The sequence below is a fragment of the Rutidosis leptorrhynchoides genome, chromosome 4 (genome assembly GCF_046630445.1).
Source record: "Rutidosis leptorrhynchoides isolate AG116_Rl617_1_P2 chromosome 4, CSIRO_AGI_Rlap_v1, whole genome shotgun sequence".
Classification (NCBI taxonomy): Eukaryota; Viridiplantae; Streptophyta; class Magnoliopsida; order Asterales; family Asteraceae; genus Rutidosis; species Rutidosis leptorrhynchoides.
The window spans coordinates 485,714,769-485,858,947 of NC_092336.1; the positions used below are offsets into that span (position 1 = coordinate 485,714,769).

Genomic DNA, 144,179 nt, shown 5'->3' on the forward strand with positions numbered 1-144,179 from the left:
TACATTTCTTTGGGTTTTGCATTTGATACTTCTGGTACCTTAAATCCTTCAGGTATCTTCATATATATATCACTATCAAGTGATCCATATAGGTAAGCAGTCACAACATCCATGAGATGCATTTCTAAATTTTTAGAAACTGCCAGGCTGATTAAGTACCTAAAAGTAATTGCATCCATAACAGGGGAATAAGTTTCTTCATAATCAATTCCCGGTCTTTGAGAAAAACCTTGAGCTACAAGTCTAGCTTTATACCTTGTAACTTCATTTTTCTCATTTCTTTTTCGGACAAAAATCCATCTGTATCCTACAGGTTTCACATCTTTAGGAGTGAGAATGATGGATCCGAAAACTTTTCTTTTATTGAGTGATTCTAATTCAGCTCGTATTGCTTCTTTCCATTGAGCCTAATCATGTCTATTTTGACATTCAACCATAGATGTTGGTTCTGGATCATGATCATTATTCATGATGTCATATGCAACATTAAATGAAAATTTCTCATCAAGATTTTTCATTTCATTTCGGTTCCATAATATTTTTGAATATGCATAATTGATTGCAATTTCTGTATTGACATCATCAATCTCCTCTGCAGTAGGAGTACTGATTTGTGGTTCTTCTTGAACACTTTCTTTTACTTCATTATCAGCTGATTTTCTTTTTCGAGGATTTTTATCCTTTGAACCAATTGGTCTTCCACGTTTCTGACGTGGCAAAGATTCATGAGTGACGTTATTGCCAGCTTTTGGAATTTCAATTCGAGCTGGAGTATTTACTGCTGGTATATATGATTTTGTCACCGTTTTTGTATCTGTAAATGCATCAGGCAATTGATTTGCAAGTTCTTGTATATGCATTATCTTTTGAACTTCTGTCTCGCATTCTTTTGTGCGAGGATCAAGATACTTTAATTGAGGTTCACACCATGAAACATCATTTTCTTTATTTTTCATTTCTCCCCCTAATCTAGGGAACAATGTTTCATTAAAATGACAATCAGCAAAACGTGCTGTAAAAACGTCACCTGTCATAGGTTCAATATTCCTTAATATTGAAGATGTTTCATATCCAACATATATTCCCAACCTCCTTTGAGGACCCATTTTTGTACGTTGTGGTGTCGCAATTGGAACATACACTGCACAACTAAATGTTCTAAGATGGGAAATATTTGGCTCTTGACCAAAAGCAAGTTGTAGGGGGGAATATTTATGACTTGCACTTGGTCTGATGCGAATCAATGCAGCAGCATGTAAAATTGCATGACCCCATATAGATACAGGGAGTTTTGTTCTCATTATCAATGGTCTAGCAATTAACTGTAAACGTTTAATCAATGACTCGGCTAAACCATTTTGTGTATGCACATGAGCAACAGAATGTTCAACAACAATTCCTATAGACATGCAATAGTCATTAAATGCTTGAGATGTAAATTCACCAGCATTATCAAGTCTCACCCTTTTAATGGTGTAATCAGGAAAATGAGCTCTCAATTTAATAATTTGGGCAAGAAATTTTGCAAATGCCACATTACGGCTTGATAACAGACAAACATGAGACCATCTGCTAGATGCGTCTATTAGAACCATGAAATATCTAAATGGTCCACATGGTGGATGAATTGGTCCACATATATCACCTTGAATTCTTTCAAGAAACATTGGTGATTCTTTCTCAACCTTAAGTGGTGAGGGTCTAGTTATCAATTTTCCAAGAGAGCAAGATGTACATGGAACCATTGTATCATGATGGATTTTTCTATCCTTTAGTGGATGTCCATGAGTACATTCAATAATCCTTTTCATCATTGTTGATCCTGGATGGCCTAATCTGTTATGCCATAAACTGAATACACCAGGATCAATATATTTTTCGTTAACTACCATATGTATTTCTGGTACATTTATATGTGTATAATGTAATCCAGAACTAAGTCTTGGCAGTTTTTCAACCACATGACTCTTGTCAGTGATACTTAAATATTTCTCATTTTTTGTTGTCACTGACTGATAATCATACCCGTTAAGGTATATGTCGGAGAAACTCAATAAATTTCTGCTTGACTTGGGAGAAAATAAGGCATCATTTATTAAAAATTTTGTACCATTTGGTAGTATGAAATTTGCCTTTCCTATCCCTTTTATCAAGTTAGCAGGTCCTGATATTGTATGTATAGTTCCTTCCGTTGGTTTTAGATCAATAAAATATTTCTCGGATTTAAGTATAGTATGTGTAGTTCCACTGTCTGCTATACAGAGATCTCCACCACTTGATTGATGTTGTATTCCAGCAAAATTCATATTGAACTTCATATATAAGAAATAAATAGTGAGTACATTAATATTACACAATATTTTACATGCAAATAGATAGTACTGAAACATTTAGCAAACATAATGACAAAGACAGACGATATTAAATCGTTTATTTTTCGAAAGACACACAACTTAAACATTCAAGAAATCTTCATATAAATCAGATGGTTTCTCAGTGACTGTTGGATCGACATTATCCACAAAGTTTACTTCCTTTTCTTTATCTTTCAGCGAATCCTGATACATCTTAACAAGATGTTTAGATGTTCGGCAAGTATTAGCCCAGTGGCCCATTCTACCACATCTGTAGCAAGATTCTTCAGAAGTTTTAGAAGAATTTTCTTCAACATCTTGTTTAGTGGGCTTGTTTTGTGGTTGATATTTATATTTTCGTGGATTATTATTTCTTTGACCACCACGGCCACGACCACGACCACGTCCTCGCCCATTACCATTACCATAAGGATGGTTTCTACCATAGTTATGGCTTTTAGCATGATGATGGTGATGGTTATTATAACCACGACCTTGCCCGCGTCCTTGTCCCTGTTTATAATTATTTGCAGTATTTGCTTCAGGGATTGCAAGTGTACCAGTAGGACGGGATTGCTGATTTTTCATTAATAGCTCATCATTTTGCTCTGCAACTAAGAGATATGAATTAAGTTCAGGATATGTTTTGAACTTTAGCATTCTCAAATTTCTTTGCACTGTGATGTTTGCAGCATTCATTGTGGAGAAAGTTTTCTCCATCATGTCCGCATCACTTATTTCATGTCCACAGAATTTAAGTTGTGAACATGTATTATACAGAGCTGAGCTATATTCATTTACTTTCTTAATGTCTTGGAACCTTAATGTTCTCCATTGTTCCATAGCAGCTGGAAGTAAAATTTCTCTTTGATTATTGAATCTGCTTTTGAGACCTTCCCATAAAACATGGGGATCTTCTACAGTCACATAATTATTTTGTAAGCATTCATCAATATGTTGATGAATAAAGCAACATGCCGTTGCTTGTTCTTTTTCAGAACAATTGTTGTTTTCATTTATGGCTTCAAGAATGCCCATTGATTTAAGATGCATTTTTACTTTTATAACCCATGGCATGTAGTTGTTTCCAGTTGATTCTAAAGGAGTAAATTTAAGCTTTTCCAGATTCGACATTTTCTATTAAAACAAACAACATGATAAATTATAGTCACTTTATATTCATAAGTATATAAACATTAAACATAAATTTAATATAACATTAATGATAAGTAGGTGACAGTGTCGACCATATGTAAGTAATCATTAATAAATGTTATATAACATAAATATAAATATTAGTAAACATAAATGATAATTAGGCGACAGTGTCGGCCATATAAATGTTAGATAATAGAAATATAAATGTTAGTAACATAAATGATAATTAGGCGACAGTGTCGGCCATATAAATGTTAGATAATTGAAATATAAATGTTAGTAACATAAATGATAATTAGACGACAGTGTCGATCATATATTATTCAGGTGGTATAACCGACCATATATCATTTAGGTGGCAGAGCCAACCATAATTAGTATTAAGATTATCGTGCTGATAACGTGTTATAATTCAGTAGGCTTATAACTACCTTTAGTGGTTTGATTCTTGATGTTATAATTCAGTAGGCTTATAACTACTTTTAGTGATTTGATTCTTGATTAAGAATACTAATAATGAAGTGTAAGAATAAAGATGATAATGGAGAGAAAGAAAGAAACACTTTGTAAGTGTGAGAAAATGGTGCAAGTTTAATGCTTGCATTCATGGCTATTTATAGCAAAAATATCACAAGTTTAGGTAATACAATAATATTACTTTTGTGTATCAATAATTGACTATCCATTTATATATATATATTTACATATTATAACACCTACGTTAGTATTGATTCCAAGATTTTTTGTGATGGAGAAAGGATTGTGATTGAAAAGACAAATTTACCCTTATGTTTCTTTTGCTTACGAGAGTGCTTTGATATGATTGCTTTTATAAACACGTCACTAAGTATACATTAGAGAAGAATGGGCCAATAGCATAGTGGCGAATGACTCACTCTCCCTTACGGGAGGTGAGGGTTCGATTCCCATTAGGCGAGGATTTTCCAAATAATTGGATCAAAAACCATTCTTACCGGGCCCTATCGGGCCTGACATGCTGTGGGGAAATGGTTGATGGTGTTTCGTCATGCTCCAGTGGGCTACCGGGGACCGCTGAATGGATTGACAAAGTCAACACAAGGCTAACATGTCTCTGCTGATACACATGTTTTGAAACAAAAGTATACATTAGAGAAGCGTTAAGTAATTGTTTAAATAGGAATATGGCATTTTTTGTTTTATTTTTTTGGCAAAAAACAGGAGTTAAGATAAATAATTAAATAATACATTTAAAAATAAAAGTTAAGGCTACCAAATAGTTTTATATTTTTATTTTGTTTCAATGTAGGCTATTTTTTTTTTAACGGCGATTTTTTGGCATCAGTAGATCATTTATTTCAACGACCCTCATCATTTGTACTTATCACACACGTTCCGATCGACGGTACCCGGGAACACATCCATTCGGGCAGTGTTCTTGGGTAGAGGTCCGTGAACGAATCCGGTAAAATCTTCCTATAGTGTCAATATATACCACCATTATTGGTGTTCAATTATTTTAAAGAAAATCATGTCATCCCTAAGGATCGAACCCATGACCTCTCCCTATCCCATGACAAAAAGTACATGGGAAAAACCGTTGGACTATGCCCACAAGTTCTTCAATGTAGGCTATATATTCAGATAAATACCAGTGTATGTCACATTTTTAAAAAGTGTTCTAATCTAGGCTATTGGTGACCGGTTACCTGCGTGTGTAGTCCCTAGGGCTAACGGACGTTAACAAGAAGCATTAATAGATCGAACTGATTAGAGTTTCAGGTTCTTGATCACTCCTTCGAGCTTCATGTTGCATTAGATCGTGTTAAAATTCATCTATGAACAACATATCGAAAAGTCAAAGTTTAGAGATTTTGGTCAACTATTCAACTGGATCGTTTCTCGAATTTTCAGGTCTTGATTTTAGTTCACGGGTGTTAGGATGGAAGTAGAACAATTTTCATGAAGAAATCGTATCTTAAAAATGCCTAAATTTTAACGTCCGTTAGCTTCAGGGACTGTACACGCGGGTAACCGGACACCAATAGCCTACATTAGAATACTTTTTGAAAATATGTGACATACACTGATATTTTCTGGATATATAACTTACATTAGAACAAAATATAAATGTATAAAGCTATTTGGTTGCCTTAACCCTAAAAATAAATGTATGGTGGAAAACAAGTCACATGTCATTCGAAGGAAGAAAGACGAGATGGATGAATGAATGAGAGAATTTCTTTTTTATGAAAATTAAAGTAATATAAGATAATTTACATGTATTTTTGAGTCGAAAGAAAGGTAAAATAAATGAAAAGAAATAGGTAATATTGTGAAGATGATTACTAAGCCTTTGTTAAGGGCAGTGGAGTATGTTAAAAACAAATCGGTCGGCTTTAAATATCGTTTTTAACCAATGTTATCTTGGCGTGAGGACAATTCAATTTATCTCTTGCGTGTTGGGTACGATACTCTCTAACATGAATTGGCTAAGGTTTTCGAGGAAAAAAATCTTATTGCACAAAATTATGTGAAACTATGTTAGGATTATGTGCGACTTGAAAGACGAAAATACCCTCACATAATGGCACATGACTATATTTGACGGACATTTTTAAACGGACGTTACGCTTAATGACTAACAGCGTAACTTTTGCAAAATAGAGTGATTAACAATGTCAAACAAAAAAAAAAAGTTGAGAGGTATCCACCCAATTTGAAGCAAATCATAGGAACCACTGGGGCGGAAATATGTGGGGCAGGTGGGTCGTCCGCCCCCAGTGAATTTGTAATTTTTAGTGCAAAATTTTTAAAGTTTTTGATTTTGCTCGGTAGATTTTTTTCTCAAAAGGCTCCATATTTTTTCTCAAAGCCTCCATTTTTTTCCCAAAAATTTTCGTATTTTGCTCAAAAACTTCTGTATTTTGCGATCATAAATAAATGTCTTTTTATTTGTTATGGTTTTCCTATCAGCTTGATGTAACCGACTTTCCCACTCATATACCGTCTTCTCTGCTTAACCCTTCTCCAACTCTGACAGCGCCGGCATCACCGTTTTCCACCGTTCCACCCCCATTTCCATAAACAAACTATACGCAAGATCATTTTATGTTTCAAGTAATAATTTTGAAATGTTTACATTGAGAACCGTAATTAATTTCTTACAACTGTTCGTTAATTACTTCGTTTTAGGTTTTGAAAATAGGGTTTCAGTATTTGTTAGTTAACTTTCTTTTATTTCAATTTTATAAAGTTTATGTTGTAGTTGTATTTATAATGCCAAGTGTATACATAACATATAAGACCAAATAATTGTATGTTTTGTATAGAATATTTGATTGTTTCTCCCGGGCTTTATTTGTGCAAGTATTTTGGGTATAATTGTTACTGTTATCTTAAATTTTAAAATATATGATACATACTTTATGTTTATTATAAACCATACATTTTCTTTAAACAGGTGAATATTTGAAGCAAGTACAAAAATGCAGAATGATGAAGTTATATGGCAATGTCTCAGGCATAACCACTGCAGTTACATGTCCAAGTATGTCCCGATCTGTTTGTTTTCTCATTTTAGTGTTCTTTTTATGTATTAACCTTAAGTGAGAATCTATCTATAATATGCATTGAACTTTAAAACTGCTATTACATGAATCAATCTTTCAGCTAGTGATGTTGTACCAATCTAACCTATTATGATTAGTAAACAGTGGCGGATCTAGGATTGTTGGTCACTGGTGTAACATCCCGTTTTCTCGGATATGACTTAAGGTGCGTAATTAACCTCGTGTACGTTTATTATTGCATCTATGATCGTTTATTTTAGTTTAATGTGTGAAAATATTGGAAAATGGTTTGATCAGGCCTTCTGTCGCGTCTGAGTGAGTTTCATCGCGTCCTGGTGCGTCGCGATACGCGACAAAGTGGGCTAGAACACAACAGCTCCAGAACCCCCAGTTCTGTCGAGGTTATCGCGTTCTGTTGTGGTTTGTGTTTGGGCGTCGCGTTACGCGACAGGTTGTCGCGAAAAGCGACAGATGTCGCTGTTTGACAAATTTGACCCAATTTAAATGGCATCTTTGAGGGTGTTTAAGTCTTTTCACTTGTGGACGGTTTTAGATCTAGAAAACTGATAAATGAGTTATCCTAACTCATTTAACACATCTTCACCTACACCACATTCAATTTTAGAGAGAGAGAGTTAGGGTTTAGTGAGAGAAAGCTCACTTGGAAAAGAAGGAGACCAAATCTCACCCGAATCCAAGTTTTAAAGTTGTTCCCTACGTCTCTAGCTACGTTGTGATTGTATTGGTAAGTCTTAACTCTATGTTTTGAGTTTTAATTTGTTTAAGCTAGGGTTTGGTTCATGTGGGGTATGTATGACCCATTTGAGGGTAAAATGGGTGAATTTGGGTTATGTTATTGTTATGAAACTCTAATGGCCACAATCTAGGGTTTTGGCCTTATGATTTGAGGTTGTAAGTGTCAATTGGTGTTGTTAGTCACTAATGCACTTTAAGATTTATGAAAGAAGTGTTAATGGGTAAGTTTGACTTGATTGTGAGTCTAAGTAATATAAAATGGGTCAAAATGTACTAGTTGACCTAATTAGATAAAATGGGTATGGATTACCCTAAGTTTTATGCTAATTGAAGTTAATAGACTTTAATTCACTAGTCTTAGTGATTAAAGTCGAGTCTTGGCCATTTATGGGCGGTTGTGTGTAGTTGAGTCATTTAATGCAAATTGGGTCATTAAATGCTCAAGTGAGAGTATTGTGGTTAATCCCACTAGTTGTGAAATTGAATGTGCACTTAATGATTTAGGTACATTGCGTTGAAGCTCGAAAGTGCTAAATCATCATCCTTGTGACAATGTGAGTGGAATAATTATATATGCATGTATATGATTTATTTGCTTGTGGGGTATGGGTTAAAGTTCGATGTTGACGATACCATACCCTAGAGTATATTGTGATGTTGATGAGGGTTTAAAGTTCGTTGTTGACGATACCTCATACGTATGGAATTAAAGTTCGATGTTGACGATGCCATACGATTATTGTAGTGACGTTGATGAGGGTTTAAAGTTCGTTGTTGACGATACCTCATATGTGGGTTTAAAGTTCGGTGTTGACGATACCACATTAATGTAGGCGAATGGGATTTAAGTTCGATGTTGACGATACCATTCGTTGGGCTAGCCTTGGGATCTTGAGTACTATGGATGTTGTGAACATCATCGTTATATTTGTGTTTTAGCATAATGTATTGTTGTGTTATATGATATTGTTATACTAGCCTTGTTATCGTGGTGCTTAGCGTTATACATGTGAAAGGTATGCTAATTATGTAACTAGTATGTATGCGGATTTGGTAAGTGTTTGCAAGTAAGCAGGTTATATATATGTATGTATAATTGTTGCACTCACTAAGCCTTGCTTACCCTCTCGTTGTTTACCATTTTATAGGTTCCGGCTTGGACAAGGGTAAGGGCATACGTTTGGACTAGTGGTCTCCCGCTTATGTTGTCGGGGGGTGCTTGTGGTGTTAGCTTTTGAAGATTGGCCTAACGTTTTGGGTAGTTTAGCCCCACATCATGCTCGAGTGTCGTTTGGATTATAAACTATCATTGTAGGGGGTCAAACTTGTATTGAACTTAATTAATGGCCTTCGTACCTTTTGTAAACATTTAAATCGTTGTACGTTTAAATGGAACTCATAGAATGGTTTACATATTTAATTGGCGCATAAATGTGTATTATACAAAAAAAAAATTATCGTATGAAATACGGGTTGGGTTGTTCCAAGTGGTATCAGAGCATGGTCTAAGGGATTTAGGCGACTTGAGATAGGTGCCTAGACTTGGGCTTTATTGTGTGAGCGCTTTATGCGGGACTTGTAGGACTTTGGGTCTAATCGGGAATTATTAGTGCCTTGGTTTATGCGAACTAACCTTGTGCTAATTGTTTTGTATTGTGTTTAGCAATCATCAAGCAAGACGGACGTTGTACTAGCGAGTTAATGCAACGTGCTCGCGTAACAACGATTAGCTACCGTTGTTACGAGTGCAAATCGTGTCAAACGAGTAATGTACGACGATTGTTGAGCAAGATGGGGTAGTGTGGTACGCATGTATATACTTACGTGTTATGCTTTTCGTTCATGGTTTAACCCTTTCCGTTTTATAGAACGAAGACGAGAAACGGTCCCGATCATGATAACGAAAGTACGAGCGAGGACGCCGAGTTTTCGGCTAAGGTTGAGGTCGTCTTTAAAAAGTTGAAAGCGGATTTTCTTACGGACGTCCGAAAGGTCTTCCAAGATTTGGTCGATGAACAAGTGACCGATTTGATAAATGAACGAATGAAGGCCACTATCGAAGAGGCTCTTGAAGCTAGAAACATTTATCCTCGTGGTGAAGGAGGTGAAGGAAGACGGGACTTCCACTACAAAAATTTCAAGGATACTCAACCTCCGATGTTTAATGGGGTGAGGGATCCATTGAAAAGCACTTGTTGGATTTCCGATATCGAGGGAGCTTTCCGTACCGCGGAATGTCCTCCCGAGAAGAAGACGAGATATGGGTCTAGCATGTTACGTGAAGAAGGCAAGTTGTGGTGAGACGATAAAATCAATTTATATGGTGAAGAGCAATGCATGAGCTTGACATGGGAGGAGTTTAAGAAGGAATTCTTCCAAGAATACCGAACTTCTTCCGACCTTGATAGAATCCGGGACGAGTTGCATCATTTGCAACAAGGTTCGATGGACTTGGTTACTCTCAAGTCTACCTTTTTGGCAAAGACTCGTTTTTGCCCGGAATACGTTGGTGACGATCACAAGCTAATGAAAGATTTTTACCGTACTTTGAACGACGAGTTCAAGCGTAAGATTAGTCGGGAGATGGCTAAGACTTTTGAAGAGCTATACGAGTTGGCTCGGGGTTTTGAGCCGGAGGTTCCAAGGAAAAGCGATTTCACTTTTTCAAAAAGAAAGTTTGAAGGTTCGAGTCATTCGAATTTTTCAAACAAAAAGAACAAGAACAAAAGGGGTTCCGAAAGTGTCAATAGTGTGAAGAAGGGCGCTACCGGTGGTTTCGGGAACTTTGTCCCTACTTGCTACAATTGTGGGGTACGTGGACATATGGCACGGGACTGTCCGAAGCCAAATTCAACAAACAAGCTCACTTGTTTTAATAGCAACAAAGAAGGACACCGAAAGTCAGAGTGTCCCGATTTGAACAACGATAATGTTAAAAGGCTAGAGAAGGCGGCGGGTACGGCTTGAGGGCGAAACTATTTGATGACTAACGATGAATCCAAGCAATCCAACGAAGTTGTCTCAGGTACTTTCTTGGTTAATTCCAATCCGGCAAGGATTCCTTTTGATAGCGGTGCAAATTTGTCGTTTGTTTCCCCAAAATTTGTGCCTAAACTTGATAGACCGTTAGCTAAGTTAAGTCGTTCGGTAGAAGTCGAAATAGCGGACGGCAAGGCAGTGCTAGTGGTTGATGTGTGTAAAAATTATGATGTTGTTTTTGGTGCCGAAAACTTTAAAATTGATCTCATCCCTATGACTTTGGGCGATTTTGATATCGTTGTTGGTATGGATTGGCTCGATCGAAATAGAGCCGATATTGCATGCCATGAAAAGTTTATACGTGTGAAGACCCCAAGTGGGGGAGAGTTGATTATTCATGGCGATAGACGAAGAAGACTTGTGTCGATATGTTCTTTTGCACGGGCACGTCGTTTTCTTGTTAGTGGTGGCTTGGCTTTTCTTGCCCATGTTGTTGATACTCGTGACGAGCCACCACCTATTCATGAAATTTCGATGGTTAGTGATCTCGAAGATGTTTTTTCGGATGAGTTACCGGGTGTTCCGGCGGAAAGACAAGTTGAATTTCGCATTGAGTTGGTTCCGGGAGCTACTCCCATTGCTAAAACTCCTTATCGTTTAGCACCAACGGAAATGCAAGAGTTGTTAAATCAAACCCAAGAGTTGCTTGAGAAGGGTTTTATTCGACCGAGTGCTTCGCCGTGGGGCGCTCCGGTTTTATTCGTGAAAAAGAAGGATGGTAGTATGCGGATGTGCATAGATTACCGGGAGTTGAATAAAGTGACGATCAAAAATCGTTATCCATTGCCTAGGATTGACGATTTGTTTGACCAACTCCAAGGTGCGACGTACTTCTCAAAGATTGACCTACGGTCCGGCTATCACCAAATGCGGGTCCGTGAGGAAGATATTGAGAAAACGGCTTTTCGAACGCGTTATGGGCATTTTGAGTTCGTAGTTATGCCTTTTGGTCTTACGAATGCACCGGCGGCATTCATGGATCTTATGAACCGAGTGTGCCAACCTATATTGGACAAGTCAGTGATTGTGTTCATTCACGACATACTAGTCTATTCGAAGAGTATGGACGAACATGAACGTCATTTGCGTGAAGTATTGAAGATGTTATGAAAGGAGAAGTTGTATGTCAAGTTCTCCAAATGTGAATTTTGGCTAAGGGAGGTTCAATTCCTTGGCCACATTGTGAACAAAGATGGTATTCAAGTAGATCCGGGGAAGATAGAGACGGTGAAGAGTTGGAGACAACCGACTACGCCTACGGAGGTCCGAAGTTTTCTCGGATTGGCCGGTTATTATCGTCGGTTTATCCAAGACTTTTCTAAGATCGCTTCTTCATTGACGAAGTTGACAAGGAAGAACGCGGGATTTAATTGGGAGAACGAGCAAGAAATTGCTTTTTAATTGCTAAAAGATAAGTTGTGTCAAGCTCCGGTGTTGGTTTTGCCGGAAGGGGTGGAAGACATGACGGTTTATTATGATGCTTCGTTAAATGGACTCGGGTGTGTTCTAATGCAAAGAGGTAAAGTCATCGCTTATGCCTCTCGACAATTAAAGGAACACGAGACGAGATATCCGACTCATGATCTTGAGTTGGCGGCGGTTGTGCATGCGTTGAAAATTTGGCGCCATTACTTGTATGGTGTCAAGTGTACGATTTATTCGGATCATAAGAGTTTGAAACATCTCTTTAATCAATGAGATTTGAATTATCGTCAACGTAGGTGGATGGATGTGGTAAAAGACTATGATTGTGAGATACTTTATCATCCGAGCAAGGCGAATGTGTTCACGGATGCGTTAAGTCAAAAGAGTCATCACCCGGTGTTACGATTGGGATTGTTACGCATGATTATTACTAACGATTTTCTTGAAAAACTCGGCGTGATTCAAATAGAGGCTTACGTTCACAACAAGCATGCGGAGCGAATTGTGGGACAATCGGAGTTCATTACTATGGGCTCGCGGGGTTTGTTGTCTTTTCAAGGAAGAGTGTGGGTGCCTAAGATGGGAGATTATCGACGAGTGCTACTTGATGAAGCACATAAGTCAAAGTATTCCATTCATCCGGGCGCAACGAAAATGTATCTTGATTTAAGGAAAGATTATTGGTGGCCGGGCATGAAACGTGATGTTGTGAAGTATGTTGAGCAATGCGTCACGTGTTTGCAAGTTAAGGCCGAGCACCAAAAGCCGTATGGTAAGTTACAACCGTTAGAAATCCCGAAATGGAAATGGGAGCACATTACCATGGATTTCATCACAAAGTTACCTAAAACGGCGAGAACCCAGTTTGATTCGATTTGGGTTATAGTTGATCGACTGACGAAGAGTGCTTTGTTTCTTCCCATTAAGGAAGCGATATCGTCGGAGACCTTGGCTAAGTTGTTTATCAAGGAAGTCATCTCTCAACACGGCGTTCCTATATCGATTGTTTCGGATCGAGATACTCATTTTACATCTCGGTTTTGGGAAAAGTTTCACGAAGACATGGGCATGCAACTGAAGTTGAGCACGGCGTATCATCCTCAAACGGACGGTCAAACCGAACGTACGAATCAAACTTTGGAATGTAGTGACCCGAACTTTTCCATGTTTATATATATATTAAATGAAATTGTTATATACATGATTAAGTGTTTCCAACATGTTAAGCAATCAAACTTGTTAAGACTTTATTAATTGAAATAGGTTTCATATAGACAATTGACCACCCAAGTTGACCGGTGATTCACGAACGTTAAAACTTGTAAAAACTATATGATGACATATATATGGTTATATATATAGTTAACACGATTTTATTATAAGTATGTATCTCATTAGGTATTTTAACAATGAGTTATATACATAAAAATGAGACTATTAATTTAAGAAACTCGAAAACGATATATATAACGATTATCGTTATAACAACGTCTTACTAGGTACATATGAATCATATTAAGATATTGATACACTTGGTTAATTATGTTAAATGATAAGTAAATATATTATTAAGTGTATTAACAATGAAATACATATGTAAAAATAAGACTACTAACTTAATGATTTCGAAACGAGACATATATGTAACGATTATCGTTGTAACGACATTTAACTGTATATATATCATACTAAGATATATTATATATCATAATATCATGATAATATAACAATTTAACATCTCATTTGTTATAATAAACAATGGGTTAACAACATTCAACAAGATCGTTAACCTAAAGGTTTTAAAACAACATTTACATGTAACGACTAACGATGACTTAACGACTCAGTTAAAATGTATATACATGTAGTATTTTAATATGTATTCATACACTTTTGAAAGACTTCAAGACACTTATCAAAATACTTCTACTTAACAAAAATGCTCACAATTACATCCTCGTTCAGTTTCATCAACAATTCTACTCGTATGCACCCGTATTCGTACTCGTACAATACACAGCTTTTAGATGTATGTACTATTGGTATATACACTCCAATGATCAGCTCTTAGTAGCCATGTGAGTCACCTAACACATGTGGGAACCATCATTTGGCAACTAGCATAAAATATCTCATAAAATTACAAAAATATGAGTAATCATTCATGACTTATTTACATGAAAACAAAATTACATATCCTTTATATCTAATCCATACACCAACGACCAAAAACACCTACAAACACTTTCATTCTTCAATTTTCTTCATCTAATTGATCTCTCTCAAGTTCTATCTTCAAGTTCTAAGTGTTCTTCATATATTCTACAAGTTCTAGTTACATAAAATCAAGAATACTTTCAAGTTTGCTAGCTCACTTCCAATCTTGTAAGGTGATCATCCAACCTCAAGAAATCTTTGTTTCTTACAGTAGGTTATCATTCTAATACAAGGTAATAATCATATTCAAACTTTGGTTCAATTTCTATAACTATAAAAATCTTATTTCAAGTGATGATCTCACTTGAACTTGTTTTCGTGTCATGATTCTGCTTCAAGAACTTCGAGCCATCCAAGGATTCGTTGAAGCTAGATCTATTTTTCTCTTTTCCAGTAGGTTTATCCAAGGAACTCGAGGTAGTAATAATGTTCATAACATCATTCTATTCATACATATAAAGCTATCTTATTCGAAGGTTTAAACTTGTAATCACTAGAACATAGTTTAGTTAATTCTAAACTTGTTCGCAAATAAAAGTTAATCCTTCTAACTTGACTTTTAAAATCAACTAAACACATGTTATATATCTATATGATATGCTAACTTAATGATTTAAAACCTGAAAACAAGAAAAACACCGTAAAACCGGATTTACGCCGTCGTAGTAACACCGCGGGCTGTTTTGGGTTAGTTAATTAAAAACTATGATAAACTTTGATTTAAAAGTTGTTATTCTGGGAAAATGATTTTTATTATGAACATGAAACTATATCCAAAAATTATGGTTAAACTCAAAGTGGAAGTATGTTTTCTAAAATGGTCATCTAGACGTCGTTCTTTCAACTGAAATGACTACCTTTACAAAAACGACTTGTTGATAATGCTAAAAACGAACATATATTTCATAGCATTATTCCTCAAGAAAGACAAGCTTTTAGTTGCAATTGTTCTATTTACAAGTGATATTCGTTTAAATAATAAAAGGTGAAGACAAAAGACAGATTCGACGAATTGAAGACGCAAACGACCAAAAAGCTCAAAAGTACAAAAGACAATCAAAGAGGTTCCAATTATTGATAAGAAACGTCTCGAAATTACAAGAGTACAAGATTCAAAACGCAAAGTACAAGATATTAAATTGTACGCAAGGACGTTCGAAAATCCGGAACCGGGACCAGAGTCAACTCTCAACGCTCGACGCAACGGACTAAAAATTACAAGTCAACTATGCACATAAATATAATATGATATTTAAATAATTCTTATAATTATTTAATATATTATATTTATATTTAAAACCGTCGGTAAACAAAGAGCCAAGCTTGTGTTGAGACGACCCGACCCAATCCATAGGGACGAATACAACAACATATGATTACATCGCGAGGTACTTGACCTCTAAATGATACATTTTACAAACATTGCATTCTTTTCAAAAGACAAACTTTCATTTACATCGAAAATTAACAGGCATGCATACCATTTCATAATATCCAAACTATAAATGACCTAATCTGTCATTTATTTGATAATAATCTCTAATGAACTTCAACGACTCGAATGCAACGTCTTTGAAAATATGTCATGAATGACTCCAAGTAATGTCCTTAAAATGAGCTAATGCACAGCGGAAGATTTCTTTAACACCTGAGAATAAACATGCTTTAAAGTGTCAACCAAAAGGTTGGTGAGTTCATTAGTTTATCATAATCATTTATTTCCATCATTTTAATAGACCACAAGAATTTCATTTCCAGTTCTCATAAATATACGTCCCATGCATAGAGACAAAAATAATCATTCATATGGTGAATACCTGGTAACCGACATTAAGTAGATACATATAAGAATATCCCCTATCATTCCGGGATCCTCCTTCGGACATGATATAAATTTCGAAGTACTAAAGCATCCGGTACTTTGGATGGGGTTTGTTAGGCCCAATAGATCTATCTTTAGGATTCGCGTCAATTAGGGTGTCTGTTCCCTAATTCTTAGATTACCAGACTTTAATAAAAAGGGGCATATTCGATTTCGATAATTCAACCATAGAATGTAGTTTCAATTACTTGTGTCTATTTTGTCAAACATTTATAAAAGCGCATGTATTCTCAGTCCCAAAAATATAAAGGGTAAAAAGGCAAATGAAACTCACCATACTGTATTTTGTAGTAAAAATACATATAACATCATTGAACAAGTGTAGGGTTGGCCTTGGATTCACGAACCTATATTAATTATATATATTTATATGACGGTCAATATTTGTCTAACAATTTAGGCCAAGTCATAGTGTACCACAATCCTAATGCTCGAGTCTGACTCAACAGTATAGTAACATGTTATATTACCCATGCTCAGTTAAAATTCTAGTAAAAGGTGACGTGTGAAACAACGTATCACAATTGGTTTCATAATCATAAAATAGTATTTTAGTTTTTATAGAAAGTCAATACAAAAATATTAACTGAAAAGTTAACGGAAAAGTCAAAATTCAAGGTCAAAAGTCAAAGGTTAAAGTAAAAACGAGATCGCATGCAAAAATACAATAACTTATACAAAAAATGAATTTTCGGTCAAACATGCCTAAACGGCCTTTAGAAAAATTATCGGAGCTCTGATTGATAAACGGCCAAAGATAAAAGTTACACATTACCAAAAAGATTAAGCATAAATTTTACAGAAGTAAACTAAACCTAGACAACTCGTAGTTGCCAACGCGGTTTTGGCGTTTCAAAGTTAATTTTTCAGCTTTAATAAATTTACAAAAGTGACCGAGTAGCCTACTTTGGAGATTTTTAGAAAATTCCTCGAAACTCGGATTGACAAACGGACAAAGCCTGCAAATTCTAGTTACCACAAATATATAACATGATTTTTGGCAAAAGTAAACACACATCAGGCCGACCATGACAACTGATACAACACTGACATTTTTAATAAAAAGTTTCAGCTCTTTTCAGAATTTTAAAATGTGACCAAACAGTCAACTTTGACGATTTTTAGAAAAATCGTCGAGACTCAAATTGACAACCGGCCAGAGTCGTTTGCTAGACCTTACAGCAAAGAATTCAGTGGTATTTTTTCTTAAATCTGAAACAACGCAGATCAGCGAGAATTTCAGTTCCCTTTTCGACATTTTTTCAAAATTTGCAAAACTTCTTTTGTCCATAACTTGACAACCGTTCAACGAAACGAGACGTGCTTTATATGAAAATTCATCTACTCGACGAGTAGAATCTAAATAACCACTTTTTATTACCCAGAAAATTAGTTCACTAATTATCATTAGCAATCTTAATTACGAAATTAATTGTTAAATTCATAACTTTCTAACCGTTCATCGAATTCATTCGATATCTAAATGAAAAGTTCTTAATTTTTCGCTAGCTTTCTAATGACATGCATATCTTATACCTTATTTCATTCCTAGTATAACAACCTTTAAGATTCAACATAACCTATCTAAGGGCAATATCAAATATACAAGCATGCATAATTTTATTTTCTCGAGCACTAGTCAGGGATACACTATTGATAAATAAAAGTTAAGTTATGAGTGCTCACGTATCAATATTGAGGTTCAATATTGTAGGAAAGGTACGTAGACGCAACGGAGATGACAAACACTAAATTGACCTCACGGGCATACCCATGAACCATACCCATCACCTCCATAGCCATAACTCATAATTTCCTTAGCCCTATCCTACTCATAAAACTTGTCTTGAAATGACCCGCTCATGACCTCGTCGTAATATTTTATGTATAATACTAATAATATCACTCCTAATAATACTAATACTAATAATAATAAGATTAATAATCTTAATATTAATAATAATAATAATAATAATAATAATAATAATAATAATAATAATAATAAATATATATATATATATTTATGTGATTGATCGAGTGTGAAGAATGAAATATAAAACGCGATTCGTTCCATTTATAAGCAATTAGGGATGATGTTATTACTTCATGCATTCACATGACACTATAACACAGCTGGTATCCATGTAAACTACTTGCCGACACACGTTTTTTTAACATTACACACGTACACTTTATATGTACTTATATATATTATTTAATATTTATTATATTTAATCTTTAGAATTAATTAAATATTATATTATATTTACGCTCATGGTAAAAATATAATTTTTACAAAAATGACACCGTCGTGGTCTCACGACTCATGTACCACTTTCAGTTTTTCGGGCGCACTTTCGTACGTTTAGAAAACTAGCCTTTTACGTTACGCGACGTGTACCTTTATCAAAAATTTGACTTACTCATCAATAAATTACCTTATAAAAAATGTAACTTATAAAATTGAGCGTTGTGGTCATTTACTTTTATAAATCAGTGACTCGTTGTTTATCAAAATATTTTATTTTAAATTAAACGTTTCGTGACATGTACCTTTATTATTAACTAGACTTAAATTAATTAAAAACTAACCCATTCAAAGTGTAACTTAATCTTTTGAGTATTTTGGTCATTTCCTTTTATAACTAATAGTCTCGTTATTTATCGAAACATTTTTAATAACATTAGTTTAAATCAAAACGTTTTATGACTAACTTGGTATTATAAATTTATCACTTCGAAAAATATATATATATATATTTTCATTTAAAAATATTAACTCGTACGTATCGTGTATAATGGAAATATTAATGTGATAATATAATATTTAGTTTTTCACAACTGACAGTAGTTCTAAGTTTATTTTAAATTCGTTAGAAAATCCTTTTAACACGTTCTGTTTATACTTCAAACCTAATTTGATATAATTTCATATATGCGCCAACGTCTAGCTTAATTTCTTTACACTTTCTTAATATCTAATGAATCAAATAATCCGATTCTCTTATATCGCAAATCGTTTTCGTTCGTATGGAAAATAGATCAATCAAATGTTAGGATATTCAATCCTCCACCAATTTCTGTCTAATCCTTAATAATAACACTTTTGTTCTTACATGTAACCACTTTTCCAAATATTCTGAATACCGTTAAAAGTAAGGGTTTCCTAATTCAAAGTGGACCTCATACAGAGACTCATTATCATAATTCAATGTATCTGATAACTCAATCATTTGATATTATCTTTTAATCTCGTCGATAAACTTACATCGAACAAATACGTTTACGTAAAGTTTTATCCATTCAGTACCTTAATAACCTTTCCCAGTTCATAACATAGATCTCATAACCTATATTCATATCAACTAATCCGTTCAATGTTTTATAATATATGTCAATCTAATAAGCACACATGTATATATATATATATATATATATATATATATATATATATATATATATATATATATATATATATATATATATATATATATATATATATATATATATTTACACGTAATTGTTCGTGAATCGTTTGGCATGGTCAAAAGGTATTTGATTACATGAATATAGTTTCAAAACATTCAAGACTCAACATTACCGATTTTTGCTTATCGTGTCGGATATATATAAAGGTTAAAGTTTAAATTTGTTCGGAAATCTCCGGGTCATCACAGTACCTACCCGTTAAAAGAAATTTCGTCCCGAAATTTGATAGAGGTTGTCATGGCTAACAGTAAGAGTGTTTTCATGACGTATATGAACTGATAATTAGGGTTTTATCATCATTGATTAATATAGATAAAATGATTTGTTTTTGTGAAGAGCACGAATGAAGCTATCACTTAAGAGTGAAAATGAATAAAAGTAAGTTTGACTTAACCGGTGACGTAGTCAAGATTGATTTCCGGAATTTAAGGAATTTAGAAGAAATCTTCATATTAAGATTTGATGCTTCGGCGATTTAGGAAATCAGGATCTTCTTTGAGTAAATGCAATAATCTGTTCCGATTGCTCTGTCGGATATTTTTCTATAAATCTACCCCCGTTGTTTCCTTACAACTCACACCTTCTATTCTTTCTCCTCAGTTCATACTTTAAAACATTCGTCAATATGCTCCATCCCATTCTGATCCTTGATATACTCTTAATTTTTACATCTGTCATCCTTCTCTTTCATCTACCACCGGAAGATTTTATTTACTTCTACTATTATCTTGGGGTTATAGTGTTATTAATTTTCCCGTGCCTTTACGTGGCAATACGTATTGATATGCACGGTTTGTAGCTTCTGGGTGGTTGTTGGGTTTTATATCTTCCCTTATATTTCGATGTCCCTGCTTCTGTCTTCTATAGTCATCGTCATCCCCAGTTAATGCTTTCTTCTATTTACTGCGGTTCATACTCTAAATTTCTATTTCGGAGCTTTGTCCTTTCGTTTCTTCTTCTTGCGATTAAATAGCTCTTGTAATGGTCCAGAATTCGTAGGTATGGATTTCAGAATGAACACAGTAATTGTTCTAAGAAGGATAGGGTAATGGTAAATCCTGATTTGTTAAATTACCAGAATACCCTAAAAAGGACCGAATCATCAAGAAATATTTTCTTGATATATTTAGAGATTAGATAGAATGTAAGAGTCGTGTAAATGGTACATGATGACGGTATGTCCTGTGAATCATCACATCCATTAGAAACTCAGTATGAATTACTGTAATATAATGACGTTGATCAAGTGTCATTATATTATACTAACTCATGCATCAGTTCCCAACACTACTTCAAAAACATTCATATTCGAATTTTTCAGAATTTAGAAACTAACACGGTTTCTTTTATGTTGCAGATATTACGGAGAGATAAATGATACTTGATAAGAATAGTTGTGAAAATATCTCCAAAGATATGGAGAATATGTATAATGGAAGATACGAAGATATCTTATAATATTTAAGATATGATGATGATGAAGAATATCTGTCTGTGAAGGTTTAGAATAAGAAGTAAGGTGTTTGCTAACGAGTTCAGCAGGCACTGAATCATTTGGATCCTTTGAAGGCAGATTCAGTCTCTGTGATTTGTCCACGGCTTCCTTCATACTTTGCTCAATCCGTTTTTCAGTACCAAATCCTTTCTTTTTCTGAGCTTTACCATCTCACTATCTTTTATCATCAAACTTTTGACCGTTTAAACCATCTACAATTTTTATGTTTCCTCTGCATTTAATGCTAATATCTGAATCTTTGGTTAGCAATCTGAGGTGGGTTCAGAAGAATCGTGTTTTAGATGATTAAACACTGGTGGTAATAGAGTGGAATATGAAAGATTCCCCAGTAATAATGACGAAAGGGCAACGTATCTATCAAGGTTATAATAAGACTGGTCCGACTGAAAAATCGAAGTTGACTTGCTGGAGCTGTGACAAAATTGGCTACTTTGAAAAGGAATCGAAATGTTGTTTTTGCTAGAAGAATTCGATGCAGGTACATGTTAGATTATGACTTTGGTTTCGAGAGTTTTTCAGGTACAAAACTTCGGATAACGTGTGGTTGGATCATCATCTCAATTGTTTATTATTTGATACGTCTTCTAGAATTTCGAAGGGATTTAATTGCAGATTGTCATAGGCAATATCCAAATGATTTTTCATATCCATCTTGTGTGTTACGATTAAAAGTGATGTTCTATCACAGTTTTGAAGTCAAAGTATAGCTTTGAAAAATGTAAAGATCTAAGAGTGATGATTTTGGTTGTATCTCGAGTTGAATTCTGAAATTCCTAAAATCAGAATATGTAATTAGATTCGAATGAGTATGGTTGTTTTGATTTCTATAGAAGAATGTATATTGGTTTAGTTGATGATTATTGAATCAGAATTGAAGAATGTAACATATTAATTGTGATTTTATATATCTCTCGGGTATTACCTACCCGTTAAAAAAAAAATTCACAAATAATATTTTGAACAAGAATTCTCATTACAACCTTTATGAAAATATATGTGGGTATATTTTCTTCAGATGTAATACAGATTCAATGAGTTAATATCATACTAAGCTCATTTGATTTTCGGATTGAATTAGAAATGAATTTTCTCTAAAACATTAGAGATTACATAATCTTTGCGGAGTATTTCACTAATGTAATCAATGCTTCAATATTTATATGTATTTCCTTAGTGAATCATGCTGATGCTCATAGAACTCTTGCTAACTTCGCAAGATACGAATATTGTTTTCCCGTAAATTTCGGGTATATCGAAGATGAAAGTGTATAATCAAACATGTTATTGAATGATACACTTGATTTATTATGAACCGGAGTTCATTAGATTGAAACAGAGATTGTGGTTAATGATGATTAAGTTGTTAATGAAGGATGTACATCATAAGATATTAGTAATATGAATTTAAACGAGTAGTATCTACTCTTTTTCAATTCATACTTAATAGCTTAATACAAAAAGATTTATTATAATTCCAGAATTCATATATATAAAACATATAATAATTCTTCAGAAGGAATGAGTTAATACTATATAACTCGTTGATACAACATATTCGTTGTTGATTGGTAACGATTTCCACAGTGATTCTTGAACTGATGGGATTTGTGATGTCATAGGTGTTGCTGATTCTGACGATGCTGACGTTACTGACTATACTGGTGATGCTAACGGTATTGTTGCTGCTGATGATACTTCCGGTAATTGCCAGTGATGCTTGTATAACAAGTAAATCGCGCACCATCCTTGTTAGGGTTTCGATTCTTCCTTGACTCATTTTGGTTCACTCATCTGATTTAGGGTTAGGGTGGAAATAGATAATCTATAAGACTTTAGAGATTACATAATCGCCGTAGAATATTCCTCAGATGAAGTTATGAATCAATACTTCATCGTTTGTTGTTGTTGGTACTCCTTGGTATCTATGATGCGTGTGATGTTGATATCCGAGGTATAGATTATGATGTTGAGGCGTGTGATGCGAATGTGATTGTTGATGATGGTAATGGTGCTGTTGGTGTTAATGATGATGATACCGTTGATGCCGGTGATGCTGCTGATGTCTAGAGTATTGAGGTTTGCGATGTTGATGTTATTGGCGGTACTGATTATGCTGCCAGTGCTGCTGATGGTGTTTGTAATCCTTGCACCATAAGCTCCAAAGCCGTCATGCGTGCACGAAGTTCGTTAACTTCTGCTAGTACACCGGGATGATTGTCGGTTGGGACGAGCGGATAAATAAAATCTAGGATTTGATGTAGGATATAATCGTGACGAGATACTCTGGAAATGAGAGAGAAAATGGTTTCACGAACAGGTTCGCCGGTAAGTGCTTCAGGTTCATCGCCAATAGGGCAATTTGGTGGGTGGAAAGGATCACCTTCTTCCTGTCTCCAATAATTGAGGAGGCTACGAACCCATCCCTATTTCATCCAGAATAGATGATGGCTGATTGGTTGATCCATTCCGGTAACACTGTTTTCGGAGCTTGAGTGAAATTCCATATCGGCATAACTGTCGGAATCTCAGGAGTTCGAACTGGTTGAGGGATCCATCTCGTTTGATCAGGGAAATGAATTTTTTTTGTATGGAATAGATTATAGGAGTTAGATTTGATATTATTCAATACATAATTTACATATGTATATATAATACCAAAATCCCATAAATTACGGAGGAATCTTTGAAAAATGACAGTCAAAGTTCACAGTAATAGATATGCTAAGACAAGAATTCGTCTAAACACTATTACGTAATAAATGCAGGAAAACGCGTCTAGTCTTAAGGATGATAAGTAAGTGATTTTTGACACAAATGATAAGCAAAAACTTTTGACATGCAGACACGGTCGAAGTCCAGACTCACTAATGTATCCTAACGACTTATCAGTTAGACACACTAATGCAGACCTGGTTCGCTAAGACCACTGCTCTGATACCACATGAGACGACCCGACCCAATCCATAGGGACGAATACAACAACATATGATTACATCGCGAGGTACTTGTGAAATGTCCCGTTCTTATTGATTAAAAACGTTCCATATTAATTGATTTCGTTGCGAGGTTTTGACCTCTATATGAGACGTTTTTCAAATACTGCATTCATTTTTAAAACAAACCATAACCTTTATTTCATAAATAAAGGTTTAAAAAGTTTTACGTAGATTATCAAATAATGATAATCTAAAATATCCTGTTTACACACGACCATTACATAATGGTTTACAATACAAATATGTTACATCGAAATCAGTTTCTTGAATGCAGTTTTTACACAATATCGTATAAACATGGACTCCAAATCTTGTCCTTATTTTAGTATGCAACAGCGGAAGCTCTTAATATTCACCTGAGAATAAACATGCTTTAAACGTCAACAAAAAATGTTGGTGAGTTATAGGTTTAACCTATATATATCAAATCGTAACAATAGACCACAAGATTTCATATTTCAATACACATCCCATACATAGAGATAAAAATCATTCATATGGTGAACACCTGGTAACCAACATTAACAAGATGCATATATAAGAATATCCCCATCATTCCGGGACACCCTTCGGATATGATATAAATTTCGAAGTACTAAAGCATCCGGTACTTTGGATGGGGTTTGTTAGGCCCAATAGATCTATCTTTAGGATTCGCGTCAATTAGGGTGTCTGTTCCCTAATTCTTAGATTACCAGACTTAATAAAAAGGGGCATATTCGATTTCGATAATTCAACCATAGAATGTAGTTTCACGTACTTGTGTCTATTTTGTAAATCATTTATAAAACCTGCATGTATTCTCATCCCAAAAATATTAGATTTTAAAAGTGGGACTATAACTCACTTTCACAGATTTTTACTTCGTCGAGAAGTAAGACTTGGCCACTGTTGATTCACGAACCTATAACAATATATACATATATATTAAAGTATGTTCAAAATATATTTACAACACTTTTAATATATTTTGATGTTTTAAGTTTATTAAGTCAGCTGTCCTCGTTAGTAACCTACAACTAGTTGTCCACAGTTAGATGTACAGAAATAAATCAATAAATATTATCTTGAATCAATCCACGACCCAGTGTATACGTATCTCAGTATTGATCACAACTCAAACTATATATATTTTGGAATCAACCTCAACCCTGTATAGCTAACTCCAACATTCACATATAGAGTGTCTATGGTTGTTCCGAAATATATATAGATGTGTCGACATGATAGGTCGAAACATTGTATACGTGTCTATGGTATCTCAAGATTACATAATATACAATACAAGTTGATTAAGTTATGGTTGGAATAGATTTGTTACCAATTTTCACGTAGCTAAAATGAGAAAATTTATCCAATCTTGTTTTACCCATAACTTCTTCATTTTAAATCCGTTTTGAATGAATCAAATTGCTATGGTTTCATATTGAACTGTATTTTATGAATCTAAACAGAAAAAGTATAGGTTTATAGTCGGAAAAATAAGTTACAAGTCGTTTTTGTAAAGGTAGTCATTTCAGTCGAAAGAACGACGTCTAGATGACCATTTTAGAAAACATACTTCCACTTTGAGTTTAACCATAATTTTTGGATATAGTTTCATGTTCATAATAAAAATCATTTTCTCAGAATAACAACTTTTAAATCAAAGTTTATCATAGTTTTTAATTAACTAACCCAAAACAGCCCGCGGTGTTACTACGACGGCGTAAATCCGGTTTTACGGTGTTTTTCGTGTTTCCAGGTTTTAAATCATTAAGTTAGCATATCATATAGATATAGAACATGTGTTTAGTTAATTTTAAAAGTCAAGTTAGAAGGATTAACTTTTGTTTGCGAACAAGTTTAGAATTAACTAAACTATGTTCTAGTGATTACGAGTTTAAACCTTCGAATAAGATAGTTTTATATATATGAATCGAATGATGTTATGAACATCATTACTACCTCAAGTTTAGTAGGTAAACCTACTGGAAGTGACAAGAAATGATCTAGCTTCAAAGGATCTTGGATGGCTTGAAAGTTCTTGAAGTAGGATCATGACACAAAAACAAGTTCAAGTAAGATTTTTGCTCGAATTAAGATAGTTTATAGTTATAGAAATTGAATCAAAGTTTGAATATGAATATTACCTTGAATAAGAAAGATAACCTACTATATATAACAAAGGTTTCTTGATCTTAGATGATTACTTGGAATGGATTAGAAAGCTTGGAAGTAAATTAGTAAACTTGAAGGGATTTTTGAAGTATTCTTGAAGTGTTCTTCCTATGATGATTATAGCTTGATTCTTGAAGTGATTTTTGATGAATATGATGATTAACTACTGTAAAAATACGTTCATAATAGTGTGGGTGTGTTGAGAGAGAATTAGAAAGAGATTTGGAAGTGAAATGGAGTGAATGATGAGTGTTAATTGGTGAGTGGTGAGTGGGGTTAAAAGGAGTTCTAGTTAGTTGACTAGCTCATGGTAGAAGTTAAAATTGATTAGTCATACATGACATAATCAAGAGTGGAATCCCATGCTAGTTCCTATTGGTATATACCCATAGTAAGTACGTTTTGAAGCTGTGTATAATACGGGTAAGAATACGACTAGAATTCTTGATGAAAGAAAAGAATGGGAAAGTAACTGTAACCATTTTCGTTAAGTATGAGTGTTTTGATATATGTCTTGAAGTCTTCCAAAAGTATTTTAATACATCTAAATACACTACATGTATATACATTTTAACGGAGTTGTTAAGTCATCGTTAGTCGTTACATGTAAGTGTTGTTTTGAAACCTTTAAGTTAACGATCTCAATTAATATTGTTAACCCATTGTTTATTATATCTAATGAGATGTTAAATTATTATATTATCATGATATTATGATATATTAATATATCTTAATATGATATATATACATTTAAATGTCGTTACAACGATAATCGTTACATATATGTCTCGTTTCGAAATCCTTAAGTTAGTAGTCTTGTTTATATGTATATAACTCATTGTTAATATACTTATGGAGATACTTACTTATCATAATCTCATGTTAACCATATGTATATCCATATATATATCATCATGTCGTTTTTACAAGTTTTAACGTTCGTGAATCGCCGGTCAACTTGGGTGGTCAATTGTCTATATGAAACATATTTCAATTAATCAAGTCTTAACAAGTTTGATTGCTTAACATGTTGGAAACATTTAATCATGTAAATATCAATCTCAATTAATATATATAAACATGGAAAAGTTCGGGTCACTACAGTACCTACCCGTTAAATAAATTTCGTCCCGAAATTTTAAGCTGTTGAAGGTGTTGACGAATCTTCTGGAAATAGATGCGGGTATTTCTTCTTCATCTGATCTTCACGCTCCCAGGTGAACTCGGGTCCTCTACGAGCATTCCATCGAACCTTAATAATTGGTATCTTGTTTTGCTTAAGTCTTTTAACCTCACAATCCATTATTTCGACGGGTTCTTCGATGAATTGAAGTTTTTCGTTGATTTGGATTTCATCTAACGGAATAGTAAGATCTTCTTTAGCAAAACATTTCTTCAAATTCGAGACGTGGAAAGTGTTATGTATAGCCGCGAGTTGTTGAGGTAACTCAAGTCGGTAAGCTACTGGTCCGACACGATCAATAATCTTGAATGGTCCAATATACCTTGGATTTAATTTCCCTCGTTTACCAAATCGAACAACGCCTTTCCAAGGTGCAACTTTAAGCATGACCAACTCTCCAATTTCAAATTCTATATCTTTTCTTTTAATGTCAGCGTAGCTCTTTTGTCGACTTTGGGCGGTTTTCAACCGTTGTTGAATTTGGATGATCTTCTCGGTAGTTTCTTGTATAATCTCCGGACCCGTAATCTGTCTATCCCCCACTTCACTCCAACAAATCGGAGACCTGCACTTTCTACCATAAAGTGCTTCAAACGGCGCCATCTCAATGCTTGAATGGTAGCTGTTGTTGTAGGAAAATTCTGCTAACGGTAGATGTCGATCCCAACTGTTTCCGAAATCAATAACACATGCTCGTAGCATGTCTTCAAGCATTTGTATCGTCCTTTCGCTCTGCCCATCAGTTTGTGGATGATAGGCAGTACTCATGTCTAGACGAGTTCCTAATGCTTGCTGTAATGTCTGCCAGAATCTTGAAATAAATCTGCCATCCCTATCAGAGATAATAGAGATTGGTATTCCATGTCTGGAGACGACTTCCTTCAAATACAGTCGTGCTAACTTCTCCATCTTGTCATCTTCTCTTATTGGCAGGAAGTGTGCTGATTTGGTGAGACGATCAAATATTACCCAAATAGTATCAAAACCACTTGCAGTCCTTGGTAATTTAGTGATGAAATCCATGGTAATGTTTTCCCATTTCCATTACGGGATTTCGGGTTGTTGAAGTAGACCTGATGGTTTTTGATGCTCAGCTTTGACCTTAGAACACGTCAAACATTCTCCTACGTATTTAGCAACATCGGCTTTCATACCCGGCCACCAAAAATGTTTCTTGAGATTCTTGTACATCTTCCCCGTTCCAGGATGTATTGAGTATCTGGTTTTATGAGCTTCTCTAAGTACCATTTCTCTCATATCTCCAAATTTTGGTACCCAAATCCTTTCAGCCCTATACCGGGTTCCGTCTTCCCAAATATTAAGATGCTTCTCCGATCCTTTGGGTATTTCATCCTTTAAATTTCCCTCTTTCAAAACTCCTTGTTGCGCCTCCTTTATTTGAGTAGTAAGGTTAGTGTGAATCATTATATTCATAGATTTTACTCGAATGGGTTCTCTGTCCTTTCTGCTCAAGGCGTCGGCTACCACATTTGCCTTCCCCGGGTGGTAACGAATCTCAAAGTCGTAATCATTCAACAATTCAATCCACCTACGCTGCCTCATATTCAGTTGTTTCTGATTAAATATGTGTTGAAGACTTTTGTGGTCGGTATATATAATACTTTTGACCCCATATAAGTAGTGCCTCCAAGTCTTTAATGCAAAAACAACCGCGCCTAATTCCAAATCATGCGTCGTATAATTTTGTTCGTGAATCTTCAATTGTCTAGACGCATAAGCAATCACTTTCGTTCGTTGCATTAATACACAACCGAGACCTTGCTTTGATGCGTCACAATAAATCACAAAATCATCATTCCCTTCAGGCAATGATAATATAGGTGCCGTAGTTAGCTTTTTCTTCAATAACTGAAACGCTTTCTCTTGTTCATCATTCCATTCAAATTTCTTCCCTTTATGCGTTAATGCAGTCAAGGGTTTTGCTATTCTGGAAAAGTCTTGGATGAACCTTCTGTAGTAACCAGCTAGTCCTAAAAACTGGCGTATGTGTTTCGGAGTTTTCGGGGTTTCCCACTTTTCAACAGTTTCTATCTTTACCGGATCCACCTTAATACCTTCTTTGTTCACTATGTGACCGAGGAAATGAACTTCTTCCAACCAAAATGCACACTTTGAAAACTTAGCGTACAATTCTTCCTTCCTCAATACTTCTAACACCTTTCTCAAATGTTCACCGTGTTCTTGGTCATTCTTTGAGTAAATAAGTATGTCATCAATGAAAACAATGACAAACTTGTCAAGGTATGGTCCACACACTCGGTTCATAAGGTCCATGAACACAGCTGGTGCATTAGTTAAACCAAACGGCATGACCATAAACTCGTAATGACCGTAACGTGTTCTAAAAGCAGACTTTGGAATATCATCTTCTTTCACCCGCATTTGATGATACCCGGAACGTAAGTCAATCTTTGAATAAACAGACGAGCCTTGTAGTTGATCAAATAAGTCGTCGATTCTCGGTAGTGGGTAGCGGTTCTTGATGGTAAGTTTGTTCAACTCTCGGTAGTCGATACACAACCTGAATGTACCATCTTTCTTCTTGACAAACAAAACAGGAGCTCCCCACGGTGATGTGCTTGGTCGAATGAAACCATGCTCTAAAAGTTCTTGTAATTGGCTTTGCAATTCTTTCATCTCGCTGGGTGCGAGTCTGTAAGGAGCACGAGCTATTGGTGCAGCTCCTGGTACAAGATCTATTTGAAATTCAACGGATCGATGTGGGGGTAATCCCGGTAATTCTTTCGGAAATACATCAGGAAATTCTTTTGTGACGGGAACATCATTGATGCTCTTTTCTTCAGTTTGTACTTTCTCGACGTGTGCTAGAACAGCATAGCAACCTTTTCTTATTAGTTTTTGTGCCTTCAAATTACTAATAAGATGTAGCTTCGTGTTGCCCTTTTCTCCGTACACCATTAAGGGTTTTCCTTTTTCTCGTATAATGCGAATTGCATTTTTGTAACAAACGATCTCTGCTTTCACTTCTTTCAACCAATCCATACCGATTATCACATCAAAACTCCCTAACTCTACTGGTATCAAATCAATCTTAAATGTTTCGCTAACCAGTTTAATTTCTCGATTCCGACATATATTATCTGCTGAAATTAATTTACCATTTGCTAATTCGAGTAAAAATTTACTATCCAAAGGCGTCAATGGACAACTTAATTTAGCACAAAAATCTCTACTCATATAGCTTCTATCCGCACCCGAATCAAATAAAACGTAAGCAGATTTATTGTCAATAAGAAACGTACCCGTAACAAGCTCCGGGTCTTCTTGTGCCTCTGCCGCATTAATATTGAAAACTCTTTCGCGGCCTTGTCCATTCATGTTCTCCTGGTTCGGGCAATTTCTAATAATGTGGCCCGGTTTTCCACATTTATAACAAACTACATTGGCATAACTTGCTCCGACACTACTTGCTCCGCCATTACTCGTTCCGACACCATTTGTTCCTTTCGTTCTATTAACCCCTGGTCCGTAGACCTCACACTTCGCCGCACTATGACCATTTCTTTTACACTTGTTGCAAAATTTGGTGCAGAACCCCGAGTGATTCTTTTCACACCTTTGGCATAGCTGCTTCTGATTGTTGTTGTTGTTGCGGTTATTATTGTTGTTGGGATGATTGTTGTAGTTGATGTTGTTGTTGTTGTTGTTGTTGTTGTTGGGCCGTTTGTTGTAGTTGCGATTGATGTTGCGATTGTTGGGATAATTGTTGCGATTATTGTTGTAATTGCTGTTGTTGTTGTATTGGTGATTCTTATCACCGTTTTCCTCCCACTTTCTTTTGACTTGCTTCACATTGGCCTCTTCAGCAGTCTGTTCTTTAATTCTTTCTTCAATCTGGTTCACTAGTTTGTGAGCCATTCTACATGCCTGTTGTATGGAGGCGGGCTCGTGTGAACTTATATCTTCTTGGATTCTTTCCGGTAATCCTTTCACAAACGCGTCGATCTTCTCTTCCTCATCTTCGAATGCTCCCGGACACAATAGGCACAATTCTGTGAATCGTCTTTCGTACGTGGTAATATCAAATCCTTGGGTTCGTAACCCTCTAAGTTCTGTCTTGAGCTTATTGACCTCGGTTCTGGGACGGTACTTCTCGTTCATCAAGTGCTTGAATGCTGACCACGGTAGTGCGTACGCATCGTCTTGTCCCACTTGCTCTAGATAGGTATTCCACCAAGTTAACGCAGAACCTGTGAAGGTATGCGTAGCGTACTTCACTTTGTCCTCTTCAGTACACTTACTTATGGCAAACACCGATTCGACCTTCTCGGTCCACCGTTTCAATCCGATCGGTCCTTCAGTTCCATCAAATTCCAAAGGTTTGCAGGCAGTGAATTCTTTGTAGGTACATCCTACACGATTTCCTGTACTGCTAGATCCAAGGTTATTGTTGGTATGTAGCGCAGCCTGTACTGCGGCTATGTTTGAAGCTAGAAAAGTACGGAATTCCTCTTCATTCATATTCACGGTGTGTCGAGTAGTCGGTGCCATTTCCTTCAAAATAGTCAAATGGAACAAGTTAATCATACAGAATATTAAGAGTAGTTAATAGTATTTCGTAGCATAATATGAACTCATTTATAAAAGCTTTTTCTTCATATTAGCATTTTATAAGTTTAAATTCGGGTAGTACCTACCCGTTAAGTTCATACTTAGTAGCTAATATACAATTCAACTACTATAATTCTATATGAAAAACTGATTATAATAATATTTCGCGTTCAAACTTTTACACAATATTTTACAAACTTACAATACCGCTTATTTTACATAAAGCATGAAATATAGCACACAATAACTTTGATACAAGATAGTTGTGAAGACAATTCTAGCTAGTACACAAGTCGTTCGGCAAAGGCAATAAAGACACGTAATTCATACGTCCAGAAACAAGTCATGCATTCTGGTTTTACTAGGACTACTTCCCATCCTTGGTCTTGTGCAACATAACCGTTATGGCCGTTGATAAGACAGCGTGTTGTAACGTCATCAAAGGGACGAGGGTTACGTAATGTCCAACAGTCCCGTAATAATCTAAAAACCTCATTTCTTACCCCAATTACCGACTCCGTCACTTGTGGAAACGTTTTGTTTAATAGTTGTAGCCCGATGTTCTTGTTCTCACTTTGGTGAGAAGCGAACATTACTAATCCGTAAGCATAACATGCTTCTTTATGTTGCATGTTAGCCGCTTTTTCTAAATCACGAAGTCCAATATTCGGATATATTGAGTCAAAATAATTTCTTAACCCGTTGCGTAAAATAGCATTTGGGTTCCCCCAATATATGCGTCAAAGTAAACACATCGTAACTTATGGGTTTCCCAATGTGATATCCCCCATCTTTCAAACGAAAGTCTCTTATAAACCAAGACATTCTTGGAACGTTCTTCGAATGTCTTACAAACTGATCTCGCCTTAAATAGTTGTGCCGAAGAATTCTGGCCGACTCTAGACAAGATTTCATCAATCATGTCTCCGGGTAGGTCTCTTAAAATATTGGGTTGTCTATCCATTTTGTGTTTTTAAACTGTAAAATAGACAAGAGTTAGTTTCATAAAAAATACTTATTAATACAAGCAATTTTTACATATATCATAAAGCATAAGAACACTATATTACATATATTACACCACACGAATACAACTATCTTATTCCGACTCGCTCGTTTCTTCTTCTTCGGTTTTGGTTCGTTTTGCCAAGTTTCTAGGGATATATGATGTTCCCCTAATACGAGCCGTCGTTGTCCACATTGGTTTAGAAAAACCTGGTGGTTTAGAGGTTCCCGGGTCATTGTTACAACTTAAGGACTTCGGGGGTTGACGATACATAAAAAGTTCATCGGGGTTGGAATTAGATTTCTCTATTTTTATGCCCTTTTCCTTATTATTTTCTTTTGCCTTTTTAAATTCAGTTGGGGTAATTTCTATAACATCATCGGAATTCTCGTCGGAATCCGATTCATCGGAGAATTGGTAATCCTCCCAATATTTTGCTTCCTTGGCGGAAACACCATTGACCATAATTAACTTTGGTCGGTTGGTTGAGGATTTTCTTTTACTTAACCGTTTTATTATTTCCCCCACCGGTTCTATTTCTTCATCCGGTTCCGATTCTTCATCCGGTTCCGATTCTTCTTCTGGTTCCGACTCTTCTTCCGGTTCCTCTTCGGGAACTTGTGAATCAGTCCACGAATCATTCCAATTTACATTTGACTCTTCATTATTATTAGGTGAGTCAATGGGACTTGTTCTAGAGGTAGACATCTATCACATAATATCAAACGCGTTAAGAGATTAATATATCACATAATATTCACATGTTAAAAATATATAGTTTCCAACAAAATTTGTTAAGCAATCATTTTTCAAGTAAACACGGTCGAAGTCCAGACTCACTAATGCATCCTAACAAACTCGATAAGACACACTAATGCAAAATTCTGGTTCTCTAAGACCAACGCTCGGATACCAACTGAAATGTCCCGTTCTTATTGATTAAAAACGTTCCATATTAATTGATTTCGTTGCGAGGTTTTGACCTCTATATGAGACGTTTTTCAAATACTGCATTCATTTTTAAAACAAACCATAACCTTTATTTCATAAATAAAGGTTTAAAAAGTTTTACGTAGATTATCAAATAATGATAATCTAAAATATCCTGTTTACACACGACCATTACAAAATGGTTTACAATACAAATATGTTACATCGAAATCAGTTTCTTGAATGCAATTTTTACACAATATCGTATAAACATGGACTCCAAATCTTGTCCTTATTTTAGTATGCAACAGCGGAAGCTCTTAATATTCACCTGAGAATAAACATGCTTTAAACGTCAACAAAAAATGTTGGTGAGTTATAGGTTTAACCTATATATATCAAATCGTAACAATAGACCACAAGATTTCATATTTCAATACACATCCCATACATAGAGATAAAAATCATTCATATGGTGAACACCTGGTAACCAACATTAACAAGATGCATATATAAGAATATCCCCATCATTCCGGGACACCCTTCGGATATGATATAAATTTCGAAGTACTAAAGCATCCGGTACTTTGGATGGGGTTTGTTAGGCCCAATAGATCTATCTTTAGGATTCGCGTCAATTAGGGTGTCTGTTCCCTAATTCTTAGATTACCAGACTTAATAAAAAGGGGCATATTCGATTTCGATAATTCAACCATAGAATGTAGTTTCACGTACTTGTGTCTATTTTGTAAATCATTTATAAAACCTGCATGTATTCTCATCCCAAAAATATTAGATTTTAAAAGTGGGACTATAACTCACTTTCACAGATTTTTACTTCGTCGAGAAGTAAGACTTGGCCACTGTTGATTCACGAACCTATAACAATATATACATATATATTAAAGTATGTTCAAAATATATTTACAACACTTTTAATATATTTTGATGTTTTAAGTTTATTAAGTCAGCTGTCCTCGTTAGTAACCTACAACTAGTTGTCCACAGTTAGATGTACATAAATAAATCAATAAATATTATCTTGAATCAATCCATGACCCAGTGTATACGTATCTCAGTATTGATCACAACTCAAACTATATATATTTTGGAATCAACCTCAACCCTGTATAGCTAACTCCAACATTCACATATAGAGTGTCTATGGTTGTTCCGAAATATATATAGATGTGTCGACATGATAGGTCGAAACATTGTATATGTGTCTATGGTATCTCAAGATTACATAATATACAATACAAGTTGATTAAGTTATGGTTGGAATAGATTTGTTACCAATTTTCACGTAGCTAAAATGAGAAAATTTATCCAATCTTGTTTTACCCATAACTTCTTCATTTTAAATCCGTTTTGAATGAATCAAATTGCTATGGTTTCATATTGAACTGTATTTTATGAATCTAAACAGAAAAAGTATAGGTTTATAGTCGGAAAAATAAGTTACAAGTCGTTTTTGTAAAGGTAGTCATTTCAGTCGAAAGAACGACGTCTAGATGACCATTTTAGAAAACATACTTCCACTTTGAGTTTAACCATAATTTTTGGATATAGTTTCATGTTCATAATAAAAATCATTTTCTCAGAATAACAAATTTTAAATCAAAGTTTATCATAGTTTTTAATTAACTAACCCAAAACAGCCCGCGGTGTTACTACGACGGCGTAAATCCGGTTTTACGGTGTTTTTCGTGTTTCCAGGTTTTAAATCATTAAGTTAGCATATCATATAGATATAGAACATGTGTTTAGTTAATTTTAAAAGTCAAGTTAGAAGGATTAACTTTTGTTTGCGAACAAGTTTAGAATTAACTAAACTATGTTCTAGTGATTACGAGTTTAAACCTTCGAATAAGATAGTTTTATATATATGAATCGAATGATGTTATGAACATCATTACTACCTCAAGTTTAGTAGGTAAACCTACTGGAAGTGACAAGAAATGATCTAGCTTCAAAGGATCTTGGATGGCTTGAAAGTTCTTGAAGTAGGATCATGACACAAAAACAAGTTCAAGTAAGATTTTTGCTCGAATTAAGATAGTTTATAGTTATAGAAATTGAATCAAAGTTTGAATATGAATATTACCTTGAATAAGAAAGATAACCTACTATATATAACAAAGGTTTCTTGATCTTAGATGATTACTTGGAATGGATTAGAAAGCTTGGAAGTAAATTAGTAAACTTGAAGGGATTTTTGAAGTATTCTTGAAGTGTTCTTCCTATGATGATTATAGCTTGATTCTTGAAGTGATTTTTGATGAAGATGATGATTAACTACTGGAAAAATACGTTTATAATAGTGTGGGTGTGTTGAGAGAGAATTAGAAAGAGATTTGGAAGTGAAATGGAGTGAATGATGAGTGTTAATTGGTGAGTGGTGAGTGGGGTTAAAAGGAGTTCTAGTTAGTTGACTAGCTCATGGTAGAAGTTAAAATTGATTAGTCATACATGACATAATCAAGAGTGGAATCCCATGCTAGTTCCTATTGGTATATACCCATAGTAAGTACGTTTTGAAGCTGTGTATAATACGGGTAAGAATACGACTAGAATTCTTGATGAAAGAAAAGAATGGGAAAGTAACTGTAACCATTTTCGTTAAGTATGAGTGTTTTGATATATGTCTTGAAGTCTTCCAAAAGTATTTTAATACATCTAAATACACTACATGTATATACATTTTAACGGAGTCGTTAAGTCATCGTTAGTCGTTGCATGTAAGTGTTGTTTTGAAACCTTTAAGTTAACGATCTCAATTAATATTGTTAACCCATTGTTTATTATATCTAATGAGATGTTAAATTATTATATTATCATGATATTATGATATATTAATATATCTTAATATGATATATATACATTTAAATGTCGTTACAACGATAATCGTTACATATATGTCTCGTTTCGAAATCCTTAAGTTAGTAGTCTTGTTTATATGTATATAACTCATTGTTAATATACTTATGGAGATACTTACTTATCATAATCTCATGTTAACCATATGTATATCCATATATATATCATCATGTCGTTTTTACAAGTTTTAACGTTCGTGAATCGCCGGTCAACTTGGGTGGTCAATTGTCTATATGAAACATATTTCAATTAATCAAGTCTTAACAAGTTTGATTGCTTAACATGTTGGAAATATTTAATCATGTAAATATCAATCTCAATTAATATATATAAACATGGAAAAGTTCGGGTCACTACAACTTGACCTCTAAATGATACATTTTACAAACATTGCATTCTTTTCAAAAGACAAACTTTCATTTACATCGAAAATTAACAGGCATGCATACCATTTCATAATATCCAAACTATAAATGACCTAATCTGTCATTTATTTGATAATAATCTCTAATGAACTTCAACGACTCGAATGCAACGTCTTTGAAAATATGTCATGAATGACTCCAAGTAATGTCCTTAAAATGAGCTAATGCACAGCGGAAGATTTCTTTAACACCTGAGAATAAACATGCTTTAAAGTGTCAACCAAAAGGTTGGTGAGTTCATTAGTTTATCATAATCATTTATTTCCATCATTTTAATAGACCACAAGAATTTCATTTCCAGTTCTCATAAATATACGTCCCATGCATAGAGACAAAAATAATCATTCATATGGTGAATACCTGGTAACCGACATTAACTAGATACATATAAGAATATCCCCTATCATTCCGGGATCCTCCTTCGGACATGATATAAATTTCGAAGTACTAAAGCATCCGGTACTTTGGATGGGGTTTGTTAGGCCCAATAGATCTATCTTTAGGATTCGCGTCAATTAGGGTGTCTGTTCCCTAATTCTTAGATTACCAGACTTTAATAAAAAGGGGCATATTCGATTTCGATAATTCAACCATAGAATGTAGTTTCAATTACTTGTGTCTATTTTGTCAAACATTTATAAAAGCGCATGTATTCTCAGTCCCAAAAATATAAAGGGTAAAAAGGTAAATGAAACTCACCATACTGTATTTTGTAGTAAAAATACATATAACATCATTGAACAAGTGTAGGGTTGGCCTTGGATTCACGAACCTATATTAATTATATATATTTATATGACGGTCAATATTTGTCTAACAATTTAGGCCAAGTCATAGTGTACCACAATCCTAATGCTCGAGTCTGACTCAACAGTATAGTAACATGTTATATTACCCATGCTCAGTTAAAATTCTAGTAAAAGGTGACGTGTGAAACAACGTATCACAATTGGTTTCATAATCATAAAATAGTATTTTAGTTTTTATAGAAAGTCAATACAAAAATATTAACTGAAAAGTTAACGGAAAAGTCAAAATTCAAGGTCAAAAGTCAAAGGTTAAAGTAAAAACGAGGTCGCATGCAAAAATACAATAACTTATACAAAAAATGAATTTTCGGTCAAACATGCCTAAACGGCCTTTAGAAAAATTATCGGAGCTCTGATTGATAAACGGCCAAAGATAAAAGTTACACATTACCAAAAAGATTAAGCATAAATTTTACAGAAGTAAACTAAACCTAGACAACTCGTAGTTGCCAACGCGGTTTTGGCGTTTCAAAGTTAATTTTTCAGCTTTAATAAATTTACAAAAGTGACCGAGTAGCCTACTTTGGAGATTTTTAGAAAATTCCTCGAAACTCGGATTGACAAACGGACAAAGCCTGCAAATTCTAGTTACCACAAAGATATAACATGATTTTTGGCAAAAGTAAACACACATCAGGCCGACCATGACAACTGATACAACACTGACATTTTTAATAAAAAGTTTCAGCTCTTTTCAGAATTTTAAAATGTGACCAAACAGTCAACTTTGACGATTTTTAGAAAAATCGTCGAGACTCAAATTGACAACCGGCCAGAGTCGTTTGCTAGACCTTACAGCAAAGAATTCAGTGGTATTTTTTCTTAAATCTGAAACAACGCAGATCAGCGAGAATTTCAGTTCCCTTTTCGACATTTTTTCAAAATTTGCAAAACTTCTTTTGTCCATAACTTGACAACCGTTCAACGAAACGAGACGTGTTTTATATGAAAATTCATCTACTCGACGAGTAGAATCTAAATAACCACTTTTTATTACCCAGAAAATTAGTTCACTAATTATCATTAGCAATCTTAATTACGAAATTAATTGTTAAATTCATAACTTTCTAACCGTTCATCGAATTCATTCGATATCTAAATGAAAAGTTCTTAATTTTTCGCTAGCTTTCTAATGACATGCATATCTTATACCTTATTTCATCCCTAGTATAACAACCTTTAAGATTCAACATAACCTATCTAAGGGCAATATCAAATATACAAGCATGCATAATTTTATTTTCTCGAGCACTAGTCAGGGATACACTATTGATAAATAAAAGTTAAGTTATGAGTGCTCACGTATCAATATTGAGGTTCAATATTGTAGGAAAGGTACGTAGACGCAACGGAGATGACAAACACTAAATTGACCTCACGGGCATACCCATGAACCATACCCATCACCTCCATAGCCATAACTCATAATTTCCTTAGCCCTATCCTACTCATAAAACTTGTCTTGAAATGACCCGCTCATGACCTCGTCGTAATATTTTATGTATAATACTAATAATATCACTCCTAATAATACTAATACTAATAATAATAAGATTAATAATCTTAATATTAATAATAATAATAATAATAATAATAATAAATATATATATATATATATATTTATGTGATTGATCGAGTGTGAAGAATGAAATATAAAACGCGATTCGTTCCATTTATAAGCAATTAGGGATGATGTTATTACTTCATGCATTCACATGACACTATAACACAGCTGGTATCCATGTAAACTACTTGCCGACACACGTTTTTTTAACATTACACACGTACACTTTATATGTACTTATATATATTATTTAATATTTATTATATTTAATCTTTAGAATTAATTAAATATTATATTATATTTACGCTCATGGTAAAAATATAATTTTTACAAAAATGACACCGTCGTGGTCTCACGACTCATGTACCACTTTCAGTTTTTCGGGCGCACTTTCGTACGTTTAGAAAACTAGCCTTTTACGTTACGCGACGTGTACCTTTATCAAAAATTTGACTTACTCATCAATAAATTACCTTATAAAAAATGTAACTTATAAAATTGAGCGTTGTGGTCATTTACTTTTATAAATCAGTGACTCGTTGTTTATCAAAATATTTTATTTTAAATTAAACGTTTCGTGACATGTACCTTTATTATTAACTAGACTTAAATTAATTAAAAACTAACCCATTCAAAGTGTAACTTAATCTTTTGAGTATTTTGGTCATTTCCTTTTATAACTAATAGTCTCGTTATTTATCGAAACATTTTTAATAACATTAGTTTAAATCAAAACGTTTTATGACTAACTTGGTATTATAAATTTATCACTTCGAAAAATATATATATATATTTTCATTTAAAAATATTAACTCGTACGTATCGTGTATAATGGAAATATTAATGTGATAATATAATATTTAGTTTTTCACAACTGACAGTAGTTCTAAGTTTATTTTAAATTCGTTAGAAAATCCTTTTAACACGTTCTGTTTATACTTCAAACCTAATTTGATATAATTTCATATATGCGCCAACGTCTAGCTTAATTTCTTTACACTTTCTTAATATCTAATGAATCAAATAATCCGATTCTCTTATATCGCAAATCGTTTTCGTTCGTATGGAAAATAGATCAATCAAATGTTAGGATATTCAATCCTCCACCAATTTCTGTCTAATCCTTAATAATAACACTTTTGTTCTTACATGTAACCACTTTTCCAAATATTCCGAATACCGTTAAAAGTAAGGGTTTCCTAATTCAAAGTGGACCTCATACAGAGACTCATTATCATAATTCAATGTATCTGATAACTCAATCATTTGATATTATCTTTTAATCTCGTCGATAAACTTACATCGAACAAATACGTTTACGTAAAGTTTTATCCATTCAGTACCTTAATAACCTTTCCCAGTTCATAACATAGATCTCATAACCTATATTCATATCAACTAATCCGTTCAATGTTTTATAATATATGTCAATCTAATAAGCACACATGTGTATATATATATATATATATATATATATATATATATATATATATATATATATATATATATATATATATATATATATATATATATATATATATATATTACACGTAATTGTTCGTGAATCGTTTGGCATGGTCAAAAGGTATTTGATTACATGAATATAGTTTCAAAACATTCAAGACTCAACATTACCGATTTTTGCTTATCGTGTCGGATATATATAAAGGTTAAAGTTTAAATTTGTTCGGAAATCTCCGGGTCATCACATGTGTGAGCTGTAAAAGTAAACTCCGCGACTCGCGGAGTTTGAAGGCCAAAATGGCCGCGAGTCGCGGAACCCCAATTTCAGAAACTCCCTATAAAGCTCGCGCATTCTGATCGTAAAAAATCATCTTTTTCTTCTTCTCTCATAATACTACGTAAATATTTATAATTATATTTTAATTTTAATTATAATTCTAATAATAAGGGTATGTTAGCGAATGTTGTAAGGGTGTAAGTCGAAATTCTGTCCGTGTAACGCTACGCTATTTTTAATCATTGTAAGTTATGTTCAACCTTTTTACATTAATGTCTCGTAGCTAAGTTATTATTATGCTTATTTAAAACGAAGTAATCATGATGTTGGGCTAATTACTAAAATTGAGTAATTGGGCTTTGTACCATAATTGGGGTTTGGACAAAAGAACGACACTTGTGGAAATTAGACTATGAGCTATTAATGGGCTTTATATTTGTTTAACTAAATGATAGTTTGTTAATGTTAATATAAAGATTTACAATTGGGCGTCCCTATAAATTACCATATACACTCAATCGGTCACGATGGGCGGGGTATTTATATGTACGAATAATCATTCATTTAACCGGACACGGGAATTGATTAATAGCCACTAGAATAATTAAAACAGGGGTGAAATTATGTACAAGGACACTTGGTATAATTGATAACAAAATATTAAAATCTTGGGTTACACTCAGTCGACATCCTGGTGTAATTATTAAACAAAGTATTAAAATCTTGTTACAGTTTAAGTTCCCAATTAGTTGGAATATTTAACTTCGGGTATAAGGATAATTTGACGAGGACACTCGCACTTTATATTTATGACTGATGGACTGTTATGGACAAAAACCAGACGGACATATTAAATAATCCAGGACAAAGGACAATTAACCCATGGGCATAAAACTAAAATCAACACGTCAAACATCATGATTACGGAAGTTTAAATAAGCATAATTCTTTTATTTCATATTTAATTTCCTTTATTTTATATTTAATTACACTTCTAATTATCACATTTTTATTGTTATTGTATTTAATTGCACTTTTACTTATCGTACTTTTTAATTATCGCAAGTTTATTTTATCGCACTTTTATTATTCGCAATTTCATTATCGTTATTTACTTTATGCTTTAATTTAAAGTCTTGTATTTATTTGGTTTTAACTGCGACTAAAGTTTTAAAATCGACAAACCGGTCATTAAACGGTAAAAACCCCCCTTTATAATAATAATATTACTTATATATATATATTTGTATTTTTATAAAAGTAAACTAATATAGCGTTAAGCTTTGTTTAAAAAGATTCCCCGTGGAACGAACCGAACTTACTAAAAACTACACTACTGTACGATTAGGTACACTGCCTATAAGTGTTGTAGCAAGGTTTAAGTATATCCATTCTATAAATAAATAAATATCTTGTGTAAAATTGTATCGTAATTAATAGTATTTTCTGTAAAAATAAGCTATTTTATATACTACTTTGCTAAAACATCAAGTATTTTTGGCGCCGCTGCCGGGGAATCTCTTAAAAGCCGGAAGCGCAACGCTAATATAAAAAAAAAAGATTTTTATTTTACTTTTATTAAACTTCTTTTTTATAAAAATACGTTTTAAATATTCGAAAATATAAAAAGAAAAACAAAAATTTATATATTTTTAAGAGTTTGTTAAAAGTTTTATAAGTCTCTTTATTTTTATTTTAGTTTATAAAAATATAAGTTTTATTTAAATATCTTTTAAAAATATAAAACAGAAAATAAACTAAAAAAAAAGAAAAAAAAACGCGTCAAATTCAAACTGTACCAGAGTTGAATTTTTGAACCCCGCGACTCGTGGGGTTTTCTGCCTGATATACAGCCAACTCGCGGAGCTTTTTCTGACACGCCTGCCAGAAACCCTAACTGCAATTAATACGGGGTAATAATTATTATTATTAATTAATTAAGATTTAGGTTTTAATTAAATTAATATTTAATTTTAATTATTTAGTTATATTAAGTTTTAATTAGTTTTATTTATATATTTAAATTAATACTTTTATAAAATAATATAAAAATAATATTTTTATAAAAATTGTACTTTTTACAACTTTTTGTATATTTTTATATTTTGTCCCTTTTTAATCGTTTTAGCGTAATATTTGTATATTTAGCTCATATTTAGTTTTAAACTTAGTTTTTGCTATAGTTATTTTTACTTCTAGATTTTTAGGCTTTGCCGTAAAATCCCTTAAGTGCTTTTTATTTAGACTAAGATTTAGGTGCTTTAGAATTTTGCGACGCCTTTTTAAGTTTTAGTTTCTTTTTAAGTTATTTTCATTTAGGATTTAGTTTTCCTGTAAGCTTTAATATTTTTAGACACCTTTTACCTATGTATCAATTATCATTCCAATTAGTAATTTCAATTTGCGATTATAATTTTAAGTTAGTTGTAGTAATAAGGTTAGGTTAGTTAAGTATTTTTAAGTTTTTATAAGTTTCTTTAATTTTTCCGTCACCTTTTATTTTTCAACCATTTTTCTTTTTCGATCTTTTTCGACGAACTCTTTTTCTTTCTTATTTCTCGCTATTCTAGTTTTAGGACATAGATTTTTATTCTACTTCTTATCTAAATTTCTTAAAATTACGAAAATTTATTTTAAGTGGTTAAATTGATAGACATCAAAATTTTCTGGTTCGTAGTAATAGTTGGATTTGTACGTGGACCGGGTTATTGGAGCCAAACAGTCCTCAATTATATTGAGACCAAACGAATCCTGCCCCTCTGCTGCATCTTTTGGCTATTCGAAACGTGGGCAAAATCAGAAAAGTCTATTGATTGGATAACTTATTATAATTTTTCTTTCCTTTTAAAAACTAATAGGATATTCAGTGAATGCACCGAGCAAGACGTTCACCACCTTTTGTACGTTCACCACCTGTAACTAGATCAAGACATTTAGCAAATATTACTGCCGTTGATTTTTCTTTAGAATCGTCATCCAGTCAACCAAGTACTTCAGTTCAAATTTCCGATAATCCATTTTTTGAACCCGACCTCACAATTGAGAATCCGGAGAATATTCAGGAACGGTTCGTAGATCCTGAACCACTAAACTTTCCTCCGGAACCACCAATCATTCAAACCATTAAATCAGAATCCTCTAGTGATTCTGATTCAACAAATTCAATTATGGAGAATCTGGAACCTTTAAGTATGGAAGACCGAATGAGAGCTAAACGCACTGAAATGTCCCGTTCTTATTGATTAAAAACGTTCCATATTAATTGATTTCGTTGCGAGGTTTTGACCTCTATATGAGACGTTTTTCAAAGACTGCATTCATTTTTAAACAAACCATAACCTTTATTTCATCAATAAAGGTTTAAAAAGCTTTACGTAGATTATCAAATAATGATAATCTAAAATATCCTGTTTACACACGACCATTACATAATGGTTTACAATACAAATATGTTACAACAAAATAAGTTTCTTGAATGCAGTTTTTAAACAATATCATACAAGCATGGACTCCAAATCTTGTCCTTATTTAAGTATGCGACAGCGGAAGCTCTTAATAATCACCTGAGAATAAACATGCTTAAAACGTCAACAAAAATGTTGGTGAGTTATAGGTTTAACCTATATATATCAAATCGTAACAATAGACCACAAGATTTCATATTTCAATACACATCCCATACATAGAGATAAAAATCATTCATATGGTGAACACCTGGTAACCGACAATAACAAGATGCATATATAAGAATATCCCCATCATTCCGGGACACCCTTCGGATATGATATAAATTTCGAAGTACTAAAGCATCCGGTACTTTGGATGGGGTTTGTTAGGCCCAATAGATCTATCTTTAGGATTCGCGTCAATTAGGGTGTCTGTTCCCTAATTCTTAGATTACCAGACTTAATAAAAAGGGGCATATTCGATTTCGATAATTCAACCATAGAATGTAGTTTCACGTACTTGTGTCTATTTTGTAAATCATTTATAAAACCTGCATGTATTCTCATCCCAAAAATATTAGATTTTAAAAGTGGGACTATAACTCACTTTCACAGATTTTTACTTCGTCGGGAAGTAAGACTTGGCCACTGGTTGATTCACGAACCTATAACAATATATACATATATATCAAAGTATGTTCAAAATATATTTACAACACTTTTAATATATTTTGATGTTTTAAGTTTATTAAGTCAGCTGTCCTCGTTAGTAACCTACAACTAGTTGTCCACAGTTAGATGTACAGAAATAAATCGATAAATATTATCTTGAATCAATCCACGACCCAGTGTATACGTATCTCAGTATTGATCACAACTCAAACTATATATATTTTGGAATCAACCTCAACCCTGTATAGCTAACTCCAACATTCACATATAGAGTGTCTATGGTTGTTCCGAAATATATATAGATGTGTCGACATGATAGGTCGAAACATTGTATACGTGTCTATGGTATCTCAAGATTACATAATATATAATACAAGTTGATTAAGTTATGGTTGGAATAGATTTGTTACCAATTTTCACGTAGCTAAAATGAGAAAAATTATCCAATCTTGTTTTACCCATAACTTCTTCATTTTAAATCCGTTTTGAGTGAATCAAATTGCTATGGTTTCATATTGAACTCTATTTTATGAATCTAAACAAAAAAAGTATAGGTTTCTAGTCGGAAAAATAAGTTACAAGTCGTTTTTGTAAAGGTAGTCATTTCAGTCGAAAGAACGACGTCTAGATGACCATTTTAGAAAACATACTTCCACTTTGAGTTTAACCATAATTTTTGGATATAGTTTCATGTTCATAATAAAAATCATTTTCTCAGAATAACAACTTTTAAATCAAAGTTTATCATAGTTTTTAATTAACTAACCCAAAACAGCCCGCGGTGTTACTACGACGGCGTAAATCCGGTTTTACGGTGTTTTTCGTGTTTCCAGGTTTTAAATCATTAAGTTAGCATATCATATAGATATAGAACATGTGTTTAGTTGATTTTAAAAGTCAAGTTAGAAGGATTAACTTTTGTTTGCGAACAAGTTTAGAATTAACTAAACTATGTTCTAGTGATTACAAGTTTAAACCTTCGAATAAGATAGCTTTATATGTATGAATCGAATGATGTTATGAACATCATTACTACCTTAAGTTCCTTGGATGAACCTACTGGAAAAGAGAAAAATGGATCTAGCTTCAATGGATCCTTGGATGGCTCAAAGTTCTTGAAGCAAAATCATGACACGAAAACAAGTTCAAGTAAGATCATCACTTGAAATAAGATTGTTATAGTTATAGAAATTGAACCAAAGTTTGAATATGATTATTACCTTGTATTAGAATGATAACCTACTGTAAGAAACAAAGATTTCTTGAGGTTGGATGATCACCTTACAAGATTGGAAGTGAGCTAGCAAACTTGAAAGTATTCTTGATTTTATGAAACTAGAACTTTTGGAATTTATGAAGAACACTTAGAACTTGAAGATAGAACTTGAGAGAGTTCAATTAGATGAAGAAAATTGAAGAATGAAAGTGTTTGTAGGTGTTTTTGGTCGTTGGTGTATGGATTAGATATAAAGGATATGTAATTTTGTTTTCATGTAAATAAGTCATGAATGATTACTCATATTTTTGTAATCTTATGAGATATTTCATGCTAGTTGCCAAATGATGGTTCCCACATGTGTTAGGTGACTCACATGGGCTGCTAAGAGCTGATCATTGGAGTGTATATACCAATAGTACATACATCTAAAAGCTGTGTATTGTACGAGTACGAATACGGGTGCATACGAGTAGAATTGTTGATGAAACTGAACGAGAATGTAATTGTAAGCATTTTTGTTAAGTAGAAGTATTTTGATAAGTGTATTGAAGTCTTTCAAAAGTGTATAAATACATATTAAAACACTACATGTATATACATTTTAACTGAGTCGTTAAGTCATCGTTAGTCGTTACATGTAAGTGTTGTTTTGAAACCTTTAGGTTAACGATCTTGTTAAATGTTGTTAACCCAATGTTTATAATATCAAAAGAGATTTTAAATTATTATATTATCATGATATTATGATGTACGAATATCTCTTAATATGATATATATACATTAAATGTCGTTACAACGATAAACGTTACATATATGTCTCGTTTCAAAATCATTAAGTTAGTAGTCTTGTTTTTACATATGTAGTTCATTGTTAATATAATTAATGATATGTTTACTTATCGTAATATCATGTTAACTATATATATAACCATATATATGTCATCATATAGTTTTTTTTACAAGTTTTAACGTTCGTGAATCACCGGTCAACTTGGGTGGTCAATTGTCTATATGAAACCTATTTCAATTAATCAAGTCTTAACAAGTTTGATTACTTAACATGTTGGAAACATTTAATCATGTAAACATCAATCTCAATTAATATATATAAACATGGAAAAGTTCGGGTCACTACAGTACCTACCCGTTAAATAAATTTCGTCCCGAAATTTTAAGCTGTTGAAGGTGTTGACGAATCTTCTGGAAATAGATGCGGGTATTTCTTCTTCATCTGATCTTCACGCTCCCAGGTGAACTCGGGTCCTCTACGAGCATTCCATCGAACCTTAACAATTGGTATCTTGTTTTGCTTAAGTCTTTTAACCTCACGATCCATTATTTCGACGGGTTCTTCGATGAATTGGAGTTTTTCGTTGATTTGGATTTCATCTAACGGAATAGTGAGATCTTCTTTAGCAAAACATTTCTTCAAATTCGAGACGTGGAAAGTGTTATGTACAGTCGCGAGTTGTTGAGGTAACTCAAGTCGGTAAGCTACTGGTCCGACACGATCAATAATCTTGAATGGTCCAATATACCTTGGATTTAATTTCCCTCGTTTACCAAATCGAACAACGCCTTTCCAAGGTGAAACTTTAAGCATGACCATCTCTCCAATTTCAAATTCTATATCTTTTCTTTTAATGTCAGCGTAGCTCTTTTGTCGACTTTGGGCGGTTTTCAACCGTTGTTGAATTTGGATGATCTTCTCGGTAGTTTCTTGTATAATCTCCGGACCCGTAATCTGTCTATCCCCCACCTCACTCCAACAAATCGGAGACCTGCACTTTCTACCATAAAGTGCTTCAAACGGCGCCATCTCAATGCTTGAATGGTAGCTGTTGTTGTAGGAAAATTCTGCTAACGGTAGATGTCGATCCCAACTGTTTCCGAAATCAATAACACATGCTCGTAGCATGTCTTCAAGCGTTTGTATCGTCCTTTCGCTCTGCCCATCAGTTTGTGGATGATAGGCAGTACTCATGTCTAGACGAGTTCCTAATGCTTGCTGTAATGTCTGCCAGAATCTTGAAATAAATCTGCCATCCCTATCAGAGATAATAGAGATTGGTATTCCATGTCTGGAGACGACTTCCTTCAAATACAGTCGTGCTAACTTCTCCATCTTGTCATCTTCTCTTATTGGTAGGAAGTGTGCTGATTTGGTGAGACGATCAACTATTACCCAAATAGTATCAAAACCACTTGCAGTCCTTGGCAATTTAGTGATGAAATCCATGGTAATGTTTTCCCATTTCCATTCCGGGATTTCGGGTTGTTGAAGTAGACCTGATGGTTTCTGATGCTCAGCTTTGACCTTAGAACACGTCAAACATTCTCCTACGTATTTAGCAACATCGGCTTTCATACCCGGCCACCAAAAATGTTTCTTGAGATCCTTGTACATCTTCCCCGTTCCAGGATGTATTGAGTATCTGGTTTTATGAGCTTCTCTAAGTACCATTTCTCTCATATCTCCAAATTTTGGTACCCAAATCCTTTCAGCCCTATACCGGGTTCCGTCTTCCCGAATATTAAGATGCTTCTCCGATCCTTTGGGTATTTCATCCTTTAAATTTCCCTCTTTTAAAACTCCTTGTTGCGCCTCCTTTATTTGAGTAGTAATGTTATTATGAATCATTATATTCATAGATTTTACTCGAATGGGTTCTCTATCCTTCCTGCTCAAGGCATCGGCTACCACATTTGCCTTCCCCGGGTGGTAACGAATCTCAAAATCGTAATCATTCAATAATTCAATCCACCTACGCTGCCTCATATTCAGTTGTTTCTGATTAAATATGTGTTGAAGACTTTTGTGGTCGGTATATATAATACTTTTGACCCCATATAAATAGTGCCTCCAAGTCTTTAATGCAAAAACAACCGCGCCTAATTCCAAATCATGCGTCGTATAATTTTGTTCGTGAATCTTCAATTGTCTAGACGCATAAGCAATCACCTTCGTTCGTTGCATTAATACACAACCGAGACCTTGCTTTGATGCGTCACAATAAATCACAAAATCATCATTCCCTTCAGGCAATGACAATATAGGTGCCGTAGTTAGCTTTTTCTTCAATAACTGAAACGCTTTCTCTTGTTCATCATTCCATTCAAATTTCTTCCCTTTATGCGTTAATGCAGTCAAGGGTTTTGCTATTCTGGAAAAGTCTTGGATGAACCTTCTGTAGTAACCAGCTAGTCCTAAAAACTGGCGTATGTGTTTCGGAGTTTTCGGGGTTTCCCACTTTTCAACAGTTTCTATCTTTGCCGGATCCACCTTAATACCTTCTTTGTTCACTATGTGACCGAGGAATTGAACTTCTTCCAACCAAAATGCACACTTTGAAAACTTAGCGTACAATTCTTCCTTCCTCAATACTTCTAACACTTTTCTCAAATGTTCACCGTGTTCTTGGTCATTCTTTGAGTAAATAAGTATGTCATCAATGAAAACAATGACAAACTTGTCAAGGTATGGTCCACACACTCGGTTCATAAGGTCCATGAACACAGCTGGTGCATTAGTTAAATCAAACGGCATGACCATAAACTCGTAATGACCGTAACGTGTTCTGAAAGCAGTCTTTGGAATATCATCTTCTTTCACCCGCATTTGATGATACCCGGAACGTAAGTCAATCTTTGAATAAACAGACGAGCCTTGTAGTTGATCAAATAAGTCGTCGATTCTCGGTAGTGGGTAGCGGTTCTTGATGGTAAGTTTGTTCAACTCTCGGTAGTCGATACACAACCTGAATGTACCATCTTTCTTCTTGACAAACAAAACAGGAGCTCCCCACGGTGATGTGCTTGGTCGAATGAAACCACGCTCTAAAAGTTCTTGTAATTGGCTTTGCAGTTCTTTCATCTCGCTGGGTGCGAGTCTGTAAGGAGCACGAGCTATTGGTGCAGCTCCTGGTACAAGATCTATTTGAAATTCAACGGATCGATGTGGGGGTAATCCCGGTAATTCTTTCGGAAATACATCGGGAAATTCTTTTGCAATGGGAACATCATTGATGCTCTTTTCTTCAGTTTGTACTTTCTCGACGTGTGCTAGAACAGCATAGCAACCTTTTCTTATTAGTTTTTGTGCCTTCAAATTACTAATAAGATGTAGCTTCGTGTTGCCCTTTTCTCCGTACACCATTAAGGGTTTTCCTTTTTCTCGTATAATGCGAATTGCATTTTTGTAACAAACGATCTCCGCTTTCACTTCTTTCAACCAGTCCATACCGATTATCACATCAAAACTCCCTAACTCTACTGGTATCAAATCAATCTTAAATGTTTCGCTAACCAGTTTAATTTCTCGATTCCGACATATATTATCTGCTGAAATTAATTTACCATTTGCTAATTCGAGTAAAAATTTACTATCCAAAGGCGTCAATGGACAACTTAATTTAGCACAAAAATCTCTACTCATATAGCTTCTATCCGCACCCGAATCAAATAAAACGTAAGCAGATTTATTGTCAATAAGAAACGTACCCGTAACAAGCTCCGGGTCTTCCTGTGCCTCTACCGCATTAATATTGAAAACTCTTCCACGGCCTTGTCCATTCGTGTTCTCCTGGTTCGGGCAATTTCTAATAATGTGGCCTGGTTTTCCACATTTATAACAAACTACATTGGCATAACTTGCTCCGACACTACTTGCTCCACCATTACTCGTTCCGACACCATTTGTTCCTTTCGTTCTATTAACCCCTGGTCCGTAGACCTCACACTTCGCCGCGCTATGACCATTTCTTTTACACTTGTTGCAAAATTTGGTGCAGAACCCCGAGTGATTCTTTTCACACCTTTGGCATAGTTGCTTCTGATTGTTGTTGTTGTTGCGGTTATTATTGTTGTTGGGATGATTGTTGTAGTTGCTGTTGTTGTTGTTGTTGTTGTTGTTGTTGTTGTTGTTGGGCCGTTTGTTGTAGTTGCGATTGATGTTGCGATTGTTGGGATAATTGTTGCGATTATTGTTGTAATTGCTGTTGTTGTTGTATTGGTGATTCTTATCACCGTTTTCCTCCCACTTTCTTTTGACTTGCTTCACATTGGCCTCTTCAGCAGTCTGTTCTTTAATTCTTTCTTCAATCTGGTTCACTAGTTTGTGAGCCATTCTACATGCCTGTTGTATGGAGGCGGGCTCGTGTGAACTTATATCTTCTTGGATTCTTTCCGGTAATCCTTTCACAAACGCGTCGATCTTCTCTTCCTCATCTTCGAATGCTCCCGGACACAATAGGCACAATTCTGTGAATCGTCTTTCGTACGTGGTAATATCAAATCCTTGGGTTCGTAACCCTCTAAGTTCTGTCTTGAGCTTATTGACCTCGGTTCTGGGACGGTACTTCTCGTTCATCAAGTGCTTGAATGCTGACCACGGTAGTGCGTACGCATCATCTTGTCCCACTTGCTCTAGATAGGTATTCCACCATGTTAACGCAGAACCTGTGAAGGTATGCGTAGCGTACTTCACTTTGTCCTCTTCAGTACACTTACTTATGGCAAACACCGATTCAACCTTCTCGGTCCACCGTTTCAATCCGATCGGTCCTTCGGTTCCATCAAATTCCAAAGGTTTGCAGGCAGTGAATTCTTTGTAGGTGCATCCTACACGATTTCCTGTACTGCTAGATCCAAGGTTATTGTTGGTATGTAGCGCAGCCTGTACTGCGGCTATGTTTGAAGCTAGAAAAGTACGGAATTCCTCTTCATTCATATTCACGGTGTGTCGAGTAGTCGGTGCCATTTCCTTCAAAATAGTTAAATGGAACAAGTTAATCATACAGAATATTAAGAGTAGTTAATAGTATTTCGTAGCATAATATGAACTCATTTATAAAAGCTTTTTCTTCATATTAGCGTTTTATAAGTTTAAATTCGGGTAGTACCTACCCGTTAAGTTCATACTTAGTAGCTAATATACAATTCAACTACTACAATTCTATATGAAAAACTGATTGTAATAATATTTCGCGTTCAAACTTTTATACAATATTTTACAAACTTACAATACCGCTTATTTTACATAAAGCATGAAATATAGCACACAATAACTTTGATACAAGATAGTTGTGAAGACAATTCTAGCTAGTACACAAGTCGTTCGGCAAAGGCAATAAAGACACGTAATTCATACGTCCAGAAACAAATCATGCATTCTGGTTTTACTAGGACTACTTCCCATCCTTGGTCTTGTGCAACATAACCATTATGGCCGTTGATAAGACAGCGTGTTGTAACGTCATCAAAGGGACGAGGGTTACGTAATGTCCAACAGTCCCGTAATAATCTAAAAACCTCATTTCTTACCCCAATTACCGACTCCGTCACTTGTGGAAACGTTTTGTTTAATAGTTGTAGCCCGATGTTCTTGTTCTCACTTTGGTGAGAAGCAAACATTACTAATCCGTAAGCATAACATGCTTCTTTATGTTGCATGTTAGCCGCTTTTTCTAAATCACGAAGTCCAATATTCGGATATATTGAGTCAAAATAATTTCTTAACCCGTTGCGTAAAATAGCATTTGGGTTCCCCGCAATATATGCGTCAAAGTAAACACATCGTAACTTATGGGTTTCCCAATGTGATATCCCCCATCTTTCAAACGAAAGTCTCTTATAAACCAAGACATTCTTGGAACGTTCTTCGAATGTCTTACAAACTGATCTCGCCTTAAATAGTTGTGCCGAAGAATTCTGGCCGACTCTAGACAAGATTTCATCAATCATGTCTCCGGGTAGGTCTCTTAAAATATTGGGTTGTCTATCCATTTTGTGTTTTTAAACTGTAAAATAGACAAGAGTTAGATTCATAAAAAAAATACTTATTAATACAAGCAATTTTTACATATATCATAAAGCATAAGAACACTATATTCCATATATTACACCACACGAATACAACTATCTTATTCCGACTCGCTCGTTTCTTCTTCTTCGGTTTTGGTTCGTTTTGCCAAGTTTCTAGGGATATATGATGTTCCCCTAATACGAGCCGTCGTTGTCCACATTGGTTTAAAAAAACCTGGTGGTTTAGAGGTTCCCGGGTCATTGTTACAACTTAAGGACTTCGGGGGTTGACGATACATATAAAGTTCATCGGGGTTGGAATTAGATTTCTCTATTTTTATGCCCTTTCCCTTATTATTTTCTTTTGCCTTTTTAAATTCAGTTGGGGTAATTTCTATAACATCATCGGAATTCTCGTCGAAATCCGATTCATCGGAGAATTGGTAATCCTCCCAATATTTTGCTTCCTTGGCGGAAACACCATTGACCATAATTAACTTTGGTCGGTTGGTTGAGGATTTTCTTTTACTTAACCGTTTTATTATTTCCCCCACCGGTTCTATTTCTTCATCCGGTTCCGATTCTTCTTCCGGTTCCGATTCTTCTTCCGGTTCTGACTCTTCTTCCGGTTCCTCTTCGGGAACTTGTGAATCAGTCCACAAATCATTCCAATTTACATTTGACTCTTCATTATTATTAGGTGAGTCAATGGGACTTGTTCTAGAGGTAGACATCTATCACATAATATCAAACACGTTAAGAGATTAATATATCACATAATATTCATATGTTAAAAATATATAGTTTCCAACAAAAATGTTAAGCAATCATTTTTGAAGAAAACACGGTCGAAGTCCAGACTCACTAATGCATCCTAACAAACTCGATAAGACACACTAATGCAAATTTTCTGGTTCTCTAAGACCAACGCTCGGATACCAACTGAAATGTCCCGTTCTTATTGATTAAAAACGTTCCATATTAATTGATTTCGTTGCGAGGTTTTGACCTCTATATGAGACGTTTTTCAAAGACTGCATTCATTTTTAAACAAACCATAACCTTTATTTCATCAATAAAGGTTTAAAAAGCTTTACGTAGATTATCAAATAATGATAATCTAAAATATCCTGTTTACACACGACCATTACATAATGGTTTACAATACAAATATGTTACAACAAAATAAGTTTCTTGAATGCAGTTTTTAAACAATATCATACAAGCATGGACTCCAAATCTTGTCCTTATTTAAGTATGCGACAGCGGAAGCTCTTAATAATCACCTGAGAATAAACATGCTTAAAACGTCAACAAAAATGTTGGTGAGTTATAGGTTTAACCTATATATATCAAATCGTAACAATAGACCACAAGATTTCATATTTCAATACACATCCCATACATAGAGATAAAAATCATTCATATGGTGAACACCTGGTAACCGACAATAACAAGATGCATATATAAGAATATCCCCATCATTCCGGGACACCCTTCGGATATGATATAAATTTCGAAGTACTAAAGCATCCGGTACTTTGGATGGGGTTTGTTAGGCCCAATAGATCTATCTTTAGGATTCGCGTCAATTAGGGTGTCTGTTCCCTAATTCTTAGATTACCAGACTTAATAAAAAGGGGCATATTCGATTTCGATAATTCAACCATAGAATGTAGTTTCACGTACTTGTGTCTATTTTGTAAATCATTTATAAAACCTGCATGTATTCTCATCCCAAAAATATTAGATTTTAAAAGTGGGACTATAACTCACTTTCACAGATTTTTACTTCGTCGGGAAGTAAGACTTGGCCACTGGTTGATTCACGAACCTATAACAATATATACATATATATCAAAGTATGTTCAAAATATATTTACAACACTTTTAATATATTTTGATGTTTTAAGTTTATTAAGTCAGCTGTCCTCGTTAGTAACCTACAACTAGTTGTCCACAGTTAGATGTACAGAAATAAATCGATAAATATTATCTTGAATCAATCCACGACCCAGTGTATACGTATCTCAGTATTGATCACAACTCAAACTATATATATTTTGGAATCAACCTCAACCCTGTATAGCTAACTCCAACATTCACATATAGAGTGTCTATGGTTGTTCCGAAATATATATAGATGTGTCGACATGATAGGTCGAAACATTGTATACGTGTCTATGGTATCTCAAGATTACATAATATATAATACAAGTTGATTAAGTTATGGTTGGAATAGATTTGTTACCAATTTTCACGTAGCTAAAATGAGAAAAATTATCCAATCTTGTTTTACCCATAACTTCTTCATTTTAAATCCGTTTTGAGTGAATCAAATTGCTATGGTTTCATATTGAACTCTATTTTATGAATCTAAACAAAAAAAGTATAGGTTTCTAGTCGGAAAAATAAGTTACAAGTCGTTTTTGTAAAGGTAGTCATTTCAGTCGAAAGAACGACGTCTAGATGACCATTTTAGAAAACATACTTCCACTTTGAGTTTAACCATAATTTTTGGATATAGTTTCATGTTCATAATAAAAATCATTTTCTCAGAATAACAACTTTTAAATCAAAGTTTATCATAGTTTTTAATTAACTAACCCAAAACAGCCCGCGGTGTTACTACGACGGCGTAAATCCGGTTTTACGGTGTTTTTCGTGTTTCCAGGTTTTAAATCATTAAGTTAGCATATCATATAGATATAGAACATGTGTTTAGTTGATTTTAAAAGTCAAGTTAGAAGGATTAACTTTTGTTTGCGAACAAGTTTAGAATTAACTAAACTATGTTCTAGTGATTACAAGTTTAAACCTTCGAATAAGATAGCTTTATATGTATGAATCGAATGATGTTATGAACATCATTACTACCTTAAGTTCCTTGGATGAACCTACTGGAAAAGAGAAAAATGGATCTAGCTTCAATGGATCCTTGGATGGCTCAAAGTTCTTGAAGCAAAATCATGACACGAAAACAAGTTCAAGTAAGATCATCACTTGAAATAAGATTGTTATAGTTATAGAAATTGAACCAAAGTTTGAATATGATTATTACCTTGTATTAGAATGATAACCTACTGTAAGAAACAAAGATTTCTTGAGGTTGGATGATCACCTTACAAGATTGGAAGTGAGCTAGCAAACTTGAAAGTATTCTTGATTTTATGAAACTAGAACTTTTGGAATTTATGAAGAACACTTAGAACTTGAAGATAGAACTTGAGAGAGTTCAATTAGATGAAGAAAATTGAAGAATGAAAGTGTTTGTAGGTGTTTTTGGTCGTTGGTGTATGGATTAGATATAAAGGATATGTAATTTTGTTTTCATGTAAATAAGTCATGAATGATTACTCATATTTTTGTAATCTTATGAGATATTTCATGCTAGTTGCCAAATGATGGTTCCCACATGTGTTAGGTGACTCACATGGGCTGCTAAGAGCTGATCATTGGAGTGTATATACCAATAGTACATACATCTAAAAGCTGTGTATTGTACGAGTACGAATACGGGTGCATACGAGTAGAATTGTTGATGAAACTGAACGAGAATGTAATTGTAAGCATTTTTGTTAAGTAGAAGTATTTTGATAAGTGTATTGAAGTCTTTCAAAAGTGTATAAATACATATTAAAACACTACATGTATATACATTTTAACTGAGTCGTTAAGTCATCGTTAGTCGTTACATGTAAGTGTTGTTTTGAAACCTTTAGGTTAACGATCTTGTTAAATGTTGTTAACCCAATGTTTATAATATCAAAAGAGATTTTAAATTATTATATTATCATGATATTATGATGTACGAATATCTCTTAATATGATATATATACATTAAATGTCGTTACAACGATAAACGTTACATATATGTCTCGTTTCAAAATCATTAAGTTAGTAGTCTTGTTTTTACATATGTAGTTCATTGTTAATATAATTAATGATATGTTTACTTATCGTAATATCATGTTAACTATATATATAACCATATATATGTCATCATATAGTTTTTTTTACAAGTTTTAACGTTCGTGAATCACCGGTCAACTTGGGTGGTCAATTGTCTATATGAAACCTATTTCAATTAATCAAGTCTTAACAAGTTTGATTACTTAACATGTTGGAAACATTTAATCATGTAAACATCAATCTCAATTAATATATATAAACATGGAAAAGTTCGGGTCACTACACGCACTGGCCAAGGTCACGCAATTACTCATCCAGACATTAATGCGCCAGATTATGAAATCAAAGGACAAATTCTACACATGGTGACTAATCAATGCCAATTTAGTGGTGCGCCGAAGGAAGATCCAAATGAACATCTACGTACCTTTAATAGGATCTGCACACTATTTAAAATCCGAGAAGTGGAGGATGAACAGATATATCTCATGTTATTTCCCTGGACTTTAAAGGGAGAAGCCAAAGATTGGTTGGAATCGTTACCTGAAGGGGCGATCGATACATGGGATGTTTTAGTTGACAAATTTCTTAAACAATTCTTTCCTGCATCTAAAGCCGTAAGACTTCAAGCAGAAATTGTTACGTTTACACAGAAACCGAATGAAACTCTATATGAGGCGTGGACAAGATATGGAAAGTTATTAAGAGGATGTCCGCAACATGGTTTAGACACCTGTCAAATAGTACAAATATTCTACCAAGGATGCGACATCACTACAAGGAAAGACATAGATATAGCAGCTGGTGGTTCTATTATGAAAAAAATCGAAACTGATGCTTACAAAATTATTGATAACACTGCTTCCCACTCACATGAGTGGCACCAAGAAAAAGATATCGTTAGATCATCTAAAGCAGCTAGAGCCGATTCTAGCCATGACTTAGATTCCATTTCCGCAAAGATAGATGCTGTGGAGAGACGAATGGAAAAGATGACTAAATATATTCACTCAATACGAATTAGTTGTGAGCAGTGTGGAGGACCACATTTGACAAAAGATTGTCTCAGTATTGAATTAACAATGGAACAAAGAGAGAATATTTCATACATAAACCAAAGGTCTGGAAATAATTATCAGAATAATTATCAACCGCCAAGACCAATTTACAATCAAAACCAGAATTATAACAGAAATATTCCATACAACAACCAACAAGGTCCTAGCAATCAACAAGTATCCAATAATACTTACAATCAGCAAAGACCTAATTTTCAAAACAAACCACCACAACAAACCGATGATAAAAAGCCGAATTTAGAAGATATGATGACAAAGCTAGTTGAAACTCAAACGCAGTTTTTCACATCTCAAAAACAAACCAATGAACAAAATGCTCAAGCATTTAGAAATCAACAAGCTTCTATTCAAAATCTGGAACAAGAAGTAAGTAACCTAGCAAGGTTAATAGGTGAAAGAAAACCGAGAAGTCTACCTAGTGATACAAATGCTAACCCCCGGAATGAAACAGCTAAAGCCATTACCACAAGAAGTGGTACAACACTTAAACCACCTGAAATACCTGTAACTTCTGATGAAGCTATTCCTACTCTACAAGAACCACAACCTGATCAAGATAAGAAAAAAGAACCGGTAGTTGAAAAGGTTAATGAAGATAACACAGTTAAGGCTAAACCTTATGTTAAACCATACCAACCACCACTTCCTTACCCGAGTAAAATGAAGAAAGAGAAACTTGAAGCCGAGCAATCCAAATTCTTAGATATGTTTAAACAGATAAATGTAAATCTTCCTTTCATTGATGTGATTTCAGGAATGCCTAGATATGCTAAATTCTTGAAAGATCTAATTTCAAATAGAAAGAAAATGGAAGAACTCTCGGCTGTTACTATGAATGCTAATTGTTCAGCAGTGCTGTTGAATAAGATACCAGAAAAACTATCTGATCCAGGAAGTTTCACAATTCCATGTTTTCTGGGAAGTCTTAGTTCAATAGAAGCATTGGCAGACTTAGGTGCTAGTATAAATTTAATGCCATATTCACTATATGCTAAACTAGACCTTGGAGAATTGAAACCAACCAGAATAAGCATACAACTAGCCGATAGATCAATAAAATTTCCTAGAGGGATAATGGAGAACATGCTAGTTAAAGTTGGTACTTTAGTATTTCCAGTAGATTTTGTTGTTCTGGACATGGAAGAAGATTCTCAAGTTCCTCTCATATTAGAAAGACCATTCTCAAACACGGCTAAAGCAATGATAGACGTGTTCGGTAAGAAATTGACCCTAAGTATAGAGGATGAGAGTGTTACCTTTTCAGTTGATAGAGCAATGCAACAACTACAATCTGCAGATGATACATGTTATTATATTCAAACTATAGATGCACATGCAGAATTATTAGAAGAATTTCCAGAATTACAAGGAACAGGAGAATGTTCTTTAGGAGAAGGTAATGAACCAATTGATGAAGCTGAAATGTTAGCTACACTTATAGCTAATGGATATGAACCAACAACAGAAGAAATTCAAATGCTAAAAGAAGAAGACAGATATCGATACAAATCATCAATAGAAGAACCTCCGAAATTAGAGTTAAAGCCACTTCCAAACCATTTGGAATACGCTTTTTTACATGGTGAATTTGAATTACCTGTAATAATATCGTCTTCTCTTACTGAAAATGAGAAATCACAACTCATTTCTGTGTTGAAAGCTCATAAACCAGCCATTGCATGGAAGATTCATGATATTAAAGGAATAAGTCCTTCGTATTGCACACATAAAATCCTTATGGAAGAAGGCCATAAAACGTATGTGCAACGCCAACGAAGACTAAATCCTAATATGCAAGATGTAGTTAAGAAAGAGATTATTAAACTGCTAGATGCAGGTTTAATTTATCCAATTTCTGATAGTCCATGGGTAAGCCCAGTTCAATGCGTGCATAAGAAGGGTGGCATGACTGTCATTACAAATGAGAAAAATGAGCTTATTCCTACTAGGACTGTAACAGGATGGCGTGTATGTATTGATTATAGAAAATTAAATGACGCCAGCAGAAAAGATCACTTTTCCTTACCTTTCATTGATCAAATGTTGGAAAGATTAGCCGGAAATAGTTACTATTGTTTTCTAGATGGATTTTCCGGATATTTTCAAATTCCAATAGCACCCGAGGACCAAGATAAAACCACATTCACGTGCCCTTATGGTACTTTTGCTTACAAACGCATGCCATTTAGACTTTGCAACGCCCCTGCAACCTTTCAAAGGTGTATGATGGCGATTTTTCACGACATGATAGAGGAATGCATGGAAGTTTTCATGGATGACTTTTCAGTCTTTGGTGATACATTTGAATCATGTCTAGTTAATCTGGAACGAATGCTTCTTAGATGCGAACAATCAAATCTAGTACTTAATTGGGAGAAATGCCATTCCATGGTTAAAGAAGGCATCGTTCTTGGACATAAAATTTCAAAAGAAGGAATTGAAGTGGATAGAGCTAAAGTAGATGTAATTGCTAAACTTCCACATCCCACCAATGTTAGAGGAGTTAGAAGTTTTCTAGGGCATGCCGGTTTTTACCGACGTTTCATAAAAGATTTTTCAAAAATTGCCACTCCTATGAATAAACTCCTAGAAAAGGATGCTCCATTCATCTTTTCAGATGAGTGTATCAAATCTTTTAATATTCTTAAAGAAAAACTCACTAATGCGCCGATCATGATAACACCAAATTAGAATCTACCATTTGAACTAATGTGCGATGCAAGTGATTTTGCAATGGGAGCCGTTTTAGGACAAAGGATTGAAAAACGATTTCAACCTATATATTATGCTAGTAAGACGTTACAAGGAGCACAAACGAACTATACAACTACTGAAAAAGAACTCCTTGCTATTGTCTTTGCTTTTGACAAATTTCGATCATATCTCGTTCTGGCAAAAACGGTGGTCTATACCGACCATTCTGCTCTTAGATACCTATTTTCAAAACAAGATGCTAAACCAAGATTAATTCGTTGGATCTTACTCTTACAAGAGTTTGATATTGAAATCCGAGATAAAAGAGGAGCAGAAAATCTCGCCGCTGATCATCTTTCTCGTCTTGAAAATCCCGAATTAGAAGTTCTAAATGAATCAGCCATACAAGACAACTTTCCTGATGAATATCTATTGAAAATAGATTATAAAGAAATCCCATGGTTTGCAGACTATGCAAATTACTTAGTTTGTGGATTCCTTGAAAAAGGATTATCGTACCAAAGACGAAAGAAATTCTTCAGTGATATAAAACACTATTTTTGGGAAGATCCACATCTGTTTAAAAGTTGTCCCGATGGAATAATACGCCGATGTGTATTTGGAGATGAAGCTAGTAAAATTTTAAACCATTGTCACACAGGACCAACTGGAGGGCATTATGGACCTCAACTAACAGCAAGAAAAGTTTATGATGCTGGATTCTATTGGCCTACAATTTACAAAGATGCACACCTTCTTTGCAAATCCTGTGATGCTTGTCAAAGGGCCGGAAAAATAAGTCAACGTGATGAAATGCCACAAAATGTCATCCAAGTATGTGAAGTATTTGACATTTGGGGTATTGACTTTATGGGTCCATTTCCAAAATCTCATAATAATCTATATATACTCGTAGCCATTGATTATGTATCTAAATGGGCGGAAGCACAAGCTCTCCCAACTAATGATGCACGAGTTGTAGTCAACTTTTTAAAACGTCTTTTTGCAAGGTTTGGAACACCGAAAGCTTTAATAAGTAATCAGGGTACTCATTTCTGTAATAATCAACTTGAGAAAGTTCTTAAAAGATATGGAGTAACTCATAAAATCTCCACCGCATATCATCCACAAACAAGTGGACAAGTTGAAAATACCAACCGAGCTTTAAAACGTATTCTGGAGAAAACCGTAGGAACAAATCCGAAGGAATGGTCCATTAAATTGGAGGATGCACTCTGGGCTTTTAGAACAGCCTACAAAACTCCAATTGGAACCACACCTTTTAGACTTGTTTATGGAAAAGCATGTCATCTTCCAGTAGAAATTGAACACAAAGCATTTTGGGCTTTGAAAACATGTAATCTTGATTTACATGAAGCTGGACGTCTACGATTAAGTCAACTAAACGAATTAGAAGAATTAAGACATGAAGCATACGAAAATTCGTTAATCTATAAAGAAAGAACGAAGAAATGGCATGATAAAAGAATCAGAAGTCCAAAAGAATTTAAAGAAGGAGACAGAGTTCTTCTTTTCAATTCACGATTCAAGCTATTTCCTGGAAAATTGAAATCAAGATGGTCTGGACCATTCATAGTCAAAAGAGTTTTCTCATACGGAACGATAGAATTAATAAATTCAAATGGAATTGAATTTAAAGTTAATGGTCACAGAGTTAAACATTACATACATGGTCCGATGGAAGTCGACAACGAAGTTAATCACAATTTCGACACCACAGCTAACTAAGTGTGGGGAGAATCAAGTCTTTAAAGGATAATATGTATTTCTGTTAGAGTTAGATTGTCTGTTTTCATGTAGTTCTCGAAAATGGAACCCGAATGGTCTTTCCCTAGCAGACCCTAAAGAACTAGTCTTCTTCCCCCATTCTGAATTTTTATTTTTTTTAGGTTTTTACAAAATAAAGACTGCCTGTGAACTAAACCATGGTCTAATGCTACACGCTTTGATCACTAAACGTAATAATGACATACTACCGAGTGAATTAGTATCAGTAATCAGAGAAAGAATGGACGGAGTTAGAAAAGAATCCAGATGTGAAGATAATAAGTTACAATTTGGTAAAGGAAAATCAAAATCTGCAGCGAAAAGAAGAGCACGACACCTAGAAAGATGTCACAAATGCGGAAAATGGTCACATGGAGGTAAATGTTCAAATAATCAAACCTATTCAAATACCGAATTTGTTACTTTATGCAGAGACGGACCGTTCATATGTTTAGAAGAAAAGACACTGAATGCTCGAGGTTACGCCTATGTAGCTATGGAAAACCAATTAAACCGACTATCTTATGAATGGGATAGATCATATAACTAAGAAATCTATTTCACATGTATGTCTGTACAGTTTTTTTTTTTTTTTTTTTTTAACCTTTTGATAATAAACGCTAATTTGTTCGCTAAAAAGTATTAAATTGGTATTGAATAAAATTAGGTTTGGCGACCGAAATTATTGATATCATTCAAAAATTTATTACATCACTGCGAAATTTAACGTTTATTCTTAAGGTATAAATATCTTTAATCAATCAACCCAAAATATTTCAAAAATTCGTCATGAGTTAAATTAGGTTTTGGAACCGAAATTACTTTACCGAAAAGAGGGGCGCATATTTTTGATAATATTTGATTGATTAAAGTGGGATAAAAAGCCAAAAAGATTTTTAATTTTATTTTTACCATGTTTTTAAAATTAATATTTAAATCTTAAATTAATATTGTAAACTTTGTAAAAACAATATATTTAAAATTGTAAATATTTGAAAAATTAATATAAGTTTGGTGTGAATTTATAATATGAATTTTTAAATTAAGTTTGGTGTGAATTTTTAATTTTTAAAATATGAATTTTTAATTTTATGCATTTCAAATTTTAAGTTTGGTGTGAATTTTTAATATTAATTTTGAATTTTATATTTAAGTTGTGTGAATTTAAAAACAAAAATTTACTTTATCTCATTAAGTTAAAAATATGATTTTTAAAATTCGTCGTAAGTTGAAGACTAGGTCTTTGAACCGAAATTGCTTTACCCGAGGGAGGGACGAGAACTTTTATTATCATTATTTTTAATCTTATTGAATTAAAGTATGCCAAAAACATTGAAAAAACCCAAAAATCTTAGCTTTTAAAACAATCGCTACAAAAAGACAAATTTTAAAATTTTGTCGAAGGACGGACTAGGACATCGATCCGAAACGACCTCGTCCTCAATAATAAGGAAAACAAAATTTTAAAAATTATTTACTTAATTGTTTTATAAGTTAAAGATTATATAAAAAAAAAAAATATACCAAACTCCGCGACTCGCGGAGTTTGAAGGCTTAAATGCCGCGAGTCGCGGGAGGACCGAAAATCAGAAAAAAATAAAGAGCTGGAACAGATCAGTCCCAACCCACAAAACACACAAATACTGCGAACATAAACACGCAAAAACCCGAAAAATACACCCCAAAATCACAATTTTTAACCGTTAATCACCAAATTTTTTACTAAAATCATGTTGAGAAGGATGCTATCTAGGAATTACTCAAGAAAAACGGTAAATTTCTACACCTAAACACCATTTAATCCGAAATTTGGTGTTCTTGAGCAATTTTTTCCCCAATTTGATTTTGATGCTTTTTAGTGTAATTATGATTAAATTGTTTATGTATTATGCTTGTATAACCTAGATTGATGCTATTTAACATGATTAGAAGTCTTAAACTTCAAATTTAGAGTAATCTAGGGTTTGTGTTCTTGAGCAAATTTGGGGCTTTTTGATATAAACAGGTTATGGCCGATTTTTGTCATGAATTGTTGCTAAATTAAGTAGTGTAACATGTTTAGGTAGTTAAATGATCCAAACTTTGAGCCTAAACATGATTTTGAGAATTAAAGTAGACTTTTTCAAGTCTAAAAATTCATGAACTTGATTTTTGAGAGATAATGCCATTTGAAACTTGTTTAATTGCTAGTAATGATTATTTTGACATGTTATTTGAGTTGAATGCTTATGAACTTGGCGAACATTTTCGTATATGCTTATTTGAAAAAGTGTAGATTTGATGAAAATATGAAAATAAGCTTAAGTTTGATATAAATTGATCATGTCATTGTAATTATTTTGATTGATGATTTTGCTGACACTAATGCATATTTGGATGCACAAAAATTGTGTTTGATGTGTTTTGCAGACTGAAAGGGGTGAATCTTCATCCCAAGCCCGCAATGCTCCTGCTGAGAATGCGGAACAACAGGAGGTGGATAACTACTACAAGCAGGATATACCTCATCCAGTCATGACCTTTTCTGATATGCACTTGGAAGAGTTGCACCCGAACCTGAGATTTGACAGACTTTGGATAGATTATCCAAAATATCAAAGGGGTTTGCATACTCTTCATTCTAAGGTTGTTGAGGTACCGAGGGTCATAGAATGGGGACCCTTAGAAGCTGTAGAATTGGCCGGACCAATTAGGGAATTACTTGTACAGAGGTATGGTAATTATACTTTTAATGACTGGGTACGTTTATTCACCATGCGTAGACCTGTATATAAAGTATGGTGTGAAGAATTGTTGTGTAGTATATAGTTGAATGATCGGGTAGCTAGTTTAATCGATCGTTCTTTTATTAGATTTTAGTTAGGCGGTTCGATGCGCCACATGTCTTTACTGGACATGGCTCAGGCTTTACGTATATATACGCCTGAGGAGTTAGCATCTGCCGATTGTAGAGGGTTGATACTAAACGGTAGAAAGATAGATGAAAATTTTGATACACACGGTGTGTGGAGTCAAATGACAAGCCATCACCGTTTCAAAGAGGGAAATTACTCTTATTTGGATATAGATAGAGCCGAATTAAGAGTGATTCATAGGTTTTTAGCTAATTCGATTACACAAAGGGGTAAGAACAAGGAAAAGGTAAATGAACAGGATTTGTTTTACCATATATGTATTCGAGACCCACAAAGCACTGTAAGTATACCGTATTGTGTGGGTTATTATTTATCAGCTATGGTTAGGGGGATGAGACCACATAGCATAATAGGAGGTGGTATTTTTATTACTTTGATTGGTGAATATCTCGGTGTGGATATAAGTCGGGGGGATTATTAGTAGAAGAACCAGAACCCCACGATACTATAGGTTTAAATGTATACCATGGTGCGAAAGTTTTGAAGAGGCGAAATAACGCCGTAGTACAATACCATGGTAGACATCCACAGGTTGAGAGAAACCAACAGCAAGGTAATGTAGGAGGGGGGAATGAGATGCAAGAAATGCAAAGGTTTATAGCTTCTCAGGAGTACGAAAATGCTAGACAGAGAGCATTTGAAGATTGGCAAGTTCATCAGAACCAAATCATAGCTCATTGCCAACATATAGGTAGAAACTATATTCTTACACCGAAACCCATCTTCCCTCCCTGGTCTATAGAGATGCAGCCACCGTATCCTACGTATAACCCTGCCGAAGCATTCTATAGCACCTATGGTTATGCCTGGAACCCCTATTGGTATCAATATCATCCCTAGTCTACTTATTATTTTTTTTATTTTGTAATTTGTAATGATTGATACGTTTAATACTTTTGTTAATATTGTAATCATTTTTATAATTGTCTAACTTTTATTCTTAGATTTTAATAATTTTTGAATGTGGGGTAATATACCAAACTTCAAAAATATGTATATATGTTTGCAGTTTATCTTATGTACACAACAGGGTAAAACAACGCATTTTCAAAGACTGGCATTAAGTTCAGCAAAAGCAACTAATTTTGACGACAAGATGCAAAATATATGTGAAATAACAACAAGACGGAATGAACAAATGATGTGCACCATTTATCATTCAGCAAACAAACGCCAATATATTTGGAAACTTTGGTAAAAATTTAATCATTTTCACACAAATCACCCTCAATAATTTAAATTATTACTGATTTCTTGCAAATGAGGGCATTGCAAGATCTTAAGTGTGGGAAGGGGTTAAATTCTTTCGAATTTTAAAATTTTTTACTTTATACACTTGGTTACCATTAAAAATACTAGTAAAGCAGTAGTTGTATTAGAATCTAGTGCTCTCTGATAAAAAAGAACAGCCCTAGTCTTATATACTGACTACCCAATTCTAGTAAAAATTTTCAAAATTTTCAATTAAATGAACTCAAAATCATGTTTATACATATTTATGAACGATAAAACTAGGTTTTAACACCGAAATTATTGTTACCTCGGAAAGGACATAAATTGAGAAACAAACCAAAATGTTAAAATTCATTTAAAATGGAATAGAGGACGATAAAAAGGAAAATAAAAGCCAAGTGTGGGAAAATTTACCAAGTTATCTTAAACATATGTCACATATATCTGTAACAAATAACTGAAAATACTTTTGCTTTGGACTAAACTAAACTGTTTTACCTGATTTACTGTAAGAAAGATGGATCTACACGATGAATCAATTCCATCATTAAAAGAAAGTAAAGTCTTCCGAAAAAGACACGCGCTTCTTGATTTAGGTCATGAAGTTGTCGTCCAGACCAGCTGTAGGTTGACGAAAAATCTAGAAAAGTCATCACTAAAATCAGCAGGAAATCCACGGACCTCAGCATTAAACAGGGTCGCCAAGTGGTCAGATTTATCCTAACCATGAGAAGGATTTATTGTAGTGACCCGAACTTTTCCATGTTTATATATATTAATTGAGATTGATATTTACATGATTAAACGTTTTCAACATGTTAAGCAATCAAACTTGTTAAGACTTGATTAATTGAAATAGGTTTCATATAGACAATTGACTACCCAAGTTGACCGGTGATTCACGAACGTTAAAACTTGTAAAAACTATATGATGACATATATATGGTTATATATATAGTTAACATGATATTATGATAAGTAAACATATCATTAAGTATATTAACAATGAACTACATATGTAAAAACAAGACTACTAACTTAATGATTTTTAAACGAGACATATATGTAACGATTATCGTTGTAACGACATTTAAATGTATATATATCATATTAAGATATATTAATATATCATAATATCATGATAATATAATAATTTAACATCTCATTAGATATAATAAACAATGGGTTAACAACATTAATTGAGATCGTTAACTTAAAGGTTTCAAAACAACACTTACATGTAACGACTAACGATGACTTAACGACTCCGTTAAAATGTATATACATGTAGTGTATTTAGATGTATTAAAATACTTTTGGAAGACTTCAAGACATATATCGAAACACTCATACTTAACGAAAATGGTTACAGTTACTTTCCCATTCTTTTCTTTCATCAAGAATTCTAGTCGTATTCTTACCCGTATTATACACAGCTTCAAAACGTACTTACTATGGGTATATACCAATAGGAACTAGCATGGGATTCCACTCTTGATTATGTCATGTATGACTAATCAATTTTAACTTCTACCATGAGCTAGTCAACTAACTAGAACTCCTTTTAACCCCACTCACCACTCACCAATTAACACTCATCATTCACTCCATTTCACTTCCAAATCTCTTTCTAATTCTCTCTCAACACACCCACACTATTATGAACGTATTTTTCCAGTAGTTAATCATCATCTTCATCAAAAATCACTTCAAGAATCAAGCTATAATCATCATAGGAAGAACACTTCAAGAATACTTCAAAAATCCCTTCAAGTTTACTAATTTACTTCCAAGCTTTCTAATCCATTCCAAGTAATCATCTAAGATCAAGAAACCTTTGTTATATACAGTAGGTTATCTTTCTTATTCAAGGTAATATTCATATTCAAACTTTGATTCAATTTCTATTACTATAAACTATCTTAATTCGAGCAAAAATCTTACTTGAACTTGTTTTTGTGTCATGATCCTACTTCAAGAACTTTCAAGCCATCCAAGATCCTTTGAAGCTAGATCATTTCTTGTCACTTCCAGTAGGTTTACCTACTAAACTTGAGGTAGTAATGATGTTCATAACATCATTCGATTCATATATATAAAACTATCTTATTCGAAGGTTTAAACTCGTAATCACTAGAACATAGTTTAGTTAATTCTAAACTTGTTCGCAAACAAAAGTTAATCCTTCTAACTTGACTTTTAAAATTAACTAAACACATGTTCTATATCTATATGATATGCTAACTTAATGATTTAAAACCTGGAAACACGAAAAACACCGTAAAACCGGATTTACGCCGTCGTAGTAACACCGCGGGCTGTTTTGGGTTAGTTAATTAAAAACTATGATAAACTTTGATTTAAAAGTTTTTATTCTGAGAAAATGATTTTTATTATGAACATGAAACTATATCCAAAAATTATGGTTAAACTCAAAGTGGAAGTATGTTTTCTAAAATGGTCATCTAGACGTCGTTCTTTCGACTGAAATGACTACCTTTACAAAAACGACTTGTAACTTATTTTTCCGTCTATAAACCTATACTTTTTCTGTGTAGATTCATAAAATACAGTTCAATATGAAACCATAGCAATTTGATTCATTCAAAACGGATTTAAAATGAAGAAGTTATGGGTAAAACAAGATTGGATAATTTTTATCATTTTAGCTACGTGAAAATTAGTAACAAATCTATTCCAACCATAACTTAATCAACTTGTATTGTATATTATGTAATCTTGAGATACCATAGACACGTATACAATGTTTCGACCTATCATGTCGACACATCTATATATATTTCGGAACAACCATAGACACTCTATATGTGAATGTTGGAGTTAGCTATACAGGGTTGAGGTTGATTCCAAAATATATATAGTTTGAGTTGTGATCAATACTGAGATACGTATACACTGGGTCGTGGATTGATTCAAGATAATATTTATTGATTTATTTCTGTACATCTAACTGTGGACAACTAGTTGTAGGTTACTAACGAGGACAGCTGACTTAATAAACTTAAAACATCAAAATATATTAAAAGTGTTGTAAATATATTTTGAACATACTTTAATATATATGTATATATTGTTATAGGTTCGTGAATCAACAGTGGCCAAGTCTTACTTCTCGACGAAGTAAAAATCTGTGAAAGTGAGTTATAGTCCCACTTTTAAAATCTAATATTTTTGGGATGAGAATACATGCAGGTTTTATAAATGATTTACAAAATAGACACAAGTACGTGAAACTACATTCTATGGTTGAATTATCAAAATCGAATATGCCCCTTTTTATTAAGTCTGGTAATCTAAGAATTAGGGAACAGATACCCTAATTGACGCGAATCCTAAAGATAGATCTATTGGGCCTAACAAACCCCATCCAAAGTACCGGATGCTTTAGTACTTCGAAATTATATCATATCCGAAGGGTGTCCCGGAATGATGGGGATATTCTTATATATGCATCTTGTTATTGTCGGTTACCAGGTGTTCACCATATGAATGATTTTTATCTCTATGTATGGGATGTGTATTGAAATATGAAATCTTGTGGTCTATTATTATGATTTGATATATATAGGTTAAACCTATAACTCACCAACATTTTTGTTGACGTTTTAAGCATGTTTATTCTCAGGTGATTATTAAGAGCTTCCGCTGTCGCATACTTAAATAAGGACAAGATTTGGAGTCCATGCTTGTATGATATTGTGTAAAAACTGCATTCAAGAAACTTATTTTGTTGTAACATATTTGTATTGTAAACCATTATGTAATGGTCGTGTGTAAACAGGATATTTTAGATTATCATTATTTGATAATCTACGTAAAGCTTTTTAAACCTTTATTGATGAAATAAAGGTTATGGTTTGTTTAAAAATGAATGCAGTCTTTGAAAAACGTCTCATATAGAGGTCAAAACCTCGCAACGAAATCAATTAATATGGAACGTTTTTAATCAATAAGAACGGGACATTTCAGTTGGTATCCGAGCGTTGGTCTTAGAGAACCAGAAAATTTGCATTAGTGTGTCTTATCGAGTTTGTTAGGATGCATTAGTGAGTCTGGACTTCGACCGTGTTTTCTTTAAAAATGATTGCTTAACATTTTTGTTGGAAACTATATATTTTTAACATATGAATATTATGTGATATATTAATCTCTTAACGTGTTTGATATTATGTGATAGATGTCTACCTCTAGAACAAGTCCCATTGACTCACCTAATAATAATGAAGAGTCAAATGTAAATTGGAATGATTTGTGGACTGATTCACAAGTTCCCGAAGAGGAACCGGAAGAAGAGTCGGAACCGGAAGAAGAATCGGAACCGGAAGAAGAATCGGAACCGGATGAAGAAATAGAACCGGTGGGGGAAATAATAAAACGGTTAAGTAAAAGAAAATCCTCAACCAACCGACCAAAGTTAATTATGGTCAATGGTGTTTCCGCCAAGGAAGCAAAATATTGGGAGGATTACCAATTCTCCGATGAATCGGATTCCGACGAGAATTCCGATGATGTTATAGAAATTACCCCAACTGAATTTAAAAAGGCAAAAGAAAATAATAAGGGAAAGGGCAAAAAAATAGAGAAATCTAATTCCAACCCCGATGAACTTTATATGTATCGTCAACCCCCGAAGTCCTTAAGTTGTAACAATGACCCGGGAACCTCTAAACCACCAGGTTTTTCTAAACCAATGTGGACAACGACGGCTCGTATTAGGGGAACATCATATATCCCTAGAAACTTGGCAAAACGAACCAAAACCGAAGAAGAAGAAACGAGCGAGTCGGAATAAGATAGTTGTATTCGTGTGGTGTAATATATGTAATATAGTGTTCTTATGCTTTATGATATATGTAAAAATTGCTTGTATTAATAAGTATTTTTTTTATGAAACTAACTCTTGTCTATTTTACAGTTTAAAAACACAAAATGGATAGACAACCCAATATTTTAAGAGACCTACCCGGAGACATGATTGATGAAATCTTGTCTAGAGTCGGCCAGAATTCTTCGGCACAACTATTTAAGGCGAGATCAGTTTGTAAGACATTCGAAGAACGTTCCAAGAATGTCTTGGTTTATAAGAGACTTTCATTTGAAAGATGGGGGATATCACATTGGGAAACCCATAAGTTACGATGTGTTTACTTTGACGCATATATTGCGGGGAACCCAAATGCTATTTTACGCAACGGGTTAAGAAATTATTTTGACTCAATATATCCGAATATTGGACTTCGTGATTTAGAAAAAGCGGCTAACATGCAACATAAAGAAGCATGTTATGCTTACGGATTAGTAATGTTCGCTTCTCACCAAAGTGAGAACAAGAACATCGGGCTACAACTATTAAACAAAACGTTTCCACAAGTGACGGAGTCGGTAATTGGGGTAAGAAATGAGGTTTTTAGATTATTACGGGACTGTTGGACATTACGTAACCCTCGTCCCTTTGATGACGTTACAACACGCTGTCTTATCAACGGCCATAACGGTTATGTTGCACAAGACCAAGGATGGGAAGTAGTCCTAGTAAAACCAGAATGCATGACTTGTTTCTGGACGTATGAATTACGTGTCTTTATTGCCTTTGCCGAACGACTTGTGTACTAGCTAGAATTGTCTTCACAACTATCTTGTATCAAAGTTATTGTGTGCTATATTTCATGCTTTATGTAAAATAAGCGGTAATGTAAGTTTGTAAAATATTGTATAAAAGTTTGAACGCGAAATATTATTACAATCAGTTTTTCATATAGAATTGTAGTAGTTGAATTGTATATTAGCTACTAAGTATGAACTTAACGGGTAGGTACTACCCGAATTTAAACTTATAAAACGCTAATATGAAGAAAAAGCTTTTATAAATGAGTTCATATTATGCTACGAAATACTATTAACTACTCTTAATATTCTGTATGATTAACTTGTTCCATTTAACTATTTTGAAGGAAATGGCACCGACTACTCGACACACCGTGAATATGAATGAAGAGGAATTCCGTACTTTTCTAGCTTCAAACATAGCCGCAGTACAGGCAGCGCTACATACCAACAATAACCTTGGATCTAGCAGTACAGGAAATCGTGTAGGATGCACCTACAAAGAATTCACTGCCTGCAAACCTTTGGAATTTGATGGAACCGAAGGACCGATCGGATTGAAACGGTGGACCGAGAAGGTTGAATCGGTGTTTGCCATAAGTAAGTGTACTGAAGAGGACAAAGTGAAGTACGCTACGCATACCTTCACAGGTTCTGCGTTAACATGGTGGAATACCTATCTAGAGCAAGTGGGACAAGATGATGCGTACGCACTACCGTGGTCAGCATTCAAGCACTTGATGAACGAGAAGTACCGTCCCAGAACCGAGGTCAATAAGCTCAAGACAGAACTTAGAGGGTTACGAACCCAAGGATTTGATATTACCACGTACGAAAGACGATTCACAGAATTGTGCCTATTGTGTCCGGGAGCATTCGAAGATGAGGAAGAGAAGATCGACGCATTTGTGAAAGGATTACCGGAAAGAATCCAAGAAGATATAAGTTCACACGAGCCCGCCTCCATACAACAGGCATGTAGAATGGCTCACAAACTAGTGAACCAGATTGAAGAAAGAATTAAAGAACAGACTGCTGAAGAGGCCAATGTGAAGCAAGTCAAAAGAAAGTGGGAGGAAAACGGTGATAAGAATCACCAATACAACAACAACAGCAATTACAACAATAATCGCAACAATTATCCCAACAATCGCAACATCAATCGCAACTACAACAAACGGCCCAACAACAACAACAACAACAACAACAACAACAACAACAACAGCAACTACAACAATCATCCCAACAACAATAATAACCGCAACAACAACAACAATCAGAAGCAGCTATGCCAAAGGTGTGAAAAGAATCACTCGGGGTTCTGCACCAAATTTTGCAACAAGTGTAAAAGAAATGGTCATAGCGCGGCGAAGTGTGAGGTCTACGGACCAGGGGTTAATAGAACGAAAGGAACAAATGGTGTCGGAACGAGTAATGGCGGAGCAAGTAGTGTCGGAGCAAGTTATGCCAATGTAGTTTGTTATAAATGTGGAAAACCAGGCCACATTATTAGAAATTGCCCGAACCAGGAGAACACGAATGGACAAGGCCGTGGAAGAGTTTTCAATATTAATGCGGTAGAGGCACAGGAAGACCCGGAGCTTGTTACGGGTACGTTTCTTATTGACAATAAATCTGCTTACGTTTTATTTGATTCGGGTGCGGATAGAAGCTATATGAGTAGAGATTTTTGTGCTAAATTAAGTTGTCCATTGACGCCTTTGGATAGTAAATTTTTACTCGAATTAGCAAATGGTAAATTAATTTCAGCAGATAATATATGTCGGAATCGAGAAATTAAACTGGTTAGCGAAACATTTAAGATTGATTTGATACCAGTAGAGTTAGGGAGTTTTGATGTGATAATCGGTATGGACTGGTTGAAAGAAGTGAAAGCAGAGATCGTTTGTTACAAAAATGCAATCCGCATTATACGAGAAAAAGGAAAACCCTTAATGGTGTACGGAGAAAAGGGCAACACGAAGCTACATCTTATTAGTAATTTGAAGGCACAAAAACTAATAAGAAAAGGTTGCTATGCTGTTTTAGCACACGTCGAGAAAGTACAAACTGAAGAAAAGAGCATCAATGATGTTCCCGTCGCAAAAGAATTTCCCGATGTATTTCCGAAAGAATTACCGGGATTACCCCCACATCGATCCGTTGAATTTCAAATAGATCTTGTACCAGGAGCTGCACCAATAGCTCGTGCTCCTTACAGACTCGCACCCAGTGAGATGAAAGAACTGCAAAGCCAATTACAAGAACTTTTAGAGCGTGGTTTCATTCGACCAAGCACATCACCTTGGGGATCTCCTGTTTTGTTTGTCAAGAAGAAAGATGGTACATTCAGGTTGTGTATCGACTACCGAGAGTTGAACAAACTTACCATCAAGAACCGCTACCCACTACCGAGAATCGACGACTTATTTGATCAACTACAAGGCTCGTCTGTTTATTCAAAGATTGACTTACGTTCCGGGTATCATCAAATGCGGGTGAAAGAAGATGATATTCCAAAGACTGCTTTCAGAACACGTTACGGTCATTACGAGTTTATGGTCATGCCGTTTGGTTTAACTAATGCACCAGCTGTGTTCATGGACCTTATGAACCGAGTGTGTGGACCATACCTTGACAAGTTTGTCATTGTTTTCATTGATGACATACTTATTTACTCAAAGAATGACCAAGAACACGGTGAACATTTGAGAAAGTTGTTAGAAGTATTGAGGAAGGAAGAATTGTACGCTAAGTTTTCAAAGTGTGCATTTTGGTTGGAAGAAGTTCAATTCCTCGGTCACATAGTGAACAAAGAAGGTATTAAGGTGGATCCGGCAAAGATAGAAACTGTTGAAAAGTGGGAAACCCCGAAAACTCCAAAACACATACGCCAATTTTTAGGACTAGCTGGTTACTACAGAAGGTTCATCCAAGACTTTTCCAGAATAGCAAAACCCTTGACTGCATTAACGCATAAAGGGAAGAAATTTGAATGGAATGATGAACAAGAGAAAGCGTTTCAGTTATTGAAAAAAAAGCTAACTACGGCACCTATATTGTCATTGCCTGAAGGGAATGATGATTTTGTGATTTATTGTGATGCATCAAAGCAAGGTCTCGGTTGTGTATTAATGCAACGAACGAAGGTGATTGCTTATGCGTCTAGACAATTGAAGATTCACGAACAAAATTATACGACGCATGATTTGGAATTAGGCGCGATTGTTTTTGCATTAAAGACTTGGAGGCACTACTTATATGGGGTCAAAAGTATTATATATACCGACCACAAAAGTCTTCAACACATATTTAATCAGAAACAACTTAATATGAGGCAGCGTAGGTGGATTGAATTGTTGAATGATTACGACTTTGAGATTCGTTACCACCCGGGGAAGGCAAATGTGGTAGCCGATGCCTTGAGCAGGAAGGACAGAGAACCCATTCGAGTAAAATCTATGAATATAATGATTCATAATAACATTACTACTCAAATAAAGGAGGCGCAACAAGGAGTTTTAAAAGAGGGAAATTTAAAGGATGAAATACCCAAAGGATCGGAGAAGCATCTTAATATTCGGGAAGACGGAACCCGGTATAGGGCTGAAAGGATTTGGGTACCAAAATTTGGAGATATGAGAGAAATGGTACTTAGAGAAGCTCATAAAACCAGATACTCAATACATCCTGGAACGGGGAAGATGTACAAGGATCTCAAGAAATATTTTTGGTGGCCGGGTATGAAAGCCGATGTTGCTAAATACGTAGGAGAATGTTTGACGTGTTCTAAGGTCAAAGCTGAGCATCAGAAACCATCAGGTCTACTTCAACAACCCGAAATCCCGGAATGGAAATGGGAAAACATTACCATGGATTTCATCACTAAATTGCCAAGGACTGCAAGTGGTTTTGATACTATTTGGGTAATAGTTGATCGTCTCACCAAATCAGCACACTTCCTACCAATAAGAGAAGATAACAAGATGGAGAAGTTAGCACGACTGTATTTGAAGGAAGTCGTCTCCAGACATGGAATAGCAATCTCTATTATCTCTGATAGGGATGGCAGATTTATTTCAAGATTCTGGCAGACATTACAGCAAGCATTAGGAACTCGTCTAGACATGAGTACTGCCTATCATCCACAAACTGATGGGCAGAGCGAAAGGACGATACAAACGCTTGAAGACATGCTACGAGCATGTGTTATTGATTTTGGAAACAGTTGGGATCGACATCTACCGTTAGCAGAATTTTCCTACAACAACAGCTACCATTCAAGCATTGAGATGGCGCCGTTTGAAGCACTTTATGGTAGAAAGTGCAGGTCTCCGATTTGTTGGAGTGAAGTGGGGGATAGACAGATTACGGGTCCGGAGATTATACAAGAAACTACCGAGAAGATCATCCAAATTCAACAACGGTTGAAAACTGCCCAAAGTCGACAAAAGAGCTACGCTGACATTAAAAGAAAAGATATAGAATTTGAAATTGGAGAGATGGTCATGCTTAAAGTTGCACCTTGGAAAGGCGTTGTTCGATTTGGTAAACGAGGGAAATTAAATCCAAGGTATATTGGACCATTCAAGATTATTGATCGTGTCGGACCAGTAGCTTACCGACTAGAGTTACCTCAACAACTCGCGGCTGTACATAACACTTTCCACGTCTCGAATTTGAAGAAATGTTTTGCTAAAGAAGATCTCACTATTCCGTTAGATGAAATCCAAATCAACGAAAAACTTCAATTCATCGAAGAACCCGTCGAAATAATGGATCGTGAGGTTAAAAGACTTAAGCAAAACAAGATACCAATTGTTAAGGTTCGATGGAATGCTCGTAGAGGACCCGAGTTCACCTGGGAGCGTGAAGATCAGATGAAGAAGAAATACCCGCATCTATTTCCAGAAGATTCGTCAACACCTTCAACAGCTTAAAATTTCGGGACGAAATTTATTTAACGGGTAGGTACTGTAGTGACCCGAACTTTTCCATGTTTATATATATTAATTGAGATTGATATTTACATGATTAAACGTTTTCAACATGTTAAGCAATCCAACTTGTTAAGACTTGATTAATTGAAATAGGTTTCATATAGACAATTGACTACCCAAGTTGACCGGTGATTCACGAACGTTAAAACTTGTAAAAACTATATGATGACATATATATGGTTATATATATAGTTAACATGATATTATGATAAGTAAACATATCATTAAGTATATTAACAATGAACTACATATGTAAAAACAAGACTACTAACTTAATGATTTTTAAACGAGACATATATGTAACGATTATCGTTGTAACGACATTTAAATGTATATATATCATATTAAGATATATTAATATATCATAATATCATGATAATATAATAATTTAACATCTCATTAGATATAATAAACAATGGGTTAACAACATTAATTGAGATCGTTAACTTAAAGGTTTCAAAACAACACTTACATGTAACGACTAACGATGACTTAACGACTCCGTTAAAATGTATATACATGTAGTGTATTTAGATGTATTAAAATACTTTTGGAAGACTTCAAGACATATATCGAAACACTCATACTTAACGAAAATGGTTACAGTTACTTTCCCATTCTTTTCTTTCATCAAGAATTCTAGTCGTATTCTTACCCGTATTATACACAGCTTCAAAACGTACTTACTATGGGTATATACCAATAGGAACTAGCATGGGATTCCACTCTTGATTATGTCATGTATGACTAATCAATTTTAACTTCTACCATGAGCTAGTCAACTAACTAGAACTCCTTTTAACCCCACTCACCACTCACCAATTAACACTCATCATTCACTCCATTTCACTTCCAAATCTCTTTCTAATTCTCTCTCAACACACCCACACTATTATGAACGTATTTTTCCAGTAGTTAATCATCATCTTCATCAAAAATCACTTCAAGAATCAAGCTATAATCATCATAGGAAGAACACTTCAAGAATACTTCAAAAATCCCTTCAAGTTTACTAATTTACTTCCAAGCTTTCTAATCCATTCCAAGTAATCATCTAAGATCAAGAAACCTTTGTTATATACAGTAGGTTATCTTTCTTATTCAAGGTAATATTCATATTCAAACTTTGATTCAATTTCTATTACTATAAACTATCTTAATTCGAGCAAAAATCTTACTTGAACTTGTTTTTGTGTCATGATCCTACTTCAAGAACTTTCAAGCCATCCAAGATCCTTTGAAGCTAGATCATTTCTTGTCACTTCCAGTAGGTTTACCTACTAAACTTGAGGTAGTAATGATGTTCATAACATCATTCGATTCATATATATAAAACTATCTTATTCGAAGGTTTAAACTCGTAATCACTAGAACATAGTTTAGTTAATTCTAAACTTGTTCGCAAACAAAAGTTAATCCTTCTAACTTGACTTTTAAAATTAACTAAACACATGTTCTATATCTATATGATATGCTAACTTAATGATTTAAAACCTGGAAACACGAAAAACACCGTAAAACCGGATTTACGCCGTCGTAGTAACACCGCGGGCTGTTTTGGGTTAGTTAATTAAAAACTATGATAAACTTTGATTTAAAAGTTTTTATTCTGAGAAAATGATTTTTATTATGAACATGAAACTATATCCAAAAATTATGGTTAAACTCAAAGTGGAAGTATGTTTTCTAAAATGGTCATCTAGACGTCGTTCTTTCGACTGAAATGACTACCTTTACAAAAACGACTTGTAACTTATTTTTCCGTCTATAAACCTATACTTTTTCTGTGTAGATTCATAAAATACAGTTCAATATGAAACCATAGCAATTTGATTCATTCAAAACGGATTTAAAATGAAGAAGTTATGGGTAAAACAAGATTGGATAATTTTTATCATTTTAGCTACGTGAAAATTAGTAACAAATCTATTCCAACCATAACTTAATCAACTTGTATTGTATATTATGTAATCTTGAGATACCATAGACACGTATACAATGTTTCGACCTATCATGTCGACACATCTATATATATTTCGGAACAACCATAGACACTCTATATGTGAATGTTGGAGTTAGCTATACAGGGTTGAGGTTGATTCCAAAATATATATAGTTTGAGTTGTGATCAATACTGAGATACGTATACACTGGGTCGTGGATTGATTCAAGATAATATTTATTGATTTATTTCTGTACATCTAACTGTGGACAACTAGTTGTAGGTTACTAACGAGGACAGCTGACTTAATAAACTTAAAACATCAAAATATATTAAAAGTGTTGTAAATATATTTTGAACATACTTTAATATATATGTATATATTGTTATAGGTTCGTGAATCAACAGTGGCCAAGTCTTACTTCTCGACGAAGTAAAAATCTGTGAAAGTGAGTTATAGTCCCACTTTTAAAATCTAATATTTTTGGGATGAGAATACATGCAGGTTTTATAAATGATTTACAAAATAGACACAAGTACGTGAAACTACATTCTATGGTTGAATTATCAAAATCGAATATGCCCCTTTTTATTAAGTCTGGTAATCTAAGAATTAGGGAACAGACACCCTAATTGACGCGAATCCTAAAGATAGATCTATTGGGCCTAACAAACCCCATCCAAAGTACCGGATGCTTTAGTACTTCGAAATTATATCATATCCGAAGGGTGTCCCGGAATGATGGGGATATTCTTATATATGCATCTTGTTATTGTCGGTTACCAGGTGTTCACCATATGAATGATTTTTATCTCTATGTATGGGATGTGTATTGAAATATGAAATCTTGTGGTCTATTATTATGATTTGATATATATAGGTTAAACCTATAACTCACCAACATTTTTGTTGACGTTTTAAGCATGTTTATTCTCAGGTGATTATTAAGAGCTTCCGCTGTCGCATACTTAAATAAGGACAAGATTTGGAGTCCATGCTTGTATGATATTGTGTAAAAACTGCATTCAAGAAACTTATTTTGTTGTAACATATTTGTATTGTAAACCATTATGTAATGGTCGTGTGTAAACAGGATATTTTAGATTATCATTATTTGATAATCTACGTAAAGCTTTTTAAACCTTTATTGATGAAATAAAGGTTATGGTTTGTTTAAAAATGAATGCAGTCTTTGAAAAACGTCTCATATAGAGGTCAAAACCTCGCAACGAAATCAATTAATATGGAACGTTTTTAATCAATAAGAACGGGACATTTCATTTATCTCGTACAATGAGGGGGCACCATGCAAATTAGCTGGATAAGACTAATGAATCAGATCCCCAGAAAGGATAATCTCCTTAAAGATTAAAAATCAGCTTTTAAAGACTGATATTACTCAATCCTAGAGATTGATCTTAAAGATTGAGAATTACAAACTCATGGAATTCAATGATATCTAAACTCGAGCTTGAACGAGAAAATATTTTGATCAAAATTACAAACCGATTTGTATTCTGAAAACCCTATTTTCAATGCGTTCATTACCATTGAACGTAAAATCCTAGGAATTCACCTGGAATTCATTAGGTCACCTGAACCAAATCGGGTGTCAACCGTAAGAACGGTGGTTGCATAGTGGTCAAAGACAGGACCTTGTGCCATACCGAAAAATTATAAGGGTGAGCTTTACTATTGCTCCTACCAAGGATAGTAATTGCGTCCGACACGTTATAGACCATAATTAAAAGCATGTCAGGGGACATTGCCTTAACAGTTGCTTGTTCAACGCTTTCCTTTACAACCGGACGGTAGTTTACCGAAAGGTAATATACGGGACAAGTAAACTGGACGTGTTGCTTTCCAAATACAAGGTTAGCAAGTGGGTGACACAAAACCATAAGTTTTGAGCTAAAATTTTCAAATCTGAAACCCACCAAACTCACAAAAATATTTTGCAAACACCGGTAAAGGGATATTCCAGAAAACTTATCTAGGGTAAAAACTAGATTTAATTTTTAAAAGATCAAATGTTTTCATAAAGATCCAATTTCCTTAATGGATCTAAATTTTTATAGTCATGTGGGACTGTAAACCATATCGTTACTACCATTGTTTATACCGCCATATAGAAAATCACTGATGTACAAAGTGTGAAGAATAAAGAAGTGATTCTAGTATTTCAAGACGATATTGCTTGAGGACAAGCAACGCTCAAGTGAGGGAATATTTGATAATGCTAAAAACGAACATATATTTCATAGCATTATTCCTCAAGAAAGACAAGCTTTTAGTTGCAATTGTTCTATTTACAAGTGATATTCGTTTAAATAATAAAAGGTGAAGACAAAAGACAGATTCGACGAATTGAAGACGCAAACGACCAAAAAGCTCAAAAGTACAAAAGACAATCAAAGAGGTTCCAATTATTGATAAGAAACGTCTCGAAATTACAAGAGTACAAGATTCAAAACGCAAAGTACAAGATATTAAATTGTACGCAAGGACGTTCGAAAATCCAGAACCGGGACCAGAGTCAACTCTCAACGCTCGACGCAACGGACTAAAAATTACAAGTCAACTATGCACATAAATATAATATAATATTTAAATAATTCTTATAATTATTTAATATATTATATTTATATTTAAAACCGTCGGTAAACAAAGAGCCAAGCTTGTGTGAGCTGTAAAAGTAAACTCCGCGACTCGCGGAGTTTGAAGGCCAAAATGGCCGCGAGTCGCGGAACCCCAATTTCAGAAACTCCCTATAAAGCTCGCGCATTCTGATCGTAAAAAATCATCTTTTTCTTCTTCTCTCATAATACTACGTAAATATTTATATTTATATTTTAATTTTAATTTTAATTTTAATTATAATTCTAATAATAAGGGTATGTTAGCGAATGTTGTAAAGGTGTAAGTCGAAATTCTGTCCGTGTAACGCTACGCTATTTTTAATCATTGTAAGTTATGTTCAACCTTTTTACATTAATGTCTCGTAGCTAAGTTATTATTATGCTTATTTAAAACGAAGTAATCATGATGTTGGGCTAATTACTAAAATTGGGTAATTGGGCTTTGTACCATAATTGGGGTTTGGACAAAAGAACGACACTTGTGAAAATTAGACTATGAGCTATTAATGGGCTTTATATTTGTTTAACTAAATGATAGTTTGTTAATGTTAATATAAAGATTTACAATTGGGCGTCCCTATAAATTACCATATACACTCAATCGGACACGATGGGCGGGGTATTTATATGTACGAATAATCGTTCATTTAATCGGACACGGGAATGGATTAATAGCCACTAGAATAATTAAAACAGGGGTGAAATTATGTACAAGGACACTTGGGTATAATTGATAACAAAATATTAAAATCTTGGGTTACACTCAGTCGACATCCTGGTGTAATTATTAAATAAAGTATTAAAATCTTGTTACAGTTTAAGTCCCCAATTAGTTGGAATATTTAACTTTGGGTATAAGGATAATTTGACGAGGACACTCGCACTTTATATTTATGACTGATGGACTGTTATGGACAAAAACCAGACGGACATATTAAATAATCCAGGACAAAGGACAATTAACCCATGGGCATAAAACTAAAATCAACACGTCAAACATCATGATTACGGAAGTTTAAATAAGCATAATTCTTTTATTTCATATTTAATTTCCTTTATTTTATATTTAATTACACTTCTAATTATCACATTTTTATTGTTATTGTATTTAATTGCACTTTTACTTATCGTACTTTTTAATTATCGCAAGTTTATTTTATCGCACTTTTATTATTCGCAATTTCATTATCGTTATTTACTTTATGCTTTAATTTAAAGTCTTGTATTTATTTGGTTTTAACTGCGACTAAAGTTTTAAAATCGACAAACCGGTCATTAAACGGTAAAAACCCCCCTTTATAATAATAATATTACTTATATATATATATATTTGTATTTTTATAAAAGTAAACTAATATAGCGTTAAGCTTTGTTTAAAAAGATTCCCCGTGGAACGAACCGAACTTACTAAAAACTACACTACTGTACGATTAGGTACACTGCCTATAAGTGTTGTAGCACGGTTTAAGTATATTCATTCTATAAATAAATAAATATCTTGTGTAAAATTGTATCGTATTTAATAGTATTTTCTGTAAAAATAAGCTATTTTATATACTACTCTGCTAAAACATCACTTGTAACTTATTTTTCCGACTATAAACCTATACTTTTTGTGTTTAGATTCATAAAATAAAGTTCAATATGAAACCATAGAAATTTTATTCACTCAAAACGGATTTAAAATGAAGAAGTTATGGGTAAAACAAGATTGGATAATTTTTCTCATTTTAGCTACGTGAAAATTGGTAACAAATCTATTCCAACCATAACTTAATCAACTTGTATTGTATATTATGTAATCTTGAGATACCATAGACACGTATACAATGTTTCGACCTATCATGTCGACACATCTATATATATTTCGGAACAACCATAGACACTCTATATGTGAATGTTGGAGTTAGCTATACAGGGTTGAGGTTGATTCCAAAATATATATAGTTTGAGTTGTGATCAATACTGAGATACGTATACACTGGGTCGTGGATTGATTCAAGATAACATTTATCGATTTATTTCTGTACATCTAACTGTGGATAACTAGTTGTAGGTTACTAACGAGGACAGCTGACTTAATAAACTTAAAACATCAAAATATATTAAAAGTGTTGTAAATATATTTTGAACATACTTTGATATATATGTATATATTGTTATAGGTTCGTGAATCAACAGTGGCCAAGTCTTACTTCCCGACGAAGTAAAAATCTGTGAAAGTGAGTTATAGTCCCACTTTTAAAATCTAATATTTTTGGGATGAGAATACATGCATGTTTTATAAATGATTTACAAAATAGACACAAGTACGTGAAACTACATTCTATGGTTGAATTATCAAAATCGAATATGCCCCTTTTTATTAAGTCTGGTAATCTAAGAATTAGGGAACATACATCCTAATTGACGCGAATCCTAAAGATAGATCTATTGAGCCTAACAAACCCCATCCAAAGTACCGGATGCTTTAGTACTTCGAAATTTATATCATATCCGAAGGGTGTCCCGGAATGATGGGGATATTCTTATATATGCATCTTGTTAATGTCGGTTACCAGGTGTTCACCATATGAATGATTTTTATCTCTATGTATGGGATGTATATTGAAATATGAAATCTTGTGGTCTATTGTTACGATTTGATATATATAGGTTAAACCTATAACTCACCAACATTTTTGTTGACGTTTAAAGCATGTTTATTCTCAGGTGAATACTAAGAGCTTCCGCTGTTGCATACTAAAATAAGGATAAGATTTGGAGTCCATGTTTGTATGATATTGTGTAAAAACTGCATTCAAGAAACTGATTTCGATGTAACATATTTGTATTGTAAACCATTATGTAATGGTCGTGTGTAAACAGGATATTTTAGATTATCATTATTTGATAATCTACTTAAAGCTTTTTAAACCTTTATTTATGAAATAAAGGTTATGGTTTGTTTTAAAAATGAATGCAGTCTTTGAAAAACGTCTCATATAGAGGTCAAAACCTTGCAACGAAATCAATTAATATGGAACGTTTTTAATCAATAAGAACGGGACATTTCATGGAAGATATGTTACGAGCATGTATTATCGATTTTGGTGGTAATTGGGACGAGCACTTACCTTTGGTGGTATTCTCGTACAATAATAGTTATCATACTAGTATTGGGATGCCACCTTATGAGATGCTTTATGGGCGTAGATGTCGAACCCCGATTTGTTAGGGTGAAGTGGGACAAAAGGAAATCGGGAGTACCGATTTGGTGTTAGAGACGAATAGCAAGATTGATGTGATTCGAGAGCATTTGAAAAAGGCTCAAGATAGGCAAAAGTCGTATGCCGACAAGCGTAGATGAACGATCGAATTTCAAGAAGGTGACATGGTGATGCTTAAGTGTAACAGACTGAAACCCGGGCTAGTTGTAAGTGGACTATTTTGCCCTTAGGGTTTATGCTAAGTCTTAAGTGCTTTTTATTTAAATTATTTAATTAGTGTTTTATTATATTTGTGTTGTGTCCAGTTTGTGACAAGGGTCCCAGAACAGGTTTGTTTATTTTATTTGGACCTCGTTTGGGTTACCTAATTCTGTACGAAAGATATCAGATAACTGGTAAATACCCGTGTGTTGTACAGTGTGGGAATTAATACCAATTGTGTGACTAGTGTGCTGTATTTTCCTCCCCATTTCTAGAAAATTCACCATATACACCGTACCTTCATCCCTCCCACCTAACCAAACCCTAATTCTCCATTGTTGATCTTGAGCTCGAATTGGTCTTGAAATCACGTTCTTTACACTCTACTGATTCTTTTAAGGTATGAATCATGAGCTTTCATGATCAATTTAGTGTTAAAATTGTGTTTTTAAGTGTATTTGTTCATAAGCTTGATTTTGTGTCAAAATCCATGAATTTGATGTTGTTATGGTCAAAACTTTGTGGGTTTATAGTCTATAACATGTAGTAATTGAGTTGTGGTAAGTTTTGGTGTCGAAAACGAGCTCTAGATCGAGTTTTGGTGAATTTAGCTTGAAGTCCGTAGGTTGTGTTCAGAATCTGCAGATGATGAACACAGTCGGCCGACTGTCGGTCGACAGTCGACCGACTGGCTAGTGAACCGACTGACTGAGTTCGACTTTCGGCCGATTGTGGTGATACCAAATAAGTCGACCGATTGGGAAAATCAGTCAACCGGTTGTGTCAACAGTCGACCGACTATCTATGTCAGTCGACCGATTGAGGAGACAGTCGACCGACTGTGTGTCCAGGGCAGAATGTTTTACCAAAGTGCCTTTTTCTAGCCGTTATGCTGCCCGTTTGTATTTTGGTGTTCAGGATGTAAATTTTGAAAGTGCATAGGTGTTAAGCATAAAAATTTTAGCGGACACATTTTTTTTACTAATTTGCTATAATTCGCTGTCAGTGTGTCTAATCTTGATGGGAACACTATTCTAACTTGGTTTTTGCTGTTCTCAGGAGATAAGGATAAGGAGGAAGCTCAGAAATAATAACTGAGCAGTTGCTGGTAATTGATGAGTGGGTCTATCTACGGATAGAGTTTAAGTAGCATATCATGCTACAGTGGTTGACTCTTTTACCATGCATAGTGTAGGAATTGCCATGATAGAATACTATCGTTTGCCTGATGTCGTATGTGAATTATGTGTACACTGTGTGAATGGCACCAGTCGAGCCTAGGAAGACTGGGGACTCGAGACCGTGCCTAGGAGAGGTTAGAGTCCGTATGAGGTCAACCGTGCCTAGGGGAGGTTGGGTCCATAGGCTACTAATTGTGAAGTATAGTGTGAATGATGCATCCCCTGCATCTGGATAACTATACTGTTAATTGAGTAGCAGGGACTATCGGTAGACTCAGGCCCGATCAGCTGGGAGTCGTGTGCTCGTACAAGCCGCCGATCCTCGTATTGTCTTATTGTATGCTAGTTGGTAGTTAGCAAGTGTTGTTGTTAGTATATAGCTTGTGTGTGGCTTAAGCTATATCTGTTAGATAGATTCCATTCACTTAGCGGTGCGCTAATCCTCCACATGTTTTCCCCCTTTGCAGGTTTAGGTACTGCTAGATGAGATGGGTATTGATGCAGAAGACATGTTTGACGACCCAACTCTGATGTGGACTTTTGTATAAATAATGTTTTGTAATAACGTAACACCGTTGTGTAAACTTAAACGTAATTACACGGATTAATGTAATGACGTGACTTATACTGTGTTTGTAAATAAAGTCTTCCGCTGTGTGTTTTTTTTAAAAAAAAAATGGCCGGTGTTACATTAAGGTTTCGCCATGGAAAGGTATTATTCGATTTCGGAAACGAGGAAAGTTAGCTCCTCGGTTTATTGGACCATTTAAGGTTTATTGAACAAGAGTAAGGGCATACGTTTGGACTAGTGGTCTCCCGCTTATGTTGTCGGGGGGTGCTTGCGGTGTTAGCTTTTGAAGATTGGACTAACGTTTTGGGTAGTTTAGCCCCAAACCATGCTCGAGTGTCGTTTGGATTATAAACTATCATTGTAGGGGGTCAAACTTGTATTGAACTTAATTAATGGCCTTCGTGCTTTTTGTAAACATTTAAATCGTTGTACGTTTAAATTGAACTCGTAGAATGGTTTACATATTTAATTGGTGCATAAATGTGTATTATACAAAAAAAAAAAAATTTATCGTATGAAATACGGGTTGGGTTGTTACAACTGACACCAGTTGAAACCCCAATTTTTTTTTACTAGATGACTTATTTCAGTGGTGTCACACAAAAAACACTATCCACTGGTATCACTAGTTAAAAATCCAAAAAAATTTCCACTCCATTGCGTATATCTGGCTACACACTACATCTGCCCCTGAGTAAACAGGCAGGTTTTGATGATGTTCACGTCAACAAAAAGTACGGTACTTTTTACCCAATGAGGAATTAACTATCTAGATGCATACAATAGCAGTAGTCAAGAATGTATAAAACAAGTTTTAAAGTACATTACATACAATAGATTTTTACAGGGAAGTTAGACACATTAATAAAGAGTCCTACTAATTGGACCGGAGATTTCGCCTAAAACAATGTGCACTTTGAAAAAGGATGGGCCCCAGTTAATTCATACCATCAATCAACTTAAAGGTTCTTCTCTGTCATAATTTTTTTAAACAAAACCAATGCCATCGACATCCTTTCTAAATAAGACCCAATTTTGTACTTGTACGTTGTGCTGATAATGTTGTACTTTTTTAAAATCGTTATTTTTAAATGAAAATAAAATTCCGGCCAAGAAACAGAAGCCAACGACAAGCAACACCCTCCGTCAGCCACCTTTCACCGCCTTATGTAGGAGAGGAAAAAACGAAAAAAAAACAAAAAAAAAAAAACTCAGATCGGGAAAAAGAAGAAAGCAGGGAAGACGGAGTCATGATGGCCGGAGTTAGGAGGTGGGTGGCGGAGTCTTGAAAGCCGGAATTGGGAGGTTGGCGGCGGAGTCAAGATGGCCACCGGAGTTGGTAGGCAAGAGAGGAAATGAAAAGAGAGTGATGTATTTTTTATGTTCTCCACATATACACATGTTCCCACATATAAACCTGTCCCAATTCTATTTTTATTGTGCACAATGTCCAAGAAGTAGATTGAGAGGTCCAATTAAAAAAACCCTTAATAAAACATGTTATCATTTTACGTAGTACTTTGTACATCAACAAGAATGTATGCTATTCAAACCAGAAGAAAGTTTCTTTTATTTCATAACTGGTTTCATGGAAGTTTTAATATTACTACTAATTCTTTAGTTTTTTCTTTTCTTTTGATATCTCAGAATTACAAGTGGTATATTTTGTCAGAACCCCTACAATATAACTGGAGTTTGTAACCGTAGTTCATGTCCACTCGCTAATAGTCGTTATGCTACAATCCGTGATCATGATGGTATTGTTGTTAACATTGTTCTTAATTTATGTGGTGAATTTGTTGATTTTTTATACATATGCAGGACGAGTTTTCAAGTTGATAACTGATCTTAATGTCAATATCTTTTTTATTTTTATTTTTGCAGGGGTGTTCTACTTGTATATGAAAACTATAGACAGAGCTCATATGCCAAATAAGTTGTGGGAAAGAATTAAATTGCCTCGCAGCTATGAAAAGGCACTTGAAATTATTGACACAAAGTTGGTAAGTTTGTATTTAACATATTAGCTTATTTTAACAACTGCAATTATATTAAAACTGTCTATAATATAATTAAATTCCTGATTTTAATACAGCAAGGCCATATAATACCACCTCATATCAACCAAAACCAAAAACCATCCCTTTGGAGTCCACTGTAATCACGCAGCCCATTACCACCAATACCCCCCCAAGCCCACCAAGAGAGGATACCCTTGCAATCCCGCAGCCCAACACTGTTATTAACGGCCCATCGAATCATGTAAATGATACCCCTGTTACACCTAGCCACATCTCGGGTAAATCTAATATGGACAGCTCACCTCAACACATTCTAACAAATGATTTATGCTCACCAATAGTGACACAAGAACATGCAGATTCTGTTCCCGAAACCCTCCCTCACCATACCACAAACGACACCCCCTGTACTACCCCTTTAAACCCTCAATCCAACTCTCCATTAAATTTTATGCCTGCCCCTAACGCTACACAACAAACAAATTCCGATCCTTTCAACCTCGAACCTTTACTTTATACGGGTAAAGAAATTTCTAAAAAGAGAAAAATTTCTAGCACCATCGCCAAACCTATCATTAAGTCAAAAAACACCTCTCAAAACCCAGATTTTAAAAGACCTAGATCCAATATGCTTTACATCAAACATCTAGCTAGAAGTGGCCAAAAGCTTAGAATCTCTCAACTGGCTAAACGTTGTAAGTCCTCGTCTAACGGTGGTGGTAGCACATCCTACTTCTCGAAGGGATCTCATATGGACATGGTACATAACAAAAAGACTAAAAAGACAGGTTCTACCTCTAGCAAAAGCTTGGATACGTTCGAATTCGGGAAAAGCATCGGGATTCGTCGCAACAACCCATGAATCCACCTCCGTCACATCGATTCTGTAAGTTTTTTCTCATGTGTACGATTTCTCTTAATATTCGGGGTATTGGACAAACGGGTAAAATAAGCTGGCTTAAACGTATTTGCTATAAAGAAAAACCATCAATTCTAGGCCTCCAGGAAACCAAATGCGGCCAAACACGTGACAACACCATTGAATCTTTCTGGGGTAATTCTGATTTTAAATTCGTCCAAAAGGATTCGGATGGTGCTTCCGGAGGTATCCTAACTATTTGGGATACTAATATCTTTTCGTTCAACTATGCTATTGAGGGTGAATTCTTTCTTGCAATTTGTGGCACGTGGGCGGGTCATGACTCTGAAATTGCCTTCATTAATGTTTATGGCCCCCATTCCCATTCAAAAAAACTTAGACTTTGGAGCGAACTCTCATCCCTTACTAACTCCCTTAATATCCCACACATTGTTTTTGGTGACTTCAACGAAGTAAGAAACAAAACAGAACGCATGAACACAGAGTATAATCAAAATTGGGCAGATAATTTTAATAACTTTATAAATAACTCTGGATTAATTGATCTTCCTTTAGGCGGTAAAAGGTTCACAAGGATTTGTGAAAAAACAATGAAGTTTAGTAAACTTGACCGATTCCTCATTTCCGATGGCATCTTCACTATCTGGCCCAACACATCCTCCAAAACTCTTGATCGGGACCTTTCTGACCACTGTCCCATTATCCTAAGAAATAACCTCCTCGATTCTGGCCCTAAGCCAATACGTGTCTTTGACACATGGCTAGATTTAAAAGATGCCGACACCATCATAGAAAAGGCTTGGTTGATCCCAATTAGTGGGAAAAGGCCTGACTGCATTTTCCGTAACAAACTAAAAAACGTTAAATTAGAACTTAAAAAACATAGTAATCAACTTGATAACTTAGACTCCCAAATACGTGATCATCTTACTGAATGTAATAATTGGGAACAAACCGCCGAAACTAGACCTTTATCCGAAACTGAAAAACAAAAATGGATCGATGAAAAAATGCATCACATCGTCAAAGAAAAAAAGAAAACAAACATGCTTAAACAAAAATCTAGAATCAAATGGGCGCTTGAGGGTGATGAAAATTCGAAATACTTTCATAACTATATCAAAAGAAGAACAAGTAAAAACAACATCCACGGGCTTTCAATTAATGGTACATGGACTGAAGATCCTAATCTAATAAAACAAGAAGCATATTCCTATTTTAACAACATCTTCCGATCCAAACACTTACGTGACGAATGCCCTTTCGATCATGTTTCACATCTTGAATACATTTCTTCCTTGGACAATCAACTCCTAGAAGCTAAATTTAACGAAAAAGAAATATGGGAAGCCATAGGTAATTGCGATAGCTCTAAAGCTCCTGGGCCGGACGGTTTCAACATGAGATTCTTTAAAAAACATTGGGAACTGATTAAAACCGACCTCATTAAATCTTTAGATTGGTTCTGGGAAAACTCAGAAATCTCCAAAGGATGTAATGCATCTTTCTTCACATTAGTCCCGAAAAAACCCAACCCAATCGGATTAAATGAATATCGCCCAATCTGTCTAATAGGTAGCTACTATAAAATTCTCACCAAAATACTCTCCAATCGCCTTGCCATGGTCATTCATAAAATCATTGGTAGTGAACAAACAGCTTTCCTCAAAGGTCGAAATATCCTAGATAGTGTCCTAATTGCAAACGAAATAATTGATGAATTAAAACGTAAAAAACAAAAAGGTTTAATCTTTAAAGTTGACTTCGAAAAGGCATTTGACTGCATTGAGTGGGACTTTCTATTTAAAACCATGCACTTCATGGGTTTTGGTCCAAAATGGATTGGTTTCATTCGGGCATGCCTTTGGTCATCATCTATTTCTGTACTAATCAATGGCTCTCCCACCAAAGAATTTTCCCCTGAAAGGGGAATTCGACAAGGTGACCCCATTTCGCCATTCCTGTTCATCATTGTTGCTGAAGGTCTTAACATACTTGTCAAAAGAGCATTAGCCAATGGTCATTTGCAAGGATTAAAGATCGGACATGACAATCTCAATATTACACACCTCCAATATGCTGATGATACAATCTTCTTCGGCGAATGGAATAAAAGAAACGCCAAATATATCTCCAAACTACTAAAATGTTTTGAAAATATTTCAGGCCTCAAAGTTAACTTCCGTAAAAGCAAACTTTACGGTATAGGTACATCTACGACCGAAACCGAACAAATGGCTTGCTACATGAACTGCTCTGCGGGTCATACCCCGTTCTCCTATCTTGGACTTCCTATTGGTGTACCCACATCTCACGCCTCCTCGTGGCAGCCGATCGTTGAGAAATTCGACAAAAGGCTTTCAGATTGGGCTGCTAAATCTATTTCTTTCGGAGGTCGACTTACGACCATCAAATCAATTCTTAGTAGTATCCCATTATACTACTTCTCCTTATTTCATGCACCATCCGCTATCCTTAAGGTACTTGAATCTAAAAGACGGAAATTCTTCTGGGGAGGATCTTCAAACGATAATAAAATTAATTGGATCAAATGGGACCAAATAATTTTGCCATACGATTGTGGGGGTTTAAACGTGGGGTCCCTCTTTGCTAAAAACATATCATTACTTTGTAAATGGTGGTGGCGTTTTAAAAACGAAGATAATGCATTATGGGTAAAAATAATCAAAAGCATTTATGGGCCGGGGGGAGGGTTGGATACTAACTTTTTATGCAGGAACATTTCAGGTCGCACCATTTGGAAAGAGATTATTAAAGCTGGAAAAGTTGCTGACAATATAGGCACAACCTTCACATCCTCGATTTCAAAGCGCATAGGAAATGGCACATCAATAAGCTTCTGGCATGATATATGGATCGGATCTGAGTGCTTAAAAGATACATTTCATAGACTATTCATGTTGGAATCCCGCAAAGAAGCAACTGTTGCTGATAGAATAATGAACGTTAACTCTACCTCGATCGGTAATTGGGATTGGTCCCGCCCTCCTAGTGGTCGTGCAAAGGATTATCTCACGGAGCTCAACAACCTAATAACATCTGTTATTATTTCAGATCGCCCCGACTCATGGAAATGTTCCCTTGACACATCCGGCATCTACACTTCAGCAGCACTGTCAAATCTGATCAATAAGCTTAAATACGGCACAAACTCTAGAAACCTTTCACTACCTCAAAACAAATTCGTTCCACAAAAGATATTCATTTTCTCATGGAGGGCCGTTCAACAAAAAATCCCGGTTAGAAGCGAACTCGATAAAAAAGGAATTGACCTTCACACCATCTTATGTCCCTTATGTGAGCACCAAATTGAAACCATTGATCACGCGTTGTTAAATTGTCAAAAAGTATCTTCAATATGGATACAATTTCTCGATTGGTGGAATCAAAACAACATAAGTATCTCTAACATCAATGATGCCATCATCTCGGATCAAGGCATATCACATAATTCCATTGGTTCTTCAATATGGCAAGCTGCTAAATGGATTGCGTGCTACATTATTTGGAAACATAGGAACTTAAAGATTTTTTCCGGAAAAATATGGAACCCCGCTGTGATAATCTCCGAGATCCAATCTCAAAGCTTTAGCTGGATCTCAAATCGTTCACGGAAGAAAACACCTATCGATTGGCATCAATGGCTACTCAACCCGTCATTTTACGTGTCACCTCCTTCAAACCGCATAGGCGTCGGTTAACATAACTTAATTCAAATCGGGATGGTTTCGTTATTCTATATAGCCTATGTGGGTTAGATTAAATGGGTTGGTTGTGTGTCAACTTTGTAGTCGCTTGATCGGCACGGTTGTCCCCTCCTTCCCCGCTTGTTGTTTCTTTTACGCAAGTTCGTCCCTCGTAGTGTTATCTAGTCTACGTCTCCCCCGATCATAAGTTCAGATAATTATTCCATATTTTCTCAGCTGATCCGTTTCGTTTATAGCATTGTATAAAAGCATATAGGGACTTGTATTGTAATATTCCATATAATAATAATAATATTTTTGCTTTTCAAAAAAAAAAAAAAAAAAAAAAAAAAAAAAAAAAAAAATTAAATTCCAAACGATAATCACTATCGTGTAAATTGGATTGACAGATGTACGGGCCAAAGTTTATCGTACACAAGGCAAAACAAAGGTTGACTAAAATGACACAGATGCGGATACGTATGAGGAAACTTGCGCTTAAAACAAGGTTGGCTTATATCTTTCTATTTCATTTCAGTTAATACTTTTCTTTTTTTAGAGTGTTGGTTATTTCACTTCACAATATTGATTGTAATCACTCGATCTGGCCATGTTTAATTGTTTACGTACATAGAGAGAAGATAATTACGACTCCTAGAAAAGAGAAAAAGAGAGAATTGAGAAGAGAAGAAAAGGCAGAAACAGCAGCACTTATAGAAAAGGTTACGTATTATTTATTTGTGCTTTAGTCTGATTCTTTTAACCTTATAATGTGAATTATACCTTATTATACTTATGCAGAATATTGAGAGGGAATTGATTGAGCGTGTGATGAAAGGGAGGGATGATGAAATAATGAATATTGATACAGAACGGTTCATAAAACTTATTGAGGATCTCGAAGGACAAGAAAAGGATGTAAACGAAGATGAGATAGAGGTTAGTAATAGAAATATTGTTTTTATTTTTGTCAATTAGCTACACGTCGTTTTTCTAAATGCGTTTTTGTTAAACAGCTGGAAACTGAATATGTTGAAGCTGATTATGAGGACGAAGACGAAGATGCAATGGAGGATTTTGATGGTTTTCCAAATAAAGAAGGCTCGGATGATGATAATAGTAAGTTTTCATATTTTTTTAACAGCGATTGGGATCACCCGAGAGGGACTAAACCACCCGTTGCGATCATTTCTCGTTTCGACTATACCGATGCAACGATAATAATCCCGCCCCCATGGCTGCCTGGGAGGAAACCTTGAAACCGATCCAAGGGAACGGCCAAGTAAAACCCCCTCCCCTTTACCCCCAAACGATATGTGAAAGGTGTCATGGGTGAATACTTCATGGCAGAGATGAAATTGTGTTATTAATATGTAGTCAACGGGGGTCGAACTCCTGACCTCCCCTAAAGGAGGCAGGCCACCAACCGCTCTTAATCGAAGCCAACAGTTTTTAATTAGTATCATCTTATATTCTTATAAACCATGAAAATGTTAATAGTGTCAGATGTATGCATATTGTATGGATAACTAGCCTTTAAGAGTCTGTGCGTTGCACGGCGACTCTTAATACAACAAACTGGATACGTATATGTTTAATCAATTAACGGTATATTCTTGAGAATGAAATAAACATAATATGCTTAAGTTTTTTTGATTTACACAAAACAAATAGATTAAAGCTACTAATTCCGACATTAGCAAAACACAAAACACATGACCAACAGTAGCAAATTTAAATGTAAGAACATCACCAAAAGTTGCATAACTGAAATATTGTTTTTCACGAATTCCAACGATTAAATGCAATGTCATCAAAATCTTCCTATAACATAACATTAAACCATGGACATTAAAAATAGACTTAATACTATCAATTTTTAACTATCAAACCATGGACATCAAGAATGACTATCCATAACTTATTTTTAATATCAAATTTTAAAAGGAAAATCGTCATTGTATTACAATCTTAGTATAATATGGAAGTTGATTCAAATAAGGATGCAAACGAACCTACATACTCATCCATGACGATTAGTTGATTATCTTGTTGTGTATGTCATAACCATAGCCTTTCTGAATCCAGGTTCAAAGGACTTTCAACTATATAGGAAATGATAAAACCACAAATATGCAATTGAATATCAACGTAATGACTTTCAGCCCATTCGGCCAATTGGACCTCTTAGTTTTTCTTTTTCACCCGACCCATCAAGAAACATAACACAAACTGAGTCATTTATAACTAAAGGGTCAAGATTTGACACCTATAATATGTAAATGATATCGTGCAAAACTTGTTTATATTTTTTTTTATTTTCATGTATGTGATCACCATCTTTTGGCTAAAAAGTTAAAGCTTTGTGAACTTACCGAATCAGCTCCTGCACACCACAATATGTTGTAATTTCCCCATAGATGTAAGCCAACTATTTGCTTATAAGCTACTTGTTTGGAATTTCGAATACACACCCATGACTATGGCGATCGTACGAGTTTTTTAACCTTGCTGAAATCATGATACTTAACAATCAAAACACAAACAGAAAAATAACGTATAAATAACAATTCTTTGCAACCGTGTTACAAAAATTACAAATCTATCGAATCAAACCTCAAGAAATAATATGAAAATTACCTAGAAGCTTTAGTTTAAAATTTTAAAGTAAATGAAATAACAAAAAACCATATATGCATTGAAAGTGGCACTGTTATTTAATTTAGTACAACACAAGTTCATCCACAAAAGTTCTTCATTGTATAGGATATGCATTATGATGCACAACATACACCCAATTTAGCTCCTAGTTAAACAATGAAATAAAACTCTTGTCTTGTTCTCAATTCTCAAAGAACACCCAACCTATCAAAGACACACCCGACCCGTCACCAACCTACCCATTTACCCACCTTATGTTTAATTCATTATTTACCTGAAATGAGAAGCAGAGTAACCATGGAAAAAGACCATAGTTTTGCTCGGATTTATATTGGTTTCAACCCATCTTTCCCATTGCTTTACAAAAAGCTTCTAAAACGTTAGGGTCACTGAACACATGGCTGACTTCTTAATTAAAATATTTCCTTTACCAATTTCATGCGTTGCTATGAATCAGCAGTGTCATCAGAGAGAAAAAAAAATAATTTTTTCAGATAAGAAATTGAGATTAATAATACCCTTTGGTAGTTTTATCATGAGTCCACCAATGACCCGTGTTAAACACAACAATGTCAGCATCTTTGTATTGATCAGCCGAGGCACCCACCAAATCAAGCCGCATAGTATCTTTCTTTACACCATATATGTCTTGTGTCTCAGATTCTCGAACTATAAATGGAGACACCTTCAGTTTTGACTTTTATTAGTCAGAAGTCTTATAGCCATTTGACTAATTCGTAAGGAGTTATGTACATAAAATTTAAAAACTATGACGCTACTTTTCTGAATATCTTAATAACATAATATAAAGATGGACCTGGTTATATGCCAATGGTAGTCAGTGGTATCTTTTGTGGCATCGATATGATTCAAAAAGCTGTTGTACCCAAAAATTGTTGTAATTCAATAATTTAATAGATATGTTATAATCATACCATAAGCTTAAAGAGTTTGAAACTTTGATGAAAAAACAACTCAATCAACAATGCAAAGATCCTGCACAACAGCTTCATTAACAACTGTGGCAAATTATTCAATAATATAATAAATACATAGAATAGAAGAACATATTTTCTCAATGCGAATGAGTTTAATGAATTTGTGGGGTTTAATGTGATTGCTTATAGCTGTATATTCATAAGCAATACAACAACTTGGTTGCACAACATGGACAACATTAACACTATCACCAATAGGCGACAACAGTTAACTCCAAAAATTAATGAACCACAACAATAAAAATCATAAAAACGCACCTTAACTTTGACATGAAGCTTCTTCTCCCATTCATATAATATATTTGGGTCGAGTTCCAGGAGCATAAAACATGTTTAAAGACATCCCATAATCATTTAATTTACCTATTATCATGATTCCACAACATCAATTACAGCCTCAAGTTTCATATATAATAAAATTCACACTTTTGTAAGTAAATTAAACAGTCTTAAATTACATACATTCCACTGAAATTAATTCAACAATCATTGATTGTCTACAAAAACTTAAATCAAAATAAAAGAACATAATCATTATACAAATTGAAAAAATTGTTATTCATAAATGTTAACAGATAAATTCATTAGAATAATATAATTAGAAAAACGAACCTGTTTTCGCGATCAACCCTAGATGCCGATCTGAAATATTAACCACAAGAAATCCCTTGATTTTTTGGCAATCAAAATCATCGATCATGTTTCCATCAATACCATTGAGTGATTGTAACAGCGAAGAACCATTTCAACTACGTCAACGACGGTCACGGCATAAACCGCCACAGCAACAACCATAGAAGGTACGGTGTCATAGCCATCGTCGTCACCGACGTTGAATCAAAAAAGAAAATTAGGGCAAAAAAATCGGATGATTACAAAATTTATACCATTAGGTGCGTAAAATTGTAACGGATAAATTAGTAGTGGTGGCGTGGTCGATTGCGGAAGTATGCGGCCATAATCTTCGGCGAAAAGGGTTAGGGTTATTGAGTTTAGAAGAGAGAGGAGTGTTCTGATGTAAGGTTACAATTTTGAAGAGAGAGGTAAATGAGTGACGGCTGTGATACTCCGTATTAGTTTATTTTGAACCATGATTGGGACACGTGTAATTTTGTGATAATTAGCAATAATTAATTCAGATCAATGAGGAGATTAACACTTGGAGGTGAGTAATATGGGTTATTTTCGAGATGACACGTTGGATGTATTCTTTACGCTTTGTAAATTGTAGAGATAAGCAGAGGTGATTCTATATGTATACTCGCGGGTCACGGGACACCACTAGTTTGGAAATCTTTTTTTACAAGGTATCCTACAATTTGTATAAGCCACCACTAAATTTAACTATAGGACCCCATGAATTTTTAGGATTTATGGGTTTTCAGGGTAAACACTCACTAAAGTACCATTCAAATATATTGAAAAAAGAATTAGGACCCCATTGAGTTTCGATCGTAGATTCGCCGCTGATAATAAGTCAATAATGTTGTAGTAAACTATGTTTTATGCGGATGATGAATATGATGCAGCAGTAGTGGTGGTGGACCAAAAGAGGGGAAGGCCCGATTCCAAATACGCTCTTAAGAAACAGGAGAAAGATGCTAAAAGGAAGAAAAGAGGAGTTCTTATGGAGGTAATTGCTGATGATGACAGCCCATCAGTTTATTCAACTTAATTAAAAAAAAAAGTTTTTCAAATGTGATTTCCTTGTTGATATGAATATAAATCTGCTAATGTGTTGATTTGGTATGTGACGCCCCGTACTAAATCAACATGTACGGACCATCAACAACAGGATCATTACAAGGTCAAACACTATATGCGTTTTCAAAACAAGTTTGCATTCATGATAAAAGGTGATGTCATAACCAACGTCAAATGTTTTACATCAAAAGTATGCCTCAATGAACAGAAGCAATTAGAAATAGTATGTGACCCTCAGGTCGTTACAAATCATAGTTCAAAAGTATTAAAATTATGAATGCAAGATAAATAGTTCATGCGGTGATAACTCTAGAGCAGCGGGTGTCTACAGCAAGACTAGTATACAGCGGAAGCGGCTAACCTTAAGCACCTGAGAAAAACATGCTTAAAAACGTCAACACAAAGGTTGGTGAGCTATAGTTTAAGTATAACAGTAATGTAAGGTAGGCCACGAGATTTCAGTGCTTCAACAAGCGTTTAAATCAGTAATCCAAATCAGTATGATAAAGTATATGTTTAACCGTAGGCACTTGGTAACAAACTTAACGTTTATACCCCCTGAAAGTACACTTGGCAAGTGCGTATGTTTACGAAGTATTAAATACTCGTTAAATGCTAGCGCGACTAGCCCGAGTGGGGATGTCAAACCCTATGGATCCATATCTAAGATTCGCATTCACCGGTTCAAAAACCAATGACTAAACGTTACCGAGCTAAAGGGAATGTTTATGCCGTTGTATAACCCACACATATATTAAGTTTAAGTACTCGTGCCTAGTATGTAAAATGTAAAATGCACATGTATTCTCAGTTCCCAAAATAGTTAAAGTAAAAAGGCATGCTATAACTCACAGTGGTAAAGTAGTGGTAAAGTCGAGTCGGGAAATAAGCAAGTACGTAGGTCCGGAAAGTCCTCAACCTAAGTCAAATAGTACTAAGTCAGTAAATCGTCCCAATAGGTTTAAATGTATGTAAATTAGGTCTTAAGGGTCATCATCATTCATCATCAAACAAAAGATGTAAAGTAAGTTTCGTTCATGAAAGGAGTTTAAAACAAAGGCTGAGTTCGATCAGTCACCACGGCCTCTATACCTACTGAAATATGGTGAGGCCAGTGGACATGGCTCCGTATATGAGTCCTTTAGTTATGGTAAAAATTCCAGAAGCAAACTCATCTTCGTTTGACCGTGGAGACAGTCTAAGTAAGAGTAGGTCAGAATTTTCAGCACAACGTTAAAAGGACATAGTGATGATCGGAGGGCCATAAATCCTAAACCGTAACTCGGATTACGACGAGTCCTAAATGAAAAGTTATCTACTCGAACAGAGCTAACTGAAAATGATCTTTACAGTAGCCCAGGTCGTACTGATCAGACCCAGAAACAGTAAATAGTAGGTTCCGGTGGGTTTCTTGGTACTCGATGCTTATCACGGTTCTCATCCTTGATGCATATAGCTTCAAGTGTACAACTCGTTGATGTGTTTGCATCATCTTAACCAAGGTTTTACCATCATAACACTTGTGTAAGTCTAAGACATGTAGCACAACTCAATTAAGTGTTGTATGTAGTTTGATGAACCAAAGTTACATCAAAGTCTTAGATTTAACACATACATGAACTATAAAAGTAATATTGAACTACAAACTTGAAAGTAAACTAACTAATCAAGATCTAAAGTTGTAGAACATAGTTCTTAGTTAGATCTTGAAGATCCAAGACCCAAAAGTCTAGATCTAAAGTTATTAAGTTAAACTTTAAGTAATAACACTTGAGTCTTTACTTTAATGAAACCATAAGCTACAAAACTTAGATTTTCATCTTGCAAAGTGTATGTAAGCCTTCAAGCTTTTGTTTATAACAAGATAAGTAGACCATAAGCTATAGAAACTTAGATCTTTCAAAAGTATGTGAAGTTATAACTAAAGAGTTACACTTCCATGTTCTTGAACTTATAAGGTTAACTTTAGTTCAAGATAAATGAGATCAAAGTTAACTAGTACTCTTGACCATTATCCCAAAATCACGAATTCAAAATGTACAAGCAATGAAGTAATAAACTAAATAAACAAGCAAAAGGTTCATGGTTGTTCATACTTTAAAGATTCAAGCCAAAGCTTGATCTTTAAGAATGTAAACTTTAAGTTTACAATCATGAATCATAAGTAAGCTTTCACAACACATGAACTTTTAATCTTTTAAAAAAAAACAATAAGTGTAGAACATAACTAGAAAGTTTATGTTCTTGTATGTCTTGTAAGAACAAGTTGATATGAAGAATCAAACTAACAAGTTTGATTCTTAGTAAGTAAACAACAACAACTAACAACTACAAGAAATTAAACAACAACAAAGAACAAAAGATGATGATGATCTTGTATGTATGTTACGGTTTTGCAAAGGGAAAAGAAGGAGAAAATCTTGGAAGAAACTCACAAGTTGAAAGAGAAGTTGAGAGGAAAATGAGAGCAAGTAAACTTGTGTGTGTAAAAGTGAGGAAGCAAGTGAGAAGTAATACAAAAAAAATGCACAAAAACTCCTCTAAAGGCCTACTATGGCCGACGGCTTCTATCAAGGGGAGGGGGGAAGAGATTGTCTACTAGTTCCTTGTGTGCATTTGACTCAAAAGTTGGTTACTAGAGGTGTTTGCATGGGAAAGGTGTAAGTAACTAGATTCTTTACACATAACTAATCTTGTTAAGTCTTAAGTAATACTTGTATGCTAGTAATGGGCTAATTAGTCCATTAAGGTGTGTAGAGTGGGCTCTTAAGTCCATTAACACTAATGAAAGCCCAAGTTCAAGTAATTCTCTAGTTAATCCAATTAAAGCCCAAGTAATTAACAAATAACCTTAGTTAATTAAAATGATTAATAAAAACATAATTATGAATGTAAATAATATCTGAAAATATTATTCGTGTAATGTACGCGTGTCACAAAGACGTTTCGGGCATTTAAAAGTCAAGTACGGTGCCAAGTATGAAATGTCCCGTTCTTATTGATTAAAAACGTTCCATATTAATTGATTTCGTTGCCAGGTTTTGACCTCTATATGAGACGTTTTTCAAAGACTGCATTCATTTTAAAACAAACCATAACCTTTATTTCATCAATAAAGGTTTAAAAAGCTTTACGTAGATTATCAAATAATGATAATCTAAAATATCCTGTTTACACACGACCATTACATAATGGTTTACAATACAAATATGTTACAACAAAATAAGTTTCTTGAATGCAGTTTTTACACAATATCATACAAGCATGGACTCCAAATCTCGTCCTTATTTAAGTATGCGACAGCGGAAGCTCTTAATAATCACCTGAGAATAAACATGCTTAAAACGTCAACAAAAATGTTGGTGAGTTATAGGTTTAACCTATATATATCAAATCATAATAATAGACCACAAGATTTCATATTTCAATACACATCCCATACATAGAGATAAAAATCATTCATATGGTGAACACCTGGTAACCGACATTAACAAGATGCATATATAAGAATATCCCCATCATTCCGGGACACCCTTCGGATATGATATAAATTTCGAAGTACTAAAGCATCCGGTACTTTGGATGGGGTTTGTTAGGCCCAATAGATCTATCTTTAGGATTCGCGTCAATTAGGGTGTCTGTTCCCTAATTCTTAGATTACCAGACTTAATAAAAAGGGGCATATTCGATTTCGATAATTCAACCATAGAATGTAGTTTCACGTACTTGTGTCTATTTTGTAAATTATTTATAAAACCTGCATGTATTCTCATCCCAAAAATATTAGATTTTAAAAGTGGGACTATAACTCACTTTCACAGATTTTTTACTTCGTCGGGAAGTAAGACTTGGCCACTGGTTGATTCACGAACCTATAACAATATATACATATATATCAAAGTATGTTCAAAATATATTTACAACACTTTTAATATATTTTGATGTTTTAAGTTTATTAAGTCAGCTGTCCTCGTTAGTAACCTACAACTAGTTGTCCACAGTTAGATGTACAGAAATAAATCGATAAATATTATCTTGAATCAATCCACGACCCAGTGTATACGTATCTCAGTATTGATCACAACTCAAACTATATATATTTTGGAATCAACCTCAACCCTGTATAGCTAACTCCAACATTCACATATAGAGTGTCTATGGTTGTTCCGAAATATATATAGATGTGTCGACATGATAGGTCGAAACATTGTATACGTGTCTATGGTATCTCAAGATTACATAATATACAATACAAGTTGATTAAGTTATGGTTGGAATAGATTTGTTACCAATTTTCACGTAGCTAAAATGAGAAAAATTATCCAATCTTGTTTTACCCATAACTTCTTCATTTTAAATCCGTTTTGAGTGAATCAAATTGCTATGGTTTCATATTGAACTCTATTTTATGAATCTAAACAGAAAAAGTATAGGTTTATAGTCGGAAAAATAAGTTACAAGTCGTTTTTTAAAGGTAGTCATTTCAGTCGAAAGAACGACGTCTAGATGACCATTTTAGAAAACATACTTCCACTTTGAGTTTAACCATAATTTTTGGATATAGTTTCATGTTCATAATAAAACTCATTTTCTCAGAATAACAACTTTTAAATCAAAGTTTATCATAGTTTTTAATTAACTAACCCAAAACAGCCCGCGGTGTTACTACGACGGCGTAAATCCGGTTTTACGGTGTTTTTCGTGTTTCCAGGTTTTAAATCATTAAGTTAGCATATCATATAGATATAGAACATGTGTTTAGTTGATTTTAAAAGTCAAGTTAGAAGGATTAACTTTTGTTTGCGAACAAGTTTAGAATTAACTAAACTATGTTCTAGTGATTACAAGTTTAAACCTTCGAATAAGATAGCTTTATATGTATGAATCGAATGATGTTATGAACATCATTACTACCTTAAGTTCCTTGGATAAACCTACTGGAAAAGAGAAAAATGGATCTAGCTTCAACGGATCCTTGGATGGCTCGAAGTTCTTGAAGCAGAATCATGACACGAAAACAAGTTCAAGTAAGATCATCACTTGAAATAAGATTGTTATAGTTATAGAAATTGAACCAAAGTTTGAATATGATTATTACCTTGTATTAGAATGATAACCTACTGTAAGAAACAAAAATTTCTTGAGGTTGGATGATCACCTTACAAGATTGGAAGTGAGCTAGCAAACTTGAAAGTATTCTTGATTTTATGTAACTAGAACTTGTAGAATTTATGAAGAACACTTAGAACTTGAAGGTAGAACTTAAGAGAGATCAATTAGATGAAGAAAATTGAAGAATGAAAGTGTTTGTAGGTGTTTTTGGTCGTTGGTGTATGGATTAGATATAAAGGATATGTAATTTTGTTTTCATGTAAATAAGTCATGAATGATTACTCATATTTTTGTAATTTTATGAGATATTTCATGCTAGTTGCCAAATGATGGTTCCCACATGTGTTAGGTGACTCAAATGGGCTGCTAAGAGCTGATCATTGGAGTGTATATACCAATAGTACATACATCTAAAAGCTGTGTATTGTACGAGTACGAATACGGGTGCATACGAGTAGAATTGTTGATGAAACTGAACGAGGATGTAATTGTAAGCATTTTTGTTCAGTAGAAGTATTTTGATAAGTGTATTGAAGTCTTTCAAAAGTGTATAAATACATATTAAAACACTACATGTATATACATTTTAACTGAGTCGTTAAGTCATCGTTAGTCGTTACATGTAAGTGTTGTTTTGAAACCTTTAGGTTAACGATCTTGTTAAATGTTGTTAACCCAATGTTTATAATATCAAATGAGATTTTAAATTATTATATTATCATGATATTATCATGTATGAATATCTCTTAATATGATATATATACATTAAATGTTTTTACAACGATAATCGTTACATATATGTCTCGTTTAAAAATCATTAAGTTAGTAGTCTTGTTTTTACATATGTAGTTCATTGTTAATATACTTAATGATATGTTTACTTATCATAGTATCATGTTAACTATATATGTATATCCATATATATGTCATCATATAGTTTTTTTACAAGTTTTAACGTTCGTGAATCACCGGTCAACTTGGGTGGTCAATTGTCTATATGAAACATATTTCAATTAATCAAGTCTTAACAAGTTTGATTGTTTAACATGTTGGAAACATTTAATCATGTAATTATCAATCTCAATTAATATATATAAACATGGAAAAGTTCGGGTCACTACAGTACCTACCCGTTAAATAAATTTCGTCCCGAAATTTTAAGCTGTTGAAGGTGTTAACGAATCTTCTGGAAATAGATGCGGGTATTTCTTCTTCATCTGATCTTCACGCTCCCAGGTGAACTCAGGTCCTCTACGAGCATTCCATCGAACCTTAACAATTGGTATCTTGTTTTGCTTAAGTCTTTTAACCTCACGATCCATTATTTCGACGGGTTCTTCGATGAATTGAAGTTTTTCGTTGATTTGAATTTCATCTAACGGAATAGTGAGATCTTCTTTAGCAAAATATTTCTTCAAATTCGAGACGTGGAAAGTGTTATGTACAGCCGCGAGTTGTTGAGGTAACTCAAGTCGGTAAGCTACTGGTCCGACACGATCAATAATCTTGAATGGTCCAATATACCTTGGATTTAATTTCCCTCGTTTACCAAATCGAACAACGCCTTTCCAAGGTGCAACTTTAAGCATGACCATCTCTCCAATTTCAAATTCTATATCTTTTCTTTTAATGTCAGCGTAGCTCTTTTGTCGACTTTGGGCGGTTTTCAACCGTTGTTGAATTTGGATGATCTTCTCGGTAGTTTCTTGTATAATCTCCGGACCCGTAATCTGTCTATCCCCCACTTTACTCCAACAAATCGGAGACCTGCACTTTCTACCATAAAGTGCTTCAAACGGCGCCATCTCAATGCTTGAATGGTAGCTGTTGTTGTAGGAAAATTCTGCTAACGGTAGATGTCGATCCCAACTGTTTCCGAAATCAATAACACATGCTCGTAGCATGTCTTCAAGCGTTTGTATCGTCCTTTCGCTCTGCCCATCAGTTTGTGGATGATAGGCAGTACTCATGTCTAGACGAGTTCCTAATGCTTGCTGTAATGTCTGCCAGAATCTTGAAATAAATCTGCCATCCCTATCAGAGATAATAGAGATTTTTATTCCATGTCTGGAGACGACTTCCTTCAAATACAGTCGTGCTAACTTCTCCATCTTGTCATCTTCTCTTATTGGCAGGAAGTGTGCTGATTTGGTGAGACGATCAACTATTACCCAAATAGTATCAAAACCACTTGCAGTCCTTGGCAATTTAGTGATGAAATTCATGGTAATGTTTTCCCATTTCCATTCCGGGATTTCGGGTTGTTGAAGTAGACCTGATGGTTTCTGATGCTCAGCTTTGACCTTAGAACACGTCAAACATTCTCCTATGTATTTAGCAACATCGGCTTTCATACCCGGCCACCAAAAATGTTTCTTGAGATCCTTGTACATCTTCCCCGTTCCAGGATGTATTGAGTATCTGGTTTTATGAGCTTCTCTAAGTACCATTTCTCTCATATCTCCAAATTTTGGTACCCAAATCCTTTCAGCCCTATACCGGGTTCCGTCTTCCCGAATATTAAGATGCTTCTCCGATCCTTTGGGTATTTCATCCTTTAAATTTCCCTCTTTTAAAACTCCTTGTTGCGCCTCCTTTATTTGAGTAGTAAGGTTATTATGAATCATTATATTCATAGATTTTACTCGAATGGGTTCTCTGTCCTTCCTGCTCAAGGCATCGGCTACCACATTTGCCTTCCCCGGGTGGTAACGAATCTCAAAGTCGTAATCATTCAATAATTCAATCCACCTACGCTGCCTCATATTCAGTTGTTTCTGATTAAATATGTGTTGAAGACTTTTGTGGTCGGTATATATAATACTTTTGACCCCATATAAGTAGTGCCTCCAAGTCTTTAATGCAAAAACAACCGCGCCTAATTCCAAATCATGCGTTGTATAATTTTGTTCGTGAATCTTCAATTGTCTAGACGCATAAGCAATCACCTTCGTTCGTTGCATTAATACACAACCGAGACCTTGCTTTGATGCGTCACAATAAATCACAAAATCATCATTCCCTTCAGGCAATGACAATATAGGTGCCGTAGTTAGCTTTTTCTTCAATAACTGAAACGCTTTCTCTTGTTCATCATTCCATTCAAATTTCTTCCCTTTATGCGTTAATGCAGTCAAGGGTTTTGCTATTCTGGAAAAGTCTTGGATGAACCTTCTGTAGTAACCAGCTAGTCCTAAAAACTGGCGTATGTGTTTCGGAGTTTTCGGGGTTTCCCACTTTTCAACAGTTTCTATCTTTGCCGGATCCACCTTAATACCTTCTTTGTTCACTATGTGACCGAGGAATTGAACTTCTTCCAACCAAAATGCACACTTTGAAAACTTAGCGTACAATTCTTCCTTCCTCAATACTTCTAACACCTTTCTCAAATGTTCACCGTGTTCTTGGTCATTTTTTGAGTAAATAAGTATGTCATCAATGAAAACAATGACAAACTTGTCAAGGTATGGTCCACACACTCGGTTCATAAGGTCCATGAACACAGCTGGTGCATTAGTTAAACCAAACGGCATGACCATAAACTCGTAATGACCGTAACGTGTTCTGAAAGCAGTCTTTGGAATATCATCTTCTTTCACCCGCATTTGATGATACCCGGAACGTAAGTCAATCTTTGAATAAAAAGACGAGCCTTGTAGTTGATCAAATAAGTCGTCGATTCTCGATAGTGGGTAGCGGTTCTTGATGGTAAGTTTGTTCAACTCTCGGTAGTCGATACTCAACCTGAATGTACCATCTTTCTTCTTGACAAACAAAACAGGAGCTCCCCACGGTGATGTGCTTGGTCGAATGAAACCACGCTCTAAAAGTTCTTGTAATTGGCTTTGCAGTTCTTTCATCTCGCTGGGTGCGAGTCTGTAAGGAGCACGAGCTATTGGTGCAGCTCCTGGTACAAGATCTATTTGAAATTCAACGGATCGATGTGGGGGTAATCCCGGTAATTCTTTCGGAAATACATCGGGAAATTCTTTTGCAATGGGAACATCATTGATGCTCTTTTCTTCAGTTTGTACTTTCTCGACGTGTGCTAGAACAGCATAGCAACCTTTTCTTATTAGTTTTTGTGCCTTCAAATTACTAATAAGATGTAGCTTCGTGTTGCCCTTTTCTCCGTACACCATTAAGGGTTTTCCTTTTTCTCGTATAATGCGAATTGCATTTTTGTAACAAACGATCTCTGCTTTCACTTCTTTCAACCAGTCCATACCGATTATCACATCAAAACTCCCTAACTCTACTGGTATCAAATCAATCTTAAATGTTTTGCTAACCAGTTTAATTTCTCGATTTCGACATATATTATCTGCTGAAATTAATTTATCATTTGCTAATTCGAGTAAAAATTTACTATCCAAAGGCGTCAATGGACAACTTAATTTAGCACAAAAATCTCTACTCATATAGCTTCTATCCGCACCCGAATCAAATAAAACGTAAGCAGATTTATTGTCAATAAGAAACGTACCCGTAACAAGCTCCGGGTCTTCCTGTGCCTCTGCCGCATTAATATTGAAAACTCTTCCGCGGCCTTGTCCATTCATGTTCTCCTGGTTCGGACAATTTCTAATAATGTGGCCCGATTTTCCACATTTATAACAAACTACATTGGCATAACTTGCTCCGACACTACTTGCTCCGCCATTACTCGTTCCGATACTATTTGTTCCTTTCGTTCTATTAACCCCTGGTCCGTAGACCTCACACTTTGCCGCGCTATGACCATTTCTTTTACACTTGTTGCAAAATTTGGTGCAGAACCCCGAGTGATACTTTTCACACCTTTGGCATAACTGCTTCTGATTGTTATTGTTGTTGCGGTTATTATTGTTGTTGGGATGATTGTTGTAGTTGCTGCTGTTGTTGTTGTTGTTGTTGGGCCGTTTGTTGTAGTTGCGATTGATGTTGCGATTGTTGGGATAATTGTTGCGATTATTGTTGTAATTGCTGTTGTTGTTGTATTGGTGATTCTTATCACCGTTTTCCTCCCACTTTCTTTTGACTTGCTTCACATTGGCCTCTTCAGCAGTCTGTTCTTTAATTCTTTCTTCAATCTGGTTCACTAGTTTGTGAGCCATTCTACATGCCTGTTGTATGGAGGCGGGCTCGTGTGAACTTATATCTTCTTGGATTCTTTCCGGTAATCCTTTCACAAACGCGTCGATCTTCTCTTCCTCATCTTCGAATGCTCTCGGACACAATAGGCACAATTCTGTGAATCGTCTTTCGTACGTGGTAATATCAAATCCTTGGGTTCGTAACCCTCTAAGTTCTGTCTTGAGCTTATTGACCTCGGTTCTGGGACGGTACTTCTCGTTCATCAAGTGTTTGAATGCTGACCACGGTAGTGCGTACGCATCGTCTTGTCCCACTTGCTCTAGATAGGTATTCCACCATGTTAACGCAGAACCTGTGAAGGTATGCGTAGCGTACTTCACTTTGTCCTCTTCAGTACACTTACTTATGGCAAACACCGATTCGACCTTCTCGGTCCACCGTTTCAATCCGATTGGTCCTTCGGTTCCATCAAATTCCAAAGGTTTGCAGGCAGTGAATTCTTTGTAGGTGCATCCTACACGATTTCCTGTACTGCTAGATCCAAGGTTATTGTTGGTATGTAGCGCAGCCTGTACTGCGGCTATGTTTGAAGCTAGAAAAGTACGGAATTCTTCTTCATTCATATTCACGGTGTGTCGAGTAGTCGGTGCCATTTCCTTCAAAATAATCAAATGGAACAAGTTAATCATACAGAATATTAAGAGTAGTTAATAGTATTTCGTAGCATAATATGAACTCATTTATAAAAGCTTTTTCTTCATATTAGCGTTTTATAAGTTTAAATTCGGGTAGTACCTACCCGTTAAGTTCATACTTAGTAGCTAATATACAATTCAACTACTACAATTCTATATGAAAAACTGATTATAATAATATTTCGCGTTCAAACTTTTACACAATTTTTTACAAACTTACAATACCGCTTATTTTACATATAGCATGAAATATTGCACACAATAAATTTGATACAAGATGGTTGTGAAGATAATTCTAGCTAGTACACAAGTCGTTCAGCAAAGGCAATAAAGACACGTAATTCATACGTCCAGAAACAAGTCATGCATTCTGGTTTTACTAGGATTACTTCCCATCCTTGGTCTTGTGGAACATAACCGTTATGGCCGTTGATAAGACAGCGTGTTGTAACGTCGTCAAAGGGACGAGGGTTACGTAATGTCCAACAGTCCCGTAACAATCTAAAAACCTCATTTCTTACCCCAATTACTGACTCCGTCACTTGTGGGAACGTTTTGTTTAATAGTTGTAGCCCGATGTTCTTGTTCTCACTTTGGTGAGAAGCGAACATTACTAATCCGTAAGCATAACATGCTTCTTTATGTTGCATGTTAGCCGCTTTTTCTAAATCACGAAGTCCAATATTCGGATATATTGAGTCAAAATAATTTCTTAACCCATTGCGTAAAATAGCATTTGGGTTCCCCGCAATATATGCGTCAAAGTAAACACATCGTAACTTATGGATTTCCCAATGTGATATCCCCCATCTTTCGAACGAAAGCCTTTTATAAATCAAGGCATTCTTAGAACGTTCTTCGAATATCTTACAAACTGATCTCGCCTTAAATAGTTGTGCCGAAGAATTCTGACCGACTCTAGACAAGATTTCATCAATCATGTCTCCGGGTAGGTCTCTTAAAATATTGGGTTGTCTATCCATTTTGTGTTTTTATACTGTAAAATAGACAAGAGTTAGATTCATAAAAAAATACTTATTAATACAAGCAATTTTTACATATATTATAAAGCATAAGCACACTATATTACATATATTACACCACACGAATACAACTATCTTATTCCGACTCGCTTGTTTCTTCTTCTTCGGTTTTGGTTCGTTTTGCCAAGTTTCTAGGGATATATGATGTTCCCCTAATACGAGCCGTCGTTTTCCACATTGGTTTAGAAAAACCTGGTGGTTTAGAGGTTCCCGGGTCATTGTTACAACTTAAGGACTTTGGGGGTTGACGATACATATAAAGTTCATCGGGGTTGGAATTAGATTTCTCTATTTTTATGCCCTTTCCCTTATTATTTTCTTTTGCCTTTTTAAATTCAGTTGGGGTAATTTCTATAACATCATAGGAATTCTCGTCGGAATCCGATTCATCGGAGAATTGGTAATCCTCCCAATATTTTGCTTCCTTGGTGGAAACACCATTGACCATAATTAACCTTGGTCGGTTGGTTGAGGATTTTCTTTTACTTAACCGTTTTATTATTTCCCCCACCGGTTCTATTTCTTCATCCGGTTCCGATTTTTCTTCCGGTTCCGATTCTTCTTCCGGTTCCGACTCTTCTTCCGGTTCCTCTTCGGGAACTTTTGAATCAGTCCACGAATCATTCCAATTTATATTTGACTCTTCATTATTATTAGGTGAGTCAATGGGACTTGTTCTAGAGGTAGACATCTATCACATAATATCAAACGCGTTAAGAGATTAATATATCACATAATATTCACATGTTTAAAATATATAGTTTCCAACAAAATTTGTTAAGCAATCATTTTTCAAGTAAACACGGTCGAAGTCCAGACTCACTAATGCATCCTAACAAACTCGATAAGACACACTAATGCAAAATTCTGGTTCTCTAAGACCAACGCTCGGATACCAACTGAAATGTCCCGTTCTTATTGATTAAAAACGTTCCATATTAATTGATTTCGTTGCGAGGTTTTGACCTCTATATGAGACGTTTTTCAAAGACTGCATTCATTTTAAAACAAACCATAACCTTTATTTCATCAATAAAGGTTTAAAAAGCTTTACGTAGATTATCAAATAATGATAATCTAAAATATCCTGTTTACACACGACCATTACATAATGGTTTACAATACAAATATGTTACAACAAAATAAGTTTCTTGAATGCAGTTTTTACACAATATCATACAAGCATGGACTCCAAATCTCGTCCTTATTTAAGTATGCGACAGCGGAAGCTCTTAATAATCACCTGAGAATAAACATGCTTAAAACGTCAACAAAAATGTTGGTGAGTTATAGGTTTAACCTATATATATATCAAATCATAATAATAGACCACAAGATTTCATATTTCAATACACATCCCATACATAGAGATAAAAATCATTCATATGGTGAACACCTGGTAACCGACATTAACAAGATGCATATATAAGAATATCCCCATCATTCCGGGACACCCTTCGGATATGATATAAATTTCAAAGTACTAAAGCATCCGGTACTTTGGATGGGGTTTGTTAGGCCCAATAGATCTATCTTTAGGATTCGCGTCAATTAGGGTGTCTGTTCCCTAATTCTTAGATTACCAGACTTAATAAAAAGGGGCATATTCGATTTCGATAATTCAACCATAGAATGTAGTTTCACGTACTTGTGTCTATTTTGTAAATTATTTATAAAACCTGCATGTATTCTCATCCCAAAAATATTAGATTTTAAAAGTGGGACTATAACTCACTTTCACAGATTTTTTACTTCGTCGGGAAGTAAGACTTGGCCACTGGTTGATTCACGAACCTATAACAATATATACATATATATCAAAGTATGTTCAAAATATATTTACAACACTTTTAATATATTTTGATGTTTTAAGTTTATTAAGTCAGTTGTCCTCGTTAGTAACCTACAACTAGTTGTCCACAGTTAGATGTACAGAAATAAATCGATAAATATTATCTTGAATCAATCCACGACCCAGTGTATACGTATCTCAGTATTGATCACAACTCAAACTATATATATTTTGGAATCAACCTCAACCCTGTATAGCTAACTCCAACATTCACATATAGAGTGTCTATGGTTGTTCCGAAATATATATAGATGTGTCGACATGATAGGTCGAAACATTGTATACGTGTCTATGGTATCTCAAGATTACATAATATACAATACAAGTTGATTAAGTTATGGTTGGAATAGATTTGTTACCAATTTTCACGTAGCTAAAATGAGAAAAATTATCCAATCTTGTTTTACCCATAACTTCTTCATTTTAAATCCGTTTTGAGTGAATCAAATTGCTATTGTTTCATATTGAACTCTATTTTATGAATCTAAACAGAAAAAGTATAGGTTTATAGTCGGAAAAATAAGTTACAAGTCGTTTTTGTAAAGGTAGTCATTTCAGTCGAAAGAACGACGTCTAGATGACCATTTTAGAAAACATACTTCCACTTTGAGTTTAACCATAATTTTTAGATATAGTTTCATGTTCATAATAAAACTCATTTTCTCAGAATAACAACTTTTAAATCAAAGTTTATCATAGTTTTTAATTAACTAACCCAAAACAGCCCGCGGTGTTACTACGACGGCGTAAATCCGGTTTTACGGTGTTTTTCGTGTTTCCAGGTTTTAAATCATTAAGTTAGCATATCATATAGATATAGAACATGTGTTTAGTTGATTTTAAAAGTCAAGTTAGAAGGATTAACTTTTGTTTGCGAACAAGTTTAGAATTAACTAAACTATGTTCTAGTGATTACAAGTTTAAACCTTCGAATAAGATAGCTTTATATGTATGAATCGAATGATGTTATGAACATAATTACTACCTTAAATTCCTTGGATAAACCTACTGGAAAAGAGAAAAATGGATCTAGCTTCAACGGATCCTTGGATGGCTCGAAGTTCTTGAAGCAGAATCATGACACGAAAACAAGTTCAAGTAAGATCATCACTTGAAATAAGATTGTTATAGTTATAGAAATTGAACCAAAGTTTGAATATGATTATTACCTTGTATTAGAATGATAACCTACTGTAAGAAACAAAGATTTCTTGAGGTTGGATGATCACCTTACAAGATTGGAAGTGAGCTAGCAAACTTAAAAGTATTCTTGATTTTATGTAACTAGAACTTGTAGAATTTATGAAGAACACTTAGAACTTGAAGATAGAACTTGAGAGAGATCAATTAGATGAAGAAAATTGAAGAATGAAAGTGTTTGTAGGTGTTTTTGGTCGTTGGTGTATGGATTAGATATAAAGGATATGTAATTTTGTTTTCATGTAAATAAGTCATGAATGATTACTCATATTTTTGTAATTTTATGAGATATTTCATGCTAGTTGCCAAATGATGGTTCCCACATGTGTTAGGTGACTCACATGGGCTGCTAAGAGCTGATCATTGGAGTGTATATACCAATAGTACATACATCTAAAAGCTGTGTATTGTACGAGTACGAATACGGGTGCATACGAGTAGAATTATTGATGAAACTGAACGAGGATGTAATTGTAAGCATTTTTGTTAAGTAGAAGTATTTTGATAAGTGTATTGAAGTCTTTCAAAAGTGTATAAATACATATTAAAACACTACATGTATATACATTTTAACTGAGTCGTTAAGTCATCGTTAGTCGTTACATGTAAGTGTTGTTTTGAAACCTTTAGGTTAACGATCTTGTTAAATGTTGTTAACCCAATGTTTATAATATCAAATGAGATTTTAAATTATTATATTATCATGATATTATCATGTATGAATATCTCTTAATATGATATATATACATTAAATGTTTTTACAACGATAATCGTTACATATATGTCTCGTTTAAAAATCATTAAGTTAGTAGTCTTGTTTTTACATATGTAGTTCATTGTTAATATACTTAATGATATGTTTACTTATCATAGTATCATGTTAACTATATATGTATATCCATATATATGTCATCATATAGTTTTTTTACAAGTTTTAACGTTCGTGAATCACCGGTCAACTTGGGTGGTCAATTGTCTATATGAAACATATTTCAATTAATCAAGTCTTAACAAGTTTGATTGTTTAACATGTTGGAAACATTTAATCATGTAAATATCAATCTCAATTAATATATATAAACATGAAAAAGTTCACGTCACTACAAAGTAAATGTACTAAAATACATTCATTAAATCACAAGTATTAATAATAATTATTAATAAATAAACGTTGGAAAATCCATGGTCGTTACATTACCCACCCGTTAAAGAAAATTTCGTCCCAAATTTTTTTTGGAGTGACCAACAATGGTACCGTATTCGAATAAGAAGGGGCGTATCAAGGTTCTGTGAGACTCGTGGGCTCAGAAGTAAGTTATTTACCCTGAAAGGTACTTCGGCGCATGAAAGTAAGAATAGGCATCAGCCGTTAATTAAGTCTCTTGTCCTAAGAGATCAACAAATTGATTTCGTTTCCGATTAACATGAGCATGTCATCTGAATGTATATCCACAAAAGGGAAAGGTAGTGTGTTTAACCTTTCAGGCATCTTCGGTAAGTTGGATGCGTGAATGCATCATGAATGATTCTAAGCTCATCTAAAACATCGAGCGCTTATGTCGTACTAATAATCTGACAGGTAGGATGGAAAACATGGTGATCACAACCATGCGTTTTGAAGTCTGGATAGTGTTAGCCACGGATTTTACTAACCCCTTGATTTCGGAAGGAGGCCATAGGCATAAGGAATCCGATATTTAAGAACATTTCGTTTGAATAAGTGAATTGAAATTTTAGCTAAAAGTGACCAATCGAACTTGCAAGCCATAATTATTCATAGTGTCTTCGGAACGGTCTGAACGAACAATGAGGGATATCACCTAGTTTACCATACTGCAGGTGATCCTATCCTTGGATGAAATGAAAACACAGTTCCGTAATGTAACTTCATCCTTTCAGTTACATTTTGAAGTTAGGGTTAACGTTAACTAGAGCAACATACAGTTGCAACCAATGAAGGAAGGAACATATAGAGTATCCACATCAGTGTCGTAAATGTTTTAAGCAGTCCCCTCCCAAGGGATAACAAGATTCATAGGCTCTCAAAGTATCTTATATTACATTTCCGAAAGATAGTCGCACGAAAGGTGTGGTTTTTGAATGAGTGTGAACTCTTCGAGTGGTTCGTTCTGAATTTACCCGTGTACTTAAGGGTATGTGCGGATGAGAAGGTATGTGAACCCTTGGCCCTAACGAATGGTTTACTCCGAGTGAAAAGAATCTCCAAAAATGATTCTTGTGTCTCAACATACTGATTCATAGAGATGAGGTTTACGAGGGTGTTGTGATTTGCCGTGAAGTATTGGGAACAGTAACTCACCTAGTACCTTTCCTACAAAGGGGGTGACCAATAAGTGTACCTCAGAAAACTGATTTATCGGCCCACGTTGTTGTCATGTCTAGCTTTAAAAAGAACATTTTATGGGTGCAAAGATTTTCTAACAAATTTTATAAAACCGCCATCCAAAGTGGCTCAAGAGTTTTTAACAAGGATCTTAATTGTAAGTTTCATCTCTAACAGAGGGCAAGAAAAAGTGTGATCCATACATGGTGTAGTCTAATATGAAAACCTTTAGTAAAATCAACTAAGGGAGTTTTGAAAAACAAAACCTTTAGCCGTTTGTTGTGACAACGTAAACGGAACGAAGTTCCTAGTAAATTTAGAAGTGGGTACAACGTGTATCATTTTGCACAAAACTATTTGACTTAAGTTGAATAACTCGGTAAAGGAGCGGTTTTTAAATAATTTGAAGATATAACTTAGTATCAAAATAAGTAAGTATAAATTTATACATATATGATTTTATAAATCGTATAAGTAATAGAAAAGTTTTTAGTACTTTCATTGTCTGTAAACCTTGTGAGGACCGCACAAATAAACAACGTGTAAAAATTTTGATAAACATAGTTTTTTTTTGTTTTTGTATTGCAAAGGTTACGAGTTGGAAAAGATTGAGTGGAAAAGCTTTGAATCATCGGGTGACCAGTTACTGTGTAACGAAAACTAATGACATAAATGTAGTTTTGGTAATTATCAGGACACAAGTCTTTGGGTCGAAAATATTCACGTGCGAAGCCGTTGCTAAAAAGTGAGGTACGTAGGATAGAGCACGAGGATGAGAAGTTAATCGCTTCTTGAATTTGCAAAATGCCAAACATGTCATGACTAATAATAATAAATTCGGAATACTGATGGTGTTAATATCACTAAATGAGAGTTTCTCGGAATAAGTCAGGACTTAGAGTTATGTGAGAAAGAGCATTGTTCCAACAGGTGTGGCGAATAAGACCCATGGGGTAACGCAATAATTTTTGAATGGTTTAAGTATTAGTGGATGCCCGTAGGCTCTGCGTGACGTGGTAGTAAGTGCCTTCATTACATACACTCACATGAATCTCTTGATTTCGACGGTTGTAAAGTCTTCACGATGACTTGGGTACGAATGAGCAACGAAGAATCTTATATAACAAGCAACAATTTAGAAATTGTTTAAGGTGACAATGTAAGGAAAGAAACGAAGTTCTTAGTAAACTAGGGTTACGTACAACCCGTACCATTCAAAGTAAAATATATTTTGAACAAAGGATTTGATTTGTAAAAGCGAAAGTGAAATTCCACATGTATTTGTTAAAATAAGTAATCATTTACTCTATTTTACATAACACATGCGATTTCAAAAATTTGCACGAATGGCAAACAAAATAAGTTTATTTTATAAAGCTTTGAGAGGATAGCACAGTAAAATAATGTGTGTAAAATTTTGGCAAAATTTTTCTTTTCATATTTCGGAGGTTACAAGTTGAAAAAGATTGATGAGAATCGAGTAAAAGACTTTTGAAAATTTTGAGTGATATTTGAGGTAATAAAAACCATTGAATTTATATGTGGTTGACGACTATTAGTAGGGCATAGGTCCTTTGACCAAAAATGCTTAAGTGTGAAGTAGTTGCTTATAAGTGAGATACGAATGGAAGGGTATGAGGATGAGAGTTAACCACTCATTGATTTTTGGAAAAAATTTCGAACTGGTATGACTAATATCGAGGTAAGAAGGATAATGTTGTAGTTATCCTCGAATAAGAAATTCCTCGTAATAAGTTAGGATTTAGAGTTGCGTAAGAATGAGTATCAAATGAAATTCTTGGGTAATCTTTTAATATAGAATTTGAATTGTTGATGTGACGGAATACAATTTCCTTTAAGTATCGTTGTGCAAGTTTGTCCATTATATCGGTTTCTTTCATGGCTAGAAAGTGAGCAGTTTTGGCGAGATGGTCAATAATAACTCAGATGATGTCCTACCCGCCTTACCGTCTTTGGTAGTTTAGTGATGAATTTCTTCCCATTCCCATAATAGTTTCACCATTCCTGCGAGGTATACGAATAAATTTTTCCTCATTACAAATAATTTCCGCCTTCATCCTTGAAAGTCAGTTCGTCCCAACAATTTCATCAAGTTTCCTAACTTGATGGGTATTAAGTTAATCTTAAAGTTCATCCCCACTATTGCATCCAATTTTCCAAATTGATGGGTGTTAGATTAATCTTAAGGTTCATTCCAACCAATCTTATTATACTGCCATGAAAATTTTATCAATCTTCTCAAATAACATATGCCTGTACGTAGATAACTAACCCTTTTCAACTACTACATTAAAATTCCCAAGTTTAGTTAATATGAGGTCATCTCCAAATGACCCACCTGTTAATCTTAAAGTACTACCTTAAATTATTCCTCTATCTTTCTTAGCTTACCATTTGCTTGTCCTATAGAATACTTAACCCTCATGGTTGTTAATGGCTTATTAGTCATAACACTAAGGTGCTTAAATATAAGGTTTCTATCGCTCCAGTATTAAACAACCTTGAGACAATAAAATGTTGTGATGAAACGTACCCTAACTAAAATCAGGATCCATGTGAGTTTCCATAACTAAGATAACGATTGCTTTACCGCAGGTAAGTTTAAAGTTTTTCCTATATGGGAACTTTTTCCTTAAATGTCCAGGGTGTCGATATCTATAACAAATTTTCGGGTTATCAGTTCTGCAATCAAAGCCCTTCTTGTACAGTATCTGGGCTACGTGGTTATTCCTTCCCTACCTTTAACAAACTATAATGCGTATGCTCAAGTGGTCCCTGCCAAAGTTTCCCTGGATCACCTCATATTCCTCATGTAGTGACATTGGAACTTCTGAATGATTTACTTCAATATAATCACGCTGGCCTTGCGTCATTATATTGTACTAAATCGTACGTTCATTCAAATATTACTTCATATGGTCAATGTAACGTGATCACTTCAAGTTCTACTCTATTTCATCTAACGGTGTGAAACAACCCAACCCGTATTCCATACGATAATTTTTTTTTTTATACTACCCATTTACGCGCCAATAAAATATGTAAACCAATCCACAAGTTCCATTTAAACGTTCAATAATTTAAATGTTTACAAAAGGCACGAAGGCCATTAATTAAGTTCAATACAAGTTTGACCCACTACAACGATAGTTTATAATCCAAACGACCCTTTGAGCATGGTTTGGGACTAAACTACCCAAAACGTTAGGCCAACTTTCGAACTTCAACAAAACATCATCAAAGGCCACCTAGTGCCCGATAACCCCTTTGCCCTTATCCGCACCTGCAACTAAAAAGATAAACAATGAGAGGGGTAAGCTAATGCTTAGTGAATGCAATAATTATACATACACATATATAATATATCTACTTGCAAACACTTACACAATACCGTACACAAGCTAGCAATTCAACAACCATGCAAAACATCATGCATATACTAATAACCGCAATTCACATTGAGCTAGCAATAACAAAAGCATATAGTTCATATTTAAGTATGCTAATGCACAATTCATACAACCATGGCTAACCAATCGTAAAAGGAATGGTACTCTAATTTTCCATTGGTGTTCATAACAACCGTTAGTGCACAACACATATATCACTAATCCTTGGACAACACATATCCGTTTGTAAAATCGTTAGTGTACAACACATATAACACTAAATCGGACAACACATATCCATTCATAAATCATTAGTGTACAACACATATAACACTAAATTGGACAACATATATCCGTTCTTAAACCGTTAGCGTACAACGCATATATCACTAACTTGGACAACACATATCCATTTCTACAAGTAAACACATCATATACGTACATGTATACTTATTCCACTCACCTTGTCACAAGGATGATGATTATGTACGTCCGAGCTTTAATGCAATGTACCTAAATCATTAAGTGCACATTCAATACACCAACTAGTGGAATTAACCACATTACACTTACTTGAGCATTTAATGACCCAATTCGCATTAAATGACTCAATCACACCAATACCGCCCTTAAATGACCAAGACCCGACTTTAACCACTAAAGCTAGTGCATTAAAGTCTACTAACTTCAATTAACACAAACTTAGGGTAATTCATACCCATTTCACCCAAACTAGGTCAACTAGTACATTTTGACCCATTTTATATTACTTAGCCTCTCAATCAAGTCAAACTTACCCATTAACACTTCTTCCATAAATCCAAAAGTGTATTAGTGACTAGCAATACCATTTGACAATTACAACCTCAAATCATAAGACCAAAACCCTAGTTTGTGGCCATTAGGGTTTCATTACAACAACATAACCCAAATTCACCCATTTTACCCTCAAATGTGTCATACAAGTCTCTAGTAACCAAAACCCTAGCCATTAACCAATTAAAACTTAAAACATAGAGTTAGAACTTACCGAGACTATCAACGGGTAGCTAGAGACAAGTAGAACAACTTTAATTCTTGCCCCAAAGATCAACCCTCAATCCTTCCCTCTCAAAACTCACTTTTAATCTAAATGGGTGTTGAGTTTTTGGGAGAGAAAATGAAAGAAAAGATAAAAGAAAAATGAATTAAATGAACTAGTGGATGAGATTTAATGCTCCCATCAGATCCACATGTGAATTTACCATTTTGCCCCTTAAGGTCATTTAATTTGAGCTAAAATCGAATTCTGTCCAGCAGGACTGCCGCGGCGCGGCCCATTTGTCGCGGCGCGACATATCGAAGGAAAAATGACCCTTGTTAACCTGACTTCTGATCTGGAAATGCTTGAAATGCCGCGGCGAGGACCCATTTGTCGCGGCGCGGCATAAGACTGCATCTGAACAGTTCGACCATCATAAACAAGTTTCGACTTAATTTAATTTGTACATTCCAAACCCGCTTCCTATTTTCACCTAGCCTTCAACAATAGTCTCACAAGATTTAACGCTAACTAAACCCACGTATAGACTTGCATATGCACACATTATCAAGTATACGTTTATATATATCTATACGTATATTCATACATTTACACATAAGCTAGCGAGTTATAAACGTACGAATGATAAGTATGTACCTTTCAATACGTACGGGAAAAACGGGATGTTACACGGTGCTTTACCTGTGTTGTCTCAAAATAAAATCTACATAATTAATCTCATGGTTTTTTGGTGTGGATGCGTAAGTTCCATAGGTCATGCATCAATGCCTAAGTGCTCCGAAATTTCTTCAAAATATTCGGGTTCAAGTAACATTGTTAGATTCCTTTCTAGAAATTCAATATGGGTCTCGTGTCAAGTTGTACGTGTAGCAAGTAGTGATACGATATGTCTCGAGGCGACTCCCAAGTCTTTGGGTATGGCTGAGCATCAGTAGAAGACACTATGACCTTGTTAAAGGGAATGCCTTCCCGACTTCTCCAATGTCTAGGAGTGTTAGAGACCTAAGTCCAGAAGTGTCGTTAGATCGTCGAGCAGTGGTAAAGAATGAAAGAGTTGTGTGACAGGCATGAAAGCGTACAGGATATGTGTCAACTGAAAAATCTTCTAGATCACATGAAGTAATGTTTCGATCTCTGGAACGGTGGAGCAGTAGTAACAGGTAACAGGTGGATTACACTACTAGTTCTTAGGGTTAGACGAGATGGAAAGTAGTTCAGGAAAATATCTGAACTGGGAAGGACATGTTCTGAAATGTCCCGTTCTTATTGATTAAAAACGTTCCATATTAATTGATTTCGTTGCGAGGTTTTGACCTCTATATGAGACGTTTTTCAAAGACTGCATTCATTTTTAAAACAAACCATAACCTTTATTTCATAGATAAAGGTTTAAAAAGCTTTACGTAGATTATCAAATAATGATAATCTAAAATACCCTGTTTACACACGACCATTACATAATGGTTTACAATACAAATATGTTACATCGAAATTAGTTTCTTGAATGCAGTTTTTACACAATATCATACAAACATGGACTCCAAATCTTGTCCTTATTTTAGTATGCAACAGCGGAAGCTCTTAGTATTCACTTGAGAATAAACATGCTTTAAACGTCAACAAAAATGTTGGTGAGTTATAGGTTTAACCTATATATATCAAATCGTAACAACAGACCACAAGATTTCATATTTCAATACACATCCCATACATAGAGATAAAAATCATTCATATGGTGAACACCTGGTAACCGACATTAACAAGATGCATATATAAGAATATCCCCATCATTCCGGAACACCCTTCGGATATGATATAAATTTTGAAGTACTAAAGCATCCGGTACTTTGAATGGGGTTTGTTAGGCCCAATAGATCTATCTTTAGGATTCGCGTCAATTAGGGTGTCTGTTCCCTAATTCTTAGATTACCAGACTTAATAAAAAGGGACATATTCGATTTCGATAATTCAACCATAGAATGTAGTTTCACGTACTTGTGTCTATTTTGTAAATCATTTATAAAACCTGCATGTATTCTCATCCCAAAAATATTAGATTTTAAAAGTGGGACTATAACTCACTTTCATAGATTTTTACTTCGTCGGGAAGTAAGACTTGGCCACTGGTTGATTCACGAACCTATAACAATATATACATATATATCAAAGTATGTTCAAAATATATTTACAACACTTTTAATATATTTTGATGTTTTAAGTTTATTAAGTCAGCTGTCCTCGTTAGTAACCTACAACTAGTTGTCCACAGTTAGATGTACAGAAATAAATCGATAAATATTATCTTGAATCAATCCACGACCCAGTGTATACATATCTCAGTATTGATCACAACTCAAACTATATATATTTTGGAATCAACCTCAACCCTGTATAGCTAACTCCAACATTCACATATAGAGTGTCTATGGTTGTTCCGAAATATATATAGATGTGTCAACATGATATGTCGAAACATTGTATACGTGTCTATGGTATCTCAAGATTACATAATATACAATACAAGTTGATTAAGTTATGGTTGAAATAGATTTGTTACCAATTTTCACGTAGCTAAAATGAGAAAAATTATCCAATCTTGTTTTACCCATAACTTCTTCATTTTAAATCCGTTTTGAGTGAATCAAATTGCTATGGTTTCATATTGAACTCTATTTTATGAATCTAAATAGAAAAAGTATAGGTTTATAGTCAGAAATATAAGTTACAAGTCATTTTTGTAAAGGTAGTCATTTCAGTCGAAAGAACGACGTCTAGATGACCGTTTTAGAAAACATACTTCCACTTTGAGTTTAACCATGATTTTTGGATATAGTTTCATGTTCATAAGAAAAATCATTTTCCCAGAAGAACAACTTTTAAATCAAAGTTTATCATAGTTTTTAATTAACTAACCCATACGACGGCGTATGTCCGGTTTTACAGTGTTCTTCGTGTTTCCAGATTTTAAATCATTAAGTTAGCATATCATATAGATATAGAACATGTGTATAGTTGATTTTAAAAGTGTAGTTAGAAGTATTAACTTAATGATATACATTAAATGTCGTTACAACGATAATCGTTACATATATGTCTCGTTTCAAAATCATTAAGTTAGTAGTCTTATTTTTACATATGTAGTTCATTGTTAGTATACTTAATGATATGTTTACTTATCATAATATCATGTTAACTATATATATATATATATATATATATATATATATATATATATATATATATATATATATATATATATATATATATATATATATATCCATATATATGTCATCATATAGTTTTTACAAGTTTTAACGTTCGTGAATCGCCGGTCAATTTGGGTGGTCAATTGTCTATATGAAACCTATTTCAATTAATCAAGTCTTAACAAGTTTGATTGCTTAACATGTTGGAAACATTTAATCATGTAAATATCAATCTCAATTAATATATATAAACATGAAAAAGTTCGGGTCACTACAGTACCTACCCGTTAAATAAATTTCGTCCCGAAATTTTAAGCTGTTTAAGGTGTTGACGAATCTTCTGGAAATAGATGCGGGTATTTCTTCTTCATCTGATCTTCACGCTCCCAGGTGAACTCGGGTCCTCTACGAGCATTCCATCGAACCTTAACAATTGGTATCTTGTTTTGCTTAAGTCTTTTAACCTCACGATCCATTATTTCGACGGGTTCTTCGATAAATTGAAGTTTTTCATTGATTTGGATTTCATCTAACGGAATAGTGAGATCTTCTTTAGCAAAACATTTCTTCAAATTCGAGACGTGGAAAGTGTTATGTACAGCCGCGAGTTGTTGAGGTAACTCAAGTCGGTAAGCTACTGGTCCGACACGATCAATAATCTTGAATGGTCCAATATACCTTGGATTTAATTTCCCTCGTTTACCAAATCGAACAACGCCTTTCCAAGGTGCAAATTTAAGCATGACCATCTCTCCAATTTTAAATTCTATATCTTTTCTTTTAATGTCAGCGTAGCTCTTTTGTCGACTTTGGGCAGTTTTCAACCGTTGTTGAATTTGGATGATCTTCTCGGTAGTTTCTTGTATTATCTCCGGACCCGTAATCTGTCTATCCCCCACTTCACTCCAACAAATCGGAGACCTGCACTTTCTACCATAAAGTGCTTCAAATGGCGCCATCTCAATGCTTGAATGATAGCTGTTGTTGTAGGAAAATTCTGCTAACGGTAGATGTCGATCCCAACTGTTTCCGAAATCAATAACACATGCTCGTAGCATGTCTTCAAGCTTTTGTATCGTCCTTTCACTCTGCCCATCAGTTTGTGGATGATAGGCAGTACTCATGTCTAGACGAGTTCCTAATGCTCGCTGTAATGTCTGCCAGAATCTTGAAATAAATCTGCCATCCCTATCTGAGATAATAGAGATTGGTATTCCATGTCTGGAGACGACTTCCTTCAAATACAGTCGTGCTAACTTCTCCATCTTGTCATCTTCTCTTATTGGCAGGAAGTGTGCTGACTTGGTGAGACGATCAACTATTACCCAAATAGTATCATAACCACTTAAAGTCCTTGGCAATTTAGTAATGAAATCCATGGTAATGTTTTCCCATTTCCATTCCGGGATTTCAGGTTGTTGTAGTAGACCTGATGGTTTCTGATGTTCAGCTTTGACTTTAGAACACGTCAAACATTCTCCTACGTATTTAGCAACATCGGCTTTCATACCCGGCCACCAAAAATGTTTCTTGAGATCCTTGTACATCTTCCCCATTCCAGGATGTATTGAGTATCTAGTTTTATGAGCTTCTCTAAGTACCATTTCTCTCATATCTCCAAATTTTGGTACCCAAATTCTTTCAGCCCTATACCGGGTTCCATCTTCCCGAATATTAAGATGCTTCTCCGATCCTTTGGGTATTTCATCCTTTAAATTTCCCTCTTTTAAAACTCCTTGTTGCGCCTCCTTTATTTGAGTAGTAAGGTTAGTGTGAATCATTATATTCATAGATTTTACTCGAATGGGTTCTCTGTCCTTCCTGCTCAAGGCGTCGGCTACCACATTTGCCTTCCCCGGGTGGTAACGAATCTCAAAGTCGTAATCATTCAACAATTCAATCCACCTACGCTGCCTCATATTCAGTTGTTTTTGATTAAATATGTGTTGAAAACTTTTGTGGTCGGTATATATAATACTTTTGACCCCATATAAGTAGTGCCTCCAAGTCTTTAATGCAAAAACAACCGCGCCTAATTCCAAATCATGCGTCGTATAATTTTGTTCGTGAATCTTCAATTGTCTAGACGCATAAGCAATTACTTTTGTTCGTTGCATTAATACACAACCGAGACCTTGCTTTGAGGCGTCACAATATATCACAAAATCATCATTCTCTTCAGGTAATGACAATATAGGTGCCGTAGTTAACTTTTTCTTCAATAACTGAAACGCTTTCTCTTGTTCATCCTTCCATTCAAATTTCTTCCCTTTATGCGTTAATGCAGTCAAGGGTTTTGCTATTCTGGAAAAGTCTTGGATGAACCTTCTGTAGTAACCAGCTAGTCCTAAAAACTGGCGTATGTGTTTCGGAGTTTTCGGGGTTTCCCACTTTTCAACAGTTTCTATCTTTGCCGGATCCACCTTAATACCCTCTTTGTTCACTATGTGACCGAGAAATTGAACTTCTTCCAACCAAAATGCACACTTTGAAAACTTAGCGTACAATTCTTCCTTTCTCAATACTTCTAACACCTTTCTCAAATGTTCACCGTGTTCTTGGTCATTCTTTGAGTAAATAAGTATGTCATCAATGAAAACAATGACAAACTTGTCAAGGTATGGTCCATACACTCGGTTCATAAGGTCCATGAACACAGCTGGTGCATTAGTTAAACCAAACGGCATGATAATAAACTCGTAATGACCGTAACGTGTTCTGAAAGCAGTCTTTGGAATATCATCTTCTTTCACCCGCATTTGATGATACCCGGAACGTAAGTCAATCTTTGAATAAACAGACGAGCCTTGTAGTTGATCAAATAAATCGTCGATTCTCGGTAGTGGGTAGCGGTTCTTGATGGTAAGTTTGTTCAACTCTCGGTAGTCGATACACAACCTGAATGTACCATCTTTCTTCTTGACAAACAAAACAGGAGCTCCCCACGGTGATGTGCTTGGTCGAATGAAACCACGCTCTAAAAGTTCTTGTAATTGGCTTTGCAGTTCTTTCAACTCGCTGGGTTTGAGTCTGTAAGGAGCACGAGCTATTGGTGCAGCTCCTGGTACAAGATCTATTTGAAATTCAACGGATCGATGTGGGGGTAATCCCTGTAATTCTTTCGGAAATACATCGGAAAATTCTTTTGCAACGGGAACATCATTGATGCTCTTTTCTTCAGTTTGTACTTTCTCGACGTGTGCTAGAACAGCATAGCAACCTTTTCTTATTAGTTTTTGTGCCTTCAAATTACTAATAAGATGTAGCTTCGTGTTGACCTTTTCTCCGTACACCATTAAGGGTTTTCCTTTTTCTTGTATAATGCGAATTGCATTTTTGTAACAAACGATCTCTGCTTTCACTTCTTTCAACCAGTCCATACCGATTATCACATCAAAACTCCCTAACTCTACTGGTATCAAGTCAATCTTAAATGTTTCGCTAACCAGTTTAATTTCTCGATTCCGACATATATTATCTGCTGAAATTAATTTACCATTTGCTAATTCGAGTAAAAATTTACTATCCAAAGGCGTCAATGGACAACTTAATTTAGCACAAAAATCTCTACTCATATAGCTTCTATCTGCACCCGAATCAAATAAAACGTAAGCAGATTTATTGTCAATAAGAAACGTACCCGTAATAAGCTCCGGGTCTTCCTTTGCCTCTGCCGCATTAATATTGAAAACTCTTCCGCGGCCTTGTCCATTCGTGTTCTCCTGGTTCGGGCAATTTCTAATAATGTGGCCCGGTTTTCCACATTTATAACAAACTACATTGGCATAACTTGCTCCGATACTACTTGCTCCGCCATTACTCGTTCCGACACCATTTGTTACTTTCTTTCTATTAACCCCTGGTCCGTAGACCTCACACTTCGCAGCGCTATGACCATTTCTTTTACACTTGTTGCAAAATTTGGTGCAGAACCCCGAGTGATACTTTTCACACCTTTGGCATAGCTGCTTCTGATTGTTGTTGTTGTTGCGGTTATTATTGTTGTTGGGATGATTGTTGTAGTTGCTGTTGTTGTTGTTGTTGTTGGGCCATTTGTTGTAGTTACGATTGATGTTGCGATTGTTGGGATAATTGTTGCGATTATTGTTGTAATTGCTGTTGTTGTTGTATTGGTGATTCTTATCACCGTTTTCCTCCCACTTTCTTTTGACTTGCTTCACATTGGCCTCTTCAGAAGTCTGTTCTTTAATTCTTTCTTCAATCTGGTTCACTAGTTTGTGAGCCATTCTACATGCCTGTTGTATGGAGGCGGGCTCGTGTGAACATATATCTTCTTGGATTCTTTCCGGTAATCCTTTCACAAACGCGTCGATCTTCTCTTCCTCATCTTCGAATGCTCCCGGACACAATAGGCACAATTCTGTGAATCGTCTTTCGTACGTGGTAATATCAAATCCTTGGGCTCGTAACCCTCTAAGTTCTGTCTTGAGCTTATTGACCTCGGTTCTGGGACGGTACTTCTCGTTCATCAAGTGCTTGAATGCTGACCACGGTAGTGCGTACGCATCGTCTTGTCCCACTTGCTCTAGATAGGTATTCCACCATGTTAACGCAGAACCTGTGAAGGTATGCGTAGCGTACTTCACTTTGTCCTCTTCAGTACACTTACTTATGGCAAACACCGATTCGACTTTCTCGGTCCACCGTTTCAATCCGATCGGTCCTTCGGTTCCATCAAATTCCAAAGGTTTGCAGGCAGTGAATTCTTTGTAGGTGCATCCTACACGATTTCCTGTACTGCCAGATCCAAGGTTATTGTTGGTATGTAGCGCAGCCTGTACTGCGGCTATGTTTGAAGCTAGAAAAGTACGGAATTCCTCTTCATTCATATTCACGGTGTGTCGAGTAGTCGGTGCCATTTCCTTCAAAATAGTCAAATGGAAAAAGTTAATCATACAGAATATTAAGAGTAGTTAATAGTATTTCGTAGCATAATATGAACTCATTTATAAAAGCTTTTTCTTCATATTAGCATTTTATACTCTTTAATTCGGGTAGTACCTACCCGTTAAGTTCATACTTAGTAGCTAACATACCATTTCAACTACTACAATTCTATATGAAAAACTAATTATAATAATATTTCGCGTTCAAACTTTTATACAATATTTTACAAACTTACAATACCGCTTATTTTACATAAAGCATGAAATATAGCACATAAAACTTTGATACAAAGTAGTTGCGAAGATAATTCTAGTTAATAAATAAGGCGTTCAGCAAAGGCAATAAAGACACGTAATTCATACGTCCAGAAACAAGTCATGCATTCTAGTTTTACTAATACCACTTCCCATCCTTGGTTTTGTGGAATATAACCGTTGTGACCGATATTAAGACAATGTGTTGTAACGTCGTCAAAAGGATGAAGGTTACGTAATGACCAACAGTCTCGTAATAACCTAAAAACCTCATTTCTTACCCCAATTACCGACTCCGTCACTTGTGGGAATGTTTTGTTTAATAGTTGTAGCCCGATGTTCTTGTTCTCACTTTGGTGAGAAGCGAACATTACTAACCCGTAAGCATAACATGCTTCTTTATGTTGCATGTTAGCCGCTTTTTCTAAATCACGAAGTCCTATATTCGAATATACTGAGTCAAAATAATTTCTTAACCCGTTGCGTAAAATAGCATTTGGGTTCCCCGCAATATATGCGTCAAAGTAAACACATCGTAACTTATAGATTTCCCAATGTGATATCCCCCATCTTTCGAACGAAAGCCTTTTATAAACCAAGGCATTCTTGGAACGTTCTTCGAATGTCTTACAAACTGATCTCGCCTTAAATAGTTGTGCCGAGGAATTCTGACCGACTCTAGACAAGATTTCATCAATCATGTCTCCGGGTAGGTCTCTTAAAATATTGGGTTGTCTATCCATTTTGTGTTTTTAAACTGTAAAATAAACAAGAGTTAGATTCATAAAAAAAATACTTATTAATACAAGCAATTTTTACATATATCATAAAGCATAAGCACACTATATTACATATATTACACCACACGAATACAACTATCTTATTCCGACTCGCTCGTTTCTTCTTCTTCGGTTTTGGTTCGTTTTGCCAAGTTTCTAGGGATATATGATGTTCCCCTAATACTAGCTGTTGTTTTCCACAACGGTTTATAAAAACCTGGTGGTTTAGAGGTTCCCGGGTCATTGTTACAACTTAAGGACTTCGGGGGTTGACGATACATATAAAGTTCATCGGGGTTGGAATTAGATTTCTCTATTTTTATGCCCTTTCCCTTATTATTTTCTTTTGCTTTTTTAAATTCAGTTGGGGTAATTTCTATAACATCATCGGAATTCTCATCGGAATCCGATTCATCGGAGAATTGATAATCCTCCCAATATTTTGCTTCCTTGGCGGAAACACCATTGACCATAATTAACCTTGGTCGGTTGGTTGAGGATTTTTTTTTACTTAACCGTTTTATTATTTCCCCCACCGGTTCTATTTCCTCCACTGGTTCTGATTCTTCCGGTTCTGATTCTTCTTCCGGTTATGATTCTTCTTCCGGTTCCTCTTCGGGAACTTGTGAATCAGTCCAATATATATTCGACTCTTCGTTATTATTAGGTGAGTCAATGGGATTTGTGCTAGAGGTATACATCTATCACACAATATCAAACATGTTAAGAGATTAATATATCACATAATATATACATGTTAATAATATATAGTTTCCAACAAAAATGTTAAGCAATCATTTTTAAAGAAAACACGGTCGAAGTCCAGACTCACTAATGCATCCTAACAAACTCGATAAGACACACTAATGCAAATTTTCTGGTTCTCTAAGACCAACGCTCGGATACCAACTGAAATGTCCCGTTCTTATTGATTAAAAACGTTCCATATTAATTGATTTCGTTGCGAGGTTTTGACCTCTATATGAGACGTTTTTCAAAGACTGCATTCATTTTTAAAACAAACCATAACCTTTATTTCATAGATAAAGGTTTAAAAAGCTTTACGTAGATTATCAAATAATGATAATCTAAAATATCCTGTTTACACACGACCATTACATAATGGTTTACAATACAAATATGTTACATTGAAATCAGTTTCTTGAATGCAGTTTTTACACAATATCATACAAACATGGACTCCAAATCTTGTCCTTATTTTAGTATGCAACAGCGGAAGCTCTTAGTATTCACCTGAGAATAAACATGCTTTAAACGTCAACAAAAATGTTGGTGAGTTATAGGTTTAACCTATATATATCAAATCGTCACAATAGACCACAAGATTTCATATTTCAATACATATCCCATACATAGAGATAAAAATCATTCATATGGTGAATACCTGGTAACCGACATTAACAAGATGCATATATAAGAATATCCCCATCATTCCGGGACACCCTTCGGATATGATATAAATTTCGAAGTACTAAAGCATCCGGTACTTTGGATGGGGTTTGTTAGGCCCAATAGATCTATCTTTAGGATTCGCGTCAATTAGGGTGTCTGTTCCCTAATTCTTAGATTACCAGATTTAATAAAAAGGGGCATATTCGATTTCGATAATTCAACCATAGAATGTAGTTTCACGTACTTGTGTCTATTTTGTAAATCATTTATAAAACCTGCATGTATTCTCATCCCAAAAATATTAGATTTTAAAAGTGGGACTATAACTCACTTTCACAGATTTTTACTTCGTCGGAAAGTAAGACTTGTCCACTGGTTGATTCACGAACCTATAACAATATATACATATATATCAAAGTATGTTCAAAATATATTTACAACACTTTTAATATATTTTGATGTTTTAAGTTTATTAAGTCAGCTGTCCTCGTTAGTAACCTACAACTAGTTGTCCACAGTTAGATGTACAGAAATAAATCGATAAATATTATCTTGAATCAATCCACGACCCAGTGTATACGTATCTCAGTATTGATCACAACTCAAACTATATATATTTTGGAATCAACCTCAACCCTGTATAGCTAACTCCAACATTCACATATAGAGTGTCTATGGTTGTTCCGAAATATATATAGATGTGTCAACATGATAGGTCGAAACATTGTATACGTGTCTATGGTATCTCAAGATTACATAATATACAATACAAGTTGATTAAGTTATGGTTGGAATAGATTTGTTACCAATTTTCACGTAGCTAAAATGAGAAAAAATATCCAATCTTGTTTTACCCATAACTTCTTCATTTTAAATCCGTTTTGAGTGAATCAAATTGCTATGGTTTCATATTGAACTCTATTTTATGAATCTAAACAGAAAAAGTATAGGTTTATAGTCAGAAATATAAGTTACAAGTCGTTTTTGTAAAGGTAGTCATTTCAGTCGAAAGAACGACGTCTAGATGACCGTTTTAGAAAACATACTTCCACTTTGAGTTTAACCATGATTTTTGGATATAGTTTCATGTTCATAAGAAAAATCATTTTCCCAGAAGAAAAACTTTTAAATCAAAGTTTATCATAGTTTTTAATTAACTAACCCAAAACAGCCCGCGGTGTTACTACGACGGCGTATGTCCGGTTTTACAGTGTTCTTTGTGTTTCCAGATTTTAAATCATTAAGTTAGCATATCATATAGATATAGAACATGTGTATAGTTGATTTTAAAAGTGTAGTTAGAAGGATTAGCTTTATTTGCGAACAAGTTTAGAATTAACTAAACTATGTTCTAGTGATTACTAGTTTACCACTTCGAATATGATAACTTTTTATGTATAAATCGAATGATGTTATGAACATCATTACTACCTTAAGTTCCTTGGATAAACCTACTGGAAAAGTGAAAAATGGATCTGGCTTCAACGGATCCTTGGATGGCTCGAAGTTCTTGAAGCAGAATCATGACACGAAAACAAGTTCAAGTAAGATCATCACTTGAAATAAGATTGTTATAGTTATAGAAATTGAACCAAAGTTTGAATATGATTATTACCTTGTATTAAAATGATAACCTACTGTAAGAAACAAAGATTTCTTGAGGTTGGATGATCACCTTACAAGATTGGAAGTGAGCTAGCAAACTTGAAAGTATTCTTGATTTTATGTAACTAGAACTTGTAGAATTTATGAAGAACACTTAGAACTTGAAGATAGAACTTGAGAGAGATCAATTAGATGAAGAAAATTGAAGAATGAAAGTGTTTGTAGGTGTTTTTGGTCGTTGGTGTATGGATTAGATATAAAGGATATGTAATTTTGTTTTCATGTAAATAAGTCATGAATGATTACTCATATTTTTGTAATTTTATGAGATATTTCACGCTAGTTGCCAAATGATGGTTCCCACATGTGTTAGGTGACTCACATGGGCTGCTAAGAGCTGATCATTGGAGTGTATATACCAATAGTACATACATCTAAAAGCTGTGTATTGTACGAGTACGAATACGGGTGCATACGAGTAGAATTGTTGATGAAACTAAACGAGGATGTAATTGTAAGCATTTTTGTTAAGTAGAAGTATTTTGATAAGTGTCTTGAAGTCTTTCAAAAGTGTATGAATACATATTAAAACACTACATGTATATACATTTTAACTGAGTCGTTAAGTCATCGTTAGTCGTTACATGTAAGTGTTGATTTGAAACCTTTAAGTTAACGATCTTGTTAAATGTTGTTAACCCAATATTTATTATATCAAATGAGATGTTAAATTATTATATTATCATGATATCATGATGTATTAATATATCTTAATATGATATATATACATTAAATGTCGTTACAACGATAATCGTTACATATATGTCTCGTTTCAAAATCATTAAGTTAGTAGTCTTGTTTTTACATATGTAGTTCATTGTTAGTATACTTAATGATATGTTTAATTATCATAATATCATGTTAACTATATATATATCCATATATATGTCATCATATAGTTTTTACAAGTTTTAACGTTCGTGAATCGCCGGTCAACTTGGGTGGTCAATTGTCTATATGAAACCTATTTCAATTAATCAAGTCTTAACAAGTTTGATTGCTTAACATGTTGGAAACATTTAATCATGTAAATATCAATCTCAATTAATATATATAAACATGGAAAAGTTCGGGTCACTACATGTTCTTTCACGTCGGTACAGCGAATAATAGACATGTAGCAAGCGCGTAATTAGGCATAGCAACTACAACAGCCTAGATCGTTTACAGCAGCACGTAGCATGGCAATAGTAACAGTATCATACCGAAGTAACATGTTAAAAAAAAGAGATAGTAGTATGCAGTAGCGAGAGTAAGCAAAAGCATACAACGAGTTTCCATAGCAGTAAAAGGTAACAGTAGCATGCAATCGAAAGCAGATAACATCATGCAGTAGTGTATACAAGTAGCAGTATATGATACATAGCAGTAAAAGCAAGCAGCAGTATGCAGAAAGTTTTTTTAGAAACAAGTAAACTAGCAAGTTGTAGATTAGTCCTATTAGTGAATCCTACTCGAGTCGGTCCAGACTCGCTAATGCATCCTAATTCCCTACAACCAATGATCTGATACCAAATGTGACGCCCCGTACTAAATCAACATGTACGGACCATCAACAACAGGATCATTACAAGGTCAAACACTATATGCGTTTTCAAAACAAGTTTGCATTCATGATAAAAGGTGACGTCATAACCAACGTCAAATGTTTTACATCAAAAGTATGCCTCAATGAACAGAAGAAATTAGAAATAGTATGTGACCCTCAGGTCGTTACAAATCATAGTTCAAAAGTATTAAAGTTATGAATGCAAGATAAACAGTTCATGCGGTGATAACTCTAGAGCAGCGGGTGTCTACAGCAAGACTAGTATACAGCGGAAGCGGCTAACCTTAAGCACCTGAGAAAAACATGCTTAAAAACGTCAACACAAAGGTTGGTGAACTATAGTTTAAGTATAGCAGTAATGTAAGGTAGGCCACGAGATTTTAGTGCTTCAACAAGCGTTTAAATCAGTAATCCAAATCAGTATGATAAAGTATATGTTTAACCGTGGGCACTTGGTAACTAACTTAACGTTTATACCCCCTGAAAGTATACTTGGCAAGTGCGTATGTTTATGAAGTATTAAACACTCGTTAAATGCTAGCGCGACTAGCCCGAGTGGGGATGTCAAACCCTATGGATCCATATCTAAGATTCACGTTCACCGGTTCAAAAACCAATGACTAAACGTTACCGAGCTAAAGGGAATGTTTATGCCGTTGTATAACCCACACATATATAAAGTTTAAGTACTCGTGCCTAGTATGTAAAATGAAAAATGCGCATGTATTTTCAGTTCCCAAAATAGTTAAAGTAAAAAGGGATGCTATAACTCACAGTGGTAAAGTAGTGGTAAAGTCGAGTCGGGAAATAAGCAAGTACGTAGGTTCGAAAAGTCCTCAACCTAAGTCAAATAGTAATAAGTCAGTAAATCGTCCCAATAGGTTTAAATGTATGTAAATTAGGTCTTAAGGGTCATCATCATTCATCATCAAACAAAAGGTGTAAAGTAAGTTTCGTTCATGAAAGGAGTTTAAAACAAAGGCCGAGTTCGATCAGTCACCACGGCCTCTATACCTACTGAAATAAGGTGAGGCCAGTGGCCATGGCTCTGTATATGAGTCCTTTAGTTGTGGTAAAAATTCCAGAAGCAAAATCGTCTTCGTTTGACCGTGGCGACGGTCTAAGTGCGAGTAGGTCAGAATTTTTCAGCACAACGTTAAAAGGACATAGTGATGATCGGAGGGCCATAAATCCTAAACAGTAACTCGGATTACGACGACTCCTAAATGAAAAGTTATCTAATCAAACAGAGCTAACTGAAAATCATCTTTACAGTAGCCCAGGTTGTACTGATCAGACCCAGAAACAGTAAACAGTAGGTTCCGGTGGGTTTCTTGGTACTCGATGCTTTTCACGGTTCTCATCTTGATGCATATAGCTTCAAGTGTACAACTCGTTGATGTGTTTGCATCATCTTAACCAAGGTTTTACCATCATAACACTTGTATAAGTCTAAGACATGTAGCACAACTCAATTAAGTGTTGTATGTAGTTTGATGAACCAAAGTTACATCAAAGTCTTAGATTTAACACATACATGAACTATAAAAGTAATATTGAACTACAAACTTGAAAGTAAACTAACTAATCAAGATCTTAAGTTGTAGAACATAGTTCTTAGTTAGATCTTGAAGATCCAAGACCCAAAAGTCTAGATCTAAAGTTATTAAGTTAAACTTTAAGTAATAACACTTGAGTCTTTACTTTAATGAAACCATAAGCTACAAAACTTAGATTTTCATCTTGCAAAGTGTATGTAAGCCTTCAAGCTTTTGTTTATAACAAGATAAGTAGACCATAAGCTATAGAAACCTAGATCTTTCAAAAGTATGTGAAGTTATAACTAAAGAGTTACACTTCCATGTTCTTGAACTTATAAGGTTAACTTTAATTCAAGATAAATGAGATCAAAGTTAACTAGTACTCTTGACCATTATCCCAAAATCACGAATTCAAAATGTACAAGCAATGAAGTAATAAACTAAATAAACAAGCAAAAGGTTCATGGTTGTTCATACTTTAAAGATTCAAGCCAAAGCTTGATCTTTAAGAATGTAAACTTTAAGTTTACAATCATGAATCATAAGTAAGCTTTCACAACACATGAACTTTTAATCTTTAAAAAAAAAAAACAATAAGTGTAGAACATAACTAGAAAGTTTATGTTCTTGTATGTCTTGTAAGAACAAGTTGATATGAAGAATCAAACTAACAAGTTTGATTCTTAGTAAGTAAACAACAACAACTAACAACTACAAGAAATTAAACAACAACAAAGAACAAAAGATGATGATGATCTTGTATGTATGTTACGGTTTTGCAAAGGGAAAAGAAGAGAGAAAATCTTGGAAGAAACTCACAAGTTGAAAGAGAAGTTGAGAGGAAAATGAGAGCAAGTAAACTTGTGTGTGTAAAAGTGAGGAAGCAAGTGAGAAGTAATACAAAAAAATGCACAAAAACTCCTCTAAAGGCCTACTATGGCCGACGACTTCTATCAAGGGGAGGGGGGAAGAGATTGTCTACTAGTTCCTTGTGTGCATTTGACTCAAAAGTTGGTTACTAGAGGTGTTTGCATGGGAAAGGTGTAAGTAACTAGATTCTTTACACATAACTAATCTTGTTAAGTCTTAAGTAATACTTGTATGCTAGTAATGGGCTAATTAGTCCATTAAGGTGTGTAGAGTGGGCTCTTAAGTCCATTAACACTAATGAAAGCCCAAGTTCAAGTAATTCTCTAGTTAATCCAAAAAGTTCAAGTAATTAATAAATAACCTTAGTTAATTAAAATGATTAATAAAAACTTAATCATGAATGTAAATAATATCTGAAAATATTATTCGTGTAATGTACGCGTGTCACAAAGACGTTTCGGGCATTTAAAAGTCAAGTACGGTGCCAAGTAAATGTACTAAAATACATTCATTAAATCACAAGTATTAATAATAATTATTAATAAATAAACGTTGAAAAATCCAGAGTCGTTACATGGTAGGTTGAACTTGATGACACAGATCGAAGGCAGAAGGCAATTGTATGAGTGTGAACTGGCCATTAGCTTTTTTAGCTTGTGAAGTGTACAAGAATGACGCCTGCGTTTATTTGTCAACAGATCTAAAAAAGGAGATGATATTATCTATGGACGATATACTGTAAATGTTTGAATCTTCTTGTGTTTTTATCTTTGTAATGTAAAAGTTTTGATCTTTTACCGTTTTACTTTTGTAATGTAAAGTTTTGATCTTTTTGCCATTTTACCTTTGTTGTAAAGTTTTGATCTTTTCCCGTTTTACCTTTGTAATGTGAAGTTTTGATCTTTCTGCCATATTACCTTGTTGCAAACTTGCGATCATTTGTCATTTTACCTTTGTAATGTAAAGTTTTGATTTTGTTTACCGTTTCCAATAGTTTGATCGGTGGTGACACCTTAAAGGCTTAGCAACTGTATAAAATTCACCAAACGCTGTCGTTCAGAGAACTGCCTTTGATCTGAGACAGTAACACACCAATCTTCACTAAGAAAAAAACAATAAAAAAGGTCACGTGAGCGAGCATGTGATATTTTCAAGCGGTAAGGTTATTTGACTAATTCTCAAGGTTGTAAAAGTCGCGAGTCGGGGACGCATCGGTCGAGACCTAAAAAAGACGCGTCGGCCGAGTCGGGGACGCGTCGGGGACGCGTCGGGGACGCATCGGTCGTTGGCCAACGTTGCCTTTATTAATAATTTCTTAAATATATATTTATATATGTATAAAATAGTTGATTCTGTACCATAAATTTCTTAAATAGGAACTTGAATTTAAATACAATCAAACTACAAACTCAATTAATGTTACCGATTACATAATTAGTAAGGACACAGAGAAAAGAGCGGCCCAAAAAATGAAAACAAACCCTAATTTTAAAACATATCACATCTTGACGAAAATTTAACTGATTTTGACCTTTTTGACCAACTTTCACCGTCTTTGACAGACTTTGACCGAACTTTTATCTTTGACCATTTTTTGAGTCGTTTTCAGAAAAAACGGGACGGAGAACCCAAAAAATCGACGCATCGGCCGACGCGTCGGCCAAGTCGGCCGACTTTTACAACACTGAATTCTCTTCGATAGATATTTGATTATATTGTATAATGTATATAATGTAATATAATGTATATTATTAATTAATATTAATAGAATTTAAATGTAATACAGATTTTCTTTTTTTAATTCCAAGTTTTTTGCCACAAAAAAAAAAGGAATAAAAGATACAAAGGTCAAAACCTGGACTGTTTTCTCAGTTTTCACAATCAGATCAAAAGATATGGCAGAAATTGAGAAGGTTGAAGAAGATACAGAAAAAGTCAACGAAGAAGTTGTACGGATACTGATAAAGTCATCGGAGGAAATTGTTGATAGAGTTGAGCTTTCAGGTCATCAATTGAAGTTTCTTCCAGAAGCTTTTGGGAAACTTACAAGTTTAATTCATCTTAATCTTTCCAATAATCACTTACAGGTTCATGTAATTTCAGTTCATTCATTTAACTTTTATTTATCTAAATCTTGATTTGTATGTATATATTTTTTACTTTATATTACTGTGATGATATGATATGTTCATCATCATTCAGGGCTACTTACAGGTTAAGATTAATTTCACTTCATTCATTTAACTATTATTTATCTAAGTGTTAATCATCATTTGAGGGCTACGTACGTCAGAAAAAAAAATTAGTGATGATATGTAATCAGTTTAGCATTTTAACAGGTTATCACATAGAATATAACATTAGTGATGATATGTGTAGGAAAAAAAAAAAAATATGTGTACAGGTAGCGGATATTTTAGGAGTTAGTAACATTTATATTTATATAATATTAATTAATTAGGTCTATGAAAATATTTGTTGTGAAACAGGTGCTTCCGGATTCAATTGCAGGACTAGTGAAACTTGAAGAACTTGATGTTTCATCCAATCTTTTGGAATCTTTACCAGATTCCATCGGCTTGTTGACCACTCTCAAAATCTTGAATGTATCAAGCAACAAGCTTACCACCCTTCCTGAAAGCGTCGCCTTTTGCAAGTAATTTTCGATTAATTAGTTTCCACTTGGTTCCATTTACATTTTGATTTTGAACTGGTTGACCAAACCATCCTGACCCGCCCATTTCGCCACCTCTTCGCTGGACAATGAGGCTTGGGGCCAAGGGAGGACCTAATGTATTGGCACAGGTAGCACCAATGCCGATTCCAAGATTAAAACTTAATGGGGTCTCGACTTCTTTTTCAGTACTAATTATATTTGAGTGTTATTTTAATGGTTGTTTACTTAAAAATAAAAACTACAAATTCGGAATATATGGGTTCGACTAGTTAAATTAATTGATGTCCTACACAGTTTAAAGGAAAACCTACAAATTTGCAAAATTCATGGGGTCCTGTAGTTGTAGTTAAATTTAGTGGTGTCCTATACATTTTAAAGAGCATTTTCTACACAAAATTTTCAAGCTAGTGGTGTCCTGTGACCGCGGACTAAAGAGTAAATTCTCCCCTGGGTAGCACGTGCTACCAGTGAAATACGCGATGCACTAGAATTTTTTTGGGGGGTTTAACTAGTGATACCATTGGATTGTTAAATGTTTCTTGAGCTTTTAACTAGTGGCACATGTGACTACAATTCCTAGATCCACCACTGCTCGGGGCGTTATAATAAATAATATATGAGTAATTAAAATTCGGGATTGATTTTTTTTTTTTTTAACAGGTCGTTGGTAGAATTACATGCAAGCTTCAATAATCTGATATACTTGCCAACAAACTTCGGTTATGGGCTAGTTAACCTTAAAACACTCGTAATCAGCCTTAACGAAATCCGTTTCTTACCAGCTACGATTAGTGAACTCGAATCATTAAGGTACCTAGATGTTCATTTCAATAAGCTCCATGGACTTCCAAATTCAATTGGGAAGTTAACAAATCTTGAAGTTTTAAACTTGAGTAGTAATTTCAGTAATCTGACCGAGTTACCTGACACAATCACTGATCTTGCAAACCTTATTGAGCTGGATCTTAGTAACAATCAGATTCAGGTACTTCCGGAATCATTTGGTCAACTTGAAAATCTTAAAAAACTTAACTTGGATCAGAATCCGCTCGTGGTACCTCCTATGGAGATTGTGATGAAAGGGACTGAGGCCGTTAAGGATTTCATGATCAAATGGCGGCTGGCGAATATAACTGCTGAAGAACAACGTCGTGCAGTTGAAGCAAATGCTGGTAATAAGGATGGTTGGTTGGCTTGGGGTGCTAACATGGTTAATTCGTATATGGGTCAGGGTAAATCGTCAAGTTCTAAAGATTCATACTTGGATCAGTTATTATAATGTAATGGAGAATCAATATGTTTCGAGTTACTTTAGAACATGTATAATAGTGTGTTTGATGGTAACTTATGGTGCGTATAAACATAATGCTTGTAGTGAAGGTAAGATCAATATCAATATATTGCATAATGTTCTAGACTATACTGAATTATCGATTTTAAGGAATGAAAAAGAGTCGAGTCAAGCTCATGATGCTCAAGTCGAATAGTTTAGACTATTTTCGAACAAGGTAAAATAAATGTACAAGGTTTTTCCAGTGAGAGTACGTTTACTATGACCACCCGCATCGGCTGTTTGACCTTTTGTGAGGATATCAAGGCGTCAATCAGTAGACGATCTTGTGATGATTATTATTAGTAATCCTAATAACCAAAATCATTTGCTTGGTAACACAAGCGGCCACCAATGAGACAGACTTGATCCTTGTTCGGACCGAAAAATACACAAACACCAAACTAGTAGTCTAGTACGGCAAATTAGGTTCGGTCTTTCTATAAAACATTTTTTGGGCTCATCAATTATGCTAATTTTCTATTCAGTGAACCTAAATTTAGGGCTAGAAATGGGTTGGCAGCTAATTGGCTAAAGATTCGAACTTTACACTATCCGATTAGAGGTTTCCCACCGACCAATTAAACCAAATTGGAGGGTGAAGCACCCCTAGATTCCCCACTGAAAAGAAACCACCATACATTTCCTACTTTTCTTCTTTCTTCTGTTAACTAATTACCCTATCTTTCATCAATTCCTGTCTTTTATATGAATTCCAAAATTGGTATCATTACAAAAGTCTTAATTTCAATTGGGTACCCGTCAAAATCAATCAAGATCAAGAATACTAAAAGTAAAGGTATCATCTTTTTCACACAGTTGTTCATGTATTTGTCTTTTTTAAGTACCCTTTTAAATTGGATGATGAATTTTGAACAATGGTGGTGAGCTTGTTACAAAGTTTGTAACTTTTTAGAAATTTAGAAATACCAAAGTTGAGTTAAGGGGTCAAAGTTGAGGGTTTTAATGTTTGTGTGTAGCTGGAGTGGACAAAAGAGAACCCTTTAGTGAAAAGAATAAGATTGTGGAAGTGGTTTGGTACATTTAATCAAATGCCAAGAAATGATTATGTGTTTGATGATTACAAGAACTTGCCCAGAGTTTTGCTTTTTGAACCTGGTGGTTCTTCGGCTGAGGTACCATCATCCTTAATCTTTATCTTCCACACAAACTTATATTGGGTAATGTTTATGTTTCAAATTTGTTGATCAATCATCTTTCTTGTTTAAATGTAAGATTGTATCCAAGTTAATGTTTATTTAAGAATAAAAGTTGATAATAATATTCTCTTTATTTGCATGTTGATATTGGTAGCATTATGTTGGCTGATGCTCACTGACCTCCCAGAACCTAATCATAGATATGAATATAATAGATATAGTATGCTTAGGCTTATATTGATGGTGGAAATAATTTTACACCTTAATTATTTGTGAATTATATGCTCAGGATTAGGATTAGCCTGTTGAATAGAAAGTTTTTGTCTATCGGTTTGACTCAGTAAGAAAGCAGGCTAGGTATGTTTCAGAAAACAGTCGATAAAACCCGCGCTTAAAAAATGGATGTATATCAGATTATCATTTAATTCATACAATAAGTCTTTTAGATTGGCTTCTTATAATGCTTGAATTTGGGCTGTGATCATTTGGCTCAGACAGTTTGACGGTCTTCGAGACCTTTTCTGTGGCAGCTTATGTAAATAGTATATGGTTGTTTGAAATTGGTGCGTTTTTCTGCGCTTTCTAGGTTCCAGTATTGATCATCTTTGTAATTAGTTCCTCATATTATTCGAATCAAGACATGATACATTGAGTTGAGATGGTCTCTTTCCGTGTATTGGTCTATCTTATATATCATGTGATGAGCCTGTATAATTAGTGTCTCCTATGGATCTTTTGATGTGTAGGATTATTATAATGACGTTATTATCTGTGGACAAATTGACTCCTTTCTTTCATTAAAAAAGAAACAAATAAATGATTGTTTAGTTAAACTAGCCTCGCGTGGTATCTTTTTTGCACGTTAAAAACAAACTCTGATCGTTTGTGCATCAATTGGAAGCTAATTTACAGGTGCTTCTATATGGTGGGAAAGTAATTTCATGGAAGAATAGTCAAGGCGAAGAATTGCTTTTTATGAGCAGAAAGGTAACGTACACTTATACTGTTCCACACACACACCCCGAGCACACATGGTTTAATCTTTACATATCTATGTATAGCAAACATACGTTTCTAAGTTTAATAACTATGTACTTCAGCTTTACTAATGAATTATGTAATGCTTCATAGGTTGCAGGAAGATCTCCTAAAGGAGGAATATCCGTCTGCTTTCCACGGGTAAGCCATATTGAACATAGTCCAATCAGTAGGTGGTAATTGCAGTTTGTTTACTTTAATTTGGGTCGATTTGCATTATATCTCCAACGAATCAAAATAGT

The 144,179-nt window shown here is 34.6% G+C and overlaps 3 protein-coding genes across 6 annotated transcripts in view; all 3 read left to right on the plus strand.

Moving 5' to 3' along the window:
* The first annotated feature begins 6,979 nt into the window (after window positions 1-6,979).
* Window positions 6,980-99,744, plus strand: LOC139842364 (protein mak16-like). The gene is made up of 8 exons (XM_071832512.1): window positions 6,980-7,041; window positions 89,450-89,559; window positions 89,687-89,805; window positions 94,821-94,918; window positions 95,045-95,132; window positions 95,212-95,349; window positions 95,427-95,535; window positions 99,578-99,744. Exons 1-8 carry the CDS (start codon window positions 6,980-6,982, stop codon window positions 99,742-99,744), a joined length of 891 nt encoding a protein of 296 aa, XP_071688613.1.
* A 39,815-nt stretch (window positions 99,745-139,559) lies between these two features.
* Window positions 139,560-141,823, plus strand: LOC139844623 (plant intracellular Ras-group-related LRR protein 3-like). Of its 2 annotated transcripts, none has more exons than XM_071834852.1 (3): window positions 139,560-139,825; window positions 140,222-140,388; window positions 141,070-141,823. In XM_071834852.1, exons 1-3 carry the CDS (start codon window positions 139,628-139,630, stop codon window positions 141,686-141,688), a joined length of 984 nt encoding a protein of 327 aa, XP_071690953.1. In that variant the 5' UTR covers window positions 139,560-139,627; the 3' UTR covers window positions 141,689-141,823. The 2 variants fall into 2 exon arrangements, with proteins under 2 accessions (XP_071690953.1, XP_071690954.1); XM_071834853.1 differs by having other exon boundaries at window positions 139,561-139,819.
* A 502-nt stretch (window positions 141,824-142,325) lies between these two features.
* Window positions 142,326-144,179, plus strand: part of LOC139844624 (putative glucose-6-phosphate 1-epimerase) — a 3,762-nt gene continuing 1,908 nt past the window's right edge. For 2 of the 3 annotated variants that reach the window (XM_071834856.1, XM_071834854.1), the window contains exons 1-3: window positions 142,624-142,875; window positions 143,812-143,886; window positions 144,031-144,078. In XM_071834856.1, coding sequence (XP_071690957.1) covers window positions 142,792-142,875; window positions 143,812-143,886; window positions 144,031-144,078 — 207 coding nt within the window. In that variant the 5' untranslated portion in view covers window positions 142,624-142,791. Of the gene's footprint in view, window positions 142,539-142,623; window positions 142,876-143,811; window positions 143,887-144,030; window positions 144,079-144,179 lie in introns of those variants that run through there. The other variant, XM_071834855.1, reaches the window with a different exon arrangement.

Coding starts and splice junctions, on each gene's coding strand:
- LOC139844623 (XM_071834852.1), top strand. CDS start 139,628: ATGGCAGAAATTGAGAAGGTTGAAGAAGATACAGAAAAAGTCAACGAA. Junction 139,826..140,221: donor ATAATCACTTACAGGTTCAT/GTAATTTCAGTT, acceptor GTTGTGAAACAG/GTGCTTCCGGATTCAATTGC. Junction 140,389..141,069: donor GAAAGCGTCGCCTTTTGCAA/GTAATTTTCGAT, acceptor TTTTTTTAACAG/GTCGTTGGTAGAATTACATG.
- LOC139842364 (XM_071832512.1), top strand. CDS start 6,980: ATGCAGAATGATGAAGTTATATGGCAATGTCTCAGGCATAACCACTGC. Junction 95,133..95,211: donor CAGCAGCACTTATAGAAAAG/GTTACGTATTAT, acceptor ATACTTATGCAG/AATATTGAGAGGGAATTGAT. Junction 95,536..99,577: donor GGATGATGATAATAGTAAGT/TTTCATATTTTT, acceptor CTATGTTTTATG/CGGATGATGAATATGATGCA.